Consider the following 144,179-nt stretch of genomic DNA (forward strand, 5'->3'; position numbering starts at 1 on the left):
GCGAGTACGCGTGTGTGCGTAAAAAGCTCCGACGAGCTTGCCAGGACGACGAAGTAAGTTCGCGTTGGTCTTTCTTTGAGTGTGTTTGAATGCGCCGTGTGCATTACGAGCGTCGATTGTTCGAGTAATCTGTCACTTTGAAGTCTGTCATGTCACATGGTAATCACATCGTGTCGCGTTGTATGAAATTCATACAAAATGGGAATGATTAATTAATTGGATCAATTAAAAGTTGATTGGCGATATTCGTGAGTGAGCCGTCTGCGGCGGTCGGGAGGTGTGTTGAGGTGTTTCATCGGAGGCTTTTCATACGCGCGGTGGGGTGGAAATGAGCGAGGCGAAAACAAGAAAAGAGACGCAGCCGCGTTTATACAGTCCGTATATCATAGTTTATTATAATTTGTACAGATTACAAATTCGGTACCTATCTTGATGCGTTTCTCTGTTAGACATCATAAAAGGAGCGAATATTGAGCAGAACGTCGCTCGTCACTGCGCTAACGTTATTATATCAGTTATCATAATTACCCCTGTATAATCTATATTTGACACTCGATGAACACTCCGATCACTAGTAAGTATCGCGTTTATAGCATCTCCGACGCGTGCCGCGCCGTCGGCGGATTCAAATGAAAGTGGTAACGGAACGTCGGACTCCCATGATCGTTTCCTCTCCGATCCTTCGCTGTCGAAACATCTGCCAGCCTCCGACCCCCCGGTCGTTTGCGAAGCTGACCCCTCGGCTCGTAACAATTTCGCGCTCACCTCCTCGCTTCGGGCCTCGAACTTCTCCCCGCGTCGCGTCGGGTCTCGAGAAAAAACGCGAGCGAGCGCGTGGGCGTACCGCGTGCGCCGTCTCGTAGTCGAGGCGAAACTTTTTTCTTCCCTTTTCTCATCGGGAATTCCACGCGTGCGCGCGCGCTCTATTCTCGCGTCGCGTTCACCGCCGATGGCGTGACAGTTCGCGGCGTTACTTCGCAGAGGATCGTTTCGAAATCACGAATTTCACCGTCACAGCGAGATGCCGAAGATGAAGAGGAAGAAGAAGAAGAAGAAGAAGAAGAAGAAGAAGAAGAAGAAGAAGAAGAAGAAGAAGAAGACAGGTGGACAGGCAGAGGTTGACGTATGTCACCCACGCGTGTCGCCCACGCGCTCGCTTTTCGGGGTTAAGCATCCATCATTCCCATCTTATCTTCTCGAAACGCGGGCGAGGCGATCGCTCTTTGTTTTGTCTCTGTTTTCCTCCTCGCCTTCCCTTTCTCTCTCTCTCTCTCTCTCTCTCTCTCTCCCTCCCTCCGTTTCCTTCTGCCGTTTAATCTCGATCAACAATTTACATGAAAAGACAACATGTGTTTGTAAAGTAACGTTTGTAAAAGGGCGCGAGTAGTCGCGCGTAATCTCCGCGTCGATCCGCTAGTGTCCCGCCGATCTTTTCTCGTAGGCTCCTCGAATAAAAATCATTCGTCATTCGACTATCTATTCTATACATAGTAACATACATAACTGGAAGCCCTAGACTACTAGGTTTTACATGGACGATGTAATCGGATCAGACAGTGGCAGCGATATCTTCATGGAGGATGCTCGCGAGCTACCTGCTAACCGCCGGTTCACTCCTCGCCAGTACATTCGTTATCGGGGGTACCGTCATCGTCAGCGATGTCATCATCAGGAACAGGGTGGCCGCCAGGGTAGCCATTATTATCGCCGCGCCGCGATTACCATTCCAGGGCCAATTCTGTCCGGCGCATCCGTTCGCTCCTGCTCAACAGAAAGTAGTCGCATGTTAACGAACCGCGATAACCACCGCCGCCGCCGCCGCCGCCGCCGCCGCCGCCGCCGCCGCCGACGCCGACGTTGGGTTGGGTAATGAAATTTTATGGAACGTGTCGACGTAGATCACGGCGAAGTACTCGGCGAGTGCTCCTCCGTTCTCGAGTAATAGATACGATGTTCCGAAGGCTGCGCGACAAGTTTAATTATACTCGGTCGTGGGTGGCACCTGCATCGGTAAGAGCCGTCGCAGAGACTGCAAAGTCCGCCGCTACCGTGGAAAATGTAAATTTGAGGAACGAGCCTAAGAAAGTTGCGCGCCGAACTTAAGCATCTTTTGAGAAGTTTCCCTCGCAATTACGACCCTATGTACTCTCTAACGGCGCAGGCCGAGCGGCAGTTTGGATTCGACGCGAAACGGGCGGACGGTAATTCGAGGTGTTGATTTTACGATTGATCGTGGATTCAAGTACGGAACGCGAACGACTCTATGCGCCGGCGATTGCACGTTGCGATGTATCCCCTCGTGGATTTTCTACTTTCTTCCTTTTTCGCTCGCTCGATCTCACTCTGTGGAAATTACTCACGAAAAGATAATTGATTTCTCTTTCCCTCTACCTCCTCCTCCTCCCTCTCTCTCTCTCTCTCTCCCTCTCGCCATGTCTGGATCTTAATGGATCTAAATGACGAATATTTGTCCATGCCAGGTAACAATTTATCGTTAGAACAATGGGACCGACTTTCGCCGATGTGTCGCGGGAGACGGGACGAGATTCTTCTTTGCAACAATCACAATTCAAAATCTCGCAATATCTCGTAATTTCACGGTCGGTTGAGTGGAGGGTGGCATGTTACACGCTTGGTTCGCCGTCGTGGGCCTCCTTGAAACGTTAACGTGTTTGAACGTAGAGAGTTGAAATAAGACGAAATTGAATGTAAGAGTCGAAATTGGTTCTCGGATTTGGCTTACGGTTGCAAAATTTAGAACGTGATTTCGCTCCAAACCAGAGGACGTATTTAATTCCGCTAACCAATCCTCGGAATGGCGTTCGTTAATATCGAAAACCGATTTATTCCCGGCTTTTCAGTGCCGCCGGCCATATTAACCGTCGCTATAATTCCGAAACACCAGTGTTTTTTCTACCGTAAGATCTGAGCGAGTGTCCTCTGAAAAAGGTTGCCGTTATTAACCGCAACGGGGGCGCGTGATGGTTCTTTTAGAAAGTCTCGCGTCGGCGGATGTCGGCGGCATGAAATAAAACTTCGGTAAAACGGGGGCGAGGTAAAAGAAGGAACGCGGCGAAGAATCGCATTAAAGGCGACGTCGCGGCTCCGCGATTAAATTTTCAAGAAAGAAGAAGAGTAGCGGGCAGTACTGTGTAGAAAGGAGCCAAGCAAACCGAGGGGGGAAAAAGCAAATTACCGGAAGGGCCGTGCCGGTCGCCGTCGGATAACGTCGGCAGGAAGATGCAAAGAACCCGAGCAAAAAGTGCACGATAGTAATTTCCCTAGAACGAGGAAATAATTTGAACGGTTGCGCTTGTGAAGTCTGTAAAACGAGCGCGGATTGTAGTTATAGCCGTTGTAACTCTACTCTCTCTCTCTCTCTCTCTCTCTCTCTCTCTCCCTCTCTCTCTCCCTCCCTCTCTCCCTCTCTCTTTTTTCTTCACGGATCATAATTCAGCTTTGCGCCCGCCACTATCTACAATTTTCAAACGAGATTAACAAGTTTCTGATGCTGCGCTCTAATCGGCTTTACGCATCACTTAAGGTCGACTTTAAGCAGACTCTGTTAATCAATTCAAGCGCCGGAAGAATTACTCGCATTCTAATGGAAATGAGGGGGATTCTCTTTCTCTCTTTCTCCTTTTTTCTTCCTTTCCTTTTTTTCTTTTTTTTTTTTTTTTTTTTTATAGGATTTAAGTCAACGACCGGATTTCGAAGATAATCTCGCAATTTAAAGTTCTCACGTTTGACCTGTTACGAATCCAATTAAACGAGAACGTGCGCGCGCGCGCGTACGTGTGTGCTTGCTCTCGCTCTCGCGCGAGCGACAGTACAAAACAATTGTACTCTTCGCATTGTGAAGAGAACAGCGTTATTACAGATTAGGAATTAGACTGTTAATGGCAGCGTGTGTAACTGCGGGTATCAAGCATTTGTGTTGTTTGGAGTTCCCTCTACAGCGTTTACTACCGTGCACTACAGTTACCTAATATTCTTCGTTATTTGTTTCCGCGCTCGGCACACAACATGCATATTGCGCCGCTTCAACGCGATGAAAATAAAAGAGGATTCAGCGTGATTCGTACAAAGGTATCCTGAATAAAGATGAATGAATTCGTCACAATTAAAGCCACATTTCTGAAAGATTTAATGCCGGGGCCATTATTAACTCGTCACTGTTAACTCGCGCATATCCGACAGACCTTTCGAGGGACAGACTTCTCGATATCGTAGTAATTTCACTGTCCAATTTAAATTGAACTCGTTTTATTAATGATCGCGCGCGCGCGCGATATATATCGTGGCCCTGGGACAACGGATCGAATCAACAATATTTCTTTTCGCGCGCATGCTCTCGTTATTGCGGAGGAGTAACAGTCATTAATTGTTACGGGACATTTGTCTTCGTCCGTCCGGCGGCGGCGGCGGCGGCGGCGGCGGCAGCGGCGTGATAAATCTACCGACACTCAGCTGAGCGTATTTCTACACTCGTGGCTCATCGGATTAATAAACCCCGTTAGAGACAGCGGCACTTTTGGTTATGGGCGGGCAAAAAATGCCACTTGCGAGATTAATGTGTGTGTGTGTGTGTGCGTGCGTGCATGTGTGTGTATGTGTGTGTGTGTGTGGACTCGAATATATATATATATACGTATACATATGTACGTACGCGCGTATGCGCGGCTCAAAGTGTCGATTCAGTTATATATTGTTATATATTGTTAGGTCGGAAGCGAGAAAATACCTCTGAAAAGAGCCCCGGCGGCTGTTAAAATAAAAGCACCCACAACTTCACCGTAGGGAAAAGACTTAAAATAACATTAAAACTTGGCGGGAGTGGTATCTCTGGCGGGTCATTAGTCGCCCAAAGTTCCCGCGCTTATCTTAAAAACAATGTTACACGCTCGATTTCAGTGTGTGTCACCATCGTTGCTGCCTCGGTAGGAGAATCTATTATGACATTTGTTATTACGCGTCCCTTCCCCCCTTGGGCCGAACACGGCATGAAATTTTATATCGGCGAGGCTTTCAGTTACCCTCTTGCCGGGCTTATCCCTTTTATATCTTTCAACGACGGTTCATGTCGGCAACAGCCTGGACGCTTGCCAGAGTTGGTAACAACATGGTATTTATTATATTTCGTTATTACGCTGAACAAGAGAGCGGCTTGTAAGATCCCACTTGATGTCAACCTTTTTCGTGCTTCTGCAAACGACATTGCAATGTGCGCGAGCGAGCGAGCACTATCGCTTCTCTTAACCCAATTAGGTATCATTTGATATCTGTACCCCATTACCGCTAATGAATCTGGAATGAAACGCACGCTTGTAGACGCTTCACAGGAAATCTGAAGTATTGAAAAAAGTTTCTCCCCGTAAATCTCTATCGAGAGACCGAGAGGTTCGCGAGATCAACGTCACGGAGACGAACCAGGGGTAAGGGTGGGGAGGGGGGAGGGTAAAGAGAGGAAAGAAATTGGAAAATTTCATAATTTCAAATTCAATCTTTCGAGAGTTTATCTTCTTTTTTACGCGTTCTCGTGTCGTTTCTGATGAGTCGATCGGATCCACCGGATCCATAAATCCAGCCTTAATTCGTGGCTGATGGCTGCGGCGGCTTCCTTCGGTGAAGCCTCTCGCGGGCGTAAGCGCGGACAAAAAGTTTCTCGCGAAGAGATTCGCGCGCGCGCGCGCGCGACGTGTTCGAAAATGCCTCGGCTTTACGGTTGACGGTTTACGACTCTTCGTCGTACGTGGGCTCGTATTTTCCTCGTGCTCTCGCCGCGCGTCAACGGGTCTGCTGTTTCGAGCAGAGAGCGCTAATAAGTCTCGGTTTGCGTATGATAAATCAAAAGTGATCTCGCTCATTTGTCGAGAGCTGATTTTCCAAACTTCCAATTAGTCTCTACTCCCGAGACATAAATCACAGCCGATAGCATCAGCGCACTCCGTTGAGATAAAAGAGAGAGAGAGAGAGAGAGAGAGGAAAGAAGCAAATGTTCCCGCGCGATTCCGCAACTGTGTGCGCAAATCGGGAAAAACTCCACGCTCTTTAACGATAAGACACGAAGAGATAATAAAGTTGCCCGACGCCGTTGTCTCTCAACGACACATACGCGATCCGCCTTTTTTCTCGACTCTCCCGCTCGAGGGGATGGTTCCGCGATATGTCGCAACTTTTGGTTATTAATATTGAAGGAAGTTAGCGTTATACTTTGGGGCGCGACAAAGAAGTTCCACGACCACTCCATCGATTTCGCCGTGCGCGGCGTAAAAGTGTCAATTTTTAAAAACGGTACATGCCCGGGAGAGGCGTATATAAGTTCCCTCACTTCTCCCTCGCCCCTCTCCGCCACACACACACACACATACATACATACATACATACATACATACATCATCATTTCTGCATTCCAAGCGAACGGTTATTACCTCTTCGCGTTCTGAAACACAAGATAATGTCGTCGCGATGTCCCTGCCTGCGAAATAGAGTTTTTACGAGTCCGGTAGGAGCAATAGCCACGCCGTGTCGTGATTATTTGCGAGGCGCGCGAAATATCGATTACACCGCTGAATGGCTCGGCTAGGACAAAGCTCGGGTTTACGCGGCCGCAGAAAAAACTCTTCGCTCCTCGGAATAATTAGAGAGTAGTTACCGAACGCGGCCGCCGCGGGTCAGAGAGGTCAGACTTTTAATATCGAGCGAATAGCCGCTCTTTTTCTCTCTGTCTCTCTTTCTCTCCGCGACTCCACTCGTACACGCACGTATCGTGCGAAATTATTTCATTCACGATGTCGAATGGGAGATTGCAATTTCTGTCTTTTCGTCTGGCGCGTACATGCATTCGCGCATTTCTCATACGCCCGCGTCTACAAAGAGATACCGTGACACGCGATTCCTCAATTTTCCCTGTCCACTCTCCCTCTCCTTCTCTCTCTCCCTCCCTCTCTCTCTCTCTCTCTCTCTCTCTCTCTCTCTCTCTCTTCGCAAAATAAAGCGAGCGAGCCGCGGCCTCGGCCGCTTTAAAGCCGTGACTATGAGCCGTGTAAAGAGATGGGTGGTTTCTTAAATATTAATAAATTTAACCGTTGAGAGAGCGCGAGCGCGGCAGCGGCGGTCCGGCAGCGTTGACGCAATCGATTGTACATAATGCGCAATACATAATACGCGCGTATATACGGGACGATCATACGCGCGCCGGGCTGGTATTTGTTTTGCCGACGCGCAGGTTTCGATAAAACCGCTCATCGGCTTAACTCCGAAATAATGCTTGCTCGTTTGAAAAATCACTTTGTTAACGACACGTTCGCTGCCTCTCTCGTCAGCCGAGCTGCCGGCGGGGAGCACACTCGATTCGATGGCCTGCCTTTCTCACTTAGCTTAGTGGTAAATTGTACTGTGTGTGCTCAACCTGTTTAACCTAATTAAATTGCAAACCAATGGCCCATTTAACAATAGTTGCGTTATAATAGCGAATTAAATAGTCCTCGGGTTCTACATAACACCTGCGATGCGATGAGTCATGTCTCTGCGCGGATCGGCAAGTATTCGATTACGCTCTTATTAAAAGTCTTATGAATCTGTCACTCACTGTGTGACAACAGTATCCTTATACGATACGATAGAAAAGTAATCCACGATGCGTTGAAAAGATGCATAATGTGTCCTTTCGAATCACAGGATGTAATTACCTTCAGAAAACACATACATACAGGGTGTTTCAGACCACCCGGGTCGCGTGGATTTTTTCGTAAACGCGATATTTTAGAGAAAATTGTTTCAGACGAAAATTGTAGGGCTTCAAAGAATCGATTTACTGATGCTATAAATTTGACCTTGGGATGATCTTGAAAAGCCCAGTAAAGATCGACATAAAAAAATTAAATGGAACTTAAATGGAAACTCCAACTTTTTATTACAACATCGTCTTTTTCCACCAATTAATTTGAACAACTTTTGTCTGAAACATTTTCTTATTTGTCTAATATTTTATGAGATATTCGAGGATAACTTGGTAACTTTTTCAATATTGAACTTACGATATCTCGCTAACTGTTTGTCGGGATAAAGAAAAGGGCACTGGACTTTTCTATTCTACTTGGTCTCAAGAATATATTGTTACAATAATGCCCTGACTTTTGTTAATTTGATGATTCTGAAATTTCGAAAAGATCGACAAATTAACAAAAGATAGAGTGGTCTGAGACATCCTGTGTACAAACGGTTAGTTGCACGACCGGTAAGGAGTCAACGAGCCGCGGTGACGGAAATGCGATTCATCGCATGACAGCTGCAGTCAGTTGCGTCTCTACACGGTCAATGAGGAAATCAACGTGTCGATTAAATCGCGATCGTTGCAACATCGTGAACGAACATCAACGAGCGAACGAGATGCTCCTCGTAGATTGATCGCTTCTTCGCGCTGACTACCATCGTGATTGTACATCGTGAAAGCGGTTCGAAGGAATATCATCTGGCGCGCAACGTCATGTTGAGACTGACGAGGAAATCGGCGGTCACGACCGTTGACCTGAATCCCCGCGTAACGACGAGCCCCGAAAGCCCCGGTGATTGTAATAGAACTAGTGGTGGTGGTGGTGGTAGTAGCAGCAGCGCGCGAGCTACTGCTGACTATTGTACCGCCGACTATTACCTCTTGGGCGCGATGTCGCGCGAATTACGTGTCCGTCCATCGTCGGCTGTGTCTGCCGCGTGTCACGTCGCGGCTCCGCCGCGGAAATCACAGGCGAAATTCGTCGTCGCGTTCCCGTCGCGTCTCCTAGCCCGGGCTCGCCTCGCGATGACGTTCAAGCACCGCGTGTAGAGTCGGCGTTTGGCCGATGGCCAATTATTTGTCGGCTCGCATCGGCTCGGAAACGTCGGCTCTGGGAAGCCTGAAATTTCCCCGCTTGCTGCGGACCCCCCGCAGCCACTCCACCCCCGTACCGTTGCGCGGTGATGGTCGCTTCCTGTCGGCGTTGAAGGTGGGTCGACGAGGGATCGGGCGAGGGACAACGACGACGACGACAACGACGACGACGACGACGACGACGATGACGACGACGACGATGACACTCCGTGTGTCCTTCTGTCATAACGTATTCGGCGACACGTATAACAGATGACAACGTACTCGCCAATGAATCGCCCAGGGTAAACAGGATTGAATCGAAACACGGGAGCAAGTAAAAGGGATTGCGACTACCCAGCGACGGGGGGGAGGGGACGGCATGACACGGGCGAAACGAGCGGCGGGGGGACGGAATGTCCATCAATGTCATTCGTCGATACTTCTCTTTATAACAATTTCGATACGCGGCCAAGCGTAATTGCTTTCCGACGCGAAACAAGTTTTTCCCCGGGAATGGACGTATTACCGTTGACCGTGCGCCGAACGAAGCGGAACACGATTTTATACGCTGGATATGTGTGTTCTTTTTCCTTCTTTATTTTTGTTCCATTATTAATTTCGCGGCAATCACGCGACTATATATTAATTACTCGTTACCAGATCGAATGAATTTTCTCGTTTGCGAAATTATGATGTTTTCGCTGATACGCCGCGCTCGCGCGTGTTCGTTAACGTTCTTGTTTCTTTTTTGATTTTATTTTTTCGACGATATGTGAAACGTTATCTTTGTTATTTCAACTTTTCATATCAATTATTGCATTATCAAGATTTACACATGGAAATGAGGGCTGTATGTATTCTTTTTTTCTTCTCTCGATAATTATAATGGCGGAAGGTATGAAAGGCATCGCGACGCGCTCCCCCCCCCCCTCCCGGTAAAGCGGAATAACGAAAGACTCGTACAATGAAGAATAATGAAAGAGCGAGCACAAATAAGTTACTTCGTCAGGAATACGATCTAGTTAGCGCTCGCAACACGCGACTGCCGAGAAGGATGATCGTGTTAGCAGATAAAGTAGAATATATTGCGTCGCGCGCTCGCAACGCGGACTTGCCAGTCGATTTTGGGCCGTATCTACCGTTTCCTGTTTCGAAATTTGATTTCCATTTCTGATAACTCATTCCCACGCTCGATCCAATTGCCAATCCGCGAGATACTTGAAATCGTTTCGTCCTGATTGTCAGGACATGCGAACTTCGTCACGCATCTCTACGGTGGTTTATCGAATTTTCTGTATGTTTCACACGCGCGGTGCGCTCCCTTTCTCATTCTCTTGACGATGATCGACATCGCGTCGGTGCGTCATGTTTTTTACGCGGATTACGTGATTTCTTTCCAAGATACATCACTTAGCGGGTAACGATAAAACATATCGGCCGACATATGCCGATTTATTCGACACACAATACATCTCTTTGATAATGCGAGAAAAATGATAAAATCTTATCTCTCCCGTTTGATTTCGAACAGACGTTACGTTGACGTTATGTTTTAACTCGACGTTTTATTACGGTGATATTTTTGCGAACGTTCCAAGTGGGTTTTGACAGGTCGTGAAGAAAGATTACGTTCAATCGTGATTCCGCTCAAGAATGATGAGCCTGAAATAGATGAAAGAATTCGCGGACGAAAAGCAGCGTGAAGAGGGAAATTGGACGTGTACAAATATCATACGCGAGCTGCGAGATTCTTATTTATTGGTTCGCGGCAATTTGTAGCCGGTGGAAATAGACCGTCGCGAATTTGCACCTGAACCAATAGCGGTGCAAGACAAAGAAGTGAAAAGCGCGCGCGCAGCGGTACGGCAGACGCTATTATTTGCATGCAAATGAAACGTTTATGCGAGCGGAAAAGAATGCCGCTGATTGAAACAGCGAGTTCGATACGACGATGACGAACCTTCGCGCGGAAAGTAAATACGACACGCGCGTTTCAGCGAAATCGGAAAACATAATTGCGTCCCGTTGCAAAGCAGACGACACGCAGCAGCCGGATGATGATTTGCGCGACGCGCGTTGCGAAGAGTCGCTGCAAAATTCACCATCAATATGGTTATTTATGTTTTTCGGTGAGCGCTAGAGATACGTCGACGTTATATTTATACAAGTATAAATAATTATGAAACGTAATGCATATTAACACGTAGTTAAACATAATTGATAAATGTTAACGAATTCATCGCTAATGCGATTACCGGTGATAATTAAGTATGCAGTATTTATTGATCAATATTGGTGATGATGTTACAAACAGTGTGTTGTGTGCGCGTGCATATGCATGCGGTCGCGTATGTGTGTGCGTGCGCGCGTGTATAGTATTACAGTGCTTCACGTTCAACACATTCCACCGGCTAGTTTGCGCGTGCGCGCGCGCCTGTAAGGAAAATTTGTTGTCTCCTTTGAAACCCAATACGAATATAAAGTAATTTTTTAGACTCCGATACCGTGCGTGTCGCTCAAACGAAACACAAACGAAAGTTTCTCGGGCGAAACACGAGACTCTGCGCGCTGACGTTGACGCTGGAAACGAGAGACAACGTCGGCGCGCAGCTTTCGCACATCGACGCGACGCCGCGACGTCGCGACGCAAATTCGCAAATCAATTATTCCGACATAAATTCACCACGTTTTTCATCGCGCGGAGAACAGACCCCGGCAGATTCTCGCGTGCGCACTTGTTTCCTCCGCGCAAATTAACAGAAACACCAACAATACGAAGAAGACGTGCCTGCAGGAGCTCGTCGGATTAACGAGCGGGGTTGGGACGGGCGAGGGGGGCGGGCTTTTCATTTTGTCTGTTTTCTTCCGTGCGACTTAGCAAATTGGGCAACAATGATGCTCATCGAAGCGTTTCGTATTAGCGCGCGTTTCACCGGGGTCTAATGACAAGGATATATATTTTCGCGTCCCTCCCCCTCTGCCTCTCTTTCTCTCTTCTACCTCTTTGCCGTCTATACGGACCCCTTGTCTCTCGAGTCAACAATTCGAAGACACGAGCAATTTTCGCGTTTATGTTATTAATAGATGCCTCGGCATACCTTCCTCCTTCGCTGTTATTATTATTATTTTTATTATTATTATTATTATTATTTACCCTCTTGTGTCGATACGTATCAATATCCCGCGAATATCCAAGCATACGGAGATGCAACACGCCGAGCAAAAGTACGCGGTAGGATTCTTTAAAGGATAAAATTTTCTCGCTCGCTACGCTCGATGTTTTACTAAATTCCTTCCAGATATATATATATATATATATATAAACTATAACATATCTTGCTATTCGCACGAAGTACGGCATAGGTAACGACGCGACGACGATGAAATAAGAAAGATTTCTCATGAATGTCCAAGGAGCCGGGATCCTGCTCGAGACCGTGGCCAGAGGGCTTACGCTCGCCAACTTACTAATCGAAGTGAATCTCTTCGCGCGCGCATGGGGACTCCCCGCACGCATCTCGCCACTCCTTCGCCTGTAATGCTTTTCCTTCCTCCGGCGCGTCCAACTTTCGTTTCGCGCTTCTCCGCCACTTTTTCGCGGTCCTCCTTTCCTTACTTTGCAGACTTCGACATTCACGCGCACGCCCGGGCGCTTACTTCTTACCATTCCGGGATACCTTCGAGAGAGCGCGGCTGCGAACTTGCCTCGCATCGATAATGCGAGACGTATATCCTGCCAATGGGGTGAGCGGCGGAGGATCGGTCGGCGAGGGGCGAACGCGAGCCGATTTCTCGCAGGAAAAGGACGACAGCGGCCTCTCACTCCTCTCTCTCTTTCCTCTCTCGCTCTCAGAATATGGAAGAGGAAGAGATAGAGAGAGAGAGAGAGAGAGAGAGAGAGAGCGAGAGCGAGAGAGAGAGAGAGAGAGAGCGAGAGAGAGAGCGAGAGAGAGAGAGAGGAAAGGAAGAAGGCGCGCGGGCTGTCTTCTTACCGGAGACGTATCGAGCTGCGATTCCTTTCCAATTCTGAGGACAGGACGAATTTAAAGGGCGCCGGCAGCCGGAGATGAATATTAACGACCGCCTGACGGAGCTTCGCTTTCATGGAAATGATTGAACATGGATACGGCGGAATTTCTAATCTACTCGCTTATTTATATCGACGTTTCCGTAGCGAGAGATGTGGAATATTAGCATCATTCCGCGGCGCCGTAACCCTTTCAGATCGCACAATCGAGAACCCTCATTTGACTTTCTCAGAACGAGGCGAACGAGGTTTTCTGGGATATTAAGCGAGCGGGACTCGTTGTTATTTGTGTAGCGAAGGGGAGTCTCTCTCGCCGGCGGGAGACAGAACTAACGGTACAGAAAAGCTCGAGATTTCGTCGTTTTATCGTTTTGATTTGATTTATCCCGTATCGTAAATTGATACTATTGAAAGCCCTCTCTCCCCTTCGCGCTCTCTCTCTCTCTCTCTCTCTCTCTCTCTCTCTCGTGTATGCGCGATCGGTTTCGCTTGACCGGCTACGATGGAATTTCTAATCTTCCGACCCCACCATATTGTCATACCGCGTGCACGTTATTATCGGTATCGATCGCAGAGGGTAGACCGCTTGATTTTCGGGTTGAGCAGACGGTCGATCTCAATGCGGATTATAGACTGCCATACCAATTCCATTGCCTGGCTGCGCCGGCAGCCGGCCATGCAAATTTTCGTGAGCCGGCAACGCAACCGGATATGCAAATTCATCGGAAAAAAAGGAGCTGCGGATATGTGCGGTTGCTCGACTCGGCTCGGCTCGGCTCGGCCCGACTCAACTCGGAACTCACTGCGACTTATGAATTATGATCGCTCCGGTGATGTCCTTCTATAATCCGGTTCCTCGATTCGCGTGTGACAGCTTTTCTCTATTTTAGGATTGTTCAATCGCGATTTACGAATCTCTGCACGCGTTCATGAAGAATTACCTTTCTCTCCCGCGCTCCCGCGTATTTTCCCTCCCGCGGAGTGAACTCTCGTCGTAATTTGCAAGCCGCCGTCAACAATAAGATTCGAGATGCGAGATGGTTATTAGATGTCATTTGAATCTGAGGATCCCGATTGGATAACTTTTCGCGTCTGCCTGTGAGGAGCGAGCGATGAATTTTCGATACCGCTCCATCCGCCCTCTCGCGCGATTTCATTCGCGCGTCTTCTCTCGTAATAAACGAGAGAGCTCCTCCTCCTTTTTGTAATTCCCGATGCATCTTATAGCTTCTGTATAAATAATTCAAGAAGATACGTCTCGTCACGTCGCGCACAATTTCCGTTATATTTACTCGTATCTTCACGGCCGAACAGCGTCAACGGCAACTACTTCGAACTCGCGGATACGAGACTCACTCGTACGTGAGATACTTGAGACTCGGGCGAGTACATTTGCATTGCACTAACGCATCTCCGATTTGCGACATGCAGTCTCGACCGAGAGTAAGATGTACGTCTGATAAGTGCATCGATCGTGCATCTATTAATCGATGTCTCGCAAATCCAAAAACGGCTTCTTCGGTTCCGGTTAATTCGCGAGTTACCGGCATAAAAGAAAACCGCGAATTTTGCTTCTACAGTCGAGAGTAACACTTCTACAGTCGGAAAGTAACAATCGCGTGTCGCACACTCGTGAGATTAATTACGACGCATGAAGCGAGAACGAGACGCCTATCTTTCGCATTAACCCGCGATTAATCCGTCGATTAAACTCCTCAAAAAGACGTTCGTACTTTCGCGCGAACGGTACGATCGAACGATCGTGCCGCAGACTTGATGAGAAATATATCACTCGATCAGCGCGAGTAGTTTAAGGCGTACGAGAGCCATTTCGCCGGCGATCGGGAGTTTTAATAATTCGCATTAAACGCGCGCGCGCGCGCGATATTGCCGTCGGAATGACACCGCGATCAGTCTTTCGCGCTGTCTCGGATAATTTCCTTTGCCGCGAGCCGAGCTGGGGGGCTGGCGAGCATCACGCTCGCTGACGATATTAAGATATTCGAGGGCGCGCGAGAGTTTAGTAGGTTTTGCCTCATTTCGCTGGGCGAGACGTCAGCGTCGACGTCGCGGCGCGATGTTATAAAATAGTGCGGTGCGAAACGGGTGGCGGAAAGGGGTGGTTCGCGAGGCGCGTATACTTATAGCGCGAAGGCTGACGAGGGGGGCGGCCGTAGATTCGCGCTAGAGTCCCGCGTTTACGCTCCTTTTACTGCCAAGTAATGGTATCGGCGACCGGGAGTAGGCACCGACGCCGATGAAATCCCCGCCGATCCGGCAGCTTCGGCAGAACGCTGCACACCCCGCGCAGTGTTGTGCAGTTTTATCGCGCTCCTCCCGCGCGCGCGGATATCGCGGCCGGCTCTCGGCGGCGGGCGACTTCGTCCGTGAAATCCCCTGTAATCGTAATGACGTAAATCGTAAACGCGGATCATTCAGTGCGCGAGAACGCGCGTCGCCCGGGCCGCGTCCCGCTTCCCCCTGAGGAATCACCCGGTGTCGCTCGTAAACGATTCGCCCTCGTTCGTCGCGAGCTCCCCCGCGCTTTCGAGGTGGCTTTTTCCCACACCCCCTCCCATCGCCCCTCCGGCCCCCCCCCGCTCCCTTGCCGCGGAATATTCGGGACTGCGACGTAGGAAGTTTCGACCCGATTTCGCCGGATCGATCTTCGATTAGCCGACCGACGAATACGAGCGTGCGCGCGCCCGCCACCGATTGAATTTTTACCAGCGGCCGGTTCGGCGACGGCCGATTTTCCCGCGGGAGGCACGAAGGGGGGGGGGGCGGATATCGACGTGAATTTATTTAATAGCCCCCGCGAGAGATAAATCTTACGTATCCGACCGAGCGAGGGAGACTTAGATGGTGTGTGTATTCCTCGGAACAAGTCGCGCGCCGTTCGTCGGTTGTACTTTAACGCGCGGTTTCTCCTCCTTCACGCCGCCGTGCGTGAATTCTCGCCTAATCGCGAGAAGCATTTCGCGGTGAACTGCGCGCGCGCGCGAAATCCATCGCTGTCTCTCCGGGCGCGTCTCTCTCACGCCGCCGGCGATTCTCTTCGTCGCTCCTCGCGTATGCGGCCGCGGGCGGCCCGTGAAATTTTCTTACGTAGATGAAACAAATACGGCCTCGCGCTCGTCCCTCCTCCTCGCTCCTCCCGCCCGATGGTCCGAAGTATTCGCATAGATATCGCGAGCGAGCGATGGAACTCTCTCGTGGCACGTTAATAAAAGCGGAGCGTTAATTGCTGAATTCCTCATTGATTAATAGCGCCGCAGGCTTCGGAGGAGGGCAGTACCTAAGTGAACCGACAATTTCAGAGAGACGGGAGAAATAGCTGATCCCTGCAGCAGCAGCAACGGGGAGGGGGAGGGGGGCAGCGGCGGCTGCTGCTGCTGCTGCTACGCGCGCGGATCTCTATATCTCGTGGAAATAGTCCCGCGTCATAATCGCTCTCGCGCGCGCGCGCGCGCGCGCGTTGTCTTGATTTTGTCTTTTTTCTTTTTTATTCGGCGCGCGCATGCACGCGCATGCACTGGTGTCGAGATATCTCACTTTTGCCCGGGGAGTTTTAATTAATGTCCAAACGCTCTTGAATATTTTACGCGCAAAACTCGTCCGTCTCGTTCCGTTATGCGAATAAATAGGCGTTGACAGTACAATCGATATTGGCTAACAAGCGATTTCAATTACATTTTGTTGCCTCTTGTAATGAGGCGCAGTTTAATCATCGTTAAATTACGCGAACGGGAGGATATATCACTGCTGTGTGTGTGTGTGTGTGTGTGTGTGGCGCGCGCGCGTGTGCACACACGCATGCGTGTGTGTGCGTGTGGGTGTGTCAGTGCAAATTGCTGTTACCGACATTGTGATAAATGTGTACGCCACTCGCGCTTGATACGATGGCACTCTTGCTATTAACGATCTTTATGGTGTCAATCAAATAACTTGGTAACTCGGCCTTACCTCGCGTCATTGATTAATGGTTTAGCCGGGGGATCTTCAAGAAGTTTTGTGGCGCCGCGCGCGCGCGCGGGGAGGAAATATGGTGGTGTCCGTAACGCGGCGGCGGCGGCGGCGCTACCGTGTGCCGGCGTAATCCCCTATTTATAAACTGTCCGGTAATTTAAAAATCTCCAGAAAAATAGTGCAGTTTTATCAGCCTTAGAGTAAATCGGTCGCGGCGTAGCGCGAAAGACGCGCCTGCCGAGTCCTCCTGCAACTTCTCAGGCGTTGTCACGCTACTTTTTCAACGCTCTTTAAATATGATTGATAATCGCGCGCCACGCGCGTATCGCTCTCGTCGTAGTTTAGTAAAAGTAGAAGTTTTGCGTGCGTTTCGCAAAGCCTGGAACTTCTCGACGACGCGTCCCGATTGATCGCTTCGCTGCGCCTTGTCGCGAAGGTCGCAGAAGTACACGCGCATTCGCGGCGATGTTCCCGCGTTCCGTCCTCGTCGAAGGGCCTCGAGTACACAGAGGGGACGAGGGAACCACACCGGGAGAATCACGCGAATTCGTGAGAAACGGATGAAATCCGTGGAGACAGCGGCGATCGCGTCGGCAGGGGGGAGGGAGATGATTCGATCAGAATGACGGATGCGATGCCGTTGTTCGAAACGTGGATGACGGCTATGCTTTTTCAGCTGGAACAATCAGCGAGGGTCCCTTCGGCTCCTTGGCTTCGAGCTTCGACGACGTGACGCGAGGAGCGACTGCGAGGAGCGCATAAATGTCACGGGGACGGCGTGATTCACATGAAAAATTGCGCACGGTTCGATAAATGCATGGGGTCGTAAATGTTATTGTTGCCGTTAGCCTTATTGTTACGCTCGCTCGCCGAAGTGCCGCGTCTCCCCGAAAGTCTCCCCGTCGTTGCGCTGCGCGTTTATCACGGGAGGAGCTGCGCGCGACCGCGCAGCGAGGATCGCGAAGAGCGTACCGCGCGAGGAAATCGTACGTCGTATTTCACGGGAGGACGGTAACGCGAGTGAGCCTTTAACTCGCGCTCGTCGCGAGATTCTGCCGTTTCGATAACTGCGAGTCTGTCTCCCTTTCGCGAGCGAATCAGTACAAATGTGTGTCTCTCCCGCGAGGGAGTCAGCGAAAGGAGCATTTCGGCGAGTGCTGGCTGACGCTCTCGGCAGAAACGCTCCCGCTCTCCTGCTCCTCGTCCTGTATGATTATGGAAGTAGGATCTCGATTGTAAAATCTGCACTGTGCAACTTCGCCCGCGGTCCGCACGTTATGTTCCGAAGCCAACTTTGCGCCAACGGAATTAGCGACTTGCGCGCGCCCTACGTGCGACGATTCTCTTCTCTCCCTCTCTGCATATTGAATAAAAGGAACTGTTGATATTATCAACTTAACCTGTCGACGAGATTCACATTAACTGATTGCATGTTGATTGAGTGTTATATTTATACTTTGGTGTCGAATGTATTAATTATACTTTAAAGCGCGTTGTGCACACCGTAAGAATTCCCCCTGAAAAATTGCCACGGAGCGGCTTATTTCGTCGATCGGGAGGGAGGGAGGGAGGGAGGGAGGGGGAGAGAGAGAGAAAGAGAGAGAGAGAAAAGCTCGCGCGTTTACGCTAAGTTCAAAAAAAAAAAGAGAGAGAAAAGAAAAATCAAATGAGTCGATCGGGAGCGCTGTGCAGTTCCACCTCCCCCCCCCCCCTTTGCGGGAATTCCTTTTCCCGGCTTTCCTGCTTCATTATAACTTTTACAATTCGTTTAGCGATTCGCTTCTTCCTATCGTTTGATAAGTAGCTAAATTCCCCGTGGTCAGGGGACCGAATTGCGCAGCTGCGATTCGGTCGATCGCCGTAATTCGGCTCGACGTTGCGTTACTCGCGTACAGAAAGAGTATTTATGTGTGCCCCGCTCGTGCCGTCCCATTTGGCTTGATCGACAAACTTGCTTCGGTTCTCGATAGCGCGCCGTAACTTGTAAGCGCGCGCTTGACGAGCGCCAGTCGCGATAGATACGTCCAACTAATGTACGTTCCAGTTTCACGCTAGTTTTCTACCGACAGTGATGGTTGATCGTGTTGCTATCTTGATGCCGCGCCTCGACTCGGTGTTGTCCTGACACCGGCGGCGTTATGTGACGCGGAAAGTGCCGCCGCCTCGCGTCTCTCTTCGCGGAGACGTCGAGATTATCGCGCTGATACGCGCGCGAATCGAACTCGCCGAGAGCTAGCTGACTGTCACTCCGTCCGTCCGTTTCTCCGATCATCAAACACTCTGACGAACAAAATGAGAGAAAGAACGAAACGGAAGGAGGACGCGGCCAAGAGAAGGGAGATGCATTGTTTTGGTCGAACGACTATACAGGCGAGAGAGAACCCCGTGGTTGATAAAGCTCGGAAAACGGAAAATAATGTGGTATGGTCGATGGATACTTACGGTGATCGTACGGCGACTCGAACGGCGAGGTCATCGACGCGATACGCCGCACGTCCTCGGTGATATCGATGTCCGCCGATTTCCTATAAACGTCTGCGATGGCCGCCGTGCAGCGTAGGTGTAAGTGTCCGCCGTGGAACATATCCTTCGTCACTTTAAATTCTATCTGCGACTTTGTGGCCTTGGACTCGTCCGGGTGAGAAGTCTTGTGATGCCACACGGTGAACTGCGAATTGTTTGCGACCTAAAAGAAGCGATAGAAGCGCGATGCTCGAACGTGTGCCTTATAAACATTTTCCTTTTTTCTTGTCGTGTCGAATTGCGTTACGCGGATCGACATACCTTGCTGCAGAATTAACTGTAAAAATTTTCATCCGCTTATAATATTTCGTGGATGGTGAATCTCTTATCACAGTGAGCAGACGCTCCGAGAGACAATCTGTTATTATCCTATTTGAAAAGATCGATAAAGTTGAAAAACATGTAACGTAAAATAATTAACAAGGGATTTATTAAAGAAGACCTCTCTCTCTCTCTCTCTTTCTTTCTTCATCTTTATCTCATCGCTTATTCTACGAAACCGTGCGCGTATCGAAATACCTTTTGCGTTTGCTATCATATTTCACAAAGAGGATTATTGTTGCTGCTTACTAAGGATATCACGTGGTTATGTTGCTCTTAATGCAGATGAAGCTTGTCTTTTGTCTCACTCGTCTATCGCAGCTGCACCCTTTGTTTCTGTGCGAGAATAAGATGAAAAAAATGCGCGGAATGTGGAGTGAGGTGGGTTGGGGTACTACTCGCTCAGTGTTATTACTTTCCAGGGACGAATATGAATGTGCATCGAGTTTAGCTGCAGTAATGCGATTCTCTGTGATACACGCGGTATAAATTTTCACAAACTGTAAAACTTAATGTTCATTCAAGACTCTACTCTCTCTCACTCTCTCACTCTCTCTCTCTCTCTCAAATTATATACCGTCCTTTGACATATTATTAAAGATTATGTACATCTAGAAATATAAATTTCAAGAGAGAGGGAAAGCTCAATGAACGTTAAGGCAGACAGATGGAAAGGAAGGTGACAAGTGCTAGTCAGCAATCTTTTGTCCGCGATTACAGCGATTTCAGTGCTTGAAGTGCTTGCGCGGTGCACTAATCTGGGTTTTACGAGTTTTGGCACTCTGTCCCGCACATGTCGACTCGGCTGACATACGCGCTGAAATTATGCAAAATTCAAAGAAAATTACTAGCCTGAATTAATTGCAGAGAAACAAATCCCTTACGCATATCTCGACGAAAATTACACGAGTGAGTCGTCAACGTCGCGTAAAAAGCGCCAAGGGTTGAGATTTCGCGATCGTTGCCGTTCTTGGTCGCACCATCTGTCGTACTAAGACGCGTGAATTTTTCCCGAAGAGCCGTGCCGCGCGGCGAAAGTATAAATGCGTGTCGTACGGTTTTCGCAATAAATACACACGAGCGTGCGCGCGGGAAGCGGAGGTGGAGGGGGGGGCGGTTTATTTTATGTACGAGCGAGAACTACTCCCGAGAAGAATATATATGGCCGAGAAGAAACGAATTTGTCTTCGATCGTCCGCTACATCACGAGGCAAGAAAACTCGCGGAGCTCCAAAGGAGACGTTATCATTTGTAGAACAAACAAGGACATACATCATGTCCGCGGGCGCGCAGTGTCACGTGCGGATACAGGCTACATCCATAAAGCATAAAGCACAAAGCTGATGCCATCACGGATGCCGTCTTCTTTCGCGCACCTTCTTTTCCGCCCGTCCGTACGTTCGTACGTCGCGCGCGCCCGCGCGCGAGAGAGAGACAGAGAGAGAGAGAGAGAGAGAGAGAGAGAGAGAGAGAGAGAGAGAGAGAGAGAATTCCGGCGCGAGAACTTCTCACCGCGTACGTGTCTGCGTATAAGCCTCAGGTCTAAAGTGCATTACATACATTCTTCATACATACGATCGAAATTGGGTTCTGATGATGTTACCGTCTCTGTAGGCGCTCTCTCACTCTCCACCTCTTCCCTGGACCTCACCCCCTCCCTCTTTCTCTCTCTCTCTCTCTCTCTCTCTCTCTCTCTCTCTCTCCTCTCTCTCAGTCTCGGAGTGAAGAGGGATTGATTGACACGCTGATGACGCCATAGAGTTTCGGCGCTCAGATCGTGCTCTCGCGCTATTGTCTTTGCGAATGTAATATTCTCCGCCCGCGGCGTATACATTTTCCGCGCGACGGTCTTGCGGATCTTGTACTCCACGGAGCGGAATACTATATTTGTCCGTGTGTCTAGAAGCGTATGCCGACGGGATTAATCTGACAGCGCGCGTCGTAACCGTGTTCACATGATTATGTACGAATCCGAGGGAGGAAGAGGAGGAGGGGGGGGAGAAAGAGAGAGAGAGAGAGAGAGAGAGAGAGAGAGAGAGAGAGAACAGATGGGATTTCCGTGTAGTTCAAAGGGGATGGGCGCAGATCGTTACAATTACGAAGAATATCGGGGCGCCGGTAGGATTTCAGGCGAAAAGGGCTTACGAACCGTTTAAATCCGAAAACGTTAAAGCCGAAAGTCCCGCTTTATCGTACGAAGCGTAAATCACTCGGCCGCGCCGTTTTTCGTTAGCGCAGTCGCGCAATATTTACTGTATAATTTATCGCGTAACTTGCCGGGGAACTTTCGAAATGGAAATCAGGCGCGCGGAAAACGCAGTAAAAGTCCGAAAATTACGTTCGGTCTCGGATTTACGAGAATGCGCGTGCCGTGTGACCAGGGGATTATTTGCCCGGAATATTCGCGGATGTTTCATATGCCGGGGCAAAGCTTTCCGGTGGAGCGCGGCAAGCAAGGCGGAAATATTGGCGGTGAGAAAATATGAGCGAAAACCTGATTTGAGACGGGAGCGGGGCGAAGGCGGGGTTCTCTCTTGGCAGCGGATCAAGCGTATACTTGTACACCCACCTACCTACCTACCTACCTACCTACCTACCTACCTAAGTGGACAAATGTATGTGCCGGTTATATACGTACTAACGTAAGAAAACGCGCAGAGGATCGCGGAGGGCAGGGCAGGGCGCAGGGCGGTGTAAGCAAGTGGTCAATCGATGAGAACGATTTTCTAACTCGACGCACGGTTTCGGCATTACGTGGAGGGGATCGTTACTCGATAAGTTCACGTTTTCCGAATGGGCACGTTTGGAACGAAATTCCCGGCGGAAGCGAGAGAGCGAGAGAGAGAGAGAGAGAGAGAGAGAGAGAGAGAGAGAGAGAGAGAGAGAGTCCTTCTTATCTTGGTCCTCTAATTTCTCCTCCCCTATCGAACGTAAGAGCCGTTTAATTTTCTCCGTCTGACATCTCACACGGTCGTTGCCGAATTAACACTACGCTCCGACGGTATTTTCAGCATTAGTGCGAAATTGTTTGTTCGTGCGGAGCTGAGAATCGTGATGACTGCCAACGAGAGACAGAGAGAGAGAGAGAGAAAGAGAGAGAGAGAGAGAGAGAGAGAGAGAGAGAGAGAGAGAGAGAGAGAGGGAGGGAGAGAGAGAGAGGGGGACGATCGACTTGTGTTATTAGCAAATGAATCCGATTATAAATGAAAGCGCGGTTATGCGTCTGTAAAAAGCGTAACTTGCGCGTACAGATCGATCTGCCTGGTGAAAAGTATCGCGATCAGTAATTTTTGCTCGCTGCGGACGACGAATAGCTCTCTCGACGATGATGGACAGGGAGGATAAAAAGTCAGGGCTTGATGTGACGAAGATACGGCGAAATGAGATGGCGTGTGTAATTGACGCTGGGAGTAGATTGACACGCGACGTTAATATTAACGCCAGTGACGAGCGTGATAAGGAAAAACAGATCGCAGGCACTATATAGATTGTGTCGAATAACGGGGGGTGGATTGTGCTCGCGCGGGGAGCCGTCGGCGAGAGAGGAGTGCGGGCGGCCGCGATAGGGGAAAAATGCTGTCCCGTTAGGACAGAGCCTTCCTAAAGGAAGTTGTCAACAATAGCGATATAGCTACGCCCAAGGAGAATGAGCGGTAACACGCGTGTCGCGCGGCAGCCACGGGAGGGTAGAAACCGAAAATATAGAGGGGCGAAACGACGACGACGACCCTTGTGCACTTTCGGTCGGGACGCTTTCATCCCGGGGTGGAAGCATTGTTCCTCTTTCGCCGCCGGAAATGCGAATTTTCACTTACGCTCGTCCGAACGCGCTCGCCCTCGCTGCTTACTCCGCTTCTCGTTTTATTCCGAAAGCGGAGCGATTCAATTTCACGCGCCGTCCCGCGAGCGTCCGTCTAAAATCGCCGGTCCCGCTCATTTGTACATTTGGGCCACGGGCCGGGGATTGCTTTAATAACCAATTCTTTTTCCGATACCGCCGCGCCGATATTAATATTAAAAAATTCCTAAACATTTCCATTAAAGCGCGCGGCTGCGAATTGACACAGTTCTCGCGTTCGGTCGCGTCGCAGCCGCATAAGTGAAATTCCCTTTGTCGTTTTTGTCGCGGGAAAAGGTATTTAAAACAGATTGACGAGGAAATCGCCGGGTGTGACAATACGATTCCGTGTTAAATGAAAAATAATCACGTCTCGTTTAAAATGTTAAGTAATTATTGTTCATGCAACAGAAACGCGCGCGCGCGCGCGCGCGCGCGACGCGCCTCTCGCTTTTAACCATTTTTAACGTGATTTTCTGCTACAATCGTTTATTATGTTCAGCGTTATTCCACCGCAAAAACATCGCGCGCTTACACTCGCCGAGTGCGAAATGCTATCGCGAACAACAATACGATCAATTTTAGGGCTGGTAATTCTGCTTATATAAAAATTATGCTATCGCGAGGTCGTTAATTAAATGTAAATTGTTTCACGAACGCGCGTCGCGAAACGACCCGCGAAATATTCACACGTGGAATATTATGTTAAATAGAGGAGCACTGAAGCAGGATTATTTAATTATTGACGAATTCCATTAATCTCTTACAATGCGTGTGCATTTCAGCGTTTCGGCCGGTCGCGGGGATTGAAAGTATCATCACGTGCCTTCTCGAGCGGGCTTCGTTGAAATTCCTATGCGACGCGGCAGGAATCAAATTTAGCAAGATTCATTCAGATACATTCGCGTACGGTCGAAGGGTCACGGATGCCTGGTATGCAAATAAATCGTTATTTCGCGGGTTTCGTTAAATCAACTAAATTATTCCGTTAAATCGCTGCGCCGCCGTGCCGAGGCGAGCCCGCGCCGTGCTGACGTTTTTCCCAGTTCCACAGCGGCCGAAAGTGAGTTACGCCGTTTCAATCGTCGGAATGAAAAGTGTCAAAGGACGGCATAAATCTGCACGTTCAAAAACAAAGCGCGCCGGCCTCTGGAAACGAATATTCAGTGGAAAATATCGCGCCTCTCGCGCGCGCGCGCCCTGGTTTATTTAAACCGCCGGTATTTTCTACGAAAGCGATGGATCCGCTCGTCAAGATAAGAGCCTGCAATGTTGTGTCGCGCGGTTTTTATTTCACTTTATTTCATAAGCCTCTCCTTTTTCTCGTCATTTCGCCCGATGCGCGGGAGCGAGTTAACGCGCGCAAATATTGAGCTTGTTTTCGTAAACGCGCGCCGGCGGGAGCTCTCCTCCCCGGCAATTAAGTCGATGCGATTAAAGCTGAATTAAATTACAAAGCTACGGGGCGCGGCCCGTAAAGTGCCGCGAATAAAAGTACGCAACGGCATAACTTGTTAACGCGGTTAATGCTCCGACCCCGAGAAAATTTAGAAGGATGCGGTCCGAAGAAAGAAAGACAGGCAGGAAGAGGAGAACGAGGAGAAAGAGCGTGCGCCGCGGCGTGCGACGCGTAAACATTTAATCGAGACGCGTGAAGAATGAAACTTTGCGCCGATCGATACATGGAGAACGTTCGACGATCGCGAAGATATGAATAAGTCGCTTAATCCTCTTCGTCTGTCTTTCTTCCTTCTTTCCTTTCCCCCTCCCCCCTCCCTCCCTCTCGCTCCCCTCTTTTGTTTCTCTCAGTACTCTTTTGCGCTGCTCGATCGTAGCTCGTTTGATGCTGCACTCGACAGGAAGGCACTACAGATTACTAGCGTACGGAGCTTTTCCACTCGAAAGTTCCTCGAGATTTATCTACTTTATAGAAGGAAAGGAGGTGGGTAGGGAGAGGGTAGGGGGAGGCCTGTCGCGTCTTAATGGTTAATCACACCAAGTATCCTATAACACGCGCGTATCTCATTTGCGTCCCATCTCCGTAGCTGCAGCTGCAGCTGGTCGTTTAACGACGCTCCGATAAGCGATTACCGCGCGGTGAGAGAGAGAGAGAGAGAGAGAGAGAGAGAGGGAGACGATACGTCTCTAAATCTAGACGCGGCGTTCACATTTCGCGCGCGTAATACCCGCGCGCTGGTTGTATCGGGCGCGCCCGAGGGAGGCTCGCCGATTTCCGAATATCTGCGCGGACGAAATTCCGCGCGTTTTTACAGCGAACGGGAAACTATGCGAATAGCAATAAAGCCAGCTCGATCTCGTATTTGTCGGCGACAATTTCGCCAATGACGAAAATATGCGTACACGTCCCGTAGATACGAGGCAATTCGAGATACTTTATGCGAGAAATTATTTATGAAATTTTGCATACTCCGTGTCGCGAAAAATATATATATTGGAAACGCACGTTAATTGGAAAAATATGCGTCAGCTCAAACGTCATTAAGCACAAAATACAAAAGGCACGCGTCTCTGTACGCACGGCGCGCGGCGTATTCTGCAATATTGAAACGTTTAAAATGATAATTTGTGTACGCACGCGCGCGCGCGCGTAGTCGTTGCGAATCAACGATGAAATTCAGATACGTCGCAACGCGCCATTCTGATTTTCGTAAATTAATTTGGCGTAACGCGTAACGAGTAAAAAAATGCTCGATATCGAGATTAACGCGCGTATGAGGTTCCAGCGTTATAGCTAGAACGTAACGTTCATTTGTATTTCGCTCGCTTCGAGCGCGATTTGCTTTATAACGCAATTTTACGTGACACGAGCCAATTGCCGGAGGAATGCTCTTTCGTCCAGATTAATGGAGAATTTTTCTATAATGCGTTACGTTTACTAAAACAAGGCCAATTCCACTGAAAAAAAGCGTCGACGTTTTTACGTGGCTTTAATTGACGCCGCGCGCGCCGAGTGCCATGCAAATGAACATCTAGATACAAAATTCCATCCACGAACTTAGTTTATTGACAATCGTGTCGTCCGTGCGAACGTGCGCGGAATATTATCGCTGTGTGTTCCAAAGTGACACGCCGACTACATACACAGTTCATCCTTTATTAAATTTCAATATATTGAGTCGTGACGATAAAACGTAGGTATCGAGACGCGCGCGCGCGCGAAACGCAGACGCTCGATAGCGTATATCCTGCCAGCTGGTGTGCGCGGCCTCTAAAAAAGGAGATCGAAGTTGTAAAATCTCATTGCTGCGCCCCCTTCTTTCTACAACAACTTGTCTCCGCCGCTATACCGCCGGTTTATTCGCCCGCAAGTACCGGAGTAGAGACACGTATCCTTCACGCACGAAGGGACGAGAGAGAGAGAGAGAGAGAGAGAGGTAGCGGCTTTTCCCGGCCGCGACAATTACACTATTAAACTTGGCGCGCGACACTGCTCGCTCCTCTCTCGCAACTCGGTCATTCTCTCCTTAATTACACGGCAATTGATCAACTCGCATACGGCGTCGCGCTACGTGCTGCAAATTTACCACGGGCTCCGTGTCGTACGTGTCGATTCTTTCACGCGAATCTTCCGACAGCGGCACATGTGTGTGTGTGTTTGTGTGTGTGTTTGTGTCACGTATCGGCGAGAAAGAGAAGCCCCGAGTGAGCGGTAGTAGAACGGCGGCGGGATAGACGTAATGGAAGGAGGGTGAGGGAGGGGGAGGGAGAGGTGACTGGATGAAACAGAATGGAATAGGCACAGGCTCGAGTCTTCTCCGCGCGCGCGCGCGCGCGACTCTAATCATCCAGTGGGGTCACGTAGCTACTACCCGAAGACGTATATATACAGGGTAAGACGGCGGGTCGTCGGGACGACGGCAAGGCGAAGCAGGGCGAGGCGAGAGACGATACTTACGAAATCCCCGTTGAGCTTCCACGTAACGGTGGAGGCGGGTCGGGAGTTGCCCGTGGTGCAGTTGACTCGCAGCGTCTCGTCCACCACTATGCGCTCCTTCTCCGTACGAATCGTAGGATCCGTTTTTGGGGCGTCTAAGGCATAATAATTATGTCGTTTAGCACATGCGACTGCTGCCGCGGCACTAACTCGACATCTGGCGACATGCCAGCGGCGCCGAGGGGCGCGTCATGAAGCGCGTACACCGGCAACACTTGAGCAACGAGCCCGGCGTGCTCGCTACCGCGACGATGACTGCTGTGTTTCCGGCTGATCCCTCGGACACCGTCGCGCATTTCGTTTCAACAATTTGTAATCCCTATCGCGCGTCACGATTTCTGCGCTCTCGACCGTGTTGAGGTACGCCCGCCCGCGCGAGCGAGCATGTACGCGTTATTCGATGCGCGAGTTTTCTCCCCGATCACGCTGGAGATCAGCTGCGCGGCGCGCGCCGGTCCCGCGCGGAGAAACTCGCGAGTGTATTGCGCTCAATGTACGTACAACGCATCGAAAATACACACGTTCCCCGCTGGAGAAGCGGTGATTTGTCAAGAAATCGTCACGAGGAGCGCCCGTCACTCGTGATCGACTACGATCGGAAGCAAGATTGGACGGCGCGCGCGCGCGCACACGCAAACACGACACGTAACAGCGCTTAAGAGACAAAGTCGCGAGCGGAGGATCCGGTTTGTCCGTTGGAAATCGACGAAGTATCTCATCGGGGAGCGTTACAGGCTACATCGATTTCGCCTAAACCCCCCGGTATCAGTGCCAGGACCGTTGATCCCCATACGTACTTACGAAACATATCACCGCTTCGGAATCGAGTCGCGAAATAGACTGGTAAAGCATCTGCGCGCGCGCGCGCGCGCTTTCGAACGATCCCGGTGCAAAACGCGTGTTCGTAGCGAAAGGAGGCGAACGGAGAGAAAAAGACGAAAAGCGAAGGAGGTAGAGAAACGTTTTAATACTTGGCGGATCGAACGCACACTTACCGACCACTTCCATCTTGGCCTTTTTGATCATAGTGTGGTAGGAAGGGCTGCTGGCGGATACTTCGCACTTGTACCATCCGGTCAGCTTCCTGGACACGTCTACCAGTGTCACGTCGTGTGTGTTCGATTTGGAGATCTGTAAAACGCCGAAGTCTGTGATGTAGCGTGCTCCAGCCGGTGTGCAGTTCGGTTCCACCCTCGCTATTTCCTACCAGAAGGTAGCCCGCGCGGACGCGCGCGCGCGCGCCCACCATCCTCCTCCGCCCTCCCCCCTCCCCCTCTGCAGTCGGGTTTTACGATAGCGCAGCTAGCTTACGCAAAGTTTCGCCATTTTTCACGGTGGTTCGCGTCGATAGTCGGGAACGCTTTCGTATAATCGCGATCTTTCCGAGCATCCGCGCTCGCGAGTGTTTTCTCGCGCCGATAACTCGTCGGCATGAAATTATTCTCGCGTGATCTCTCTCCTCTCTCTCTCTCTCTCTCTCTCTCTCTCTCTCTCTCTCTCTCTCTCTCTCTCTCTCTCTCTCTCCGCGGCGGTTCCTGCGCAAACGATAATTTCGCGCGAGCGTGTCTGCTTCCCCCCATCCTTGCCCCCCGTGTTGCAATTAAATTTTAACACTCCCTGTGATCTCTCGAGTCGCGGAAGGAAGCTCGGTGATGGATGCGAATGGGATGCTGGGAATATTCATTACGAACAGCCGAGGGCGTTCCCCCTCCGAGTGGTTAACGCGTTCGTGTTTTTTATTAGTCGCTTTTTATTAGCGCGCGCTCCGCCGTAATGACGAAATAATTAGACGACGCGGCGAAGGGACGACACGCGCGGCGCAGCGCGCGCGCGCGCGAGCGAAACGGTTATCAGAGCGGTGCTTGTGCTTAGTTATTCCGTCGCATCGACTATCGGGACGAGGGAAAACGATAATAAGTATCGATCCGCGGGCGTGCGCGTTCCCGGGTAACTTCGCTAAAAGCATGGATCTCAGCGGAACTGTCACCGGGAAGTAACACCATTCGCGAAGATTCCTTTCAAAACGACGTTCCTCGGAGTGCTTTTACAGACGTTTGAAGAACGAGGAAGCAAACCCCTCTCCGTCGACGATGCTGCTAGATATAGGTTACCGCGTGCGCGCGCGCGCGACGAGTAAGGCTTTTTTACTGACACATCTTTGTAGGAAGCATCGCATTTTTAGCTGTCTCTTAGGCGCCGGAGAACAAAGGACGAAAGTTTCCATCTTGCAATATCGATGAAAGTGACGTCGTCGAATTCGAGACGCGCGTTACGACTGTTACGTGAAAAAATAAGTCGCCGCTGCGCGACTCGACTTCCTACGACGTCGACGAGAGGAATATGCATATTCTTCGCGAAAACTTGGAACGGCGAGGAACGATGTGCAATTTTTTGCGTCCCTCTTTCCTCCCCATCGCTCCCCGACCGCTTCGTACGGGAATAAAAAGTTGCGGTGTAAAAGACGGTAGAGAGAGAAGAAAAAAAGAGAGACTCTCTCTCTCTCTCTCTCTCTCTCTCTCTCTTACGAGAAGCAAAGTTGGATTGCGTCGAGATAAGCTCGCATCGTTATTCGCGAAATTTTTACGAGCGAAATCATCATGATTTAACGGACACACACACACACACACACACACAAGTGATGCGTATAACGATGGGGATAACGCGTCGCCAAGTTAACGAAAGATATCATTACCGCTTGCGCGCGAATCCGATGCGAGCGTAGTTAACCGCGGATAAGCGGATTTGTTTACGTGATGTCACACGAACGGATCGTTTACGCGAAACATTTCGCGTTTGCGCGAAATGCCGCGCGCGCTTCTCTCTCTTCTTCACTCGATCCTCCTGCGCGTCGGATCCTCCTGATATTAAGCGCGGCTAATACCGCTTTGCATTCCGCGTCGCAATCGATCCTACATCCTGCACCCTTGCACGCTGAAATCTGGATTCTACAACCGCCCGCGCACTCGTTTCTTTTTGCGGCCTCGCGTGCGCGCCTCTGCTGCCCCCCCCCTCTCCCCTCCCACCGCAGGCATTTATATTCATCACGGCGAGCGTCTCCGCCTCCTTTACAAACTATATCGGATGAGGGGACGTCTTTTTCATCGTTTCTTTTCCGCTCCTGGCATCGGCGTGGACGAGACGCTCGATGAAAAATATCATTGAAAGGAGAGTTGTGCGCGCCGCGACTATTCGGATCCGCCGGGGCGGAAACTGCGGCGCGCGCTGCCTCCTTTTATGAAAAGTGTGAGCGTGTATCACCTTTTTCGGCGTGTCCTGGATCCCTGGATTAAACGAGGCCAGGTGCGTGTGCAGGTATAAGTATATGACATGCGCGCGACACGCGCTAAAAGTCCGCGCCGATTCGCGGCTTTCGAGTTGCTTCGAGTCGGATCTCCGAATTTCTTCTCGCGATTCCTCGCGGGTTGCGGATTTTCTCGGCGTGGATGAATCGTGAGAGATTACGCGAGAGTGCGAGTGCGCGTCGCTCCGGAAAGTTCTCTGCGCGGATATAAAGGGGGATGAGGACTAACGCGTTCTGAAACAACCTCTGACATCGTTTCGGCGCTTCCTTCGAAGCAATCGGCGCTAGCGAGAACGGCCACTTTCGTATTGTTGATAGATAAATTCGTTCAGGGTGTCTCTCTCTCCGTCTCTATCTCTATCTCTCTTTCCCTTTCCCTCCCGATACGCGACGACGTCGAGTCTTTCGTCGGAAAAAGCCACGGCAACGACGGCGCTCCGGAGATTTCACTCTTCGTGCTCGTTCGTTTATGGAATGCTACGGGAGCTCGCGAGAGCGAGCTATTCCCTCCAGAAACATCGATTACATCGCAGTAACAATAGCTCAATACCGTTACATGATATTACGAGCCATGACTCACGCGGAACAAATATCACCTCTATTCTTATATCGGGCGAGAGTACTCGGCGGCGGGGCGGAGATATACGAGCCAATCGGGATAGACGATAGAAACTTAATCGGATAGCGAAAAATTATTATCCTAAATCTCCGGCTACGTGGGAGCGGTTCTATCACGGCGATCGCGTTTCACGTGCCACGAGAGAGCGTGCTCCCGGGGTGCGGGGCCATTTCTCCCGAGCGAGATGTTTCAGTCTCAGGGCGGTAACGCGCAAGCCGATCGCCGAAGAGGGATATCCTTAAGTGGCGCTAAAAAGACGAGTTTATCGGCGCAGTTACACGACTGGCCATTTAGAGACGCGCGCGCGCGCGACGGCTTATCCGCTCTCGTCTCCACGACCGGGGACGATATAATCTCTCGTTGTAACCGTCGTCGAGAAGCGGGCGATCGCAAAAACGCCCCTCGTGAGGGCGTCCACCGCCGACGGCTACACCCGGTTAGACACGCGCGGGTCGTTGTAAATTCCTCGTATAAAGATTACGCCCGCGGCCGATAGTTAGCTGCTTCTATCCGCCGACTTAAGACGCTTTATGCGCCCGTGAAAATTCCCCCGCCCCGCCCCGTCTCGGCTTTTCCTGTGTGCGTCGCAACGCGCGGGAGGAGGCCGCGCGTTCCTAAACCTTGCTCGTCGACGAGCAACGTCGTAACTCAACTCATCGAGACTCGCTCTTGAATTAATATTCATTCATTAAATCGCTTCGGAAACTATGCGTCGCAGTACATTATTAACGTCGTCCGCGTTTCGAACGAGCGCCGCGCGGGCCCGCCGTCGGTGTCGGGCGATACGAAAACGACGTCTGATACAGCGACGAAAAATTACGCGAAAATCGCCGCGCGCTGAAGCCAAGCGCCAGGTGAAAATCCCAAATGAAACGATTGCGAATCCGTGCGGCGGGGGGGGGGGGAGATCGGAAAAATGGAATCCTTACCGTGTCGCATTTAGAGCGGGGAAATTGAGAAGACTCGCGCGCGCGAGGTCGGATGAAGCCCTTGCAGCTCTGTCGGCGTCAATTCGCCGCCATCGCGCCCCGGATAGTTTCCTCCTCTCATATCGTTCCTCTTTTCTCTCATCGCCCATCACCGCTCGTGAAATATTCGAAACTCCGCGGACCAATAGGGGAAATCACCATCCGACCATCTCTCCGCGAATACGTTATCCGCCTTTCGCGTCACTTGTCGTCATCTCTCGCTCCTTAATCGCCGTCATCCCCCTCGCACGCGCGTGTGTTTCGTTCTCCGTAGTCGTTCCGACTATTTACTCCCCCCTTACGACTCTTACGACCCCGCACTTTGTTCCCCCCGTTCCGTTCCATCTGTTGTTATTCAATCTCGCGTTCCCCGCTTTCTCTCTCTCTCTCTCTCTCTCTCTCTCTCTCTCTCTCTGGTATCTTGCCGAGCATCACTCGAGGTCGCACCTTCCTGCCTCTCTCGGTTACACACTTTGACCTCCCCTTCCGCTGGCGAACTTTCGTCGCCGCCATCCCCCATTTTCAACCGCTGTTTTCGACCGCTCGTCAGCGATAATTATATCGATAGAGCACATCCCGCGCATCCTGCGGGAGTATTTTCCCGCAGGTCTCCGAGGCGTGTTTCCTTTGAGCCGTCGGACAAAAGGTGAAAAGGATGGGAAGCTAGTAGGAAGCCGGCGCTGTGGATGCTATTAAATGTACACGCTCCACCGATGCTCCACGGCGAACCATACGCGACTTGCCGCGGCAACCTTTCGCCCGGGATATTCGTTATCGTCTTAATTATAACGCAGCGTAAAATTCGGGGGAGAAATTCAGAGCTGCTGCGAGGTATCTCGCAGCAGCTCTGAATTTCTTTTGCGCCTATCTTCCTTTGCTCTAACGCTCGAAAGTACTCGTTTCTCCGCGCACGCTTGTCTCTCCGACGTATCACTCATTTATGCTTATCGTGTACAATTGATAAGCGCCAACACCTGAAACTGATCCGTACAGGTTTTCCACCTCTCTCTCTCTCTCTCTCTCTCTCTCTCTCTCTCTCTCTCTCGCGCGCGCGCGCGCGAACTTCGATTTTCACGAGCGTCGGAACAAGTCGAGAGAAGTCACACCTCGCGAAGGCTCGCGCGGAAAAAAGAGTCGGAAAGGGGAGTCGCGACGGCCGGTTGAATCGACGCCGGTAAAACACGAGACTCGCTTGACCCGGGTTCAAGTCGTGTCGCGGTCGTAGTACACGCCATAAATCAGCCTATCGATTGCGCAGCCGCCCCTGCATCCGCGCGAGAAACTTTTACCTCCGTCACGGCCGCACTGGCGGAAAAATGGAGGCTCCCGGGCGCATGGGAGATTAGAAGGCGGCAAGCGGTTGTCCAAGGAACAGCAAGAACTTTCGTCCCATCGGCCGAGACGCGACAGAAAAGGAGAGACAGAGAGGAGCGGAGGGGAAGAGAGACCCGACCGCTCGGATCTCTCCTTCTCCTTCTTTATCGAAACTGCTTGCAGGTTGTGTTTTCCGCGGAAAAATAGATTACGCTCGGATGGAGCGCGAGTTATAAAGAGGAAAAAAACAGAGGGGGGGAAGGGGAAAGAGAGAGTACGGCCCGTCGTTTACTCACGAGCGCAAAAATCGACTCTGCTTTGCTCTTCTTATCTCGGCGTCCTCCTCGGAAGAAAGATAAAGAAAGAGAGAGCGAGAGAGAGAGAGAGAGAGAGAGAGAGAGCGAGGGAACGCGCGCGCGCGCGCGCTTGATAAATGGAGCAGACCGCGGCGTGCATCGATATGCGCATCCTTCGGAGAATAAATACAATTTATAACGCACGTCGTACGGTGGGAATGCAGCACCGGTGCGGTGATTCGAGCGCGTGCAGCGGCGTTAACCCTTCGGATTCTACGCGCCACTGCAGTGGCTTCCCGCTAAATGGTTTTTTAGAACGACACGCCACTATGGTGGTTTGCCGCTAAGCGATCGTTTGCAGGACGATACGCCGCGCTATAGTGGCTCTCTTCTGAAACTTGCGTTACGCCACAGCGGGTAGCTCGTCGTAGTTACCCGCGGTAGTTGCTCACTTTTTCGACATGTGAATATAAATTTCATTGATTTACTGGCCATTACGTCACGTGATGCGCGACGGATACAATGAATTACGGTGGCGCGACACACGTAACAAACGTCGATCGCGCGCGGCTGTTATGTTACCACGTGCGCATTCAGCGCTGCATCCGGAATAGTCGGGCTGTTGAAGGGCTAATTAAAGGGCTGAGGTACCGTCCGAACGAATTCTACTACGCTAGTCCGCGAGCCAATCAGATCGCACGCTCCGAGGAGCTTGAATTCGAATCCCGGCGATTTAGCTTTGCCTGTGAAAGAACGATCGGGGCTCTGCGCGACACCCGAAGCCCTTAATCTCGTCCTCTCACTCAGCTTTCGTATAATTCGAATTTTTTCGTCATTTCGGCCCGGCTTGTCGCATGAGCGCCACTCGTAATGAACATTCTGGTAAGCGAGACTAAGTATAATAAACTTTGGCGGAAATGTTATTAAGGAGATAAGATTTTTATTGCGGGTTAATCGAGAAGTTGGCCGTAATAAAGGTAAACGTACGGTGACTCGGTTATTACCGTAAATGAGGCACCGGTTACGCTAAATGTGAAATACGCCGGACATCTCCGGATTATTGCTGTTTCTTTCTCGTCTACTGATTCTTAGGCCGCTAATTCGCCGTTGTCTGCCGCACAGCGGAAACTGTGTTGTAAAAGTTCAACATGGGATTGCCCAGCGATCAAAGGTTACCGGTTTGTGATTTCTCGTAAAAATTCTTTAGATTTACGTAATGAGAGAGAGAGAGAGAGAGAGAGAGAGAGGGAGAGAGAGAGAGAGAGAGAGAGGGAGAGAGAGAGAGAGAGAGAGAGAGAGAGAGAGAGAGAGAGAGAGAGAGAGAGAGAGAGAGAGAGAGAGAGAGAGACGCATCACATATTTTTCATGGGCGTAAGAGTAAAACCAAATAAATAAATAAATAAACATTTTCGTCTTTGCTCAACGTATTTTTTTTCAAAATACTGTTGGTTTCGCTTCGGTGGAGGTAGGGCGCGCCAATCGTCGATAGTTCCACTGCTTCGCCACCCTCAGGGTAGCCTCAGGGTCGCGTGACGGGAAATTTCCCAAAGTCCTCAGTTACTCGACAGAAAAGGAATTAATTACTCACGTTGACTTGTATGCCGGAGACGTTGAACGTGCTGGCGGGTGGCACGCGATCGAACACGTAGCGATAAAATTCATTATTATCGAGAAACCATTGTATCGTGTACAGTGATGAGCCCTCCAGGTCGTAGTGGCACGACAGCGTCACGGTATCGCCCGATCTCACCACGTTCGGCACGTTTATCGTCAGATCTTTCAAACCTGTTGCACCTGCGAACAATAAAAAAAACGAGTCGTTGTGAAGGACACGCGATGAAGCCTGCGATCACGTTGGCGCGCCTGCTGCCTGCATTATAACGCGCGCGCCTCCGTCTGTTTTCGGACGTGTTTTCGAAGGCGGACATTTATCGACGTCGCGTTCGCGCAATGTACGGCGCAGTCACGATTACGTACAACCGTTCGCTCGCTCGCTCGCGGAGCACAGGCGGAATATAATAACTCGCGCGTTATGATATTTTTCGGCGGAGAGTTATGCGACGCGCTCTCGTCGACAGTCGTGGACGCGCTCGATTGCCGCGGCGCGCTGTCCGCGAATCAGTGTTTTAGGATTAAGCGTCTGTCGGTCAGCGCGCGACGGCCATAAATAATTCCGATAAATTTTTCAGCCCGCCGGCTGAAAGTTCGTCGCGTGATTTAAAGTCCTATCGATCGGTGATTGCAAACTCGTTTCGCTGCTACTCTCGACCTTTTACAAACGGCGGCCGGGTGTCAGGCCGAAAGTTTCAGCGCGCGCGCGCCTTACTCAACTTTCGATGTCTTTCCGTAGAAGACGTGACTCTCCCAGTTCGCGAGCAGCGGCAACCGGAATGAAATTTTTTACAAGTGTCACTTCCCCCCCCCCTCCCCCGCCGCGCCGCCCCTTTTCTGTTTTATGGACTTTATTCTATTTTACTGCCTCCGTAGCCGGTACACGGCGTGTTACAACACACGCGTCGCTCGCATCGAACGGCGATTATAATGCACTCTGCTCATTAGCCGTATCATTAGCTAATATTTCTATAGGTATTGCCAAACGTAATCGCTAATCTATCAGTCGGTCACAACGTGAAAAAGATCGCCCACATAATTGATAACGAGCAACGGCGAACAGCGATTATTGCGTTCCGAGGAAATTAACTGAAAATTTGATCCACGCAATGATCCTCTCATGTAGAACGGCAAATCTATTATTATACATAATTAACCCAATTAGCATAATTGATTGTGTCTCATCAACGTTTACCGAAGCATTTAATCGAATCGCGGCTTGTGATACACGCAATTTTCAATCCAAGTTCCGTCAAAATGCGTTCTCCCGCGGGAATTACGCACTCCCAGCAGCAAGAATCGGTGACAACCGGAAGGATTACACATTTATAGAGCTGGTAAAGGAAACAAGGAGAGAAACACTCGCGGCGCAACGAGTCTCTCAGGATCTCGCGTCGCCTGTTGTTGATTTGAACGATCCGTTTTTCTCGAATCTCGCGTTCGTTTACATGCGGCAGGCTGAAACGAACGGCAGGCGGACAAGTTCGCGCAAATGATCAGCGGGATCGGAAAACGCTTTGCCCGCACTTGTAACAGTCGCAATCTTTCTCTTTCTCCCTCTCCCTCTCTCTCTCTTTCTCTCGTCTGCCGTCGCGAGCGTTTCGCGTCGAGATCCCGTCGGCGTCGAAATACGAAGTACGACGCGCTTGTCTTCCACTCGGTAATTTCCACTCGAAACGCTTGCGGTCATCGGCTCTCGTCGCCGTCTTTCCGCCGACTCCGGGACGCTTTGGAATCTCATTTCACTGGAGCGATCAAAGGAAGAAAGGCAGTCTCTATTACCATCCGCATGAGCGGAAGAAAGAGAAAGATGGACAATCGCGATCCGCTCCTCCGTCTCGTCCTTTTAGCCTTCTTCTTCGTCTCAAGGAGCCAATCACGGGCGGAAGGAGACGCGCGGCGAGTGAAATTAATTCAATGTACGTGTCAGGCCCGAATGCTTTCGATAAACTTCGTCACGCGCTCGTGTCTCTCGTAAGAACGCGTGCACGTTCCGCGGTGTACAACTTATTCCGGGCGAAAACTTTATTCGCGACGTCGCGTCGGCTCCGAGCGCGCGCAAGTGGAACTCCGTGGGTCTCGCAATTCCGTAATTAGTATAATAAATAATCTAGTGGGAGACCGCGAGAAAGAAGGAGAGAGCGAGAGAGAGAGAGCGAGAGAGAGAGCGAGAGAGCGGGAGAGAGAGAGAGAGAGAGAGAGAGAGAGAGAGAGACGCAGGAACGTTTACATAATGTAGGTGCATCTCGCACGTAACGTAGCGCTGCTCCTTGAAATGGGATAAAAATGCATGAAACGTGTGCCGCATGGAACGCCCCTCCCGTGAAACGTGGCAACATAATGTTTTCCCGCACGTCGCACTCCTCTCGTGAACTTTAATGGATTCATAATGCTGCCGCTCGTCGCGCGGGCGTAGACGGCCGGCGCGGCGGTATCGGCGCGGTGAGAGCCGAAGCGACGAGCGCGAATTAGCGACGCGCTTTTTCGCGCGCTCGTCGGACCTACACTAGGAAAAATGTATTGTCGCGTGAACGAAAATTTTGTTGTAACAAGAAAATAATTTGGTCAAAATATGCCCGACAAAACTGTTCAGTTCCTGTCGAACAAATATCTTGTTCGATTACGGTTTGTTCGTATAACGTAATACTTTTGTTACAGCAACCAAAAAGTTTTAACTATATGAATTGCCTAGACTGCTTTGTAAAATTCACTGTAAAACCAACCTGTCGTCTATATCGCATGTCTTGCTATATCGATATTCTGATTGGTCAAGAGGACTTTGTGCCTCCATCGAACCAGCAGAGACCTGGTCACGTGATCAGTTTGCCACTCTCTTCCTATGAAGCTCTCTAGTCGGACCTCGAGAGAGCACGACCTCGAACGGTCGCAAAAGCGGACACTACTCGCCACGCGCGCGCGCTAGCGCGCGCGCGAGCAGTGAACCTGGCCGGTTCGTAAAATCGCACGATTTTTGCGGTACATCGCTCGCCTCGTTACACGCAAGTTCACGTGTGACATTTCCATCGCTCGCCTCGCGCGCGCTGCCGCGATCGTCTCTCAAACAACGTCCGTCACTTTTCATCCTGCTTTCTCGTCGTCCTCCTCCTCCTCCTCCTCCTCCTCCTCCTCCTCCTCCTCTTCCCGCTCCTCCGCCGCTCGCCCGCGCGCGCAGAATTGCACGGCCGGGCAAATGGAAGTGCATCTACGCGAAATAGCCGAACATAACGTGCAAACGGCGGAACGTCACGATTAGACATTTCGCAGACGGCGCGCACGATGCCCGCGAGACATTTAGTTGTCCGAGGAGATATTCGGCGGACCATGCCGCTGTTTGTTCTCGCCATTAAGCCCGAGAAATATGGGTTAACTGCTACCGAGGGCCGCGGATCGGTGATTAAGGGCAATAAATAATTCCAAGACGCGCGCGCGGCCGCTGCGCAGCTCTAAGCTGCGTGCAGATAACGCCGATACGCGCGCTCGATCCTCCCCCCGCGCTTTTTCAGAGAACGCAACGGCTGGCGTAATTTCGCGAAAGAGCACGAGATAACATGCAAATGCTACAACGTCTCGTTTTGCAGAATGCCCTCGATACTGTAACAATTTATTGTCCGTAAAGACGCGCGCGTATAAATACACGTGAAGGAGATTTCGCGTTCTCTCTCTCTCTCTCTCTCTCTTCGCCTGCTCCTCACCCTTTTTCTCCCTATTTATCTCGCATAGAAGCTCGAGCGAATAAATGTAGGGGCGTTTGTACGCCGTCAAAGTTGAGTCGCAGTAAGAGCAAAAAACGAAGAAGAAAAAAAAGGAAGAATGGAAGGGGTAAGAAATTGAGAGTTACTTCTCCCGCTCAATCACATTTTGGCCGTGCGTGGTGACAGTCGATATAAATGAATTGCAATTACAAAAGATACACCGTATACGCGAGCGCGCGTACGTATCAAAATCGTTTCGCGTTTCTGCAAAATTGATTGACGTCGCGTGATACGTGCAAAATTCAAATCTCATTCCGTGCGGTTGAACGACCAACGAGCGTGCGCGCCAGTTTGAGGATGACCGGCGCGTTTTAAAACATATTTCGACGTCGGACGCTGATTGACTGTCCGCTATACAATCCGAGCACGCACGCGCGCACGGCGCGACGATTTACCAATTATTATAATTATCAAAAATCGACGCTTTGAGCTGCGGCTTTGAGCGTGACACGAGGAGAAGGAGGAAGAGGAGGAGGGCAGGACGCAGGGGAGGCGAACGAGGAGGACGAAATGACGAAGAACAGCCGGACATCGCGGACAAAGAAATTCAGCCGTGACATTATTTATTAAGTAGCCGCGCACGAGAGGGGGAGGTGGCAGCCATCATGGCGGTAAAATCCACCACGGCGTGTTACGATCTACGTGGCTGGCGCACGACACGCTCGCGCTTACTATTATCGGCAAACGCGGTAGTCCCGGTTTAATTACGGTATTCCCAATAAACGTTACTAAACCACGGTTCTTTCTCTCGCTTCGCGACTAACGAAGCCCGCATAAAAGAAAACAAGCATTTTTCTGCCGATGTCCGTGTTGATTGCAAAATAACGAGCTTTATTGGCTATTACTCCGAGTGCGGGCAAGAGTTTCGCGCCTCCGCTGCGGCCTGCGCGCAATTCGCGCGGGAGCGCAATTCGAACGTAAAATACAAATGAAACTCGTGCGCGAACAGCCCCGATTGCCGATATAACATTACACATAAACAAGCTATGACCGTGGCGGTGCTCGCGGCGCGACGCGGCGCGGCGGGATGTTCGCGTGGAAAATCGATGGTAAGCCCGGCGAGAGAAAACGCCAAAGAGAGACAGAGAGAGAGAGAGAGGGAGCGAGCGAGTGAAACGGAAAGATAGAGGGAGGCACACGAGAGAGGATCGCGTTTGCAAGCGGGATTTTGCGATTTTCAGCGCTCGCGAATCGTCTGAATCCTTCACGGCCGACATATCCTCGACATGTTCGCGCCGCGCAATGACGCGTTCCGAGCGAAGCTTCAATCGTTCGTTGCTCGCCGCAACTCGCGAACCACCGCGAAGAATGCTTTGGCTGCAATTTATCACTCGTTAGCTGTGCCGGGTTATTAAGAGTATCGCGCGCGTGTTATCTCATCGTCGCTCTTTAGCAGCGAATGGCAATTGGACGCATCTCGAAGCAACGCCACGCCGAATCTCGTGAGACGTGTCGACGCCCCCCCCCCCTCCTCCTCCTTTGCTCTCTCGAAAGCGGCGTTTTTATTTGTATTTTATTTATTGGACATTTACTCGTTTGTTTGTTTATCTACTTATTTATTTATTTTTGTCTGCGATCGTAGCGTAGGCAATTTCGCGGCGAGATATCGCTCGGTGATGGGATTCATTCGTTTATGCTCAATACCGATTGTAATAGTGAGTGTTATACGACGGATTATATGCCCACACACATACACACATGCATTTGTATATATATATATATATATATACATATATATGTATGTATACAGCTGGACAATTCGAGGCAGGTAAATGCGGAAGAGCAAATTCGCTTCGGCGCGGTTCAACGAACGCGAATAGTGGCGCGAATACTTTCTGTGTGTACGCTCGTATGAAAAAACAAAAAAAAAGAAGAAGAAAGAAAAAGCAATAGAGAACGTCGCGCGTGTGCGTGCGCGGTTGCGTTACCGGGGGGGGGGAGAATTTATCATTTTTCCGTGACCGAATACGTGATATAGTGCGTCGATAAAAGGGACGACTTGGCCGTCAAGCACGTTGCTTTTTTATCCGTCGCTTTTTTATTCCGTGCTTCCGTCCGAAGATGGGTCATCGGGGAATACGACGACGTCGACGACCACGACAGAGGGATAAAGAGGAGACGCGAGTAGGGACAATATATCGTCGCATCGATATCGAATTCGATACATCGTACGTATGGCGCGCGCGCCGTAGGCTCTCCCACGTGGTTTACGGCGCCAAAATGCAACCACCGCAAACAACCGCGAAAATTTCCCATCGCAGCCGTGCGCAGCTATTCTATTAGAATAAGCGCGCATGTTCAACCGGCGCGCAGCCGCCGCGACTGTGGAAGGATGATTATTCCGGCCGTTATCAAGTATTCACATATTACGGATGCGGATGCGTCGGCTTTTATAGGATCTTGTCTGCCAGCTTCAAAGACCCTCCCCGGCAGCTTACCTAATAGCCGAAATCCAGTCATTAATGCGTCGCGAATACATATGCCGCGCGGTGCTAATGTTTAAGCAGCGCGCGCCCTAATTACGCGGCTAATTATTGAGGCTGATTGGTAGGCGGTGATGGTATGAGCTAATAATGAATATGGATAAATGATAAGTGGTCGCGCATTATTGATTTCTCGCCGGGATTCAAGGGGATCGCGTGCCTCCCCCCCCCTCCCTGCCCCCCACTGCCCCTCTTGGCCCTCGTGACGTGGATTTTTGCGCGAGCCGCGCGATCGACAGTGCAAAAAAGTATGTATAAATTATTGCAGCTCGGTTTTCTGCGCGGTGTACGCAGAGCGTTGGAATCGTGGGCGGGCGGGCGGGGGGGGCAAGGGGGTGGAGGGAGGAGAGGAAGTATCACCGCGTGTGTCGGTTCATATCGACGCGTTGATTGACACCCACGCGCTTTCGTGACTCGCCGGTTTTGCCAATTACGTGCGAAACAGCGTTCGATGGAACGCGCGTTGAGCAAATTTGATTTTTTTTCTTTTTTTTTTTGTCGTTTTTCGTTTTTTCTCCAGCCTCACTTCTCCGGTATGCCATTTGTGTAATGTTCTCGACGCGCGTGCCAATATTTGCGTGTTTGTCAACAATGTTCTTGCAGCACAAATATTTTTATACCGACATTGGCTCGCGCTAGAAATGTTTGCACCGTGCGGGCGCGCTTTAACGTACGTATGCGGCTTCTAGTATCATTTTCGCCAAACAAATTTGCGCAGCCGGGACGCGTTATGCGAAATTTAGAGATATACGAGAATGAGAGCATAGGGGTATTCCGTGTCGCCTCCACCTCCCTTCCCGCTCTCTCTCTCTCTCTCTCTCTCTCTCTCTCTCTCTCTCGCTTGCATTCGGGAAAATGTCATTAATATGTAAGCACCGACATCAGGTTACTGGCAGCGGAACCGGAGCACGCGAATTTCGTTATTGATAATGAGAAACTCGCATGGGAAATTTGGGGAGCGTATTTTGCGTTGATACACCGCGGAACTGTTAATGACACGAACTACTCTTTCCGGTAATGAGCACTGAGCCGGGCGAATTATACGTTAATAAAATTCGCCGAATGTCTAAATGCGCGTGTTTCATCGATCACGGCGCGATGCGACAAACCAAAATCCGTCCAACGTACGCGCGCGATCTGCGAGGGAACAGAGACGACATCCGCTCGCGGACGGCGGTATAACTGCAATTTCGCTCGATGCGGATGTCGCTCAATGCAGCGACATCTCGTTGTTGATTCTCGCTTCACCGCATGATATTCGAAGTAAAGAATCGGAAATGTGCGCCGGCATCTCTCGCTGGCACGCCGCGGCACGATAATTCGGTGTAAATATTCCAAACTCGGATTTGCATCGGCGGCGACCCTCCGCAAATTCTACACGTAAACCTCTCGGTATGAACGCTTTCAGCGGAGCCGCGTGATCGTTTATATCTCGTTGCGAAATTACACGGCGCGACCGTTTCGAAGGGTCAGCCGCACTCCGCTCTCGCTTATTCGCTCGAGCGCCAAAGTTAAACGCGAGCTTATCGGACATAGCCGGAGGAGTGTATCCCTCATTTTATTAAAGCAACTGCGCACCCGCGCGGCGTTTCCGCAACGACCGCGAAGGGTCGCCGTAAATACGTACGTCCTGTAAACTACCACTACGCGCCCCGGTCGATCGGTGGTCGGTCGGCCAGTCGGCTGGCCAGCCGGCACTTTGCGACGCATCGACGGCGAATTTACGCCGGCCGATGCCGGCGCGAACGGCGTTGCTGCGCGCGCGCGCGTTGTCTTCGCGGTCGTTGCAATCTCGCTAGGCGCACAGCCGCTGTTATCTGGAGCCCGGGGGCAAGGACGCAGGCTATAAAGTAACTCGCTATAATCACGGGCTAGATCGGAACCGATCGTGGAGTCGGTAGTATTCGCTTGTAATGCGCCTTAAGGGCCTTCCAATCGACGCTCGCGCGGAAATTTGTAGCGCCGGGTAAGCCTTAAACCTGCTGGGCGGAATTTAGTCTGGGCTATCGCAGATGCGCGGGATTACAGCGTGGAAACGATATACGTGCCGTTTTAACGTTTCGCCCTACGTACGTACATACGTAGGTCCTTGCTAGGTATCGTCGCGTCGCGCGGCCTCGATGAGCGCTTTCGTCGCGGCTATACGTTGTACGGCAAATTTAAGATATGGCTCTCCCGAGTCGAAATTTCGGTTCCGCATTAACCCTACAAATTATGCCGAACTTGCTAGGCTATTGTGTTCTATCTTGACGCTACGAAGGATTATTTAACGCCAACTTCTCGGCGTTGAATTGTCGCTCGAAGAGCGAATTACTTTATAATTATCTGATATTTGATTGTTTGACATTTTACTGTTATATAATCTTTATTATCTTAATTTTATCATTGATCATTGATTAAATAAAATGCGTAACTTGATTCACAGCGGATAATATTTGTTTGTTGACAACAGATATTGAAATAATTTATATTATTTGACAAAGTTTAATGGATAGATGCATAATTGGTAGTAGTAAATTGAACAACAAATTTGCTCGTTGAAATGATAGATAGAGATTAAATGTATATTGCGAAATACTGTGAGACAATCAAGTTTCTAGTAATTTTGTCACGAATTCTTTTCTGAGCTTTGATACGGAGGAAACAGCGGGGAGTAATTATGTGTAGCATTTTTTTAGCGTATCACGTGCTCTGTGTGCATCCTTTATTGGTCTTGCAAATTCGACAGGATTTACAGGATTAATGTAGGACGAAAATTTCATCTCGGACTTTTCAGGTATTTCAGTCCGTGCACTGTCGTTTGCCCAGCCGTCTCTGCGTTTCTTCGCGACGTCCGTGTAAAATAAATGCAGCGAGATGTTTATGAAAAATAAAACGCGAAAAATATTTAAAGCTCGAGGAGAAATGCGATTAAGAGGAGGGGGCTGTTTTACTTTACGGTAATTGAAAAGTTAATCTCAGTTATGTTGAAGCGCTTTCTCAAAGGAGATTTTCGTCGCGAGAGAGAGAGAGAGAGAGAGAGAGAGATTTTTCGCGTCGCATTTCTGCGAGCTTCTATTATGACTTCTTACGGTGGGAATATCCAGACGCTTATTTATTCCGTCGTTAGTCGTGTCACCGTCGAGCCTGTCACGCGTTAACCTGTACGTCTCATCCGTGAACCGAAACCAATCTCTCTCATCCGGCGGAGAGGCGCTCCAGATTATCCCTCGCCTCTTTGTCGCGAGAAACCTTCTTCGTCCGCTTCGACGATCGTCGACCGTAGAACGCTTGAAAATTCATCGGGGTCGCTTCTATTAAATACTACACGAGAACGGGGAGCCTTCTCTCCCCCTCCCCCTCCTCCCCTCCCGAATGTGTAAAGGCGGCAGACACACCTCTCCGCGGAATCTGCCTTTCATATAAACTTATCGCTACCGCGGGGCCGCGGTCATGTAAAATTCATCCGATTCTTATATTGATCGGATTTCTTAAATTCTTGATGCATACTTTAATAAGAAGCTCTCGCAAATTATCACCAGAATAGAATGATTTAAAATTCCTACCTCCGTCGAGCCGAATGCGCGGCAAAGTTTCGAGCTCATGAAAATAACATTCCCCCGATGAAGTTCGCGCTGTCCCATGCTGTTTCCGCGCGGCGAGTTGTTTTCGTGACATTGGATGTCGATAAGCTTGTCGACGGTATCAGGAGAAATATTTTTCCCCCTTTCGTTTTTTAACCCCCCACGGCTTTATCTCCGGCCGTTCTTATCTTCGATATTCGGCGAATCTACAACTTCGGATCTCCCGATGAAAGTTCCGTTCGGTATCGAGACGCTACGGGGGGGGGGGGGATGAATGGGCGAAGAATTGTAAAGACGAAGAATCGCGCGTGAGGGGTAATAATTAACCGTTGACATAAGGATATCGGCCATTCTGTGACCGATAATTGCGAATCGATTTTCGACCACGCCTACTCAGCCTATCGCGAGCACTCGTGCCTCAAGCCGCGACAGACAGAAATAATTATCTCCCTCGCGATATTTCCACGATAATGCATCTCTTTTTCCGCTCTCTTCCGTGAGCTCCTAACGACACCATTATTCTTGGCGTCGCGGTTTAAAATGCTACTCCGTTGGCGCAGCAAAATGTCTTCGAGCGAGCTCGTGCTCGCTAAGATTTCTGTTCGCGGTAATTTGTGCGTTTACAGCGGCCGCGGTGTTAAATATACCGCCGGCGAGCAGCGATCATCTAGCTCTCTCCGTTTAATCCTCTCTCCCCCCCCCCCCACGGCCGTCTCTTCCTTTCCTTCGCGGACTGTCTCGGACATAATTCGCGACTGCGAGACGTGAAATTGGCGATTAGTAGCTACTTTTACGGTGTCTTCAGGCAGTTTGCTCGCACAGCGGTATGCACGTAACGTCTTAAAATTCCACGCTTTGCCGGCTATGTGTGTGTGTGTGTGTGTGTATGTGTGTGTGTCTGACTGCTTATTTATTACGCCTTCAGAAACGCGATCGCGTACGGGATGAATTTTTCCAGTTGTCGTTTACCGAGAAACGAAGCGCTTTTCACGCTGAGGAAACACTGAATATCGCGGAATTTCAAAGCGATAGCTCACTTTATTCACCTTCGTTCATCCGATTCGTTCGCGCTATCTTAGCGATGTATGTATTATTTAGCAACGTGGATTTTCTCACGCGGGGATCACAGCGCATTCTTCGCGGAGGAAAAACGAAACATTAACGCGCAGTAAATGGAATGCGCAGAAAGAGAGAGGGAGAGAGAGAGAGAGAGAGAGAGAGAAAGAATGGAGCAGAGTTCTCTCCTCTCTCCGTAGGAGAAAGGCTCTCATTCACACACCGGTCGCCGGCAAATGAGAAATGCAATTGTCCGCCCTTCCTTATATGACAACACGCGAATACAATCCGATTCCGCTTCCTTTCCGTCTTTCTTTCTTTCCTTCTTACTTTCTTTCTTTCTTTCTGTCTGCCTGCGATGTATATTTTTGAAAATCAGCCGCGCGGCAGGATTTCATGCGGGGCTCGTCCTATTGTAATGCAGGAGCAGCCATCTCGCCAAGTAAGAACGAAGGAAACGAAGTCACAGACGGCGCGCGCGACGTTTCCATCTTGAAGCTTATATATCTGGCGGTATACTTCCAATCGATAAAATAGATTGACAACATAACATTATTTTCCGCCGGGAAAGATGGGGCAACATCTTTCCGATTCTACGGCGCGCGCTTCGTACGAACGGACGTAGAAGCAGCAAATTCGATATGCGCGCTGATTCGATATCACGGAGAGAAATGCGCGTTTCGTCCAAGCGCCGTCTCTTCTCCCGCTGTCGTTCTGCTGCACTTGCCGATCTGGAGCAGCACGCTAATCCGTTATCGTAACGCTTGCGATTCGCGCGCAATGTCGCGAGCGCGCCCGCGCGCTCTCTCTCTCTCTCTCTCTCTCTCCAGCCTCCTCTCGTTGTTCATCATTATCGCGGCCGACAACTAATCGTGCCATTGCACGATATTTTCGAGCGCGCGCCGCCGCCGTCGTTTTTGGGCGGCAACTCGCTTCGGCGCACGGCATCCGAAAATATAGCCAATCATTGCGCTACTCTCAACAACAACCGCTACTGAATTTAAAAGCCTTTTCAGGATTTAATGCCGGTAGAGGGGATTCACGGCGGGCAGCCATGGCGGCGGCGGCATGGACCGGCTTTAGCTTAGAGAGCGCGGGCGCGCGCGCAGCACAGCTATACATTTATTTATCTGCCCAAAGTTTCGCGCGCGCTCCGTAGCGCCGCTATAGAGCTTTATTAACAGCAGTCCATAGATATCCGAGTGCCGCGCGTAGCAACTTAGGCGAATCCCACGGACGTGTTCGCGTTAGCATAAATATCCGATTCTCCCTCGGACCGCGCGCGCCCCGGTATAGGAACAACCGAGAAAGATTGCTGCACCACCGTGCGCGCCACTCTGTGTATCCGATAAATTCGCCCTCCCTTACACCCTAGCCAGCACCGGCACCTCTTCCTCCTCTCTCCCCGCCTCCCCGTATCAGCGTGACTCGTCACCACCCCGTCTCGACTTCGCCCAGCACCACCGCCAGCCCAATTCGGCAGCCGCGGGCGTTCATTCGATAAATCAAAGTGCTGCCGACAATTTCATCGGACGGTCTCTAACGAAATAAGATTAACGATGTTTCCGGCGGCACGCGGTAACGCCATCCCGCAAAGTCAACAAAACCATTCCCGGCCGGCAGTCTCCATCGGGAAAGAATCTCGGGGATCTTGGGGAAAACTTGGCCGTTCGTGCCAAGTGCCGTCTCTGAGTGTCTTTCTCTTCCACCCATCCCTCCCCCCCCACTCTCTCTCTCTCTCTCTCTCTCTCTTTCTTTCTGTCCTTCGTTCTCTTGCTCTGCTATCCTCGTTGTTCACCGCGCGAAGTTTCATCGTGGTTATCGAGCATCCTCCATTTTCCATCCGCTCGTCTAATGCCACCAAGGCTCCACTTCGCTTTGCTTCGTTTCGTTTCGGTTAGAAAGCAGACGCCCATGTCCACCGCTGTGTCACCTCTCTCTCTCTCTGCCCCTCCCGTCCCTCCGTCTGTCCGCCGTCGACGTCGTTTCTTGTTCCTCGCCGCCTTTCTCGATATCCCGGCCGCATCCCTCTCATTCTTAACGGCAATAAACGTCGTTTAATCAGGTTAAGAGGAAACGCTGGAGTTTCGCCAGCGATATATATATATATATATATACATATCCGCTGTGGGAAAATCGAGCAGTCCCCAAAGGAATGTACATAGAGAGAGAGAGAGAGAGAGAGCGTCCCAGGAGCAAAGTAAGAAGAATCGTTCGATGTCGAAGCGCAGTTACGTAGTTAATTATCGTCGAGCCACGGAGCATCCCGTCGCGAGTGAAGGCGACGGTAAGCGTGCGAAGGAAAGTAGCGTACACTTTTACACGATCATTGATTCAACTCGAAACTTGAATGTCGATCACGCTCACTTTCGAACCCCGGTATCTTTCGTATCGGGGGACAAGAAATCAACTTGACGGAACAGAGAGAGAGAGAGAGAGAGAGAGAGAGAGAGAGAGAGAGGGAGAGAGAGTCTTCGTGCTTTCGCACGAAGATCGTGTGTATGTGTGTGACCCGTAACGCGTACGTATCCGCGAGCAATTTCCGCGCGAAACAAAGACGTCGCACGTCCTCCACTGTGGCCATTTAACGAGATTCGAACGTTAGAAGAAGAACGGCGTACACGGCGGGGGACACGGTCTGGCTGTGTGCAGCCTATGCTATTCTATCCCATCGTTCTTCTCTCGCAATCCGCACGCGTCTGCAATCGAACGGCAAAGATGTAACGCTCGAGGTACTTGGTATTGGCAGTTGGTTCTCGACACCAGACCGCGTTATATATGTATAGCATCCACCGCAAATGCATCGGCAGTCACTCGTGCAACTCAGCCTGGCGTTTGCACCTTCGGATCGAACGCTCGCCGTATTAACGGAAATTTCCGTGACTCCGTATATCAATCCGTTCGGTAATGTTGCCTGGAAGTGTTTGGCTTTTCGCGCATGAAAAACAGATGAGTCGCCTCCTCCGCAACGCGCGCGCGCGCGCGCGCGCAGGGATGCTTGAGAAGAAGAGATATTGTCGTTAATATATCGTTATATCATCGCTCGCGGTGATGCGTATTGCCAATAAATATATCATTACGTGATACTTAATGTTAGAGAGAAAGATATTTTTTTTTTTTTTTTTTACGCACATGGATGTTCGCGACGACCGAGGTGGCTTACCGGGATTGTTCAATATTTCAATACACGCGAGAGTCTCAAACTGCATTAATATCTGACACGTATGCGCGTCGGGTCGTCGTAAAATTACATTTTTATCAGCGAATTCCTCTTCCTTTCCTACCGTTTCGCGCGGAGGAACGGAGCTAATCAGAATCGTGGGGAATCTCCGTTGGAAAATTTCTGCTAGCAGCACCCCGGAGAAATTTTCCGAACGAGATTGATCCGCGCGACAGGATCACGTAGCGATGAGGATGGACAGGTGAGAAGCCATGTCGAGTTTCTGCTGACATCGACAAATGTCGAATTGAACTTTTTCATCGGCGCGCTCCTCGTATCCCGAATACGATCCAGTCGTAGCATTCTATCCCCCCGAATCCTTCGTGGCGGCTTTGATCAAATTAGCATCACCGCGCGCTAGGCACAGTCACAGGGATCTTAATACTCAAAGCGAACCATCATCAAGCCTAAGTAAATATCAGCGTGTCAGACATGTCTGTTGGGATAGATATATACGCTTGTACATCTGTCGGATAAACGAGGAGCTTGTTGGTTCTGCCGGTTGCACGTCGGTCGCTCGACACCGCGCTCCACACACTTTATTGAACGGCTGAGAAAAACGCGTGATAACGCATTATTTTATCAATTTATTGATAAATTTTGCCTTTTATCAATATCAATTTTATCAATTTGAATTTTATCAATAATTTAACGTAATCGTAATTGTCGTTGCTGAATGAAACACGATTGCACAACGATAAACCTGAAATGTGTTGGAAACTTGCGAAGGAATGACGCTAAATTTGACGGTCTAAATTTCGACGAACGGCGGAGGAACGTGGCATGCGCGTGTAACGTCGTTGTAATTCCGAAGAAAGGGGAACGATAGACGTGGAAAAAAATTACACACGATATCGTGTATCTCAGATGAATTCTCGGCGGATCCCAGCGGAAGGATATAGAGTATAACCTGCGGTTCTCGAGAGTAGAATAATCATAAGACACAGAAGATCGAGAGGCAGGGAGAGAGAGAGAGAGAGAGAGAGAGAGAGAGAGAGAGAGAGAGAGGGAGAGAGAGAGAGAGAGAGAGAGAGAGAGAGGAAGAGAGGGAGGGAGGGGGAAGAAGAGAGAAAGAGAATAGGAGAGTCATGGAAAAAAGTGAGGGAGTGGTGCAAGTTGAACTATAAATTGTTCATTAAAGCCGCCACTTGGCGAGCGAGAGCGAAGCCCGAAGAGTGAATGCGAGAGTAGAGGAAATGGGATTCGACAAGGCGCGACTCTGGAAGGTACATAGATAAAGTACTCGGGTTTGATATTAACCTTCTGCATTATAAAGAATACCAATTAGTCTTGAATTAAAGAGGGAATTTAAAGGGATCGTAACTGTTGGCGGGAAGATATGTCGAGAAAGAGAAGGTAAAACGTGAATTACGAAAAACATGTACGTTAGAAACTTTACACAGGGAAGGTTGTAGAAATGGCGCGCCTAACACGCAGAATTGCCCCGTTTCTTATTTCGTTTGCTCGAAAGAGAAAATCAACCGCCTTCGTCGAAGTTGCTCGCGAAAGAACTCGAGTAATTTGTGCGGCGTACAAAGTCCATCGAGTGTGCATGAAATTTAGAAGGTACGAAAGAGCGGCCCTCAGGTGCACTCTTGACTCTTGAATTTATGATTCGTCATGAAATATCGACAGCTTTCGGACGACTGATACACGTTTCCCGCGTAATGGATACGCAAAAATTCACAGAGCCAGGTTTTTTTTTGGTATGTTTCCCTTTTTTCCTTTTCTCGTATCGCTCCGAACATATGTGACCATTATGAATTTTTAAAGGATTTAAAGCAGCTGCACAGTTTACCTGTGGCGCCAAGAATAATGTTTTTCAATCGTTTGCAAGAGAGAGAGAGAGAGAGAGAGAGAGAGAGAGAGCGCGCGCGCGGACACCCAATTTTTTAACGTATATATCGCGTTTCAATCGGCTTAGCCGATTGAACGTTAAAGAGGATACGCACGTGCATTTGCGCTCGCGACCTTTCACATTTTTCCCCATGTAGCATAAAGAGCCGAAAAAAAGTTGTTCGATATGTCCAATAGCTCTTTGTACATACATTGTGCATTTGCTCGTTACACGTATCGCAAAATCGAATCGCGCATCAATGGCCGCTGGTACGACTGTGTGTAGCGGTGCCTCGCGAAATCTCAAAGGTTGCCTCTCGCGACCCCGCGCGCCCCCGTTCTCCTCTCGCGGTATACAAAGTCTCCGGTCGCGTCTTCTCGCGGTAGCTCGTATGCGTCGCTGCGCTGCAGGCACCGGTGCTTTCGTGCGGATAACGGATAAGAACGTCAAAAGTAGCAAGAATTTAATCGACAAAGAGCAGTACGGGGACTTGGCCTCTTTGTTTGTCATAAAATTCGCTCCGCAAAGTTACGAGATACCGCCGCCGCCGCCGCCGCCGCCGCCGCCGCCGCCGTAGCGAGCGCGGGCAGAAAAGGCGGAGGACATGTCGCTCTCTCCGGTCGTGTGCCTAAACACAGCGGCGCATCGAGTTAACGTGATATATTACTCGCGAACATATTACGGGGATATCCGCGAAGCGTGCAGCCCGACCTAGCTGATCTTCCCCGCTGAAAGGAAGAAAACCGTTACCGCGTGAGAGAACGATTCGACGCTTTTCGTATCTCGCTCGCTACACGCGCGCGGGTGTCTCTATCCGTGTGCTGGCAGCTCGCTTTTATCCCGCGGAAATCTCTTACCTCGCAAGAATATTTCCCTCCATTCGCCTGTTTTTTTCCCCATCCCCCCTCCCTCGCTTCTTTTTCTCCTTCGCTGTCTCTCTATCTCACAAACTCTTTCCACCCCGTGTCGCGACTCGTCGAATTCGTCGTCGCGCACGTCCGCGCAAGAGGATTTAAACATTGCAGCCTGTGCAGCGGTGCCTGCGTTCCGCTCGCTCGCGATAGAAATTTGCCTTGCGGAAATAGTCGATCGATTGACTCGAGGCGACGGAGCTCGCTGTAATACTTTATTTGTACTCCGCCCGTATATATCCTTGCGTCGCAGGATTGCTTCCGCCGCCGATGAAATATTGATTTTAAATACGGACTGTATCCCGCCGCGGATTGTTATCTTCCACCCGATACTACCCGCCCAGACCCGCGCGCGTTTTGCACCGAGTTTCCACGAGTCTCTCTCTCTCTCCCTCTCTCTCTCTCTCTCTCTCTCTGCTCCCCTGGTATGCATTCGCGATCGTGATCGAGTACGTCGCGCAAGCGAGCGAGCGAGCATCTCTTGCAAATTGCAAACTGAAATCCTTCGTTGATGCGCGTTTCAACGCAGCGGCCCGTTTGTCTTTCAGAAATGTTGCAAGCGTATGCGCGAGCGAAAAGAGAAATATTCAAGAAGGGAAGAGAGGAAGAAAGAAAGAAAGAAAGAGAGAAAGAGAGAGGAGAGCGAGAGCGAGAGCGAGAGCGAGAGCGAGAGCGAGCACTCAGGGTAGATAACAGACGAGATTAACGGTGTTCTTTATGCTAGCGACGTACCTGCTAATCTGCAATTACACGCGCAATGTTCTGTAATTATATAGTGATGCGTTTGCTTGGCGCATATATTATGCATACGTGAGCAATTACGGATAATGACAACGTCAGCGGCTAGAAACGTCGATTTAATCCGAATATCATTTTCATCCGCGGTGAGGTAATAATAGCATCGTATCTACTGTTTGTGACACATTCGACGATTGCGTAAAACGTATCGCGTCCAAACTCCCAGTATGACGTCGCGTCGGGCGATACGACATACGTACGCTTTCGCATACGTTAAATTACTGAATCAACCGTAACGTCAGCGGCTGATTTATCATCCGCGCGGTCAAGAAATCTCGCGTGTCGTTCGCGGGCAGAAATCCGTCAGTCCGCCTGGTCTGTTTTCGATATTACGCAATTCAGAGCTGGTCGGTGTGTCGATTCAAACGATACCTTTCTACCGAAGTGGAAACTTGAACAATTCGTCGACGAAATTAACCGCCAAACTTAGTAATTGGCTCCGACGGGCAACCGTGAAATTGACAATAATTATTACATTTTTCTCTCAACTCTCTTCTTTTGTAAGCGAGCTCAGTAGCGGAGAAGCGCGCGCGTGTAGCTGCAAAAATCCAGCAGTGGTGAAAATTATGAGGAGGAAGTCACAATCGACGTCGCGACCTCGAGAGTCTCAGCGAGACATTGACAGGCAAAGGGCGCGGCGAATGCATTAATGAAATTAAAAGAAAACCATCCATCGGATCCATCGGCCCGGTTATAATTCACGTAGGTCCGCCGGCACACCGGCGTGACTTCTAATTTAAAAGCTTCTTTTGTCAATCTGCCCGACTGTTTGGCTACAATGGCTGTTCTCTCATCATATTGTGCGACTCTCTCTCTCTCTCTCGATCACCGGAGAGAAAACACCAGTCGTGGGGCGCGATCGTGCTTTCTGACCGTCAATGTGTTTCGACGTATACCGCACACGTAAGTCTGAGCAGCCCTCTGAATAAGCGGATAATGGCAATGTCGACAAAGCAGTTCGAATTAAGCCGCGGAAGCGGCTTCCGGCCGAATAAACGGCGAGGTAATCACCGCGTCGCGTCGTCTGGCCTGTCAGTGACATACTCCACAGTTACGCCGCCGGTTGAACGTTATAATTACCGTGAAGAGGAAGAGCCGCGTTTTCAGCGCGACGGCCAGACAGAGGATCGAGCGCCGAGAATCGACGAGATAGCGGGGCCGGGGCCGGGGCCGGGGCCGGGGCCGGGAGCTGGGGAAACAGACGGCACGGACGAGCCTCAAAGGAAGGCGCAAAGGGAGGCGCGCTATTTTATTATCAAAAGCAATGATTGTCAATAGCAGCGAGAGACGACGCGCAGCCAGTCGTGTCGCGCGCGCGCGCGCGCACCACTGTCGTTTTATGGAAATCGGAACGTGAGGGCCGGAGCCGGCCGCCATTGCGGTCGTATTACTTCGGTTTAAGCGATCTCCGATACTTGGCACTGGAGGAGAGATCGCCCGAAGATCACATTTTCATTAACCGAGCGGCGGGCTACGGGCTGGAAATAACTTTCCCCGCGATTTCTCAACGCGACGTGTATTTGAGCGGACGAACTGAGGGGGGTGCCTTTTTCTCTGCTTTCCTCTCTCTCTCTCTCTCTCTCTCTCTGTCGACTCGCCGATCGCGTTTTACCGCGGAGTCGGAGCGAAGTTTTCGCTCTGTAAAATTTTATAGCCGACGCTTTTAATCCTCGAGCGGCGCGGGCGGCCTCGCTTCGCGGCGAAGCGAATTGTATCGCGAGAGCGGGTCGCGTCGTTTGGAAAAATGAACGAAAGTAAGAAAATGAGGCACAAATTGGGAATGCTCGCGCTTTCGGGGGGAATTCGACGATAAATTCGGCCGCGCGGATGTGCTTTTACAATTAAACAGAGTGCGTTTTATAATTGACGAGCGTAGCGTACATGCAGTACGCTACGCTTGGAAATGAAATAAGCCGGTGTCGGTCTCTCGCGCGAATTTAAATCACAATTTATTTAAATCACAACACACATCGCGACACATCGCGGGAGCGCCGGTGCTAAACGGCGACGTTTAACGGCGGCTTTAGGACGTGAACGCGCGAGTCATTATACACATCTCTATGATAACGGCATCGGTCTCGGCCATCCAATCACTTTTACGGTAATTGTATAACAAGCTGCGGGGTGATACAAATAGCCGGAGGTCAGGAAGCGCTCTCGTTTCAAGATTGTCCCGTGTCGTTCCGCGGAAATTGAGTAGACCGAGCAGGATGGAGGTTGCAGCAGCCGCGCGACCCGGGTTTCGTATTTCGATCGCATCGCTGTCGATTCTCTCTCGATTGCCTAATTAGACATCGTATCGCGGTATTACCGCGCGCGTGTAATACCACGAGCGTTTCCGTGCACTGCGAAAAGATTTATGCGTCGGATTGATATCTGTGTAACGGAACACCGGTGATGCCACCGGTGCACTTGATATGATAATGCCTGGTAAATCAATGCGGAGGGCAATAAAGCATTGCTCCGTTACGTGATCGACAAGCTGACGAACGGCAGCTGGAATTGATTAAGCCGGTTAACGGTACACACCACGTCGGTTTTCACGAGAGTCGAAACGATTACGAACTGACGGCGATGCAAGCACGGGGATTTTATATTTGAGATTTTTAATACGACGCATCTTGGATTGTACTATGAACGCGGCATGTTTTGCGGCCACATTTGTGGCCGCATACAAGTCATTAATTTGAATCCTCAAGCGGCCGCGTAATATTTAGTGGCCAACAGCGGGCGACGTATTAATAATTTTCGCGTATATTTCTACGTTGTAAAATGGTTACGAGGTTATATATATATATATATATATATATATACACTTTTAACGGAGAGAGGGACTCGCGAGCGTCTTAACGGGGAATGTTCATAATTTACATAAAAATGTAAGCAATTTAGGGCATCAGGTCGCATTTTGCGGCTCTTGCGGCAACTATGCGGAAAGACATTCTCGGTAAACCAACTGCGCTCAGCGAACTTGAGCGCAGTTGGTTTACCAGTAACGTAAAAATGACCTCTCGCGTGCAGTCGGCGATATCAAGTAACAATTTTGTAAAAATCTCCATTTCTTTACAAAGTATCTCGCTCTTCCTCTCGAGGAAGAGAGAGAGAGAGAGAGAGAGAGAGAGAGAGAGAGAGAGAGAAAAGTCGGTATCTCGACACTCGACGGTAGACGGTGCTCTGTTATTTTCAGAATTACGTATTTGGTAATGTTGCTACCGATGCTCCGTATCAATAACCGCGTTTTACTATCTGTTGCGCTGTTTATTTTCCCCGGGAGAACCCCCATTTCGCAAATACCCAAAGATATTGCGAGCGAACCGAATTTCAAAATATAAATCCAGCGACACAGCGACGGGGCCGCTCCGCCCCGCGGCGACCGCTGCATCAAGTTATTCGGTCTCCCGACGAAGAGTTTATGGGTCTCATAAAAGGATAGGAAGGAAAAAAAGAGAAGTCGCATTTCTGTGCGGTCAGCGGGGCTGCTTCTGGCTGAACGAGGCGTGAAAAACGCTCGTCTCTCTCTCTCTCTCTCTCTCTCTCTCTCTCTCTTTCTTCCCCTCTCGCTTATAGATACCTTTTTGCGCGCGTACATAAAGATCAATGGGACGCAAACGGAATGGACATTGAGGCAATACGCGAAAATTCCCCTGACGCAACGTTGCGACGGCAACCGAACGTGAAAAAGCAACGTAAAGTGTTTTTGCAGTCGTAGCGTATAATACAGAAAAAAGTACCGCGCGAAACACTCAAACGCGCGTAATTACGTCAGACTGGAAAGCCATCATTCGCCTCGACGAGAGAACCTACATTCTGGCAAAAATGACTAATTCGAGCCGCGTGACCGGAGCATTCTATCGCAAAGCGGCAAATTTCTGCCGGAATTCCTCCATTATAATCGCGCTAATCCTCCCGACGCGTGTAATTGAAGCCGCGTCGATATATCCGGCCGGTATTGTAAAATCCAATCCGCGCCTCGGAATATACGATGTTAAGCGAAATAATCGACTATCATTCTCCCGTTGCTCCCGAAATTTTAATATCGCGCGTGCCGCTGCACGCTGTTGCGGCCGACGAATCGAGTCGATGTAGATATGTAATATGCGCGCGTTACGTTAACGCACCGTCGTCGTCATGTCGCCCTGTTCCTCGGCTAAATTAGCGGCGCAGACGATTTCGTAGTCGCGGTCGTCCGACGACGCGACGGAGCACACGGCGGCGATTAGGTCGTCGGTTTTTCGTCAGCGCGCGCGCGCGCGTGTCGAGAAATGCTTGCACGCGGCTTCTGAATAATGCGAGAACACCGGTATCCGGGAACAAGCGACGCAGTAATTACCGTCGTTCCATTGAAAAGAAGTTGGCTTCATCATAATTTCGCCATTAGCTGTTGGCGTAGCCGGCGGAGGAGAGAGTTGGAGCACGCGCCGGCCAGTAGGGGAGCAGGAAAAGAAGACGTGCCGCGACGGGGCCGGCGCAGGGGGAGGGGATGAGGGGAACGAGTAATTCGCGCAGATACCGTCTGCAGATATTGCATTTTTATAAGGCGAGCATAGCCGCGCGCGCGCGCGCTCTTTCCTCCTTTCGTTCTTCTTGCCCGCTGCCTGTTTCATCTCGCCTCGCGCGCCGTCCGTTCGATACTGCGACGGCGAACAACGAACGACGATGACGGCGACCGGGCCGAGTACTCTGCGCTAACGACGATGGCTTTATCGCGAAAAATAGAGTCATGGAAGCTGGCACGTTCGCGTCCCCATCCGTCCGGATAGTAAAAGCTAACACGCCGGAATGTACGGAGTTTTCCCTGGGCGCGCTGCAACGCACGGAACTCACCCAACGACGTTAACGAAAAAAACGCGCCATGCGCGCTGCGTGCGTGTGCAAGAGAGAGGGAAATAGAGACCGAGAGAGAGAGAGAGAGAGAGAGAGAGAGAGAGAGAGAGAGGGAGGGAGCTCGGGAACGCTTGAAAAATACTCGATACCCGCGATATCGTCGGGTATTGAGCTCATTCGAATTGATTCTATCGCTTCGCCGACAAGCGCGAGTGAAATATCCCGCGCGAGTGAAAAATCCATAACTTGGCCGTTTCCAGTCGGACGTTGCGGTCGTGCACCGCCGGATTTATTCGACGCTGGGGAGGGGAGGGGGGGGGTTAGCGACGAGGGCGCCGGGGCGGGGGCGGGCGTAGCGGGAAGGGGGTGCACTCGTTGACTCCGCGCATCGCGTCATTAGCAGGCTAGAGCTGATTAGACGTTATTTGCCGTGTGAGCGCGCGGGGGTGGTACGTGCTGATTGCGCGGCGTTTGCGTGACGTTAAACGCGGCCGCGCGCGAGTCGCGCGATGGTTGCGTCGTCGTCGCGACGCAAGCGGGAAGACGACGCTGCTGCCCACTTGCGCACTGTCGCCGGTTTAGCGCGAGAAAACAGTTTGGGGCGCGCGACGGGGAGGGAAGGAAGGGTCGGGAGCGCGTTAGGGGCGCGGAATCGCGTCTCGCGACTCTCCCCGCTTAATTTCTATCTTACATCCACTCGGCCGACACACAAGTTTGCGCGCCTGTACTTTAACCTGCGCAAAACGAAGCGCAAATGAAGCTCTTTGCACGCTCGCGGGCTCCAATTACGAGTACTTTCTCGCTACGCCCCGAGCCTGCTTGCCTGCCTCCGTCTCGTTTGAAATGACGGTATCTCTCAAGAACAGACATAATTAGCAATCAGCGCTCGTTTTGATTTTGAGCACCTTCTCCCTCCGGTTTGACTGTATAATCAAACTCCACGGGGACGTCTCCCATGAGCGTCTCCAATTTATGACGCCGGAAAGCGGCGGGTCGCGTTAACGATGCTAATTTCGCGCCTCAATGTGTTCAGATTGTTGTTTAGATTGCCTGTGCACCTCCGCGGAAAGGATGTATCCCTCTTTGATAAGCCCCGCGAGAACACTCGAAAGCGAACGTGCGCGCGCGCGCGCGCGCGCTTTTTGCAGTCGCGCCCCGGGAGTCTCTCGCGCGCGTTACTCCGAGTTATCACCATCGATCGTAATCCCCCTACCTTCCGCCATTATTTCAGACGAGTAGGTGTAACATGGCACACGCCGCTTTAACAGTCTAACCGCGGCACTCATTTACCCGCACGCGAAACCGGCTAAGTTGATTATGAACTTGTGTGCTTCTTGATTATGATAATTAATTCACTTACCACGCGGGGTAGCGGTTTCTATATATAGCGCGGAGGGTACGGGGGGGGGGGCGGCGAGGGTGGTAATAAAGCCTCGATGCGCTCGGCAAGAACGGCAGTTGCGTTACAGCACGCATTTTTTCCCGTCATTATCGGTCCTCGGCAACTCCGCTGCCACTGCATTAATATTTATAATAATGCGAAAGAGAAAATAGGATAACGCGAGTCTCGATTAAGAGTCCTTCACGAGCAGGCTGTCCTTCATTAGGCGGAAACTTTTCGGCGAATTTGCGATATTGCGTCAAAAAAGAAAAAAGAGAAGAGAAAAGGGGAAAGTAGCGGAGGATCGAGGAGACGCGAGATTTCCGCGAAAGTCCGCGAGCGATATCTGAGAAATAATTTTCGCACTTAATTGACGCAGGGATTATCGTCTAGGGATCGATTTTTCGGAACACCCCGCGTGCACCGATAACGAAGAAGGCAACGAAAAAAAGAGCGAGTCTGCTGCTGTCTCGTTTCTCCTGGGCCCGTTCCGATTTCGTTCGGCGATGGCACGCCAATTCGGGAATCCCCGTTGACGATCGCTTAAGTTCGAATCTGTAATTTTCTCCGTAGCCGCGAGATAAAAGAGAGCCAGCCGGCTCACTTTGCATCCGCCGGCTCAATTACGACTCTCGCTCGCGTCGCGTCGTTGGAAACCAGAAGCGGCCGGATAATTGAGCATCCGCAGAGCGGATCCGGTGCATCTTTTTTTTAATTAAGTTCGTCGTCCATCACGCACACGCAGACACGTACACATGCGCGAGCGCGAGCGCGCGCGCGCGCGCGCGCGCACGCAACGACATAACTTAACATAACGTTACGTAAGCGACTTTGCCGCGCGAAACGACGGGACGGCGCGGCGCGGCGCGCGGAAGTAGTGTTCATAACGCACGAATAAAAAGCAGAAATTATTTAAATGCGAAATTACCCCGGATGCTAATGAGCGAATGAATTAACGCTGTTAACGGTTACGGTAACGACTCGCGACACGCCGCCACCTAGAAGGTGGAGTTACGGCAGATTACGGCGCAGATTTTTCGCCCGTTTAATTGCAAAGACGCGCGAGGATTCCGCGAGGGTCGCGCCCGATCCGCGGGATAATTCGAAATAATGTCGGCAGGAAGAGGAGGATCGATTGAATTAACGCGACGATGAATGCGCACCGCGAACCGCGCGCGTTTCGGTTCGTTCACACCGTCAAGTTAATTCAACCGATATATATATTTTTTTCACCCCTTCGTGCGGCTTTACATCGCGATCTTATGCGCCACTGAACCCGTCGATCCCGCCCTATTTTACAGCCCTCGGGTTAATAAAACATGACGCACGCGCGACTGATAGAATGGCTTTTCGAACGTGTGCGTCGCATTTACACCGTTTTAATTGGTTCCGGGGCGAGGGAGCCGAGCGTGGCTTACAAAAGTTATTTCGGAGGTGGATCTCGGCGGCCGTTAAATTTGCATTCATATACACTTGACGTTTTTGCTCGCGCCGCTCTGTAAACAAATGGAATTGGCGCGTTCGCGTAAAAATGTGTTGGACGCGACGCGGGAAAATCGTCACGTTGCCGGTCGAGCAGTCTCGGCCGCCCCGCGGCGCGCGTTCTGTCTTTTAATAATTCGCCGGCTTCCTGACGCCGCGGTCGCCGGCGACCTCCTCCGGGAGAGGTTCGAGAGGGCTCGCGGCGAGGACACGCAAGAAACGCGGAACCGGGGCGCACGATTAATCTAATCACGTCGCGCGGCATTACGTCTCGCCGGCGCGCCGTTCGCGAAAGTTTACGCGGGCGCGGAAATCCTTTCTCTTTTTTCTCTCTCTCTCTCTCTCTCTCTCTCTCTCTTTTCTACACGAGCGAATCGAGTTTCGCGCAGTTCCGAGCTCCGGCGCGACGGAGATGCAGTATCGGCTGTCGATCGGATCCTATCATTCATTAATTAGTCCACCTCGCGATCCGCCATCCGGTAACGACTAATCCTCATTCTTCGGCTCAGCCGGCTGGCCTATCTACGGCGCGCGGGACGGCGCGGGACCAGAGTAACGAGAACGAAAGAAAAGCGGAATCGAAGTCCGGGGAAAAAGTGAGAATTAAAATGGTGCGGCGTGGAGATGGATAACGAGTTGGGAACGGGACGGGAGTTCTTGTTCGAGGGACGATCCTTCCACCTCGTTATCCTTCCTCCTAGGTCCCGCGGACATCTTCAAGACGAGGAGCTTGATTTATTTCGCTCTTATCTCCCCGCGCCCCGCCCCTCTCCCCTCCGTCCCGCCCCCGCCACCACCGCCGTCGCCACCCTACTCGGATTCTGAAATCACTGAGGGAGGATTATCGTCGAGTTGGACGAGCAAATCGAAACTTTTAATTTTTAATCTTTCTCGCCGCCGCTCCTTCACTCCCCCGCCCTCTCTCTCTCTCTCTCTCTCTCTCTCTCTCCGTTCCGCCGACCCCGTCCCGGTCACCGTCGTCCGTAGATGGACATCTCCCAAATCTGCTTTAGCGAGAGCATCGAGAAAAATGGAACCGGAAGATAAACGACGCGATAACTCTGCCCCCGAAGTGGCGATTAAGTTCGCGATAATCTCTCTCTCTCTCTCTCTCTCTCTCTCTCTCTCTCTTCTTTCCCCTCTCCTTACATCTGGTGTCGCTAATAAGGAAGTTTGCGCGTTTCTTCGAGCGGCGGCCGGCGTTTCTTGATACATTGGCGATTATGACGATGGTGTCTACGTCAGTGAATGTAACAGCGAAGTAACGCGAGCTGAACTTTGAGGTTCAATTTCCTCGCCCAGTCAATTTTTCCTTCTCTTTTTCTTCCCTTCTTTTCTCCTTTTTAATCATCCACGTCGTTCCCGCTCGACGTCTATGAGCAGCTGGAACTCGACGTGTAACGTTTATTCCGCCGATAAAGAGAGAGAGAGAGAGAGAGAGAGAGAGAGAGAGAGAGTACGGATAGAGCGTACCCACCTCTCGTGTGGGAAGTGTAACAGTATTTTTCGTAACGCGAGCGCAATTGTTACGTTATCATGCGGCGAGTCGTTATCGATGCGAGTTAATTGAATAACGTTCGAAAAGTTAACCACGACGGGGGGCAGGGGACACAAGCTCACAAGATCGGAAAACCATTTTGGAAATGGCTCGAGAGCGCTATTTCCGATAAGATACGATGATCCATTATACGGGTTCCATTTCGCGGAGAGCGCCGGTTCATATTGATTTTCATGTATTTTCGCGGGAACTATCGTCGCCTCGTCGTTACCGCGTCTTATCGTTCCGAGTTTGCCTCGTCTGGGTGGCGAAATAGGATTTGGACTTTAATGCGTTTCCCACTGGGTACATCCACGAATCAACAGTCACGAATTCTCGACGCAGCATTACCTCCGTGGTGTGCAACAGAGAGAGAGAGAGAGAGAGAGAGAGAGAGAGAGAGAGAGAGAGAGAGGGGGGGGGGGAGGCAAGTGAGGGAGAGAATTTCTCTCGCATAATAAAATCGCCCGTGAAATATTTATAACTCGCGTTTACACCACCGATCAATATTTTCGCGACGCAACGCGCCGGAAATGACACCAACGATCCTCCGATTACATCGGATTACATCTCTCCATCTCGTCCCCGGTGCACAACGCGCATCGATTTTATATCGTTGTTCGCGACATGAACTATACGGCATGACGCGTTTAATTTTTCGTTACGCGTTTCGTGCCGCTGCATGCGCCGACGTTCGCTCGAAAATGATGATGCTAACAATGACAGCAAATCGAGTCGCCTCTTGTTAAAGATCATCCCGCGGTCAGAAAAAAAAAAAAGAAAAAAAACAATTTTTCCACAATCGACACCTCCGATTTCTTGTCCATCGCGAGAGTACTCCCCAAAGATCTTGGAGATCTTGATAACGCACGACAAACGCGATAGCGACTCTTGCGAAACTTTCGTCGTGGGGAGAAATCGCGGCGAAATATGTCGGGGCGGTGAGAAAGGTGCGCGATAGTCTCGGATGACCTTCCCCTGTAATCTATCCTCACTGAGTCGCCCGACGAAGAAGTAACGGAATCCCCATCGATCCTAATAGCCAAGCTTCTTCCCGGATACGTGCTAAATATCGCACGCCAAGCATTACTACCTCCGAAGTGCCGATCGATTTTCGCGGACATTGTTCCCTTCGAGAGCCAGCCGAGCGCGAGCCGGGCCGAGTTTGTCATTCTCAGAACGGTACGTCGCGTCCGTCGGAAGACCGGAGTGCCTGTAATCGGCTCTCGTGAAGAAAGAAGGCAATCGTAAGAAATTGGAGCTCGCGAGACAATTGATCCAGGGCGCGATCGCAAATGTCGTTGCGCGCGCGTGTATCGACAGACACGAGACGAGAGGAGCCACAGCTTGTATCCTCGATAATTGATCGGAGGTCCAACGAGGGCAATCGCAGCAGACGGAACGAGCCAGCAGCAGAATCGAGAGCCAGACCTCGACTGCGTCCTTCGTTCCTTATCGGGTCCCAACAACGCAACGCGATGCGACGCGGCGCGGCGCGGCGCGACGCGACGACGTCGGCGACGTCGACGCCGACGCCGACGCCGACCCCGACCCCGAACCCGACGCCAACGCCGACGCCCAGTTGTCGTACTCGCGCAGTGTTTTCTATCGGCGAAGCGGTACACGTACCGCGTTGCCACGGGAACGACAGTTGCCTCTAAAGTTTTCCGCCGTGACGAGAGATTTTTCGCGGGGATAAGTGAAAGACGCTATATCGCAGCGCAGTAGTACCGGCGAAGCCAGCTAAGGCTTCCCGACAACTTGGTGCGATGTTATCGCACATGGCCCTATCCAGCGCGAGTCGGCGCGCGGTCATGCGACCGTTGCGCACACTATCGCGAGCAAAACTTTAGACGCGACACGTACACGCGCTCTCGCGAGCGAGCACGTGCGGCGTTCAACCGCCAACCACTAGCCACCCCCTCTTCGAGTCGGTCTGCTGAGAACAACACGCGCGCGCGCGCGCGCGCGCGAGTACAGGCGCACACGATCGCGCATTTGTCCGGAGTAGCTTCCGGTTCCATGGGGAATACAGCCGATAGAGCGTGGTGTCGGCTCCCTCGGGATATGTTCCTCGGGCAAATTTCCCTCCGAGATAAACTGTTCTCCACCTCCCCTCCCCCTGCCCCGGGGTGCGGCTGCGTTTCTTGGAAAAATTCCCCGCCGCGTGTGCAACCCGACTGGCCCGCCCCGTCTTCCTCTCTTATTCTCTCTCTCTCTCTCTCTCTCTCTCTCTCTCTCTTTCTCTTTGCCATCGTTGCGCTGCGTTGTTAGCCGCTCGGAGGACCAGGAGAGGAGAAGGAAGAAGAGGCGCACGAGACTCGGACTCACGTCGGACGGATTGAGTTTTAGGCGATCGGCCACTTGCCGCGCAGGGGCAAATTTCCATTTTGCTTGCACCCCGCAGGACACTCCGCGTCCTGCCGTCGGCTTCCTTTTTCGGGAGCGCTCTCTCCGCCTCCCGCGGGAAATCGCGGAAGAAATTGCGAGGCGAGACGAAACATAAATGCCAGCCCGCTGGCGGTCGGCTAGCTCGGCGCTCGCGCCAGCCGAACGAGATCGAGCGATATCGCTTTAATCTGTTTAACAGGGAGGAGAAGCGGTCGCGCGATGAGAGAGTAGATCTCCCTTCGGTCGGGCGTTCGCCTAAGCTCGACTCCCGCTTCGGGAAACGGACGGATTAGTAGTTAGCCGCGACTTCGTTCCGCGTCCTGCTTCTGCCGCGCCGGATCTTACGCCACGACGACGGTGTTCGTGGGATACCCGCGAGGGGAAGGGAAATCGGGAGCGAAGGAAAAGAGATCCGTGCGGAAATCCGGATCGATCGTTTGTCGCGGCCACGCGTCAGCTCGCGCGCGACTGCTCTGGAGCTCCGACATAATTACGCGGATTCCGTTTAACCGGTCTCTTTTTACGAGCACGTACCTTTATCGTGGGACTGGGTTGTTACGGATTCAACCCGCTCGCTCTCTCTCTCTCTCCCTCTCTCTCTCTGTCTCTCTCTTTCTCGCTCTTTCAGCTCTTTCGGATTCCGGGTTCATCTTATCGAACTGCCCGCTTTGTCCCCGCTTTATACTCGCGACCTTCGCTTGCGTGCGAAAACGCTGACGAACGAGAAATATATGTGCGTCGATTAAATGAATCACATTCTGCGATTACTTGAGACGTTTCCTCTCGCTGGAAGGAAAGTTACTTGCGATGTTATTTGCTTATAAATAAATCGACGAGGGCAAACTGCCGCGGAGATTTTCGTTTCGTTGTCAGGATATGATGATTACTATGATTCCGGGCGCGATTTGTTGGAACGTATATAGTAGCGGGGCTTGAACATCTCTCGAGAGGCAGCAAGTTTAATAAAAAATATGTGCGGCGGTCTGCGGGATAAAAAGGATAAGGTCGAGGAGAGGGTATACGTACGTCCCCCGTAATCCCAAACGAGTGCTTTACGAGTGCATCGTCTCCCCGAGATGGTATCTTTACTGCCTGTGCACGCATTAAATGCACTCGAAGGCAATTTCAATAAATAACTAGATTTCAAGCTAACGATCCAATTTTCTGATAAATCCCCTTCCGATAAGGCCGGCCGCATGATCCCACTCAATCACGGTGCACGCTCATTTTTCGCTTTGTTTCCTTCGTTACCGTTAATTCATTTCGCTAATGAATTGTTTAATTAGGCAGGGAGCTTAAGAATAATCCGGCCGTGTAACTAATTAGATCACGCGCGGCGTTCGTTGATGAATAAATTTGATCGCGCGCGGCGGGATGCGCCATTTCTCCTCGAACGGCGATCAACGTTGAATCCGCCGAATGGGGGTAAAATTATTTCGGTTCGCACGAGACGAATAACAACGCCCCGTTCCAGCCACCGAACCGAAGCGCGTCTATTCTCGAGCGCAGCGGTATTATAATTGATATTAATTGCGCGCATCGGTCACGACTATCGTGTCGTGACGGCGCGCGTTTACGTTATCGCCGAATCCCGGCGATCGTCCCCGACGGCCGTTCAATCCCGGAGTCTCCGACTGGAAAGAAAGATCGGGTAAATGTATAGAGGAGGGCGCACCTCGCCGATTTTGTTCATTTTGAGGTGTGTTGCAAAGGGTGAAATTCTGTGAGTGACTTTTCCTAATACAATATTATATATGGGGGTCGCTTATAGTTTCTGAGACGTTTGACTTTAAAGTTTTATATAATTGTACGTTGAAGTATATTTGAAGTAGACGAGCAATTTTCGTTCACTTTAAATATGGGAAACGGCGCGTACAGGCGGGAGAGCGGCTCCGCCCCTCCCCAAACAAATCCTAACTTGACCTAATTTATTGCATTTTTATATATTTTTTGACATTGTTGACAAAAGTTCTCTTAAGATCTATCACCTGGCTCAACTTAACTTATTATAATATCTGCATATAATTAGGTGTTGCGGCATTTAAAGAGATCTTTTCAATATCGCCCGACAATGTATAAAGATGTAGCAATAAGTTAGGTTAGGTTAGGATTTTTTGGGCGAAGCCCCTCTCCCGCTTATATGTACTGTTTCCTACATTTCTATGTATACACCATGTTTGGATTATACTGTAAATACTGTAAAATGTCAGCTTATGATATCTGGAATTTAATTCCAGGATAATGAAAATTCCAAAACTTTAAAACCAAATATCTCGGAAACTATAAGCGACCCCCATATAGTTGTATCGGAAAGTCACTCAGATTTCATCCTTTAAAATATATTTCAAAATGAAAAGAACCGGTGAGGCGTACCCCTTTCTATATATTTACCTCTACTTCAAATATACTTGAATCGCATACGATTATAAAACTTTAGAGTCAAATATCTCAGAAACTATCCCCGTATAATTATATATTAGGAAAAGTCACTCAGAATTTCATCCTTTGTAACATATTTCAAAATGAGCAAAATCGGTGAGGTGTACCCTCATCTATATATTTACCAAAGATCGGATCTTGGCCGCGACTGAGCGAGTCTCAATTGGCGGCCGCGTCGCTCACCGCAGCCATTCGTCCGTCTCGTGCAAATCGCACCGGGACTGCCGCGTGAATATCTCAGGAGCAAGGGAGTTGTCTTATAAACCACGCTCACGGCGTGCAGTTTCTCGCACGGTCCATCGTAAACCCTCGCGCGAAGCATCCGAAACAATTCGCACCCCTCCCTCCCTCTCTCCCTCTCAGCCGCCTTTGCTCTCTCGTGCGCGCGCGGTGGCATCGCGATATATTCGGATTATGGATATTAAGGATCCAACTAATAATAACGCGCGTGCTCTCGACGGGTGTACAGCTTAAGATAAACATACGGGACGATTTTTCTCCAGACACCGGTGGAGACGTTCTGTCTCACTCATCCTCTCTCCCTCTCTCTTGTTCCCTGTCTCTCGAGCTCTCGAGACTATCGGCGAGACCATCCGAGCGCAGCGGCTCGTAAATTTCGACGGAGTCGGGGAGGGGAGGGAGGAGAAAAATCGCTCGCCGTCGAAAACCTTGGTAGAACTGTGTGGATTGGCGAGAGAGACGGCCGAGGATTGAAAGATGGCCAAGGGCTACGAAGTTGAGCGGGGATAAGTAGAGGGATAAAGTCACAGTTAGTCGTACCACGTAAGGTCAGTCGGCAGCGCCCCGCCGCCGACCTCGAGAGCGAGCGGCCGCGCGGCGCGCCCGTTCTCGCGAGACTTTTATCCCGACGGAAATATTTTTATCGTTCCGTTCTCTTCTCCGTCCCCTCCGCCCCCCGCGCCCGACCTCTGTATATTTTGTTTTATACTTTATTTGGGGATCCGGCCGAAGTTGAGCGCAAAGTGCGCGCGCGCGCATGCGCGCGCGGGGATATCTAGCGGCTATAACGAAGATAAGGCACAGGAAACAAACAGAGCGGCCATTCGAGCGCCCGTGAAACTTTTAGTGCCGGCTCGCAACAGAATTACACCGTCGTAACCTTAGATTTATCAAGCGACAAGTTTATAAACTGCTCGAGGGAAAACACTGCGTCGTGGCACAGCGCCGGCCGCCGTCGCCGTCGCCGCCGCCTCCGTGTGCGAAGCAGCTGCGGCGCGGATAAACGCGGCGAAGCCACGGACGGCGTCGCCTCCATTTCTGCCGTGTCGCCGCGCTCGCCGTCGGCGCTTTCAACGACGTCGTTGTTGTAAAATAACTATCACCGGCCGCTTATTACGATCACGCGATCACGCGAGAAGCCATCGCGGAGCCGAGGCCGGAAAGGAGGAAGCGACGCGAGACGTCCGCTCGCGCGCGAGCGATAATTTGCAACGTTCGTTCCGTCGTCCCCGCGATGTTCGCGGGCGCGCGAACTCGACGCTGCTGGCCGAGGCTGGCTGCCTGAATCCTTCGTTGCGCAGGATCTACATCGAGGTCGAATCTACATATCCCAGCACCCACCCGGAGCGGGCTACGCCCTAGCACGTTGGTGCACTCGCTCGCGCTTCTTCGCGGATAAGAATCCGCATAAACACGCGCGATGCTCCGAGTATCCGGGAGGACTCTCCGCTGAACGGCTGAACCATCTTCGCGGCTAAGTAAAATCCACCGCGTCGGGGATCCGAGCGAGTTATTTAGGCTTTCTCGCGCGAAAAGCCGCCTCCTCGCACGCTTGAATTACGCGCAGGTGCTTCCCTACGCTACGACGCCGGAAATCAAACGGATTTCCTCCCGTGAATCAGCTGTCTCTGCTTTGCGTCGTCAGCGGACGCGGGCGAGAGGGAGAGGGGGAGAGAGAGAGAGTGCGTTCAATACAGAGCGGCCGCGGTAAAAGGGAGTCAAAAAATCGCGACGTCCACTGGCTCGCAAAGGACGAAAGCACCGCGGCGGCGCGGCCCGTTAGTCGCTTTTTGTCCGGCTCTGTGCCGGTCAATGCACATCATAGGGGGGGGGTGCGTACATATCGCCGTTATCGTCGCGGTCGTGCAACTGGTGCAGGGTCGCCGAGCACGAGCGGCCGACACAAAAGGGCACGAGCGCTCCGGCGACACGCGGAACGTCGTGTGCTGCCTTTATTCGACGGTATGTCGAAAAGTCGATAGTAACGCTTCTTGAGGGCGCTACAGAGCGGAGAGAAAGTTGATGAGAGAGAGAGAGAGAGAGAGGGGGGGAGGGGGGGGAGAAGAAGGAGAAAACGGACGGCAAAGTCGGACGTATCAGTACAGAGAAGAAAAGGAGCACGTCCGAGAGAACGGAGCGAAGGCACGAAGGCTCGTCGACACCCTCTCTGAATTTGCAGATAATTGAAAATGCCGCGCCGATCGGCGCACACATAACTGCGAGCAGCGCCGTGCGTATCGATCGGGGCGGCTCGTGTCCGAAATGTTACATTGTTGTGTTCATTGGTTAAAACGCGTACGTGCATTTGGCGGATACACGCCGCGTGTGAGTGACTGACAGATGACGAGTTCACGTTCTTCAAATTACATCCGCCAATGTGGGCATCGCTGTGTGCTGAGCAACGTGCTGGTCGACGTTGTTGGTTCATTAAATCGCATGAGAATTTATTCGACGCTAATTACGTTAAATAAACGCGCTCCTCGATCACGCCGCGCGCGCGCGCGCGCGCGCGCCGAATGATTGAATAATGCGAGAAGGGAAGACGCGTGTAGTTTCTCTTTCTCTCGCTCTTCCTCCTCTCCTCCCCCTCTCTCTCTCTCTCTCTCTCTCTTTCGCACATGTATACGCACATACACGCACTTTAATGAAACAACGGGGAGAGAGAGCGCCGAGCAAGAGTTACCGCGAGTAGCACAGCGAGTTGACTGCGTTATACGGGATTGCAAAAGTTGGGCGAACGAGGTAAATAAGCGATGTAATGTAAAGTTCTCGCGCGTGCAACGCGCGCGCGCGCGCGGCGAAATAAAACTGAAATGAAAAACGGCGCTCGGTATGAAGCGAGCGTGTTATTTCTCACCCGTGTTCGCGCCCGCCCGGACAAATCAGCAGCGCGCAGCCAAGAAAGTCGTGCGAATCGAAAATTTACCGCGTACCCTCCCGCCCCTCCCGCCTCTGAACTGATTCAAGCAGATCGACAAAAGTTTTGACAGAGCCAATCGGCCGGCGTGTGAGCTTTCCGCGTGAGCGCGAGAGACGCGAGATATGCAATATAAGACGAAACCGCGCGTACCGCGCGCGGAATACGAAATTGCGAGCGATATGGGGAGTGCTCCGGCGAGGAGCGAACCGGAAAAAAGAAAGCGGAGGAGGGGGAGAGAAAAGAGAGAGAGAGAGAGAGAGAGAGAGAGAGAGAGAAAAGGAGAGAGCAAAAAGAACGCAAAAGTGCAATCGACGCGCTCGAGAGCACGAGATGACGACGGTGCGCTCAGGGAGAGAGCGAGAACTAAAAAGGGAGAGAGAAGGGAGAGAGAAGGAGAAAAAGAGAGAGAGAGAGAGAGAGAGAGAGAGAGAGAGAGAGAGAGAGAGAGAGAGGCAGCGCGCGCAGGTAAATATAATTAACAGAATAAATAGAGCGTGCAAATAGCAAATGATGTTGGCGTTCGGCGAACGGCAGCAAAAGCAACACGATAAACGGGAACGGAAACAAGATAGCGGAGGAAACGTGTGTCGTTTGCACGCGTGCGCGCGCATACGCGCCTCGCGCGCGGCTTAAACGGACACGCGGAAAAAAGCTCTCGCGGAATAATACGAAACGGAACGTTTCCTTTTATTGCTGAAACACGCGGCGCACGGTGTCGCGCCCGCGACTGTTGGGGCGGAGGGGGGGGGCAGGATAGGGGGGAGGGGGCGGTGGTTTAGTGTAAACTGAAAAATACGTATCTCGTCGAACGCGTCGTGCCGGCGATAACGCCGCTGTTTACGAAGGCTTCATGGCCGTAATAAATGGAGGAATAAATTTACGTAAGCCGCCCGGCGAAAATTAGGCGACATAAAACTGCGATGGAATATAAACGACGGTCAACATGCGCGCCGCCGCCGCCGCCGCGTGTTCCCGCTCAGTCGCGCGCTCAGTGAATTTGAGAAAAATCAAGCACGCGGATTGATCGCCGTGATATTTCGCCAGCGCGCGCGGGTAACCCCCCGAGAATTAACGCGCGCGCGTGCTCGGGCTTTTTCGATCGAGCAGCCGGCGTGATTAGCGCGATGGCGGAGACGAGAGCGTCGACTCGGATCGTTGTAGATTCTGTGCTCTCGTAGCGACAGACAGTCGTAATAATAAGTCTAAAAATCTCCGATAAACATCGGAAGAGGCAGCTATTCGTGAGAAAATTGCGGTCCGCCTGCGGGAAGTCGAGCAAATTGCCTATACGGAATCGTGCGGAATTGCCGGGAGAGAAGACAAGGGGCGAGCTGAAGACTTCCGACGCTCTCGATCGCGGCGGCGTTTCGTCACGAAACCGTCGCGCTCCGGGTTAGATGCTGCAGACGTAGTGCGGTTGATGCAATTCATTCGGCCCGTGTGTTGCCGCCGGCTTAACCTTGAGGCAGAAGCGAAACACGCGGAGGATCGCATTGAATCTAATTAGCGCGCTCCGCGCTGCTCCTGCCGGAGTAATTAGCGAGGAAAAATATTCTCGTTGCACATTAAATCGGACGTTGTTCATGGTTAGCAAACGCGCGATGGTGCTTGAATAATTCGCGAGAATTATCGGAAAAGTAAGGAACTCGGCGGCGGCGAGTGCGAAGGGGGGGATGGGTGGGTGGGCGACGGGCGCTGTCGGCCCCGGCGTGTTCGCGGAGAAAAGCGCGCCGCGCAGCTCCGGCTTCGGTGTAGCTCGAGAAATACTTTCGGACGTCCCGGGCTGTGGGGCAAAGGGTGAGGTCGTGTCAGCAAAGTTTGACTTGCCCGCACCGTCCTTGCCCTCCCCCGGCTGCTCCAGTTGCCCCCCCTCCCCCCCCCCCGACCATTTATATTCGGCGCACGTCGGTACGGTATCGATTATACGATCGACTTGATAAATGTAAAGCAGCGACGTGGAATGATGTTGGTAATTAAAATTGGCAGTCTACGAAGTTGGCGAAACGCTCAGGAGGAGGACGCCGCAGCGGCCGCCGATGTATCAGCACGGCTCCGCCGTGGCATAATGGCCTAATTACGGTTTCATAAACATCCACGTGCCGATTTTGTGCCGATGTTATGTAAACGAGCTTCCCCCGGCCGATTAATCTCGAAGTGCTGATTAGTAAAACGCGGTCGCCGGAGTTCCCCTCCGGAGGATGCGCGTGTCAAACGGGCGCGGCAGCGTCAGCTGAAGATCCTCCGACATCCTAAGCGCCCTGCGGCACCCGGAGCGTCGTCGTTATCATCGTATTACGAACATATGTATATTTATAAGCGCTCGGGATATCGGTCGCCGATGATAAGAAAGCGCTGTCGGTCAGAATCGCGCGCGGCAGAATATCGGGATAGCGGCGGCGACGTCGTTGCACTCGGTCGCCGAAATACCACACGTAAAACACCATGTCGGACGCTGTAACGTGTATGCGTAACGGCGAGCTTTCATGGTCGCCACTTTCATGAAAGCTGGGTGGCAGCGCGGGTGGAGAAGGGCGAGAGGACCCGGTGGGCGGTGGGGGTAACCCTTCGAGTTATTTTATCGTGTATCACGTTTATATGGAAATAGGGGGTGCAACCTCTCGCGGAGATAAGGGCACACGCTAAAGCGCACGTGAATATTAAATCGGCGTTGGCAGCCGAACACGCAGATATGCGTGTTATATTCCGTTACATTCGCGACACCGAGGTGTGTCCGGGGATATAAAAGTGTTATCGCGAACCGCGACAGCCCGGCGAACAATATCGAGCTAACGCCGCGCTCTGACTTTGTTAGCAACAAGGAGGAACGCTCTCCTCTCACGCCTCGGAATGTTCACGGGCCTCCTGTGATCGTCGCGGAGTGGCTAAAAGTAAGGGACATTTATTTCCGCAAGCTCTGCTCTGCGGATCATTTGTTGCGGATCGAAACGCGAGCCAATTCTCGACAGAATTGATCGCGGAGCGGTATTATTTTCGAAATCCCGCACGAACGCGTACAGCGCGGGTTATTTAGAGCGCAAGGGGAGAACTCACGTTGTATATTTGGAAAATTGAAAAGTAAACATAATAGTGAAGAGAATGGTTCTACCTCACTGCCGGCGTGGACTTGATAACAACGGCCCGTAAAAGCTTGTTACGTGTTAATAACGCTAACGATAAGATTGTTTTCAAAGATGGCAGGTATACCTTTTTATTGAATATAATATTTTCGTATGTGTGTGTGTGTGTGTGTGTGTATGTGCGCGTATTGCATTGTCGATCGATACACCGTTCGTGCATGCCGTAGCATTTTTATTAGAGAATGTTTGGAAATTCTTTAACCTGCACGTCGACGATTATCGTAGATACTCCGCGCATAAATATGCGCATAAAAATTACAATAAGAAGTTTGCAAAATATGTAATTACCCGCTGAGCGCAGTTTGTAATGCGCCGAGGGTGGATTTACATTCGCGCGCTGCTTTGCCCCTCGACGTTTACGTTCGCCGCTTTAGTCTCAACGCGTCCGTGCTTTTACATTAAATATTACCGATCCGTATAATGCGCGAGGCTCTATTAGAATATTCCAACCAAGAGGATCCGCTGCAAAAAGAAAATCCCCTTCTGCTGTTTCACGCGATATGCGTGTTGTCCTGAATCGCTACCTAATCCAATTCCGCTGTAGGAATTCTTTAGATTCAAATTACCCTCGGCGAAGATACGAAGCGGAACGGCCAGAAATTTCGAAACGTTGCACGTTGGATCGATCGATACGATCTTTCGCTAAGTTACTCTTCGGTCTGTGCTCTCTCTCTCTCTCTCTCTCTCTCCCCCCTCTCTCTTTCACTCTGCTGTTACTATCGTTCCACCCTCGGCAACCTCAACTCACCCCCCCCCCCCACCTGGTAAACCCTGTTATCACCGTGCCATGGCGCGTTATCGGAGCGATTGTGCAAGCCGAAAGCCCCTTTCGCGATAGATTACTATAGCTTGCACGCTCTCGTATCTACCTAACGTCTGGCCGAACCGTGAATCATGGCTTATGGTACAGTAAATCTAATTTTCGGACCAATGAGTGTAGCCCGTAGAAATAATGACAGTAATAATAATCGTCGATCGCGCGAACGACAACGCGAAACGGCCCGGGCTTGTGTCGTTCGGTCCTCGAGCTTTCGGATACGAATGATCGATCGAGCTGCAACGAACGAACGTGTGTGTGTGTGTGTGTGTGTGTGTGTGTGTGTGCTGGGGCGCAATGCGCGAAACAAAATTGTCAAATCAAATGTCCGCGTTCGGCCCGCGCGAGGAAGCGAGATAGGCAAATAACGAGATTCCCGCGATGTCTCTAATTCTCATTGGAGCTTCGGGAGCGCGTTATTTAGGGAGTATTTATCGTCCAATTTAAATATCGTGTTTCGCTGCCCGTCGGCCCCTCGTTTAGGCTTGAATTACGCGGACGCGCTGATTTATATTTTCGCCCATCACCTATCCGCGCCGCGCCGCGCCTCGCCGCGCGCGCTCGCGCGACCGTTATCTTCCAGTTCGTTCTCAATCAGAACTTGACGTACGCGCTCGACTTGTTTCGCCATTAAATTACATCCGCATTGAAGCCGCTATCCAGGATTAGATTGTCAACCGAGAATTATTGTCTCTCGCCCTGTCCCAACATGACTGACGCATGGTAACGATTTACGATAATCGACTGTAACGGCTGGGCACGTAGCGGGATTCAACTGATAAACCAATAATAGATCAGGATATTTCGCTGTAGCCGGACCGATGCGTCTGCAGAGACGTGTTCACCGACAGTGAAACAGGGTGATAATATGTATCTGCAATGTCCTACGCAGTTTCGGACGAATTTATCGGGATCAGAGGCGCGATAGAGGAGCCTAGTCAAGATTGATCGCTCGCTGCTAGATAATTCGTCCGATCAGCGTGAATTTATACCAGCCGGAAAAAAAGATCGCGAGGAGAGAGAGAGAGAGAGAGAGAGAGAGAGAGAGAGAGAGAGAGAGAGAGAGAGAGAGTGGAGGAATGGGAGAAAAACATAGAGATCGAATTTGTCCAAGTGCTCCATCGCGTTCAGTTATTAATGGAACGCCCAGGCGAGAGACTCGAGTGCTTTCAATGCCGCGAATTTCGCACGCTCCGCAGAGAGATTTCAGCCACAAACGTCACAAGCTAACAAGATTTTTGCGAATTCAGACACTGGCCGTGTCTCTCAATATTCCGATTATGAGCAAACGCGCTTCTGCTTAACGCGCGCAACCGAGCCGAGCACCGAGTCGCGCGATAAAGTTCGAGCGGCGTTGAAGATTTCGAGCTTTCATCAGGCGAGAGTTCGCGAGAGGGTAGAACGACGAGAGAGAGAGAGAGAGAGAGAGAGAGAGAGAGGGAGACGACGAAAACGTAGCTGGGTACATGTGGCGGGGCGGAAAAGACGAGAGGGTGTCGTAAATGGGGTTGGGTGAGAAGCGGGTTCTCTTCGTGGCTAGATAGGAGGCGGAGGATGAGGAGGAGGAGGAGGAGGAGGGAGAGGGGAAAGGGTGAAGAGACATATATACAGAGACGAAGATAGAGAATTTTAGTCGCGGAAAACTCGATGTACGGGGTGTTGCGCGAGAAAGCGGTTCGATTGAAATGTCGGAGTAGGTGGTGCCAACGCCGGGAAAGTTTTCAAGCAGTTTACCATCCCCGTATCGATGCTGCACTCCTGCACGGTGCTCGCGCGCGCTCTTTCGTACAGACACAGTTACATCCGCGCCTGCTTCAGACAGAAAACGCTCCTTCGCTTCTCGTTCCCTCACCCCCATCCCGCCAGCGTCGCCTTCGTCGTTCTTGCCTGTTTTCCCGGCGAAACGCACGTACCACCCCTAAGAAACGCTCGTCGCGCGGCGAAGTAATCTTTCTCGGGTCACGGAATAATTTTCCAAATCCGCCTTTCCAAAGTTCAGTCCGCGAGCTGAACTTGCCTGTGTGTGTGTGTGTGTGTGTGTGTGTACGCCGCCGTCGTAAATTTGTAACGAGGGTACCAGGGAACATGTTGCATGCTCTCTGGTAGACGCGCGCCGGATCGCGCGACACGCCGCCGAAGCGGGCCCGTAACTTTCTCATTTTCAAAGCGCACGTCGCGGATACGCGTGCGTGCTCGAGCGCGCAAAACGCAGTTCTCGCGGCGTAAGAGGATATTGTCGTCGTCTATCGGTCGCGTAGCGTCCCCCCTTCTACCACGACACAAGCGCGCAATGACACGGCGAGAGTCGCGGGTGGGGGGCGAGGGGGGCAGAGAGAAAAAGGAAGAAGAAGCGCGGTATATCGCGGCTTTAGAGTTCGATATGGCCAGACGAGACGAGAGCGAATGCGAGAGCGTCGCGCGCGACATTCCTCCAGCTGCGATCTTTAAGCGCACCAATCGCGGCGAAGGTTGCCCGCGAACGGTGACAAAGAGATTCCTCGTGCTGTTTCAGATCGTTCCGGAGCGAAAACCGCCGGGGGCGGTCTTGCGCTTCTCTCTCTCTCTCTTTCTCCCTCCCGCCCGCGTCGCGCTTCCGCGCGCCCTCCTCCGCGCGGAATGGTGTATTTACGCGGATATTCTGCAAATGGTCGGCAATAATCGTAAAGTCGCAATCACGCAATTACGAGCCGCGGCTTTTTCTCAGCAGCTCATTTGCGCCCGCTCGCTCGGAGCGCCATTCCCCTGTAACATAATGCAGATTCAGGTAACAGCTGCGAACGTATACAGTGTTATGGGAGGGATGGTTGCGCGAACCTCCTCGAGAAACCGGATGCAGCGACGTGCGGCGGCATATGTATGGCTACTTAGCCGTCGGATTACATTGAGATGTATCGACAGACCGCTTCTGCGCGCCACGCGATCGTCTTCGACCTCTCGGCGAGCGACCGATGATTAAACGGAATTTATTGTGAGTCGGGAAAATGCGTTCGCGCCGTCCGACGACGATAATGTCCTTCCACGGAGTCCGCGCGATCCGTCGAGTATTTTAACGAGGGCTGGCTGGGGCGGGGGCGGGGGCGGGGGGGGAAGGGGGGACCGGCGAGGGACCAGAGAGAGGGTGAGTTCCGTTTCCACGAAATTACTTATACTCATAACAAGCCAAGTCTGATGAGTATTTTCTCAAGTAGTTTTCCAAGCACTCGCCTACGAAACTCGCGGGGGAGGGGGAGATTTTTCTTTGCCGCGCCGCGCGCGGCAGCGCTAAAGAAGGCCCGGGGATCGTTGAGCTCTCTCATCAAAAGTTCGACTAATTCCACGCGATGCTCATAATGCGCGCGGCTGCTTAATTCCGTAAACGGAAAGCTTTTCCGCCGCTTCCTCCTTTCCCTTTAACGGTCACGCGAAAGTCCGTCGTTGGGCGGACGCTCTCGCGTTCAACGCTAAACGTCCAGCGGATGCGGGCGTTAACGGGGAAAAGCCGGGGAATAGGCGATTTTGCATAAATAACGCGAAACGCGCAGGCGCATTTCCAGATTACGCGTTAACGAACGCGCTACTTGGGTCCGTTTTGGTAAACGTAACTCGCTCTCGCTCCACGGTTGGGCAAAGCGAAATCCGTCGGCAATCCGCGCCACCCCCAACCCGCGTTACAGCTCGTGTTTGCTCGCCCGTGTCTCTCCGCGTCTTCGTTCGCCAGGACCTGCGCCACGACTGTGTGTTGTCCACGCCTAATCCGCGTTGTCCACTTACGTGGGGGCTGAATGTTTATGTAAATAAGTACAACGAGCGAAACCCTCCGTGGCTGCTCCGGAGCTCAAGAATTCAGCCTATATTTTCCCGGTGCCGGCGCACCCATCCATAAACGTCGCGTACACGAATCAACATATAGATATGTGATGTGTCATGCTACTCCGCGCGCCTCACCCTATCCACACATATGCCCAGTCGCACCTACACTCACACACACACACACACACGTAGGACAGAGAGAGCGTTCCCTCCCAACGTGACTGCTCCCAATTATCTTCAATAACCGCACCGGCAAAATCCACCCAGCATGGCGCAGCTCCGGCAACATTGAGTAATTGTCTCACGTTTTGCTTTACCTCTCGCTGGTGTGCATCCCGCCCTTCAAATCCGGAAATAAATGATTGCTCGATATTGTGAAACCGCACACGCGCATTGTTCCCAACGGAAGCGGCGAAAAACCGAGGACGACACCGTCGCGACAAGCGACGACGACGACGACGACGACGACGACGACGACGACGACGACGGCCGGGAGAATCGGCGATGGCGAGGCTAGCGCGAAACAAAAAGAGTGTTCTCCCTTACTGCCGCGCCACCCCCTCGCTCTTTCTCTGTCTCTCGCGCGGCAAACGAGCCGGCCGCGCTCGTAAAAAGGAAAGACGACGGGCACGTGGGGCCGGAGGGCTAGGGACGAGGCCGCGCTTCTTTCAATGGAGAACCAAACAGAAATTGTCAGAAATTGAGAAAACCACCGCGCCCGAGGCATCAAAATACGACGCTCTGCCTTTTCCCCCTGCAACCGCACACGCGCGGCCCCGTGCACACCTACACACACACACACACACATGCACGCTCGCGTATATACCGGCATCGTCTATCCACGTGTATACGTGTACGCGGTATATTAAATGAAGTTACACTGGTTGCGCGCTTTGTTTCCTTCGGCAGAATGCTCGGAAAGTACCGGATGGGGAGGGGGAGAGAGGCGAAATGACAAATTTCACAAATATTCTCTTGTAAATTCCTTCTGTTGCTCGTGATATTATTTTTGACGCTATACGGAGTATATATATATATATATATGTGTGTGTGTGTAGAAGACCGTCATTCTGATTAAAGAGGCGAGCCGTCGGCGCCAAACGAGAGACGAAAGACAAAGACATTATCGTCGTATCAAAGTGCTCCCTCAAATTAATCACTTCGATTAATAACATCGACGCAGCCGAGCAAGCCACTTTATGTAATTATGATAGCTTCGTATTTAGCAAAAAGCAGATAATACATCGCGCATATATTAACGTGAGCATGGAAATGAAGCTTTAGATTATCAACGATACGCATCGAATATGCAAGGCAGGGCGAGACACATCTTTTGTTCTCGTTTGAAATAAGCGAAGCTGCCGCGAGGGAATATAGAGACGTCGGATAATCGTCGACATCGGCGAAAGCGAAGTAGACCCTCTCAGCCTTCAGATGTGAAATCCTACGGCGATTTAAAGAAAAGCGAGCGAATCTTTAACAACTAAAGTTTGCCCGTTATTTCTTTGCAAATGTCCTCCGGCCTTGCAGCTCAAACTTTTAACCGCAACGAGAGAGAGAGAGAGAGAGAGAGAGAGAGAGAGGTGATTCGATTCGGCGGCCTCGATCAAAATAGCCGTTAATTAATATCCAACAATTACGAATTCTTTCGAAAAAATATCGATGAGGCGTGAATGGCGGCATCGGTGGTCGGTTTGAATAATCCCGATTACTACAAAGAAGAAGAAGACAAGAGCAGTTTGCGTGATTTTTGTATATGTAGAAATATGTGTTCATTTTTGGAGTAATACGTAGCGTGTAGATTACTCTGAAACCTTGCAAAAGTCTCTCGTGAACGCCCGCGAACGCTTTGAGAACGCGGTGACCGTACAGCCCGTGGTGTTACGGTGTCTTTTAAAATAATAACAATCGAAACGTCGCATCTCGTAAATCGGAACGAAAGTTCGCGCCGAGGGCATGACTCGCGGTTATTTCTTTGACGAGCGCGAAGAGAGCGCTTTGCGTGCACACCCCCGCCGCCGTCGCTTTAAGAGATGAGCTCCTCGATCTCGGAGAAAATATTTCCCGCGCGCGCGCGAGTGATGAGCGCGCGCGATTGTCGTTGACGTTGACAAGTCGAAGTCAAGATTGATGTAGCTAGGAACGTGATGACGTACCAACGATTTTCCTAGCTCCACGATTCAACTGCAACGACGATTTGTGGAAAGCCGTTTATCTCTTCAAACGGGTCGCCCGCAACTTTTCGTCGACGTTTATCGACAAATCTCGCGATAAAGGGAGGACGGTGATGCACGCATTTTTCCCAATCGCATTTCTAGCGATTCTGCCGATGATAGAAGCAGTTTGTGAAAAACTCTCTCTCTTCCTTTCGCCCCCTGCCCCTCCCTCCCTCCCTCTCTCTCTCTCTCTCTCTCTCTCCCTCTCTATTTCTCGGTGATTACATCTTTTCCCATGCATTAAATCGCGCTTAGAAATTTGCCAGAGCTATAAATCAACTTTATACTTCGTCGGGCAGCGAATATGGCACGCGTAGTCATAAACCGGTTATGAGAGATCCTTCGACTTTTCTGCCCGTTATAAATTAAAATATGTCCAATCTGGTAGACCCGGCGCAGCAAAGGTTGCTGCAGGGTTCTCAAGCGCAATATTTAGAGACATTTAAATTATTACAAACGACATCTCTCTCTCTCTCTCTCTCTCTCTCTCTTTCTCTTTCACTGCACACCGTGAGATATTTAATAAGTCCCGCTGTAAGAAGCACGTCGAAGAGATGCGCAGCTTGTTGTTAAATTATTTGGTGCGACCGTAACAACTTGCCGTGTCGACTGTGCGCTCCGGTGGGCGAGAGATTCATCTATAACCCACGTGAAAAAATTACTTCGATCCGAAGAAAATTAATCAGACGAATATAAGGCGCAATTTCAGGGATACGTACTAGGCGAGAGTAACTCTGCTGCATGTCTGTGTGTGTGTGTGTGTGTGTGTGTGTACGTGCAAGTTTCAGCACTCGTTGCGATTAGTAATTTCCTTAGCTGAAGTTTTCACGTGCTGCCGGCTTTTCCGCGAGTAGGTATGCAATCTCCCAGAAAGCAGGCACCCGCCCATTCGCTGAAAATTTCGGTCGCCTTCTCTCGCTCTTATTAAAATGGGATGCGAGCAAGGGATTTCGCGCAGCTACACGCGCAGGTACGCAGTCCTCCGCTTGTAAGAGGAATCTTGGGCACATTATATCATTGTAATATTCATTGTAACACGGTCCTTTCTTGCGCCAGCGCAAGAGAGCGCCGCGCTTCTCGCGCACGACTCACGCGAATTTTAACGAGATCCGAAAATGTGTGGATGCAAACGTAAACATTTTTCACGACGAGACGCCGCGCGCGCAATCGTCGACGGCGTTTTAATTAATTTCAACATCCGCAATTTAACAAACTCTGCTGAGACGTCCTTTATGCGCGCGAAAATTACAAGCGACAGTCGCAAGCGAGAGAGAGAGTGAGAGAGAGAGAGAGAGAGAGAGAGAGAGTGAGCTTACCACATTTACCGCCCCGTAACAGCTCGGATTATTTTCCGCCAAACTGCTCGTCGTCTCTCGCTCGCTCGCGTTCCTCCAATCAGTCGCCTCCGTCTCTCCGATCGAAAAATCTTTCTCTCTCTTTCACTCTCTCCGAGAGGCGCGACTTTTTCAAAGCTGCGCTTTTTCGTCGTCGAGACGGCGTTTATAGTTTAACGCAAATTGGCGGCGCGCAAATTTTTTTTTTCTCTTCGCCCAAACAGTCCTCTCGTTATTTCCCACATCGTTCGGCCTGTGCCGTGCTCGCTCGTGCACGGGATTCCTCTTCCTCCTCTGTAATCGCCAGCGCCTTCGCTCCTCGAGAGAGCGTCGGAGGAGAGAGCACTAAAGGAAAAGAAGAGACGCCGGGCGGAGTAGCGGATTACTCAATCGTCGAATTCGATTGGCCGCGCTGATTGAATCGTTGAGAACCGTCCCTCCCGAGGGAGGCGGCCGAAAAGCCGCAAAGAGACTCGGTCCGGCACCCTCCGCTGACAAATAAAATATAACGAGTCGCGAGACAGAAGGAGACACGGCGTATTCTCGTGGAGTTCTCCTTGGCCGTTCCTCTTTTCGCGCGCGCTTTCGCTCAACTGCGCCCGTTGAGCGAATTTCTAGTATACTTTAAACTCAGACAGAGACAGATCGCGCGAGTGCGATTAACTCGGAGGAAACGCTCGCATTTACACAATTCGCCGAGTGCTTTTCCCTCTCACGGTCCATTCGGCCCTCGATCACTACCGAATATCGCGCGACGGCGCATTCGACGTATCCTTCATTCTCTTAGATCAGCGCGATATTGATAAACGCGCGCGAAAGCCTCGGTAGGTTTGGAACGTTACCGTCTGCACGCGACTTATTCCATTTCCGCCTCGAACCGTCCATACGTCATGCCTGTCACTCGCGCTTTACCGCTAATAATATTTCGCCTCGCCTGGGAATCTCCATTAGCCCCGCGAGACGCCAAATGCAAGACAAATACCTCTCCATCTCGCGCGAGAAAGAAATCCGGCCGTCAAATATTCCAGTCATCGCGCGGGGAAGGGACGATAATCCGACGCGCGCTCGCGGCGCGAGGTTTCAACACGAAGGGAACATTTTCCCAGCGTTCCTGCCGCGCGTGTGAGGAAGAGAGAGAGAGAGAGAGAGAGAGAGAGAGAGAGAGAGAGAGAGAGAAAGCAAGACCGAACATCCACGCGCTCTTTTCGTCGATTCTATAAAGGGCGCTTTTTCCCGCGCGCACCGTGCCATTTCTTCCTCCTCCCCCTCCCTCTCTCTCTCTCTCTCTCTCTCTTCCGTCGATGTTGACGTCCTCGCAAGTCGCCGGAAATTCGTGGCTTGACGTTTTATCGAACGACGGGACTTTATTGTAGCGAGTGCGGAAGTACGAAGCGCGAAGGAATAAAATCCACCGCCGCCGCATCGGAGGAAACTTCCCCATAGGAGATAAAACGTCTCGCCCGCTTTCCGCGCTTTTTGTTGCCGATACGTACGCGCCGAGACTGACGGCGAGGAAGACTCCCAAAGTTCGCGCCATTGTCTAAACGTTTAATCTGATATGGCGGCCAGGGGCCGTTTTTGCACGTCGTCCGCCATTGTCTAAGCACGCGGATCAATTTGATGCGGTGAAACGCGACGAGAAATTACGTCGCTCCGCGTCCCACTAAAAGCGACCAAATTGATTATCGCATTAAACGATAGACCGCTGCGCCATGCACACGTCGGTCGCGCGCGTGCGCGCGCGCGTGTCTCGTTGTTTGCGTGTGTTATCCGATGAATTAATTACGTTCAAATTGTTACATTGATGTTCTAATCGACGCTTTAAAAACAAACGTGGCGCTTCCGTGAAAATTATATGTTGTATTATACGTGAGAACGATACGCGCGTACTGTAATTGTGAATAAATTATAGCGCGAGGAAACAAACGTGTTGCGCGTTAAAAATTAATTTGTTTTACTGCAGTTCGTGTCGTTCGAGTTTTCGTCTTTGTAATTAGTGGCATAAAACATGTTGCTCTCTCTCTCTCTCTCTCTCTCTCTCTCTCTCTCTCTCTCTCTCTCTCTCTCTCTCTCTCTCTCTCTCTCTCTCTCTCTCTCTCTCTCTCTCTCTTCTCTCTCTCGTATGCGCGAACCAAGTTAAAAGATTCAGGAATATACGAGATCTACTTAGCGCGAGTGAGAGAATTCACGGTTAATAGGAAATGTCAGGAAATTATGGCCGGAATTTCCGCGTTTTATTTACACGTCACAATGAACAGAAATACGTAAACCATTTCGAAGCTGAGAACGAACACTCGAAAACTTTGACCTGTGCAGTCAATGAAGCATGACCGCATGCGTGCGGTCTTCGTTGCCGCGCTACGAAAGTTGCCGCTTTAGAATAACGCAAGTGTAATTGAAGGCGAAAGCTACTTGCACAAATTTTTCTCCCTCTTTCTTTTTTCGCCGGCGCGCCACGTTGAATAACTGTGAAAAAATGAAGAGACCGGGGCGAGCGCTGTTTCCCAGTCTTATCTCATAAAAGAGTACCACCTAATGAGCCGTGGATACAAAGAACCTCGTCTCAGGCGGAAAGCTCAATCGCTGAAATTTTTTTTCAGCGAAACCACCTAAAGGCGGGGATACAGAGGGAATTACCTGCGTCCGACGCGAGCTCCTCGCTGCGAAGATCCTCGCTTAATGACCCGCAAGCGGGATATCGCGGCGCGATATCGGGAGACGCAATTGTCCGAGGGATCAGCCGACGTGTTAATTCGCTCAATTGAATTTTTGTGTACTCCCCGTGAAATTCAAAGTGGCGCCCGGTGATCTCCATTGAGAAGTTTGCGGGGAAGTGTGACTTGTCTTCGGAGTTCCCTGCGAAAGTAACTCGTTTCATCGACTCCGATTACAAAGTTGCTTAATGCGATTGGCGCAAACAGCGCAATTCTCGACGACGACGACGACGACGACGACGACGACGACGACGACGACGACGACGACGACGACGACGAAGAGAACGACGACGGCCCGAGCCCTTTGCAATTTACATTCACTTGTCTCGTTGATAGGTGCGGGAAAAGAGCTTCCTCTCCCTCTCATTCTCCTTCTCGCTGTCTCAAGTTCGAGACGCGTGATACTCAATTTTCGTTCGGTGCAGGAGAATCAATTACGCGCTGCAACTTGGGTTGTCCTAAAGGAAACGTGTTATCTCATTCAGTCGCCCGCGTCCCAACGACGTCGACTGATTGTCCCGAGGTGGACTTGCGCGACTTACGACGAGAATAATTATCGCGATTATTACGCGCTTTGTTACGATACCGTTAGCGACGCATTTCCTCATTTCCCGAATGTCGTCCCGCGGACAATCCGCGGTGAAAAAATCACGGGGAATTATGCGCCTTAGCGGTGTAATATATTACGGAGATTCCACGGTCTTAAGGTCAAAAGTTCTCGCGAGAGGAGGCCATTTAAGTAGGTCAGGTCATTAAATAAAAGCTCCGCTCGGCCGACGAAATTGCAAGTCGCAGTTATACATCATTAAATCCGAATAGAAGCTCGAAGGGAGCGTGCAATCTGTTCTTCCGCGCGCGCGTGAAATTTTCCGCAAAGGGACCCCTACATCACAGTTATAAAGTATTAAATTGACCCAGTTAGAAAACGCGCGCGTTTTACACCTTCTAAATTTCCGCTCGAGACGCTCGGAAAAATCGTGTCGCGGCGATAGCCGGAGGATCCGACCGAGGAGTTCAAAAGCGAACCACTTTTTTCGTACCGCGGGCCCGGCTTTGAGCCGATTTTCCTTTCTACCAGCGGATACTTTCCATCGCGATAATTCAATTTCGTCAATTAATCTCCGTCATCTCGAAAGGAGAGCGTTTCGCGACTGTCTCAACTTGTCCCCACCGCCGCCGCGCGTGCCACTCACTAAAGTTATAAGAAAAAGTCTTGATAAAAAATTTCGATTGCAATTAAATACCTCTCATTGCATATTTCACAGAACCTCCTTTCCTTTCAAATGTGTTTATTTTTATCGCGCGCATTTTATTACTTTTATTATTAAACGAAGGTATCACTCACACTCGTTGACACTTGCGCCGAATAAATATGACGGCAGAAAATATAGTTATTTATTTTGCAGCTCAGGATACAGTTGTATCGCCCGTGTAAAAATCCAAAATGAGACCGACGCGTTTCGCTTAAACTGTGATTAATATTTCAGCGAGACAAACACACGCTCGCGCGCGGTCTTTCCTTCTTCATTTAGTTCTGCTTTCCCGTTTCTCGCACGCCCGGCGATATTGCGGTCGAAATCCTGCCGCTTCCCTTGTAATATGTCACACTGTGAAGGATGACTCGAAAAGGGATACGTCTCAATAGCGGATGCACGCTCCGCGAGCGGCTGATTTCAAGAAAAATACGACTTCCGCGTCAGTGTGCGGCGAGGTTGGAGCAACCGATGATCAAAGGATCCAGCCAATCGCGAGTACATCCGCGGGCGGAATATCGGTTGCCATTTGCTCGCGGATAAATCGTGCGGCTTTTCTCTCCGCTACCAAAGACTAAGCGATCGCGATCGACTGATCATTCTCGTTATCTGTCCGAAAGACCGAGAGAGAGGGAGAGAGAGGGAGAGGGAGAGAGAGAGAGAGAGAGAGAGAGAGAGAGAGAGAGAGGGAGGGAGGGAGAGAGACTCAGAGTTTGTGTACAAAGACAACTTCCGCTTCCGCGGAATGTCATCTCCTCGTTGCGGCCTTGCCCACACGCGACAGTTTGAATTTAGCTGTTACACAGGAACGTTTAACCAAATGCACTCGCGTGAAGAAAATCGAGCAAGGGAAGTACATAAACGAGAGAAACACAAACAGGAGAGAGCTCGCGCGCTTTCAACAACCCAAATATCTTTAAACACTGCGACAATAGACCAAATTCATCTCGCTGTCTGTGCAAGTTTAACTCGAAATTTCGGCTTCCTCAAATCTGTTTGCTGGAAGAAGGAAATCAAAGACGAAGGAAAAACGGAGGAGAGAAACTGTCGGTGCCTATCGTCTTTCTTTCGAAACGGTAAAAAAATTAATTATTTTGATCATTCATACTCGTATACATCGGTTCGTTCAGTTTCAGTCAGGTCGCGACTTGTCGCGTTATTGTTTGACAGGCTGAGTCTCTGCAGAATTTCTCAAGACGATTACGAGTAGCTCCCCTCTTAACAAACTAAACACGAGGAAATTTCCGTATATCTTCGAGACTATTAAACTTCTGCTGGCTTTTAAGAAATCGAAAACGTCGTATAGGATGGCAAATATCCCAAGGGTGCTCTCCGTACTCAGAAACGTTTCTCCGAGCGTGTAGTACTTGCGATATGCTACAAATAACTTTAGATTTACTGCTCTATCGAACAGCCGAGTTTCAACGCATTATCATTGCCGTTGTTCTTTTACTTTTGTCTTAACGCGATTACGTGGGATGCATCCGAGAAAATTCATCGTGAGTTGTACTCGACTCAACAGTGAGCCCAAAGCGCGCTTAGTAATGTTCTTAGAATGTAGGTTAGAGATGCCTCTGAAAGAAGAGAGCCGAGAAAAAGAAGAAAGAGCTCGTTACTCGGGGAGTGATCATTACGCTTCGAAGGATTAATTGACGCGTCCGATGGAATCCGCTCGCTGAAAACTGCACGAGTTTAAATTTCAATGGCTGTACAACAAATTATCGGGGATTCAATTAATTGACAAATTCAATTTGAACAGCCATTGAATAAATTATAACAGCCACGCTAGTTGGTGAACGCGAGCGCGAGCGCACCTATAGAGAGACGCCCGGTCTAAATTATGCCTCCCCCGCCATCGACGCTCTTTTTCCGTGGTCTTCTCGGAGCGCTCTTCCGACGGTAACAAATAACACCTTCTTCTACTGTTTCCGAGTTTCTTCCTTGAAATTTATTTCGACGCAGATGAGATGCAGGCCGCCGTGGTTCTTGCGAATTATTCTGCCTCGATTCGTAAGAAGATCGAATTCAGCCGAAACGCGGCCGGAGCTACGGGTAGGTCGGGGGATGGGGGGCGGGGGAGGTGGTGGGATTTGACGATCGTCGAGTTAACGAATTCAAATGAAAGGTAAGGAAAGGGAGAGGCAGGGGGGGGGAGCGATGGGCGACAGTTTCCGAAAACAAAAAGACCGGCGCCACCCCAGCCCAGCCTCGCGCGGAGGCCCTTTATTAAACGTAAAAGAGAAAGAAAGAGAGAGAGAGAGAGAGAGAGAAAGTGCGAGAGACAGACTCGACGTGAGACGCGGGGTTGGCGAAACGACCGCATAAATTATGCTTATGAGCCATTTCGTGTGTTCTGCGCCGCCATTTTTAAATTATACTTTTAAATGTAGCTCGCGCGGTAGGGCGCGGTGACCGGGGACGCCCTTCCACCCTTGCCGTTTATCCCTCGGCTCGATTGCCGCTCACACGTATTATCTCCAGCCGCGTCGAGCTGTGTTTCGCCGGGAATTTGTTCTTCGTTTAAGAGGCGTTATTTTGTTAAGACTTTTATCTGCCGCCACGCGTCGCCACGGCGGAGCAAATTAAATTAGAATGCCGTTTTCGGGAAGGGGGGAGAAAGAGAAAGAGAGAGAGAGAGAGAGAGAGAGAGAGAGAGAGAGAGAGAGAGTAACGGTCGTCGACGACGACGGCTCCGAGCGCTCGATTCAATGTCTGGGCTCGTCGCGTAATGCGGACCATGATTATACACCGCACAAACGACCTATTCCCGGAAGCTTGGTGAATCTTTTCGGGATGTAATCTCACATAAATTTGCATAATTTCCTCACCTGAACATTTCGCGCCAGAACTCGCGAGAGAACTGTTCTCTCTCGCGATCCGCCTCTCATCTCTGCCGTTGCTCTGCGTCTCGCATAAATACCTCGCGCTACGGAACTGTCGCGCGGAATATTTGTCGCGAATATCGATGTGCGATATACGAGCTTTCCCGTGCTCTCCTTCTCGCGATTGCGGCTGAAATAATGTTAAAAATGGTTAAAAATGTTTTCGCCACGCTCGCAGGATTCCGGCGTGAATATCCTCGTCAGTGTATCCTCAGGAGGTTCGCTGTATTTATAACCTCTCGGCCTCTCGGCGGACTCGGAATAAATTGCTCGACAAAAATCGCAAAACCGTGGCCGGCAAAGTAGCTAGTTTCTTCCGCGCGCCGCACGGAAATAGCGTTTGTTATCGCAACGAAAGCCAGTGTGGCCCGCCGAGTACAACCGGTGAGACGCTGCGTAGGGGCGATGTTACTCTCTCCTCCAGCGTCTCTCTCCCGGATGGAGTCCTTCTTTCCAGGCCCGCTTAATGTCTCACTTTTTCGCCCGCCAGCGCCGGCGCGTCAGGTTAACATTATTTTTGAACCGTTTGTCACGCTTATCGCGCACTAAGACCGCGCTACCACGGGGCTTATGACAATAACGAGCCGCCGTGTGATGCATCGGCGCACAGCCGTAACGATCCGTTGGTAGAGAGATAGGCGAGCGCGTAAATACGCAGGACTCTCCGATTCCGCAATATTCGATACGGTACGGCTCGCCGATGTTTGTTCGAATTTCGCTGATATTTTCAGTCGGTTGACGCGTGAGCTCCGCCAACCAACGCCAAGACAGGCACGCGCACGCACACACACACACACACACACGTGCGATATATAAAATTATTTCAACATGACACAAAACTCGCAATTTCTGTTCGCGACAAAGTTGCGGAAGAAGTCGGCGCGATAAAGTGGTCGGATTTTACATCAAGCACATTCGTACATCTTTTTTCCTCGCTTTTTCGGTATGTCGCACCGCGCTGTTGCTCCATTTGGTGCACTCAGGCGCGGCTACAAATGAGATATACGAAAAGCTCCGCTCGGTGGCGGCGGCGGCGGCGGCGGCGGCCTTAATGCAGTCTCAGTTCACCCGACGAGTCACGACGATCTCCTAACGCAATGCAAATACCTAAGCTAGGTAGATTAATTATTTGCAGCTGGTCCGAGCTCTGCCGCGTCCGGGCATCCCGTCTCCGTAATAACCGATGCCGCGCCATCGCTCTCTTCGTTCGGCTCTAGTCTCGAAGGCTTCTTAATAAACTTTAGTTCGCCGCGCCGCGTTAGCTAAAATCCTAGATCGATGTAAGCCCTGGGGCCATCGGGCAAGATTACGTATCTCGGCGGCGTAAGTGGCTTTCCAACAAAGACCACCCCAACTCCCGTCTTGCGAGTACGAAATATATTAAGACAACGCGAAGGCATCCGAGGCGCGTTCGCCCACCTCCTCGCCTTCTCGGCCCCTCTCAGCCCGCTTGGCCACGAATTTCCTCGCGGGCAATCTTACGCATACACACCACCCTTTCTCTCACCCCCTGCGAAAGCTAAACTCGGCATCCGGGCCGAGGGTAAACTATGTTTTCCGCCAAGAGCCCTGAGCTCTCGTCTCGTTTTTATCAATTCACGTTCACGACGATCACGAAACTCTGCCCCCTCGGAAGAATGCGCAAATATCCGACACGATCGGGTGTATTCGCGCGGTGTAAAACGCGATTATCTTGCCGGCGAGCCTTGCTATCAGCGCGCCAAGTAATAACGAAGGAATTATCAGTCACGCTGTAGGCGTGCGCACGCGCACGCGCGCGCGCGCGCGCGTCGCAAGTAACCGTGTTATCGGCGTTTAATTGAAACGAACGTTATCGCGACGCGCGTTATCGACATCGGCACATCGGTGAAATCGGCGCGCGGCGGCGATGGCTTTAGCGACTACTTTTAATCCGCTGCAAAAAGCTCACTCTGTAATATACTTAGTATCGGCGGGGTACTTTGTGCCGCTTAAAGTTAAAGCAATTTCACGTGCGTCGCGCCGCTTCGTCGCATAATCCGCCGCGCGTCTCCGATGCCAACCGACGAGGAGGAAAAAAGGATCACCAAACGGGGCAAGACCGTAAATAACTTCCGTATCTCGCAATAAAGTCGCAATAACTGTAAAAGCGCAACGATGAGATATTCGATTAGGTGCTCCAGCCCGAGCCGGCGCATTCGGGGAGACGACTAAGCAAAAATGGCGCAACCGCTCCGCGTAATCCCAGGCCTCATCTTCGTGCATTTCGCCCGGTCCCGCAGCCGTCTCGTGCTTGCAAGGGCGATTAAACCGGTCCCATGGAATCCATTAAACGTATAAGGACAACCCCGTGGGTATTCGAGAGGTCTCGTACTCGCCGTCGAATTTCCTCGCGAGAGAGGATCTCAGGTAGGGGAGAAAGAGAGAGAGAGAGAGAGCGCATCCTCCACGTGGGAATTAAATAACTGCGGGCGGTTCCGCTGCGGCGCATCGCGATTCGAGATTTTCTTTTCAATTAAGGCGAAAGTGAGACATCCGGAGCGGACCGCGGCATGCGGCATGCGGCGCGTGCGCATTGACCTAATCAGTTTTAAAGCGGATAAATTTTTAACTATCGGCAAAGGCTCGCGAAAGTTTGTCCCGACGGACATCCGAGAGCGTTGTGGTTTACGCGCGCGCTCGGCGAAGCGGAGTGGAAGCGAAGTGAAAGAGGTGTGTGATCCACGGTAATGGCCGACGCCTCGCAGTTCTCGGCAAAACTTTCGCGAGTCGAAGGTGAGTCGTTCTCCTCCTTTCCGCCTCTCGCTATACTTCTTCCTTTGCTTCTTCTTCCGCTTCATTTCTTTCGTTGTATGCTTCTATCCGCACCTCCCCCCTGCCTTCTTCTTCTCATTTGATTTTCTCGTTCTCCCTTCCCCCTCCTCTCTCTCTCTCTCTCTCTCTCTCGTTTTCTCGTTCGCCTTTGCCCTTCTGGACTTTGCCGCTCGTTTCTCTCTTGACCTACTCGTTCATCTGGCCCTTGTTTCTCTCCGGCTATCGGAGCCTTAACGGCTCTTTTATCGCCGGACCAATCTTTTGTCGCCGCTGCGAAGTGCAATCGTTATAAAAGCGCGTTAAATGCGATGTAAGGGCTACGGCCGTGCTTCTCTCGACGCGAGCCTTTCGTCGGGAGCAACGATGACCGAGTCGCAGAGTTAACGATCCGCGCTGCTCGCGCTGCCTGTTACGAGAGCAGTCACTTTGTCACGGATTGTGTCTGCACGCGCTCCCGAGAACAACCGCGATCCCCCGAGCCCCCGTCGCGCCGCCTAAGCGCGAGCGTTCTCTCCGGTGAGCTGAGCGTGACTTTGATTTCGCCCGTTCGCTCGCGCCAGAAAGAAACGTCCGTCGTTCGAGATGCACGCGCGTTATCGCGCATATTTCGAAATATCTCCGTTTATCGCGACCGAGGCTAATTTACCTCGGATTTCGAACGACGACGATTGCCAGCCGTGGCTGCGCGTATAAACGAGCGCTTGTTTATAATACATAACGCTTTGCCGAACGAAAACATGGATCGCTGGCTTGTCAAAGTGCGCGCGCTCAAAATTACATCTCTTTGACACGCCGCGCCGCGCCGCGGCCAGTCGTCGTAATTCGAGTCCGAAAACGCGAATCGGCGGAATCGCTCGTAATTACGCTATCAGAATTTTACAGTCGCGCTATTGAAACAGCGCGCGGCACGCTCCAATTAGCTATAAATCCGGCGTGACTCGATTCGATTAATCCGACCGAATTTGCGTAGCCGTCGGCGCGACCGTTTGTGATCGCGAAAATAATTAAATCGGCCGAACGCGCACGGCCCCCGTGAAATGTGACGTACACGGAAATGGCGAGAAATGACGGGCGATTAACGAGCTCGCAGGACACCGAGGACGATTCAGTTTCGCGGTTTAAGGCGAGCTGCGTGCCTCGCGTCGCTCGCTCGCTCGCTAGAAGATATGCGTTCGCGTTTAGGAGGACGGCGCTCTTTAGAAGGCGCTCTTTTCGTCGTCGCTCATGAAATTATCCTCCAGCTGCCGGCGCGCCGGCGAGGCCCTTTTCCGAGCCGTGAAAAAGAAACGTGGCGCACGCGCCGCGTCATTTTCTGGCTCCGCGAACCGCAAAAAGGCGCCGTCGTTGACCACACATGGTGCTCGCTCGCTCGTTCGCTCGCTCGCTCGCTCGCTCGCGCGCGCGCGCGCGCGCGCGGGCGGTCAGTCCGACACGCGGCGTTGGACAAATTTCACATGGATGACTCGGCGGCGGTCGTGCCCGGCCGAGCGGAAACCGGAACGTATTTGCGGAATTACATCCGGAAGCGCTCTCACCCTTTCCGATCGACTTTCAATCCTTATTTTTCTGCCGCCCGTCCCGACGCCCCTCGGCCAATCGCGCCGCGTCTGTAAGATGAATCACCGTACGCGCGAGCGACGAGTACGAGGATCCGCGCGTGTCAATTTAATTCCGGAGCGATTGAGAGCGCGCGCGCGTGCGATCAGCCGCTAATTTGGCGTTAATTAAACGTTAAGTGGCGCGGCGGGACTCGCTCGCGAAGTCAAGTGAAGTTGACGACCGCAGCGCAGGGTAGGTTGACAGGACGGACTGTGTCCTCGCTAATTTCTCCTCGCACCGCGCCCGATCTGAACGCGCGTCCTGTTTGTGACTGCGAGAGACACTCGCTGTGTTTTCCGATGCGCCGATGGAATCGATATTTCGTCGCTGCGAAGTTCGAACTCGAAGATGCACGCGTGCATTTTAATCCGTCCGAGTGTAAGTATACGTCCGCGCGAAGTTGTCTCTGCGTAAGAATTGCGCCGCGGGGCGCGCGCGCGCGCGCGAGAGAGAGAGAGAGAGAGAGAGAGAGCGAGAGCGAGTGCGCGCTACTTTATGCCGCGAGTCCTCAAATTGAAAATCAGCGCGCGGAATACACCATGTTTCTCAATTCATGGCGGTGACTAACTTTGTGCTGATGGAACAAGAAGAACTGCGCGACTCGTTCTTGTCGGGAAATTGTACTCCACGGAAGGATACCGTCGGACGCGGCACCGTGGAGATCCGGACCGATTCTGATCACGTACAGCCGAGCGATACAATCGCGATGATACAAAACGACTTGAAGATGAAAGGATGCTCGAGCAGGGACATGGTCCGCACGACGGGCAGCGACGAGGCTCGAAACAGAATAAAAGTAATATCCGACAAGGATGAGCGTCCGCCAGGACTTGCTCCGGGAGAATTCCTTTTCTCTCGGTTCCGGCTGCGACGAGGGCAACGAGAAACTCAAGGAACAAAGAAGAACGACTGCCATGACGAGACGAAGACAGAACAATCGGGCCGAGTCGGAAGGCGATGAGGTCTTCGAATTGTGGACGGAAGTACCCTCTTCATTTCTGCATCCTTTGCATTCCGATTGCGAGGAGCAAAGAAAAAAAAGCGGAAGAGACGTTGAAGGAGGAAGCGAAGGAGTAAGAAGAAGTAGGAGGAAGAAGAGGAAGGAGGAGGAGGAGGAGGAGGGGGAGAAGACAGGGTGATAGGAAGGTACATTTTCAATGCCGCATCTCGGAGAAATCTTTCGGCCTGTCTGCCGCGGATTGTAGCCTGCTCGAGACGGTCGAGGAGATCAGAATAGAGACGTCTCCCGACGAATCGAAGCTCGACGAGTGAGCAAGATGTTTGGCTGGCTGGATCATTATCGAACCGGTAATGCTACGCGGATTAGGTGCTTCGCTTTTCTCAGTGAGATTTTTTTGCCTATCGTCTCATCCAATCCCGCTCTTAATATTTGCCGGGCTTGACGTTCAAATTGAATTCACGAGTGAGCGAGCGAGCGAGCGTACGATAATTTAACGAACACGACACTGCATGACGCACCCACTCGCTCGTTTGCTCACGATAGAGGAAGAGAGAGAGAGAGAGAGAGAGAGAGAGAGAGAGAGAGAGAGAGAGAGAGAGAGAGAGAGAGAGAGAGAGAGAGAGAGAGAGAGAATAATACACAAATTTCGTATTTATTATATAAATGTGGAAAATGTGCGATATAAATGCAGAATGTGGGTTATATAAGTGTGGAGAGTGCGCAGAGTTCGGTTAGCGAAGATCGAATCAGTGTTGAATAATAACCACCTCAAAGTTTGCGTTCATTAGCGTCGATCGTAAACGATAAAAGCGACGTTGGCGGAAGTAATTGGTCGAAATTTGATCCACGAGCGGGTTTGAGAGAGCGATGTTTCGGTCGTTCCGCCTGCTGACGCTGCCACTGCGGGACGGAATAAAGGGAGGATGCCTCATTTGATAAGGCAATCAGAAATAATGTCTAGCGGAACTACGCGTGAGGTTTGTCGAGACATCGGCGCTTAACTCGCAACAGATGTTATAATTGTGAATGGGGGGGGGGTGGAGGCGCGGGAGTCGATTCGCGATCAATAAAGACGTTCCCTTCCCCGCTTCTATGGCCGCGAGCGGGCTTTTATGCTTATGTCGATTCTCAGAAGCGACTATAAATTTCAATATGGACGAACGAGAGAAATTATTAATGTCTCGTTGTGCCGCTCCAGCGTGTTTTCCTTGGAAACGGCACTAATAACAGGAAAGTTGACTGACACAGAGTAGGCAGTCAATTAAGAAAGAAGCGCAATTAACAGATTAAAATTTGCAGCGTCGGAAAAAGTATCAACGGTGGAGACTCTTAAAGGGCTTTTCTTTCAGCGCTGCTTTTATACGGAATGAATTACAACCGCTGTAGAAAGACCGAAAGAGCGAATGTTATTACTATTACAGTATTTTGCTTTGAAAATGCCGAGATATCGCGAGAAAGAGAGAGAGAGAGAGAGAGAGAGAGAGATAAGAAAGAAAAGGGGAGAAAAAAAGGAAAATTTATTAAAAATTAATCGCAATGTAAATGACTTGGTCCGGTTTACGAATTTTTCAAAGTTTTCGGCAAATTTCGTGGAAAATTCACGAGGTCGTTTAATCATCTGGTAATATAGTAGATAATACGCGAGATTCGCATCGGTTTTTTCATGTCATCATTACTCATGCAGCCGCACTCTCGCGTTAGCGGATTATAATATTCTGTCAATGACATCGAGAAGCAAGCGCGGGAATAATGAAAAATTTGCGAGGAGCCACAATTTTGGAAATGCTGCGTATGTTTGTCGCACGAGCCCTAACCGTGAACATAATGTGCGGCATAATGTTCGGCAATAAACGCATAATGCAAGAACGGTTTTAAAATCTTACACGGGACAAATAACTTGATCGCCGATAACAGATGAGGATTATTTCACATTTATCGAAAACCTTGAAAAATTTATATCAGAAAAAGGATCAAACTGTCGTTGTTTACCGACGACGATTAATTTTACTAAGAGCCTCTCTCTCTCTCTCTCTCTCTCTCTCTCTCTCTCTCTCTGTAACATGAGCTCGCTTCTATGTGGAGACATTTTATTCCTTTTGCAATTATTTGATGTAAATACCAGAAATATAGATTCGTGTGCGATGATCGCGTAAGCCTGATCGAGAAAAAGGTCCTCCACATTTCTTTCTCTTCGTCCACCCGAAAATCGCACAGATTCGTTCGTTCAGTCAATAATAAACGTCTGTGCGCAAATATAAATGCACGCGAACTTTCTACCCCCGTACATCTCGTCCCGATGATGTTTAACAATAGTAATAAAGTATGAGAGGAAATAAGCGGCACATACAGAGCGATAGATAAAGTTGTGAAAGATAACAAACGTTTTACGTTCGAAACTGCTCGCAGAGTGAATGGAGTTTATAGAAGCATTCGAAAATATGGTGCACTCACGGAAGCAAACACGCTCATTTCGAAAATATCCCGGTAGCGGATGAGAATGAGAGAAGATTCCTAGGGAATTATTCTTTCGCACGGGATTGTATTTCTCTCTTCCCTCGGTCGAATCAAAGCACGATCGGAAACGGCGACGCGAGTACGCCGTAGTCTTTTAGGAGAAACACAAGAAATGCCTGTGTTAAAGAGCATGGAAAGGAGACGGAGATAGGGAGAGAGGGAGAAAGGATAACAGCGGCTCAGAGTCCTTTAAGTGTAAAAATCTCGGCACCGCGAGTGAACCGCGATCTTTCAAAGGAAAGATAAATCATGTCATCGATGTACTCAACACTCTGGTATTTTTCCAATAAAAGCGAATGCAACTTCAGAACGCACCGGAGGTAGCTGCGCGTCACGGAAGTAAAGTATCTGTGAGCGAAAACGGCAAGAGAGAGAGAGAGAGAGAGAGAGAGGCGGAGTGAGTATCTCGGATATGTCTGCATTCCGGCGCACGTTCGCCACGATTTGTTCTATCTCGACTTGTTCCTCTTTCTCCTCGAAGAATTCTCACGTATCCTTCCGCCTCGCCGCGGCACGACGCAATCGTGTGGAAAAACGGCGGTCCGGCAACGGAAAGGTAAATATTCAGTCGAGAGAATTTGTCTCATCGGAAACAACCGACTTTTACAACGCAAAAATGGCATGTTGCTTCCCGAGAGATGCAACGTCGAACGCGTAGCGCGCGGATTTCCAGCTGAGCGGGCGGAAATTCAGCGGACGCACACACGCGAGTCCGCGAAAGCTCCTCGAACGGGAAACTCACAACGGTGATTATTAACGTTCTGAAACGTCTGCCGAAAATACATTCGCGACGAGAGAAGAAAACACGACGCGACAAACAAATAGCTCGTCGCGTCTCGGCGCGGCGCGCCGCGGCGCGTGCTGTTAGCCATGCAGATGTCTTTAGCAAATTTATACAAATTTTGTAATAATGGTAAATGGATGCAAATGAAGACCCGACGAGATTTTTAATTAACCAGCGCTCTCTTGCGCTCTCTCGCTCGTCGCCGCCTTCAGCAGATCGCGAGGTGTCCGGCGGGCTCCGCCCTTCGGGCTCTCTCAAGGATAAGAGTGCCGCGTTATGCGGTAACATTGAAAACAATATTTCACGGGTCTCTTTTATATCTCTTCGTTTACACACCAAACAATCCTTCCGAGTTTACGGACTTTCAAAAGAATATAGGCCCACCCCCCCCCATCCCCCCCCCCGCGATCAATCGATTTTATCAGTATATCCATATTTTTTTCGTTCCAAGGCCCGCCTAATAATATATTACATTGGTGCGTTAAATCTTTTGGAACATTCATTTATATATATGGCGGATACTGTATCCGCATTATTATAATTTTAATTGATGAACGAACAAATCTCCGACGTGTTTCTCGCTTTGCGATATTTGCGTCATCTTTCGTGTCATCCCGCACAGTTTCGCGTCTTCTTCGTTTGCTTCGTTCGCGTATTATGCATCTCTGCAGGTTTTGCCACATTTATACCGCTCGCTCGATGTTTTCGAAGTTGTTGGCAACAAAACTAGCTGCGTTGCCGTGTCTCCCCGACATGCGAATCGTTTTACTCGCTTTTCCGATCAGTTAGTCATAGTATACGCGTACACGCGCTATTTTTTCACATTTTTGCAACGCGAAAGTCGGAAATGGTTTATCGATATCTCAAATTCTTTCGTCCATCGCGCGTTGCACCATCATCGTCGCCGCATCATCACCGCACATCGTTCGGGCGTGTCTGAAAACTCGCACGCCACAATTCATCCGTCCGCCAACTCGCACGATTGTTGCGAGAAGCAGTGACTCTCTTACGCACCGAGGCTGCACTTGTCCCGAGGCGCGCGAGGCTTAAACTCTAAATCCGACTGATCCTTCATTCCTATTCACTCTCGCCATTGCTACACACGAGATTACGAGAATCAGCGTGCGCGCGCTGCTACCCGACGACGAAATATACGCGCGTCAAACGACGGAAAGCAGAAGCTCGTTCGAGTCGTCGCTAAATACAAACTGCCAGGAGGCGATCACTTTCCGCTGTTCTCCCGAGTGTGAGTATCGCGAAGCACTCGACCTACTTTGACGAAGTTTTCTCTGATTAGCTCGGGGCTTATGTCCAAATTGTAAATCTATGAAAGGCACCCTGGTGTAAGGTGGCTCGCGTCCAAAAACGTCGCGAATCGGAGCGAAGCATTCGCGTCGCGATCTCCCGCAGCTCTCAGCACGTACGGAGAACTTTGCTCCCTCTCTCTTCCTCCCTCTCTCTCTTTCTCTCGTTCTCTTCGAGAAAAGAGAAACACGGACGGAGGTGATGACGTCGAGCGCTATTTACGGGCCGGACCAAAAGAAACAACGTCGAAGACGCGCTCTTGATTCGTTACGATCAGCACCATCTTCGCGATTCGGATCGGTCTCCATAACGGCTAAGACGAGTACCGCGGGATATCACCAGGTCGCAGGTGGTAATGTCGACGAACGCACCGGCGAGAAGGAACGCAACATCGAGAACAATCCCGACGTGATCCAAGCAAGCTGAACTCGCTTGTAATGATGCCGTTCTTGCCGATCGCAGAGCGACTGTAAACGACCGCCCATTCGGCCAAGAACGCGCAGGTACTTGGCGTCCTTTTCCGGATCAGCGGATCTCGGAACTTCATGAAGCAACGAGGCAACCGGCGAAGACATAGTAGGTCGAAGGCACCAACGACTTCTTTAACGACTGCAGGCCCAACTTAGTGAGAACTTAACCGTTTTACGTCTCTCTCGGCGCAATACGAAGGAGCGGACATTATCCCACCCTCCCCTCTACTCCGCCCCGACGTTACTCGGTGATCTAAATTGCGGCTGACAGAGCCGCGTTGAGTTTCAACAAGAATCTCTCTCTACCACTTTCTCTCTCTCTCTCTCTCTCTCTCTCTCTCTCTCTCTCTCTCTCTCTCTCTCTCTCTCTCTCTCTCTCTCTCTCTCTCTCTTCAGCTTCTCTTCCACACGTAAAGCATTGTTCAAAGGACCCATCGTCCAAAATTATCAATGAGTAGAGAGACACATTCCCCCCACGCCCACCCTCTACTTTCGCAAGAGCGATGAAACAGCGGCGGCAAGATTCACCACGAACTATCGTTCCTCCGTCGAAAATCGGGAGAGATCGGCAAACACATCCGCAGGCCGATTCACTCGGAGAGTCAGAGCAACAACCCCCCGCTTGAGAACTTTCAGGGCACTGCGTATACGAAACTTACCCCCCACTATGAGCAGCAGGTGAAGCAGAGCACATCGCATTTTCTCGTACTCCCGGCGGAAGTCTTTATCCATTTTTCGTCGCGGGAGATCTCACTGCGTGTATACCGCGCGCGCGATAGTAGTCACGTTTCTTCCCCTACATGAATCCCGCGTCGTCGGGTTACCGGTACCGCGGCGCTTCCGTTTCCGCGGCTACTCATCCAAACTCCGGCTACTAGCGCGAGACGAAACGCGCGCCGCACCGCGGATTGACATCGGCTGTGAAATCACACAATCGGTGAAGAAACTCTCGTGAGAAACTCGCGCGAAATCCTGTCACAAAGCCTCGGGCACCGATCACCACCACGTTTCCGTCCGATCTGTGCGCTTTCCGCGTCGATCGGCCGATCGTCGCGCTTAAAATCGGCAAGACTGGCGGACCGTACGACACGAACGCGGCGCCACGCGGCCGCGATAGTTCCTGACTTGCAACTGACGAGGGATGCTGCACGAAGAGTTTGCGCCAGCTTCGCGCCCGCGCACAGAATCCTTATTCCCCTTCGCCCCCTGACCAGCCACCAGTCAGTTAGTCAGTCTCTCTCTCTCTCTCTCACTCTCTCTCCCCCTCCTCTCCTCCCCCCCTCTCTCTCTCTCTCTCTCTTCGCGTAACTCCGTCTCCGTTTATCCCACGATTCTTCCATCCGTGTTCTCGCTCGTATCCTGTAGCCCTCCCTGCTCCCTCGTCCTGTCTCCACCGTCTTCCTTCTCTTTCGGCGGTATCAAACCCACCCTCCCTCCCGCCTACCAACTACTCCCCCGCCCCTCTCTTACCCTCTTATTCCCGCCTCGCACTCACACGAGAACTTCTTTCTCTTTTATGCAGTTGCCCTCCTCCCTCCCGTCTCTCTCTCTCTCTCTCTCTCTCTCTCTCTCTCTCTCTCTCTCTCTCTCGCAGCCCTCCTCACACACCCACTCCCTATCGTTGTAGTTGTCTTCTGACTCACTCCCTATTACGGTTTTTCCATCGCTCGCCCTCGTCCTTCCCGCGGCGTGTCGCGTCTCTTCTTTCTCCCCTTCGCGCGCAGCCACGATCGCGCTTCCATCCATCCTCCGGATTTCTCTCTACCCTTCCCACCTACCCTGTCTCTTCCTATCTCTCTCTCTCTCTCTCTCTCTCTCGTTCTCTCTCTCCTTCGCCTCTTTGGTCGCCCCGTTTATCCGTCTTCCATCCCTCCTCGGTACGATCGCTCCCACCGTCTCCGCCACATATCTAACCTCACGCGCATCCTTTCGGCGGCTGTATCTCAAACACTAAAGAGTTTCTTAGGAAATTGAATTGAATGCCACCTACCTACCCACCCACCCTCCTACCTGCTTACCTACCCACCCACTCTCCTACCCACCTACCTGCCTACCTACCTACCTAGCTACCTACCTACCTACCTAGCTACCTACCTACCTACCTACCTACCTACCTAGCTATCTACCTACCTACCTACCTACCTAGCTACCTCCGTTTCTGTCTCTTCGACAGTTTCCCCCACAAGAGAGACGACTCGCTTCAGAGGCGCGCTCTGTCTCTTCTGCCGTTTCCGCGCTCGATTTTGCGCCGTTACTTTCGGAGGTTGCTCCATCTCCCATCATCCCTTCTCGTCGTTTGCTTTCTTCGTCTACGCCACCCTCGCTCTACCCCTCTTTGTCTCTCGCCGTTACTAGCTCGTTTACTCTCCCTCTCAGCGTCGTCCGTCTTCGTCTCCGTCGTCACCCTCTTCCTGAGAGTTCCCACGAAACTGATTGTCTCGCCGTTAAGCGGCAATTTATATGTTAACAGGCCTGAATCGGTCGAGAGTCATGCATATGTTTAAAGGAACGGAATTTCGTGGGAGAGGCTCGCGTAACGACGAAGGTGACGGTACAGATGACGATGACGATGTCCCTCCGCGCGATCGTGAACATCTCGGACGTTATTTTATCCGCGAGTCCGAAAGTCTGAAAGTCGAGACTTCGCATGACGGCCGAGCTTCGTCTCTGTCTCTTTCCTCTGCCTCTCTCTCTCTCTCTCTCTCTCTCTCTCTCTCTCTCTCTCTCTCTCTCTTCCTCTATCGATATCGCGTTCGTGTTCTCGTGCTAGTTATCGGCCTGCCAGTGGGAAACGTTAATTTGCAAGACACACGTAATACTAGGTTACTAACTGTTCTACGTAACGTTTACATAACATGCATCCTAAGAGCATGTACAGGAGTCTAACAAGGAAACCCACAATAGTGTCTATCATCGATTATGATAATCTTTTAGTATGTACATGCAGTCTACACAGTCGAGATGTTTGAAAAGACGTGTATCTTTTGTAGAAACGCTCGATCGCGCGTGATCAGGGAGCAAACTTTCGGAAAAATCGGCTTTTATATGTGCACTCGAATATTTTTCAGACAACCGTATTTTCGTTTTATTTTAAAATCGATATTAAGCGGGGAGAAACATTTAAAAAAGTGTGGCATACAAATGGTTGTTGCGAAGAGTTTAAATTATAAGACTTTTATTTAAGACCTTTCGCTTCTCAACGTTGGAAATATTGATGAAATCAGCGTCGTTAAATGACGCAGAATCATATCTGCGCCGATAACCTTGTTGAACTTTTCGCTTTACGTAATGCGTGCATGTATAATTATTTCGCAAACTCTTGCTCTACTTGCACACACAATGTCTCAGAATTTTCTGAATTTCCGGGTTGTTAATAAAAAATGTAAAATTTTTTCAAATTTTTCCACAAAGGGTTATCTCATTCTCTAAATCTGCGATTGATTGCGGGTTTTAAGGAAATATGTGCTTCTTACTTTGAATTAAATAGCATGGAAAGCATATCATCATGACACATTGAAGCCTAAGAATTCGCACTTCTGTGGATTCCCCTACGAGGATGACGCGCGCACAAGTGGCTTCGTATTCACTACTTATCATAATCCACAGCGCAGCGCACAAACATTCATCCTTCACGTCCAATTGCCGCGTAAGTTTTTATGGCTTTGCTGAAAGGTTAGCGCGCGTGCGACGCGCTAGTTCGTCCGGTAACTAACGCGAAGCGACTGAATTTGTGTATAAAGTTAGCGCGGAGAATCGCGACTACGTTGTAGTGTGACAACAGTTCACTTTAATATCCAGCGGCGTCGCCGTGTTATGGCAAACTTTGCGCCCGAATCACGGTGGCTTGGCATTCATTTAACGCTTAAATAGCCGCGTTGATTTTCATGAGAGCCGCTATTTATGACGCCGTTTATCTCACAACATCAGCATGAGTAAGCAACGCGAGTAACTTGGCGCGATGTTCGAAGGGAGAAAAGACTCGCGTGCGAGTCGACAGAAATCACGTGCCTTCTGCTTGCGCGTGATCGTGAAAAAGAAACGACGCCGGTAAATCGGACGTCGACTCGCACCCGGATAAACTTCCTCGTTAAGCCGAGGGTCGCGATGTAGGTAGGTAGAGTGAAGGGAGAGTAAATCGCGGTCAGGTAATACAACCGATTCTTCGCTCGTTAAGCGGTACGCATTGTCTCGCCGCCACTGCGCCGGCAGTGTGATAATTAATATGGCATCGTGGAAGTCAACTCGTTACCTCGGACAACATTCGGACCGGCGCTGCAACCGCTCTGTAATTTGACGGCATGACGAGCTGCGCGTCGTTCATCAGCGCAACTCTGCGACTTCGTAATGCGCGCATCCGCAAATTTCATCAGCGCGTCATACGTAACGAAGGATCGAACACACTCGCTGCGTTCCAATCGGATGCTTTTCGCGGCTGTGCCGAGAGCGAGCGAGAGAGACAGAGAGAGAGAGAGAGAGAGGGAGGAGGTGGGTTGCGTGGGAGGACAACGAGATATCGTCCGCGTGTAACTTGGGCAAACAAGCTATCGGAAAAATGTGGTGTCGGCGAAGCGGGTTGTGCCAATTCGTTGACTCATTAGAGCGGCGGCGCGCGAATTCACCGGTTCGCGTCTCACGTCGCGATGGTTAGAAAGCGTTAGAGCGCTGCGAATTCGCGGTTTCGCTATGAAAGCGTCGCGGCATTTGATTACCGAGGCATACTAAATTGACTCATGAATAATTCCCACCTATCTGTGTAAATTACTCGTGCCGAATCTCGATGAAGATACCGGCGAAATCGATATTGACAATAGCACGAGTGCAACTTCACGCAACGCGCTTTTTTCGCGACATGCGATATAAATGGGGATGGACTAATCGGAAAAATGCTACTCAACGCGCGCGATACTCTCACAATGTCTCATAATTTCACCGTCGAAACACTAGTCGTGTTTGTACGAATCGTTGAAAAATTGTTTTTACTTCGAATGTACACACACACACACACACACACATACATACACATATATATATATATATAATTTCGAATTATTAAATATAATACTGATGACTCCCGATGACGCTACGTCGCATCAGAGAAGAAAATTCTCGAATATGCCGTTGATATCGCCGGGAGGATCAAGGTACGAAAGAGCAAGAAAGTTGAATTGCTTCCATACGAGGAGTAGCTCGCCCATATAAGTGACACGCTTTCGAAATTCGTATCGATCGATCGCTCAAAATCTCAAAGTGTGGTGGTCACTGCGGAACGGCTGTGCGGATTTTTTTTTCTTTTTTCGTTAGTTTTAGTTATTAGTTTTCGAAGAAAAAATCCTTTTCGATCCTGGTGGAGAAGTTGTAACGTTGCGCGCAAAAGTTTGAACGACCTAACGGCGGATTACAAGCCGGGTAAGTGAAATATTCATGATCGCGTAAAACTGTACTACGGCCGTATAATTCCATGCTGAATGAAATAAGTTCGATTCGCTGAACAAACTCAAGGCCGCCGCACGCACGCGTAATTGGAAAGTTAAATTACTCCCACGCGAGAAGTTACACGCTCGTGTGTTCGTTCGCATATAATATGTTGCAGCAACGAAGTTGCCGACAAATCAGCGCGAAATTCCAGAATAACACGGAACCGAGAGTTCGAGCCGGACAGCCTCCGCTTTGAGTTTAACTCTTAGGTTAACTGGGCAACTTTCGTATTACCGAAATCAAGTTGCGCGGCGAATAACGCGACGACGCGAGGGTGAATTGAAGCGACATTGAAGAGCAAAGCGCAGCGCGACAACCGCGCGTCGAGACAAACATCGGAGAGGAGAGATTGAAGAACTTGAAAATCTCTCCTTCGCCCGAGAGAGATATTCGATCGGGGCGCTGGCAGATCGTTTGATCGAACACGCCGCGTGTCTGCGCGATATACATCGTAGATGTCTCGTCGATTCAATTTCACAATTTTAGAAGGCATCCTTCGCTCGTGACGCAGTTCTTCGACGGGATAGACCGCTCATGTGCGCGCGCGCGCGCGCCAGCGAAAGTTGAGCGCGCGTGCAAATGACGACGATACAATTTCGGGATATCAACGACACTGGCATATTAATCTCGCTTTTCGCCGCGGTAATGTTCGCGGGACGTCTCAAAGGCGGCAACAAACGGATGGCGCCCCGGAGAGAGTTCGCGTTGTTTTATAACAATTTCAATTCTCCGAGACGCCGCGTCAGCAGCAGAATCAAGAGGCATACGCGCCCATATAATTAGAAAGTTAAATTACTGCCGCGGCAAATGTTATTCTCGTATATGTGCGACACGAAGGCGAGGCCGTGCATCGCTTCTGCATCCCAAATTGTGCGATTTACCTAAAGCGTTCCATTATTACCGCACGTTGCAGCGGTTGGAAGATACTCGGTGACGCGTAAAATAGGGCTGGACGTAATTCGGGAAGTTACTTAGAGCCGACGACGGGTGGGCGTTACTCGTTCCGCAATTATATAAGTACCGTTTTATTATAAGCCGAATAGCCGGTTTTATCAACGCGAGCGGGTTTACGCTCTCTCGACGTCATCAATTAGTCTCGCGATACCTAGCGAATTGCAGGCGTAGCCGGCAATGTTAGCAAATATTGATATTCGCCGTTTTTCACGCCGCGCGATCGAAATTATACGCAAGCCCGTGAAGCTGCGAATCAAAAGAAAAGAAAACGCGCACACAGGCTCGCGGGGCGGACGGAAAATCGCGGATGACGAATAGTCGGCGGATGAAACCGTCGTTCGACGACGGCAATCACGGGCGCGACGAAGACGCGCACATGCCGAGAGGCGAGCGGCAATAACAAGTCGCATCCTCGGCGCGGCGTGTCGCTGCCGCTGTCAAGAGGCAGCACCGACACCACGTCGTGAAACGTTACGTCGCAGACACTCGGCGACGAGGAGGTAAAAAGTCACGAGTAATGATGACGAATGAAATTCCCGCCAGCGAGGACGCGAGGACGCGACGACGACCGCGCGCGGGTACAAGTGTCGAGTTATGTCGAGTCGTTTGCACGCAAGACGTTGCTGCGTAACGCACGCGACGTGTCGGCCGACGCGCGCGACCAAAAAGCGCAGCGTGCGCGGAATCGCCATGACGGCGGATAGGCACACGCGCGCGGGTGGAAGCGGCGGCGGGGGCGCCGGATAATCGAGGAAGCACCGCCTGATACGCGCCGGTAGGTCACGTCACCTTTACATCCGGCCGTCGCGCGCTCAAATTGACCCTTAAACATTAACTCAGCCGGCTTTATGCCGCCACATGGTTTCAGCGGGCTAATACCCTCAACTTTTAACGACCGAGTCCCCGACGCTATTTTCGCTCGGTCTCTCCTTTTTACTCCCGCGCTCGGCCGTATCCTTTCTGTTCTCTCTGCATCCCCCTCGTCCTGCCGCGAACGAGTGAAAATACCTGCTTCGCGGTTAACACGGAGGCAATTCGTACGCCACCGTGGCGAGATCTCCGCGGGAAATCCCGTGCTTTCGTCTTTTTTTCGCTCTCTCTCTCTCTCTCTCTCTCTCTCTTTGTACTTTTCTCTTTTTCTCTCTATCTTTCTCTCTCTCTCTCTCTCTCTCTCTCTCTCTCTCTCTTTCTGGTTTGCTCGCCGCCGCCGCCGTACGGTCGTGGATCAAAATTCACATCCGCTCGAGAGAAGCAGCGCGCGATTGTGAATAACGTGATACGCCGCTAAGAATCCACCCTTGCCTCACCCCTTCGCCGTAGCGAGCGATCCACCGCGGTGCGGACACGTGTGCGCGGATTAAAAACACGCAGGGAATTATGCGCATGGTGTGTACGGGGTGTCTGTAAAAATATAGCGATATCATCAGTTTCCAACGACTTCGCTGCTCGGTGAGATATCAAGATGGGTATCAAGACGGCTTCGCGAGTCGCGATCGCGGGGAGGAGGAGCGACGGCGAATAAACGACGACGATCTCGCGTTGTTCGTCTCACCTCTCGTGGTGAACCTTATTCCAGCGGATCTGTAACGCGCGAGGGCCGGCGCCACGGCTCGCGGCGTATCCAATCTTGAAAAATGGAGCTTGGAGCGAGTGACGCTGGCGCGAGCACGTCGCGAAATGTGGTGCCGGTTGAAGATCGACGCGCGCGTTCGTGAGACACCCCGTACACTTTAAATCGGTAATCGGATTAGACGTTAAGCGGTATTTTCACCTGGCCGACATGCTGAACTTTACTCTCGCGACGGTATTTTAAAGCCACCCTTAATCCGCTCCGCTCCCTTTGATGTGTTCTCCAATGTGTTATTTTAACGGAGCGCGGGAAGCGCCGCGTAAAAAGTAAAAAGAACGGGTTATATTCGTCAGTGCCGAGAGATTCGCAGTGGATGACGATAACTCGGTACAAGTGCGTAAGTAACTTTCTTTTTCTTTCTTGCACGCTTCGGACACGAAGCGTTTTAAAAATTTAATTTCGCCCCGGAGGAGAGCTCGCGCTCTCATTTGTACGTTCGCCGAATGTTCGGCGTCGAATCCTTGCACTCGACTCGGCGATATCCGCTTGTGCTGTTATTACATTTTTAAATATTCACATCTTCGCGCGTGCGCGCAGTCGTCGTCGGTGCGCGAGCATTACGAGATACTCTTGACCCTCCACGAGCTTCAGCTCGCTTTCTCGATCGAAGATCCGAAAGCTCTCAAGTCGAGCGAACGCGTCAGCGTTGCTTGCCCTGAACAAATTCTCGGCGTTATGAGGGAGACACGTTCGTCGACTTACTTCGCGCTCGCGTCGGCCTACGCGCTCGCGCACACTCACACATGCGCGTGTACTTGGGCCGTTATTAAAGAACATATTTTTCCATCTTTATCACATTTTGATCCAATTTTTAGCATGCTCCACGGAGAGCAGGCACGCCGGAGGGTCAGGACTGTCCGGGCGGAATTTAACGCAATTCTGCGTTTAATCCGAACTTTCAAAGCTGTTAACGAGGACTGGCCGCATGTCCCATCCGCTCATCCTCTTTCTCCCTTCGGCCCGCCCGCTCGCCCACCCTCTTCCTCGTGTCCCCTGCACTCGTGTGGGTGTGTGCGCGTACGCGCCCTCGAAAACGCGCTGGTACGGGGCGCCGGTACATGCAGCCGGAGCACTTATGGCGCAGCACGCCAAACGTATTCTACTCTATTACTATTAGTTTGGGGCTGTAACTTATGCAAGATTAAGTAAAGTTGCCCGAGCATGCCAGTTCGGCGAAGTTTGACGTCCATTAGGGCATTATTGCAACGATAAGATGAATCGCCGGTCGATATTATCTTCGTCTATTAAGTGATATTACTGCGTGTGGGTGGGCGCGCAAGCTTATCTGCATCGTGCGAGATAGGAGTTTCGTTCGATGCCCCGGCTAAGTCGCCTTCGCTCGTACGCTCGACGGTTCGTCGTTCCATGAGCCGCGAGAGAAGCCGTACTCGCGCAAAATTCCGCCGAATCGACGCCGCGCCTCGCCCGCGCCGAGGTCAGCCGAGCGGCTGACTTCTACCCCCCGCGAAGTCAAACGTAATGTTGAACTTGAAACACGCGCGCTTGAATTATCGTTGAATTATATAGGCTGACTTGAGGTAATGACCTAATTCCAGACTGACAAGTAACACTCACCCAATTGTCACTCACCGATTCCAATGAAAAAGTTTGGCACGCACGTAGAACATTGAAAAATATTGGATACGTGCTTTTTTTATATCGGCTGACAACGCACTTTAAGGGTGAAAATCATTCCTTGATTCCTGGACATGAAAGCATTATTTCAACCCTTTGTACATATTATATGTGATTTCTGTCAAAATTGTCTTCCATTGAACTAGTCAGTTCGAGGGGTTTATAGGGTCGCCGATTACGAATCTGGAGATAAAATTACAAAATTCAAGATGGCGGACCGAAATTGTAAAAAGATGGCTGATTCAAACCAACTTTGGTATCTGGGGGTTTCTGGGGTCTCTAATTACGAATCCGGACATAAAATTACAAAATTCAAGATGGCGGAATATGACGCAATATGACAGATCGAAATTGTACCAATGGAAGAGGATATTGCCTCGGGCAATTGCATTTACTGAATTTAACAATGAATCGGTATTCGAAATTGACCTGTCGCGTCAGTTCTTTTTTTTTTTTTCAGATTAGGAAGTTGGTCTTCCAAAAGATTATTATCCGTCAGTATCCGAGGATGGAATATGTAATGATATTCTGACATATCTTGATAAGATATAGATATCTCGATCTCTTATGCCTTATTTATTCATTTATTTATATCCTATTTATTTATATATTTATTCATATTCATTCATATTATTTATTTAAATTCTGGACTTGAACAGCAAAATATCTATTAATGTTCAAAACGTTAATCTTAACGTCCAGAAAATTTATATAATTAATATCCTTGAAAATTTACAATAAACCTTCTTAAAAATCTTACAAGTAAAACACATTACAACAACAACAACAATAATAATAATAATAATAATAATAATAATAATAATAAAGTGCGACAAACGAATTATATTTTGACTTCCAACTTCACATTCGTAATTAGAAGCCCCAAAAACCTCCAGACACCAAAATTGGTGTTTGAATCAGCCATCTTTTTACAATTTCAGTCCGCCGTATTGGGTCCGCCATCTTGAATTTTGTAATTTTATCTCCAGATTCGTAATCAGCGACCCTAGAAACCCCTTACTGACTAGTTGAATGGAAGACAAGTTTGACGGAAATCACATGTAATATAAAAACAAAGGGTTGAAATAGTGCTTTCATATTCAGGGACCAAGGGAGTGATTTCCACCCTTAAAATGCGTTGTCAGCCGATATAAGAAAACACGTGTTCAATATTTTTCAATGTTCTACGTGCATGCCAAATTTCATTGGAATCGGTGAGTGACAGTTGGGTAGTGTTACTTGTGAGTGCGCTCGACTTCGGCCTATTCTCTTTGTCCGGGGTCTCCTCCGAGAAGCAATCGGACATTGATGTTCTCTCTCTCTCTCTCTCTCTCTCTCTCTCTCTCTCTCTCTCTCTCTCTCTCTCTCTCTCTCTCTCTCTCTCTCTCTCTCTCTCTCGGGCAAATTTATTCTGCGTATGCGTTGTCTTTCGAAAATACCGAAATTCGCGCTACCGACGATTCATTGTCTGGCCGTGGAACCGTTGGACCCCCTCGTGCAAACTTCTTACCAAATGGCACGACTGCACACGTATACGCGCGTGCGCGCATATGCAGTGTTTTGGACGTAGTAATTAGAAGCGAGCTTCGAAGTGGCGCGCGATAATGCAGTTATCGGACGGCGGTGCGGTGATTATACGACGAAATACAGCCGACGCGCGACGCTCGAATCGCCGACCGATATTTTCTAGCCGGTATAAATACGACGGATCTTCGCTCGGCCGAAAAGACTCACTGGTCGGGACGGGGATTTAATCGAATTTTTCGTTCGGCCGGTGTACTTTTAAAGCTGTTAGCAGCGACCGGTTGAGTGGCGCGCATTCTCCGCTCGTGCTTGTAAAATGCATATAAACGCGGACGGACGGTGATGATGTAAACGCACAGCGAGAGCACTTGTGCACGGCGCACGTGGCGTGTATTCTACTCTGTTACTGCTAATTCGAAGCTACGGCAGTACAGCACAAGATAATGTAAAATTAACCTGCGCGCGCGCGCGCGCGCTAGCTCGTCGTATTTTGACGCTGCTTGCGTCATTGTTGCAACGAGGAGAGGTGTCGACGGCCTAGGCTGTGCGCGCGCGCGCGAGTATTCCCGACTCGCCGTCATCAATACTCGAATCACGGACGATCGGTTTTGCGAGCGGAACGAAACGAACAAAACGCGCACGTCGCACAGAAAATGAGCTTGCCCGTGACGATATCGCGGAATTAAATATGATCGGAACGTAGTCGGCCGAATGATCAGAGCGCGCGAGTGCGCTGTTCGCGAATGGAGCTGTCGCCTTTAGCCGCGCCTGCGCGACGTCTCGATTAAAATTGCCCCGGCAGCTTAGAAAATCCACCGTGTGCGTGTGCGCGAGCGAGAATAAGGGGCCGGAGAATACGGGAGAAAATTTTTTAATGAATCCGGACTGTTTGCCGGGCGATTCTGAGAATGTTAATTATCTCCGGCGCGGCGTGGAACTGCAAACACCAAACGAAATGTTTTCATGCATAAAAATCATCTCGGGCGGTTTAGCGGATCGCCGAGATCGCCGAGAAATTCAAGAACACAAGGGACGTGAACTCTTAGACGTTTGTACACAGCGACATGTGCTGATTATCCGGGAGGAAATTCTCACCGATATTCCCCCCCCGCGTTCCGCCTATTTTCTTGTTTGTGTTGTTCACCGAACGACTTTGGCGAACACAGTCTGAATTCAACATGTACGAACACCAGCCATTCCGACGAGGCTGGAGCACGTGGCGGAACGCAGATATGTACACTATCTGCAGATTTATCCCGGAAATCTCTGTCATGAAACAAACACTGACGACTCTCTCGACGCGGGCGGAGGCAATGCGATTAGATTTTGAATATCAAAGCGAAGAAAACACAAGTTAGATAAATGCTTCATGAGAGGAAGCTAGCGAAAGCGTCCTTCGTAGGCCATCAAGACCTCTTCTCCTTTTTCCATAAAATATTTCTGACGCTCCACCGTGGTAAAAAATAAATATATATTTTCTCTGAAGGTTTACCAGGTGCATATAATTTGTGTAAACGTTTGGCTTTAATTTTCCCGTTTGAACGAAATTGTTGCTTAAACCGCAGGACAGCAGGCGTATTTAAGCGGCGTCAGTTAACATATTCTTCTTGTCTTGATCAGAGATAATTTTGAAAAAAGAAATAGCCGACTTTAGCAAACGTATTATTTAATACGAAATTAAAAATAATATATAAAAATGTATTAGCATGCATATAAATAATGTTTTTCTCGATACGCAAAAAGGAAAATCTAAAGACACTTTTCTGTTCAATTTGATACGCTCCATCTGCATACGGCTTAGATTCAAACACTCCCTATAACGGTCCAATTTATAAAAATCACGAATGTACAATATTAAAGATTATAGATTATTTTTTACGTCGATACACAGGAACAATTTTAATAACCTCGCCACTGTTACAACAGACGAGGCGAAGAGAGAAATCCGAACGATTTTATCGCGGATTTAAAAAGATTGCGTGTCGCTCGTGTCAGCGTGTTTACGGTGCTTTAATCGCGTCACGACGCTCGAGTTTTCTAAAGTAGCGATGAAAGAGCATCATTGACACGTGCGGAAAAGTGTGACAAAGAGATTGTTCTTTGTCGCTATGTCGCTATGTCGATGTATTAACGAGTTACAGCCGTTTAAGGGCGGAATTACGATGAACTTTACGTAACGGAACGCGACGGGACGTGAAGTGACGTGACGTGAATTTGACGTTTGAGGTTATATTTGATATTACGATCAGCGTAACGTGCCGTAATAATGAATTCTGCTGTGAGGCATTATCAATTTGTAAATTTAATTTTGGCCGGGTATTTGTATCTTCAACTGTGTGGAAGAGGAAACGAATACGAATACCATTGGTGTGAGAGATATTTTTCGAAGAAAAATTCAGTTTGCTGACGGACGGGCATAACCTGGCATAACGTTGATTGGCTGAAAGTGTCACGCGAACAGTCCGACTTGACAGAACGCAACATCGAAACTTGATATTGGCAAGCTTCACGTCGCGTTAAGTTCCGATATTTCACATGTCACGTTACGTAAAGTCGATCGTAACTAGCCGCATATAAAACAATGTGTTTTAGGTTTTGTGTCACTTCACGTCCCGTCGCGTCCCGTTACGTTAAGTTCATCGTAATCCCGGCCTAAGACCGCGGGATCAGTGCGAGCGAGGCCTTTGCCTTCGCGTTATCGCACTTGACGTTTGTTTGCTTGCTTGCTTGCCGTCCTTGTCTCGCGTCTGAGACGCATGGCCGAAGCGACACGTGTCGAAGCGGCCATGCTGGTTCAAGGCCGCGAAGTGGGGGAAAGGCCGCTGCGTGCCGTCACGTACGTCGTCGCGCGGCGCGATGTGGCTTTCCGGATGAGCGGCTGTGTGGAATCCGGAGTTATTGTTTTCGCTCGATTATCGCGCCGCCCGCAACTGACCTACCTATCTCACAACGGTAGCGCCGGACGATCGAGAGCGCAGATCGATGCAAACGTCAATAACTCCGCTTCTAGAGGTCGTGGCGACTTTGAACAAAAATTGTTATGCAGGGAAAATGACTGCGCTTCTGACGGGCGTGTAGTCGTTATTCCGTGTGATTCATCGACCAATTAGCGTCATTGTATAAATTCGAAGGACATTGATTTTTATGGCTGCGTAAAAAAGTAAATTAATCTACATCAAAAACTAATGAGAAAGCTTGGTGTGGGTTTGTAATACGAAACGCCATTTCTTTAGTTTTAACGCATATAAAATGTAATTTAGGGAGTAAGAAAATTTTAAAAATTAGAAAAATAATAATGGAAACTTCACTCTGATATGAACTAATCTAACAAAGTTTGAATATTGATATGTTTACCAAAATTATATGTAGAAAAGGGGGATGATATATAAAGATAGTAAATATATATATATATATATATATACACACGTTTGAATTTAGATACAAAGTCCGTCAAATTGAAGGGAATTGAAGGGAAATGTTCATTTTACAATTTTCTTACATGGCGCCCTTGTTATTAGAATATTAATTAAAGAAAATTGATGGCTAAATCTGTGTTATGCAATGGGACGAGCTCTGTAGGACAGTCTAAAGAGAAATGTTCCGAACTTATTTTCTAATCGCCTGGCAACGGAATATAAATGCGCCGCGTCGTTTGAAAGGATCCAATAACTTTCAGAGGTGGATTCATCTATCAACTATAAGCTCGAGCCCGACATTAAAATTCGTCGTTAACGCGACTGATAAAAAATTCATCGCTCGCCGCGAGAATAATCGATAAAGGTAACGATCGAGTGAGAATATAACCGACGTCTCATCTCACTTGGTAGTTAATCACGATGTAGGAAAACATTCTATCTTTTAATGACGAAAGTTGGAAGGACGGAAAACAGCCGACGAAATAGCGTTCTTAGAGGCAAAGTACGGTTCAATTAGTCAGTATATATGCAAGTCCTTTGCCTTTAGACGGTGATCTACTTGGGAACCACGAGCCAGCTTTATATACCGTTATTCTGGGAGTTCCGCGACGCTGCTTGCAAGCAAATTGAAACGACGCCGTTATTCGTTACCAGAACGGTTAACGGCTGGAGGAAACTCCGGGGCATCGATCCCGCGGGGGATGTTACTCTTCGAAAGAATTTTCGCCTACGGCTCCGCTCGCGCGCGCGTGTCGTCGTCGCCGTCGTCGTCGTCGTCGTCGTCGTCGTCGTCGTCGTCGTCGTCGTCGCCGCCGTCGTCGCTGTCGCCGTCTTCCTAGCCGCGATATCTCGCCTGAATGCAAATTTCGGATAATTCAGTTTTAAGCACACCGTTAAGTAAGTTCGTTAAAAGCGGCACTCCAGTAATTACTCGCCAAGCCGTTTTCCTTACGATCCCCCTTCGCTCTCGATCAATCTTCGACAAGACCTTCGGAGATACCGCGCCTCGCGAGATATACCGAATGTACGAAAAATTATCGGCCCTGTTGCTGCTCCCGCAATTATTAACCGTGACAGGAACGTCGGACGTTGAAATTATTATCGCCGGGGCTTGTCATCGTGTTTACGAACTTCAATATCTAAGCTTACGAACTAACGGACCAGCGGCGTCCCACGAGAGACGCCGCTCTCTAAAAGAGTTTTTTGTCTCGCCCGTCTCCTCCGTCTATTCGTTCCCTCCACGCGACGTAAATTTCTCGAATGTAAATTTCGTGTAACTCACTTTTAAGCCTGGAATTAAGCGAATTCATTATACGTGGGAACTTTTATTACTCGCGAGACCATTTGCTTTAATTAAGTCCTTGTAAACCTCGCGAAAGTTGCGGGGATAAAGTAGTCCGTGACTCGATCAGTTTGATTGATTCTTATGTTTTCTCACGCTAACGAGCCGGGAGAATCCTTTCTTTACTGCCTTTTCTTTTGTACCTTTTGCAAAATTTTACATTACGTCTTGCAACTTCGCGACGCATCTTCTTTCTTTTTTCTTTCTTCTCCCCCCCCCTCCCCCTCCCCCTCGCGGCTCGCGATTCCTCGAATCAGCCCTTTAACCGGGGTGCGGTCGTGATCGTCGTGTTACAACCGAATGAATTTTCAAAGGCGCCCTTATCTACCCGGATTTCCAGATGATCGCCTAGTATGAAAGCTTTTTTTGCAGTCGATCGATAAACGATTCACCGTTTCAATATTCGTTATGAGGCGTGTCGCGCAAAATTCAATGAAAATTCCGGAAGTAGTTTGCGGCCCGCGCAATTTCTTCCCCCCTTTTGGTTTTATCCGTGCTCAACTTTACCTGCTCCCTCCTCGCCCCGCTCATCCTTTTGCCACTCGCCCCTCCCGTGTCCCAGCTTTTTTAAAAAATTCCATAATTGAGCCATTCTCCGAAGCGTTGAATCGCGAGAGACCGGCCGGGGTCGTGTTTTCGCCGCCGTCTTTGAAATTCCTCTCAATCAGGCCCTTTTAGCACGGAACGGAATCGGCGATACCGAAGTGCTCATTCTTTCACCCCGATCTTTCTCCCCAGTTTTCTTTTTTTTTTTTTTTTTTCGTCACCGCTTAATCGACTGCGTTCTGCGCGAATTCTGATTTTCGAGTGAGCGTCATGCACTCGTGTCGGTCGACGGTTGGATTTACATTCTACGCGCACGGATTATTGAACTGTATAACATTCGATTTCGTACAGCCGCGTGATTTATCGATCCAACCGACGGGTGGCACTTGCCGTTTATTGCTCGTCGCGAATATACGTGTGGGCGCGTGCGTGTCTGCGCGCGCGCTTGTTTCTGAATGAAGTTATTAAAGGCGAGGGGAGAGAAAAAGTGGCAATGTGTGTGTGTGTGTATGTGTGTGTCGCAGCGAGAGATGTACAATACATCGTAGACAATTACCGCGCTATGTAATATGGAAAAGTATTCTGGAAATTATTCGCCGGATAATAACGAGCTGGCCTCATGAATATGGAAAAAGAAAAGTTTCGATACCTTGTTTCGACTAATTCGATCTTTAATTGGATAAAATTGCGCGCTCTCCCGCGAACGAGCGCGCGCTGCGTACTAAGTCTCTGCGCTATCAACCGACGAGAGAAAAAGTCGTGAAAGAGAGAGAGAGAGAGAGAGAGAGAGAGAGGGGGGGGCAAGAAAGAGATCTTTTCATTTATTTAATTCAAGAAACGCAAGAGAAATGTAACAACAGCTCGTCTGTGAAAAGTATTAATTATTAAGACCTCTCGAGACTCTCATTGTCTCCTCGTTATTCCTCGTACACGCGAGCCCCGCGATTCTTTGTGGAATTCACCGTGATATTGGACAGTTATTATTTTCGACTTGTTTATATTCTTATCGAAGTGCCTATCGCCGTGTGCGCGTGTGTAAATTGTCGGGAGAGAATTCAATCGCGCCTCCTATCTTGGCGCTCTCACGTCATCACGCTTTTATCACGCTCTCCGCGAAACGGAGGTCCGCTCCCTGTTTGGGCTATTTCTGCCGTTACGATCTTCTTATTCCCGCGATGCTGATATTGCGTGCGCGCAGCGATGATAAGAAATTAGAGAAACGCGACCGCGGAGAGAAGAACAGCCGTGGCCCACTTTCGGGGTAATAAACGAGAACGCGCGTGGCAATCTTGTTTTGAGATACAGCTACGCAAAACGCGAAGTAGATAAAACGGGCAAAAAGGAAACGAAATAAAGCATGAAATATTTCGGAAGCTTGATATCCTTTTATGCGACGCGGACATCCTTTCGTCGTAACAACATCAGGCTAGTTTTGTCTGTGTTGCCGTGCGTCGCTACTGGCCGATCCTTTGAAGCTCACCGGCGTAACGTCGTATTTGCGTTGAATTAAAAATTAAACAACTTTTCGGATTTATATTTGCGCGGAATCCTTTTTCAAAACGGTACGCACGCACGTCTCAAGACGTGACGCGCTCTCTTTCATCTCTCGGGAGTGTGTGTGTGTGTGTGTGTGTGTGTGTGTGTACGGAGCTTGAAATATACTAGTAAAAGCGCACATGCACAGACTCTCTTAACCCGAATTAAAGAACGCGTGGCCGATAAATCCAGACGAAGGGGGGAGGGAAGGGCGGGAAACGGGAAGTGTCTCTGCCGATCTTGCGGCGACGTGCGCTTTGTGCCGTCACGACACAATTCATCAGCCGCCGCTGAATCGCGCGCACTGCTTTTTTAACCCGCGCGACTCCTGCAATTTGCGTCGCGGAAAAATACAATAACTTACACAATCTGTCCCTCGGAGACCTCAGGCTCTCTCGGTACCGTCTCCAGTTAAGCGGCTCATGCGCCACGTGAGTAAATCCCCCTTTACGACTTCTCGCATTCGGGAAACAATAGCATCAAGCGGCGAGGCCGGGGCGAAGTGGGGTGGGGGGAGGGGGGCGGATATTGCGCGCGCGCGTGATTTCGCGACACGCCGAGCCTCTTTACGAACTACCCAATTTATCTCGCATAACGGGCTCGCGTCGGGCAATAAAATCCGCGAGCGCGATTTCGCCGAGGTAGCCGAGCGTAGCGCGCACGAGACGCTTAACATAATTCGCGAGGCGAATCGCCAAAAGTCGCGTACATACGTTTTGCCGGGTCGCGCGCGCGCGCGCGCGCGTGTATTGTTTTCCGCGGCCGATAATCGTATACAACGGGCGCGGAAAGTGCTCCCGGGGCACACGCGATAGTTTCCGTAGGGAGTGCAAAGAATTCTGAGTAAGTGCGATCCAAGATGGCCTCGCGCCAAACAATCCGCAGCCGAAAACTCGCCGGGGCTTTTCTCATCGAGTCAACGGGAAATGTAAAAGAGCCGCTTCCGCGAAACAGACGGACAGAAACGACGGATACGGCGGCGGCGGCGGCGGCGGCGGCGGCGGCGGTGGCGTCGGCAGGGCAGGGGGAGTAAGAGAGGAAAATACGGGGATGATGGTGGCGACGCGGATTGAAATCGATACTGCAGCGGGCAGAGAGGACCGCCGACGGTGAGGAGGATGAAATGGATGTGCGAGGGCTGTGTGTGTGGGGAGCTCGTTGGTCCGGGGAGGGCGAGAGGGAGAGGGAGAGGGGCTGGAACGAGAAGAAGAGGGATCGTTTGGGAAGAATGCATACCGCCGAGCGCGCGCGGCGAACGGGGGAGGGGGGGGGATACAGCGTAATACCGTATAAGATTATGTTACGATCGGAGGGACAAACAGACTTCTTTTAAGTATCGAGAGCGGGCTGAAATCTTCGAAGACGAATCCCCGTCTCTTCTCGCCGCGAGAGCGCTCGACTTTCTCGGAAAAATTATCTTCCGGTGGGATAGAAATACCGGATTAGCGTCGCGAAATGACTCGCAGCGCAGGCTGAAACAGTCGCAATGCCGTGTACGTGAAATTACGTCACGATCGAGAACGTAGCGCGCGAAACGCCTTGGAGAGAATTTTTTTTTTTTTTTTGTTGACATTTAATTATATTACTTAGATAAGAGCGAAATTCATCGATTCGATTATTATCATACTAGTGGTCACACACTAGTGTGTCGTATCACCATCATCATTCATTTCTCAGGTCTCATCTTTATTGTCTCATTCTTCGCATCTATACATATTTAATGCGCTTTTCTCCACACTTTATTTTTCTTACCGTCATTATTCGCTGTACTCTCGTGCATTATCTTCCTCTATTCTTTCGCCTTTCAATCTGTTCATACTTTTTGTTGATCCCACCGACTCGATTCTTCCGCGTTTTTCCCCTCGGTTTCTTTGCTCTTCCGAAGACAATCCGCTCGACTTTAACGTCACTACCACCGTCGCCCGAGTTTTTACATTTCAGCGGCTAATCGGAGACCAGCGACGCGAACGCAAACGCGTCGCGTATGCGTGCGTGGCACCGCAGTGTGATTAATTCACACGGTTATTATTGTATGCACACCGCGCACTCGACCGCGCGTCGACACATACCGCGAGATAATTATCAATTAATTTCCCTTCGCGGGAAATTCTTTTCTCTGGAACCGCCGAATCGTGGCGAAAAATTCGCGTCCGGGGATGAGAGCTGGGATTTTTCGTAACAACAGAAGTAGAGAAAGCGGCATTGGTGGCGGCAGCGGCGGCGGCGGCGGCGGCGGCGGTGACGACCAATTAAATTTTCCGATCGATTTATCGAGTTTCGTCGCGGCGTGAAGTGCCTCGTGTTCATTTGCACCGAGCCCTGTCGCGACAAGGACTGCTTTGAGCGACAGAGCAGCGCCGACATATATACATTCTAAACCTTCATTATCGAAAATTAATAAGGTGAGGCGCGCCGAGAAGAAAACTGCGCGCCGATCGGCCTCCGAGGTTGATTTCGTTTACAGTGTGGCCGAGAAGCTCCATGAGAGACAATTGTCCGGCTCGTAAGGACTTGCCTCACCATCGGAAGGACTCGATCTCTTCGCGACAAAGACACTGGTTTCTACAGCGTGGTAACCAGTCGTCTGGACGGTTTTACGCGGTAATGACGCAAAATTCGATGACGTTATTACGGATTTATGCACTCGACGCAGAGGGCAAATATGGGGAGAGAGAGTGAGTGAGAAAGGGCGAGAGGGAGAAAAGAGCCTCGGACGGAAAAATATTAATTTCTATCTAACGGCACGCCGGGGAGCGAGCGCGAGATTCGCCGAAGCGCGACCGTGAATCCAATTAATACGCGCTTTAATTGCTCCGCGAGCGCGAGTTTTCGTTATAGCCGGTGATTATAATAATAACGGGTCGCGCGCGCGTTATAAAATCGAATCGGCTGCAACGAGCGTGCGCGAGCGAGCGAACGAGTGAGAGCGGTGTTGCGCCGCGCCGCGCCGCGCTGCCGCGCGCTGGTGCGGCTCATCATAATCACGCCTCGCGAAATAATTGCTGCGGCGTTTATGCAAATGCATAGCTAATAACAACCGCCGCCGCGGACATTCATCGAAATGTTATTAGACTTAATGGACGAGCGGTCGTCGGCGCTTCACGACTGTATCGAGAGAGCGAGACAAAGCGGGGCCGCTCGCCACAGGATGGACCGAGGACGCCCGCTTCATCGAGCGCGCGCCGCCCCGCGCCGCGCCGCGCCGCGCCGGAATGGAGAGACGGCGAAAAAGCAAAGGAAATAACTGATGGGTTCAGAGAGAGGTTTGACTAGATGGATGGGGAATGACTGTTCGTATAACCATCACCGGCGATATTCCGGCGAGCGGGGATGACAATGCACAGTCCGCTGCACTTGCCGCTTAATGTCATCCTCAAGCTGTGTCTAGCACCATTAACACATGCGCATTGTACACATCGCATTGTACAAACTTGTACAACGGCGTATGCGCGCGCGGTGTTGTCTTCGCGCAAATATCATTCGAGGCTCGCCCGGCGCGACCGGCTCGACTTTTCCGATTGCGTGCGCGCTGTCGTTAGGACGGAAAAAAATGATGCCTCGAAATTGGAGAAGTTTCCGTGGGGATTTCGGCTTTTCCACGCGAACGCGAACGCGCGCGCGCGCGCAATCGAATGCCGTGTGTCAACCGAACGATTTCGCGAACAGAGACGAAATTAGAATCTGCGATCGAATGCGCCGCGCGACCCTAACTCGGAGGGTCTCTCAGCGACCCCGTCGATTCTGACACAATCGCGCCGATCGCTCCATCTTTCTGACTTCAGCTCTTTCGCTGGATAAAAGATTCGTTTTCGTTTCCCGACGCGCGGAGAATCTTTCCGGGATGGGTTGTCATTTGTGCGATGAGAAGGTACCGTAGCCTGGCTCTTGCACGATTAGGATATATTTATATTGTTTGAAATACTCGAGGATAGGGTTGAAAAATCTTTTAGGAAGGTGTTCCGGTAGAAATTGATACTTCGTCCGGTAGAAACATATTCTCTCGCGCGATGCAGCGCCGCGGTATAGCGCGCGACAAAAATACCCTCCGCGGAGATCGCGATAAATTCCGTGTCCGCGAGCTTTGAACTCGTTACTCGGACTTTCCGAAAAAATTCTACAAGCTCGCGCGACTTGCGAGAAACGCAGACTCGGCTCGCCAGAGCCGACCGCGTTATTCCTCATTAATCATTACGCTTCTTCAGCACGGACCTCCTCGTCCGAGGGGGATGATCGCGCTGGTGCTGGAATGACACCGGAGATGCGCAACGACGCGGGATGAGTGTTTGCTCCCGTCGTCGCCGGGACAATGACGATGCGACAATTCTCGCGGTTGCTCGCTCCGCCGTTTCTCCGGCGTGACAATTTTCGCAGCAGGGCCTGCGGCGACAATGTCCGAGGATCTTTCTTTCCCGCGTGCATGCATGGCATCGAGGGCTCGAAGAAGCGTCGAAAGTCACGGCGTAATCGCGTCTTCGCGAAGGGACGCGCGTTTTTTGCAGTGCGCGCGCGCGCGCGCGCGTGTGCTTTGCGCGTATATTTGCGCCCGAAGGGAGCGTACGTCACACGTGATAACATGATAAATATTTGCGGGGGTAAACGTGAAATTAAAGCTCTCGCGTTCGAGGTATTTTTCAAGCATATTTCTTTACGCGAGGGAGCGAGGGCGAGAAGAAGGGGGCAGGAAGGGAGAGAAGGGCGGTCCGGCCGGCTCGGAATAAATTCACTGCATCCTGAATAAATACATTCGCTCCCTCCTTCGCTCTCTCGCTCGCTCGCTCGCGAGCGAGCGAGCGGGCGGGCGAGCGAGCGCGCGTCTGCTGAAGATGTTTGTAATAATTTGCAAGACGCGTGAAAAATTTATTTCAACGTGTCAGCATAGATTTTACATCGCCCCGCCCCGCCCCCTCCCCCCCGCCCTCCGCGTTCTTTTTAATAAACGCCAAAACAATCAAAGCGGCTCACCAGCCTGGTGGAATAAACATGCCGGAGCAGTAAAATATGCGGGCTCGAATAAGCAACGGAGCGTACGTGGATGGGAGGATGATGCGCGTCTCCGTAAAATAATTGCTAATTACCGCGATATTCGCTCCCAGCGTGATGTGCACATTTCTCTCTCTCTCTCTCTCTCTCTCTCTCTCTCCCTCCCTCTCTCTCTCTCCCTCTCCCTCTCTCTCTCCCTCGTTCGAGATGGATTAACGTCGGCTTAAGATGACGCGTCGCGTTTACGTTATAATTGCGTCACACCGCAATAATAATAACGGATCCAACGGGAAGTGTGTATGCTCAACTAAATGACAACAATATCGCAGGATTCTAATAATGTTCCATTACGTCAAAATCCCGCAACGTGACGTGACGTGACAGCACGTATAACAGCGGTTTCTACGTTTCACAGCTCTCTCCGGAGTGTCAGCATTGCGGCTTCTTCTCTAACAGTAGGCCACACTAATCCGCCGGCGTGTATGAGCGCGCGCGCGCGCGCGCGCGCCGGGGACGCTATAAAATAATCCCGTTATACGTTACATTAACACGTTTATCCCGCTTTTAACGTGTAAGAATACAATGCAAATTCGTAATTTAATTCCCGCTGCAAAATTTATACCGCCGCATTGAAACGGACCAAACAGGCGATAGCCTGCATTCATTTTCCGCCCGGTTATTTTCGTTTTACGCGCCGCCCGCCCACCGGAGAACACTGCAAGCGATGGGGCTATCGCGAAAAGAGGGCAATCGCAAAATGAATTTTTTCGTACTCCTTGGCGTGATTTAACGATAACAAGCAAGCCGGCCGTGTGGTGGAGCGGGGGGGGGGGAGCTTTCGCAACGCGCAAACGCGTCTAAGTAAAACGAATGCGAAACCGGTACGGCGCGTTTCGCGCGGAACGAGGCGGAAAGAGACAAAAGAGAGAGACAGAGAGGGAGAGAGAGAGAGAGAGAGAGAGAGGTCGCTGAAAAATTCGCGATTAAGCGCGGCGAGCGACAGAAAGGGAGCGGACAGATTTTCGCGAAAAGTCACGCTCGAATAGTTCGACGAGCCGGTGGTGGTCGCGAGCCGGCCGACCGCCGGATGTTGGAGCCATCCGGTGGCATGTCCGCGGTAAATGTCGCATGCCGACACCGCGTGTTATTCAATTCCGCATTCATTACGCGGAAGACAACGCGAGGGATTTCGCAGTCGCCGCAGGCGTTCGCGGCTCGTTAAAGGCCCGCTTTTCGCGAGCATGAACGGGAGGGATGAGCGGGAATGGGAAACACGACGCAAAATGCACGTCGACCGCGCTGTTGTCCGTCATCTGTCCGATATTCAGCGACTCATCGACGGCCGCACGCGGCGATTTGGTATCTTAATTGTCATGAAATTTAATTAGCGCTCGGATGTACAAACGAGCGCATCCGGCGAAACGCGCGCAAGGGAAAGGCGCGCGAGGCGAGACAAGGCGAGAAGAGACCCAGCGAGGCGACCGCGTATAAGAACCCATATATCCAGCGCGTCGTGTATTTTCAGAAAATCGCTTTTCAAACAACCCGTAACGGCAAAGCCGGGCCGGGGCACGTGGCTGTCCGTGTGTGTATAAATTGAAACTGATGGTTCCGCCGCATCCGAGCGGAAGTAACGCGTCCGTATTTTCCAAGGACGTAACACGCTGGCTGCACGCTGACAAGCGGCTGCGCCGCATCGGACGCGAAAAGCAGCCTTGACCTTTCGCTAAAACCGCGACTGCCGTTTGCGCCACCGCGACACACACACACACACACACACACACACATGCGCGCATCGTTAATTATCTGAATTTTATAACACGAGAGAGAAAGACAGATTTGTACCGGAACTGTCTCATAATTGCCATGTCGCGACGATTTCTACTTAAAAATCTGCGTCGTTGCCGGACGGGAATCACGAATCTCCACTGTTATTGCTCGGTTGTTTGACATTTCGAAGAAAGAAGAATATCTGGAGGAATTATCAAACTTCGAGGGAGAGAGAGAGAGAGAGAGAGAGAGAGAGGGGCGCGCACCGAAGGAGGAGGCGAAAAGCTCGTTTCAAACCGGGGAATCCCAACGACATGAAAAACTGACGCGCACACGTATGTGCGCTTCTCACACGTACACGAGGGAGCGTCGAATACGGCGGATAACATCACAAAGGGCGCTTGCCGTGCCCACGGCGACGATAATAACGATAACATCGATCGTACGATGTTTATTCAGACCGGCGACAGGGCGAGCCCTCACGGCGAAGGAATAACGAAAAATATAGGGATGATTCGTGCGGCAGAGCGGGGGGGTTCCCGCGGTGCTTTCGAGTGCTATCGAACGGCCGGAGCTGACCGGCGAGAGATAACGACGATCGGAAAAAAGTTTCGAATCCTTTTGTTCCTCTTGTCTCGCAGCGACGAGCTTCAGCCGCGGCCGCGAATCGACGCGCGTATCGGCGCGGCGGCGCGGTCGCAAGCTAATTTCGGCGCGTCGCCGCTTAATGGATAAAAAGCGGCCCTCGTATACGGCTGGCGTGTTACGTCTATCACGCCAGTTACAGCAACTACCAATACATACAGCGGAGCGCCTCCCGCGCGGAGCCGGAGGCTCGCCAATTGTGTTAGGAGTTAGTCGGCGGGAAGGGTGGAAGTTGCGAAAAACAGCACGGATGCGCCGGCATATAAGCCCGCGGTCTTCGTGTTTGATATCGGCAAAAAAATGTGTACCGGAGCCGTGGCACGCCGCGGGAAAATAGCTCGGCAGAGCCCCTCATTTGCTGAATTCGCGCGCTCGGCGAATTAAGCAACTGGCAGCGCGCGCGCGCGGCCTTGCCGAGCGGCGCGCGTTTTTGCCGAGGATTTAATGTCGCGCCGGTTATCGCGCGCGCGACGATCGAAGATCCGCGACACGGGACGCGCGTTACTTTCGCGGCCGGCTTCTTCTTGAGACCTACCGAGCCGAGCGATTACCGTGAATTGACGGGAAATCTGATTCCGGGGGCGGCGCGCACCGCTACGAAGGGGTGGTGAGAGCGATACGATCGAGAGGCAACGGGGGTGGTCACCCTCTCTATGTATAATTGATAGTATCGAATCCCGTTACGCTCCGAAAAGTACATCGTTCTGAATGCGTCGATCCGCGCTGATCTCGTGTACCATTGATACCGTTGATACCGTTGATTATGCCGTTGTACGCGTCCGGCCTTTTCCCTCTGTTATTTTAACATTATACGAAGCACCCGGAAACACGCGCGCGCGCGCGCGCATGTCAGTAACCGGCGCGAGGGGGTGGGAACTGAAGGAAATTACAATCGTGACAGTATCGAGTCATTTAACCCGGCGAGCGGAAAAAAGAACGTGATTTTCCGCCGTATAGAGATAACACGTAAAATCCATTAAGACTTTTTATATGATGGATTAAATTCTGTTGTATAAAAAAGGAATTATGAAGATTGAAAGTTCGTCGTAATGTTTCAGCCAGAGAGTAGACTCTCGATAATAAAAATTCAACGGTAAAACCTTCATTTGCTCAAGTTCGTTCGGAAAGAGCAGTTTGTTTTAGTACAATGTAATTCCGAAGCTTGATTACCGCGGATGTTTGATATCAAAGATTGAAAAGCTACGGCGAAAAATTTATATTGTTTTTTTTTTGCTAAGGAAACATCAGAGATGTGCAGAAAGGGGTGTGATCGAAATGCGCGTGATACTTGCGGCAAATTTCATGTACACATCAGAAGAATACAGAAATAAACTCTTGCCAGTCGATTGCGGACGGCACAGTTAGTATTATCTGTGCCGCTGCGATAACATTTTCGCCCAATCGCCAAACTGCGACAAACCGCAGTCCGATCGTTTCTTTTTCCACCGTTTTAATTCTCTTCATCATATTATCGTATGAACCTATCATATTATCGGCGTGAAATTCGTCTCGATATTTCATCCGGCCGTCATGATGAATGTAATTTTTGCCACTCTCTCTCTCTCTCTCTCTCTCTTTCTCTTCCGACATATACTTCACTCAAATTACTGCCTCAGCCCGTGAAGATGCTTTAAAATGGCTCGTAGAATTCTACACTTCTATAAAGTTACAACTTTTATAAATTCGTAATCCCGCGAAATTATTCACCGCGCGAATGGTTAAAAGCGCCGTCCGATGGTTAAAATCCTGTACAGAAGATCCGCCACCTTCGCCGCGTCAAATTTTAATAACGCACCGTACGAAGGCTTCCTCGGCGAGAATTGAAGTTTATCATTTCATGCAAGTTTCTATCATTAATCGCGCCGGCATGCAGGTCTGCGATAAAATTCGCGTCAAAGTAACGTCAAAGTTACGTGAAATAAGAATTTTGTTACGTGCATTGCCGAGACTGAAACTGAGCTTCTTTAAGAGAAGGCGAGAGAAGGACAGAGACAGGGAGAGAGAGAGAGAGAGAGAGAGAGAGAGAGAGAGAGAGAGAGAGAGAGAGAGAGAGAGAGAGAGAGAGAGAGAGAGAGAGTAAAGAAGTTCTTTAATTTTTTACACGGACCCTCGCACCTCGGTAATTACAAGTCCATCGCAAAATTTACGTCGGAGGAAGAGTTTATAACTTTCACAACTCGGCACGAAGAATACGTCATTAAGGATCAATGTTCTTGCGCGGGGAAAGATCCCACCGAGGCATTCATACGCGCGAATGTAATCTCTGCGGATAGAAATACGCATATAACGCGATAAATTATGCCTCATGTTCCTGCACAAAGTAGGAAAATGTCTGTTATTTCCCTTTTCATTTCTGCAGCGCTATTAACAGCACATTTCCATTACTTTCGTTTCCAGTGCCATGAGTAGTACATGCTGCGCTTTAATAATTTCCAACGTGGTCCTCGCTTTATTTTACAGCAATGCGAAGTTTCAGCCGGACGTCGTGGTTTTAATAATTTCTAAAACGGCGAATATTACCCATCCCCGCTTTCGGAAAGTTTCCATCGTCGCAAATACTATGTGAAATAGTCGCCTTGCGACACCGCGACAATATCGTGGCGCTTCGGCAACGAGCGACCATGCGAAAAATGCACGAGTCAACATCGCTTTATCGTATCTCCCCCCTCCCTCCCTCCTTCCCCCTCCCCCCACCGCCTCTCGAATTTCTCACCGTAACGTCGACGCGCGAGTTTCGCGACGATGCGTGCACACAATTTGCACGTTCAAGTTTTACGATTACCGCGATCGCTCGTCGCTTGTCACGTCGATAAAAATTGCGCCGATCGTGCGTGCCCGTCGTAAAATTTAATCCCCCCCCTCCTCCCCAGTACTTCTTGCGCGCTGCGCTCGCTCGCTGCGGCACACGCGCGCAAATTTGAATAAATTTCGCCCACTCCTCCGATTAGCCGTATTACTCCGCTAATTAAGATTAGCTAATGGAGCTAACGTTATAATCAACGTGGCAGAATGTTAATCAGCGATTACGCGCATTCGTACCGCCCGACTTCCAGATGCATTTTTTGTGCCGCGGGATTCTCCCCCTCTGCCTCTTTCTCTCTCTCTCTCTCTCTCTCTCTCTCTCTCTCTCTCTCTCTGTCTGTCTGTCTCTGTCTCCGTCTCCGCCTCTCTTCCTCGCTCACGGCCGTGTCGCGGATCGCGCGCACTTAAATGTACATCCAGGGTGCAGTCGAGTCGGGTAGTGCGCTATCTGTCCCAACACTGCGAATAATTCTCAGTATAAACCAGAGGGATCCGGAATGAGAGAGAGAGAGAGAGAGAGAGAGAGGGGAGGAGGGAGGGAGGGAGAGAGAGAGAAAGGGAGGAGGAGCTTTTAATCGCGCGTCGGTTATTCCAGGCGCGGGAAATTACACGGGGCGCGTTGGTTCGGCGAGCGGGCGAGAGGAGAGGGCGAGAGCGTGAGTCGGTTGGTCTTGGTAATTGATGCAAGTTGAAATTGTAACGAACGCCCCGGTCGCTTCGGCACCGGGCTCGAATTTAGCGAGCGTGGTGTGACGCACGCCTGGAGCGCGCGCGCGCGACTCTTTTCTTCCTTCCTTTTGTCCCTTTTTCGCGCCATTCGCGATGACCCCGCACCCGCCGCCGCTCAACCCCGGGCCCCGCCGCGCCGGGGTGCAGGACCGGGTCCGGTTGTTCCGGGATATCCCGAAGCGCGGTTAAAATCCTCCTCTTTCTTTCCCCCTTTCTTTCCCCGTCGCATTCGCTCGTTCGTTAACGCAAAATTCCCGCTCGTCTCGAGGTTCCGTCGCCGCGCTCATTAAGATGACGCGCGTCGATATGCGCCGATGAATTGGTGTGTATTAATAATTTCCGTCGCTACGTCAAAAGACTCGATTGTTCCCGCGTTAAAGCATCTCTTCTCGTTACCGTAATTAATTTGTCGCACGTCCCAATCGTCGCGCTGCCTTTCGAGTATCGATGTTTCCCTCCCGGCAGAAAGCGGTGGAATGTCGAAAGTTACGAGAATCACTAGGCGACGACGCTAATTACACGAGTAAATTACACGAGGAGTTACCTCGTAAATGATCGGGGGGATACTTTTAGTGTCTGAAGCCGCGGCCCTGCCTTGTCGTTACCCCACGAGTCCACCTGCATCTCCTGCATTTTCCGGCGGTACTCAGCCCGCCGTAGAACCGACACACCCTCGGCGAATCGAGAGCGCCGAACTAGGACGTGCCCGGAATTCGCCGGGTGGATTCATTTACGGTCCGCCGAGTGATAAGAATTTAATCGCGTATTAACATAAGCCGAAGTTGCAGCTATCGGGGATCTGGAAAACGTGTTATCGAGTTCTCCGTAAGTTCCGTGAGGCGGATCTACGTGGCGCGGGCGACGGCTCCGACAACTTATTTCGAATGTTTTCCTCGTTCGCCACGGCGTTATTAGGAAACCGCGGCGGCCGGCGCGGCGCGGCGCGGCGCGCCGACCGGGACGACGAATCCGTGTATATATTCGGGTTCTGTCTTACTACTCGCGGGTTTTAATTTAAATAACAAATTTTGCCGCGCGTCTCTCGCGCCGATATCGCGCGAATGTCGTCGAGGGGGGGGGAGTGGGGAGGGGGGGGCATCGGTAATTTCCACGTCGCAATTGAAATACGCGACCGTCCCAGAATGGAGAGACCTCGCCGCGCTCCTCGCGAAACTCCTCAACTTAAACTTAACCGCGGTCGATCGTTCGTTTGCTTTTGCAACTAGAACTAGAGGGAAGAAAACTTTCCTGTCCATATATATATATATATATATATACCTGGAGAGAGGCACGACAGATTTATGTGTTCCCTCCCACCCCCCGTCCGTGTTTTTCCTCCCCTCGCTCACTTTTCTTCTTTCTCCCTGCCGAGTGAAGCGTGAGATTCTCTTCTCGCACTAATATCGTTTTACATTTACGTCCGTCCGGGATGAACTTCGCGAGCAAACCATCTGGCATAACGATTCGATCGCGTTGAGTTCCCGCCGCGATCCGGAGTCGCGGCTCTCATCTACCATCTGCCGCGCGATAAGAGCTTAATCGCATATTAATATATAAGCCCGGGCACACCGCGGGCACGTACCGCGAGCATCTGGGAAACTTGACAATGCGTAACTTCTTAAGATAGCTTAACGAACCGCGAAGAATACGGGAGAGTTACGTTCGTCGGAGGGACAAGGCGGCGGAGGGAAATTCGCCCGATAATTTGTCTTCATTATTGCGCAACGCTGCTTTTAATCCGCTTATATAAAATATTCAATGGGAAGGCCCCTGTTTATTAAATTAAAGCGGCTTTCGCGAAATTTCGTCGAATAATCGCGGATGAAACATTGACATTTGTATCAGTTAGTTAACAGCCAATCATTTGTCCGTCAGAGTCAGCTCGAGATTACACGCAACGGCCGACCCTCGTTGTGCTCGACTCGCGACTCTTAATTACGATGGAAGATGTTTAGCACGCATCAACTTCTGTTTTGCCTCCGTTCGGTCTTGAGAACGCAGGAACGAGCCGGCTACGAGAAGGCTCTCGTATCTGTTTGTAGCAGTATTCGTTCAGTGTTGCCGCCTTGGTCGGCCTCTCGAGTTTTCCGCGCGCCGCGGCGTCGCGTCGGCAATCCTCCCGCTTTCATCCCCCTCTTGTTTCCTCGCAGTTCGGCTGCACGGACATTTAGATACGCTTCACGAGTTATCTCCGTTCGCATGGAGTTTTACTTGACGAAACTGCGTATTATCTCGCGGCAATGCCGCGAGTAAATCTCATATTACTTCATTATTACGCCATTTCGTCGCAATTTCGAGCAATTCTCCCACTGCTGCTGATATTTTTGTCTGGCTGCTCCTCGCGCCGCCCGCGCGCCCTCGTCCCGTAATTCCTTTCTCTGTGTATTCGCGTAACTATTTTATCTTCCGTAACCATATTCGCGGTCTTTTCAGAGCTTTCCACCGGCCACTCCTCTCCGCCGCATCCTTTTTCGTTCGCACCGAAAGAAAAAAAAAGACCGACTAGAAACTTTCGTCAGAAATTTTGTTCCCGAGACGCCGACGGAATTACGACGCGTCAAGTGGTAATAACGTCGGTTATTAATGACCAAGCTAATGAATCCCATTTAATTTATACGTGCGATTATCTTAATATATACACATAATTAGATTTGTCGTTCATGACTGTATCGTATTCTATATAGTATTTTACAATCGTGTTTCGAGATTGTTTCTCGCGCAATAATTGTAGATTATTGCGCGAGATAATAATTAAAATAGAAGTGTAATTTCATGTAGGTTCATGTAACGCTAAAACGCGAATTCAAGCTCTCTCGCCACCTACGGCAACGTAAACCGATTAATTTGCTAAATGAAACAACAAATTTTCAACACGTAAAGGCGCAGGATTAAAATGCGTATTAATCTAGCATATTTCTCCTTACTCCCGTGCAACGCTCAATTACGGAGAAGTGTACAATGTGTACGAGAGCGAGTACCAGAACAATTGGCAAAAAGTGCAGAATCACCCGCCGCCAATCGCCAACCGTGCTCGTTCGCCCGCACTGACCCTATCAATGACGCGTATATTCGCTGGTCAATAGTTCACAACAAGCAACACTTTATTTACACACACACTTTGCCGGTACTTTAATTACAATTCTCATCGGTTTATTAAGATATTTCTCGTCTCGGCTTCGCCTTAATGTAACACGTGTTTCTCCAATCAAATCATATATTTATACGAGTGTCAGTGTGTCACGAATAAATGTTCAGAATACCACGACGGGCAGCCGGAAGCAGGATGCTAGACCGGGAAGCCAGAACGGAGGATGCAGGATGTCAGGACGCGGTCAGCGAAACATCATATATTTCCAAGTGCGTCAAATCATTTATTATGCAGGGTGTTTCCGATTTTAACGGATGTCGGACGAATTTACGGAGAGTAAGGAAATACTTGAGTCGAAACCTCGTGGTTATAAATCTCTCTTACTTATTTAATATTGCATAATTAATATATTATTTATTGAAATTAAATGTAATAATATTAAATGTAGAAGGTTATCGTCCTACAGGTTATCCTGTAGGTTATCATTGTATATCTGTTATCGTTATCCTCAAAGAATAACACACACACACACACACACACACACACACACACACACACACAGGCGACATGATATTCAATTTAATTTTATTTCGAGAAGTTACTCCTCTGACGTGTTTGACTCGCTCGCTCGCGTCTGTCGAGAAAAAAAAGTCTGGAAAATTATTTCTCAATCCCGTCTTCTCACCCCCAAAGTTATTCTACGTCGTTATTCCTTGTTCCATCGATTGCACGATTGCAGTCTTCGCGATACTGTCTTCTACTGCAGACACGATTCCCTGCGAGGTATCTTCTTATTCGGGATAGTTCTCGTTACTTTAATTAAATCAATTATCAACAGCATTCGTAAACTCTCAAGAACAATTCAACGAATTGAATTGTTTGTCCAAGTCGCGCCAAGCACATAATCTCCAAATGTTGCCGTAGAAATGAGCCTGTTCGGAAATCACCTCTTGCTTTTGTCGACGTATCATGCTGTTATTTATTACCGACTGTTTCTATTAACGTTCGCGTAAAATCGTTCCCTCGCCGATTTACTGCGTGCAAAAACAGCACGGAATGTATGCCGGATACATAGACGTAAAAACAAAACAAGAAAGGCCCAAAGGTCTAAATCGTTCCTCCCTCCTCTCTTCCAGGCTGCGTAATAATTTGTCCACTTTTTAAATGCAAGGATGAGCAATATTTAATAATGAGAGAAAATTGCATTACGCGCGTGCCTGTACATACACCCGATAAATTATCATCCCAAGAAGCGCTCTGTAGAAGAACGTAGAAGAAACAAAATACAAATATTCGTAGATGAGCGAACAAAACTGCTTAACTAAGACCTTAATGAGCAGACCCTCTCTATCAGTACTTCGTCTGTACGGGATGGAGAATTTGAGACGGAATCTTTTAAACGAATCCCGGGCGCAGTGACGATGAAAAGCTAACGAAGGTTTGTCAAAGGATAAATTCGTTTCGCTCTCTTTGCGCTCTATAAATTATTCCAACATCCCGGCACTCTCGAATATCAAAATATCGAATTGAAGTCTCCAGTGGTATAACGGCTGAAAAATTAACTACTCTGTTACGCATTACTGAACATCATCCTCATCAATTTCGACAAGACTTGAGCATGCAATGCTAACGTCGGAAACAAAATACATTTATGGTTTTTTCTTTCATAAGAATTTCCTCGTACGCTTAGGAGTCAGAACAACTCTTCGAAGTTAACTCTGTGTGTTTTAGATGCTGTGTTTTACGGTGTTTGATCTATTTTATAATTATACAACTATATCTCTCGAAAATATTACATTTGTTAATATATTTGCACGTATTTCTACATGAATATCAAGATCTTTGTGTGTACGAATAAAAATTTGAGAAAATTTTACGCTCATCTTAGCCATATGTAAATAAAATTGTTTTCTGGAATCGCGTGTTTTTGAGACGCGAGTTGTAAAGTAAGTAGATGTAGACACGTTGCATCGGACGCGCTGCAAAGTGCCACGTACAGGCGGGCCTGACGTGGCGCGTCTGTATCTACTTACAGCGCGACGTTCTCATACATATGGCGCAAAATTCTCTTTAATTTTTGCCTTTCCGCAAATGTGTTGATATTTAGCACAGTGATGACAAGAAGTGGGATACATCGAGAAATAAAATTAAAATTAAGATAATAATAATAAAATGAAAATAAGGTTAAAAGAATTTATCGGGATATTTTCGACGCGAAGGAAGCGTAGGGCGCGGACTTAGGGTAGCGTCGACTAATCCTCGCATTCTTTTCGTACGTAAGATACAGTCAATCATGAGAATTCTAACGAGCCAAAGTGACGGCAGTCCCAGCTTAATCCGCGCTTAACTTTCTCTCTCTCTCTCTCTCTCTCTCTCTCTCTCTCATGACCTACAGAGCTGTTGAATCGCTCCCGGGTCTTTATCCAATTTTGCTAGGTTGCCTAGACACTTAATTCGATATCAAATTTTCGGTGTGGACAGAAGAAGTGCGGGGGATCAAAGTGTGCCGGAAGCACTTGTAATTTGAATCCCGCCGTTTTCCCGTTCATACGCTCTGATTAATTCACAGATAGTTCGGTAGCAAGTTTACCAATTAAAATGGGAAACTTGCTAAATAAGTGGCAATACGCGTCAAAACATTTTCCGTGATTAGAGATTCGACAAATACACAGATGCGTCAACAAATAATATGCGCGATACAAACATGTTAAATAAATTAACACGCAACACGCAATAATTCATGCATAAAATTATTGATATTATATAGATACGTTTATACGATACGCGTCAACCGCGGCGTGAGCGTATCGTATATACAGGGTGTTTCAGACCACCCGGGTCACCCGATTTTTTCGTAAACGCGACATTTTAGAGAAAAATGTTTCAGACAAAAGTCGTAGGACTTCAAAGAATCGATTTATTGATGCTATAAATTTGACCTTGGGATGACCTTGAAAAGCCCGGTCAAGGTCAACATAAAAATCTTAAGCAGAAACTCTAACTTTTTGTTACTCCGTCTTTTTCCACCAATTAATTTGAACAACTTTTGTCTGAAACATTTTCTTATCTGCCTGATATTTTTTGAGATATTTAAGGATAACTTGGTAACTTTTTCAATATTGAACTTACGATATCTCGCTGACTTGTCGGAATAAAAAAAAAATGGCACTAGACTTTTCTATTCTACTTGGTCTCGAGAATACATTGTTACAGTAGCGCCCTGACTTTTGTTAACTTGATGATTTGGAAATTCCGAAAGATCGATAAATTAACAAGAAATAGTATCAGTAAATAGACCTTCCTTTAAATAGAAGCCCTACAACTTTTGTCTGAAACATTTTTCTCCCAAAATGTCGCGTTTACGAAAAAATCGGGTGACCCGGGTGGTCTGTAACACTCTGTATATAACAATAAATTAAATAACCTTCGATCCTGCCGCGCAGCGGCGAGGCTCCTTCCCATCGAATGAGATGACGAGATGGACGAGATATACAGCGAGCCGGAAAATTCCGAAGAGAGAACACGTCGAAAAGCGAAACTCGCGATGTTGTCCGAACAGCGCAGCAGCCAGCCACGGTTTGTTCGTTACACAAAGCTCAGTTTGTTTGTTACACAAAACTGACATGTGTGTGGCACTCCAGCGCTGGCCGAGACGAGAAGAAAAAACCAATCCGCGTGCTTTCGCGCGACAACAATATTTTTGCGAGGAACCGGAGGTTCTTACGCGCTGCCCCCTCCCCCCCCCCCGCCGTGCGCTCGACTCGCTCCGCTTTTGTCAATAACGGCGGACGAGGCCAGTGTCTTCATTGGAGGAACGAATCCGTCGCGAAAATCACATCGATCCGAATTCACTGGGTTTCTAAAAAGACGGCGAAGGGGGGGGGTGAGCTTTATATTTACGAGTAAATCTAGCGCCGCGCGCAAATCTGCTCTTCCCGTTTCGTCGCGGAAGCCTTATCTCGCTCACAATTCCGGCTTATCGGCTTCTGTTTGTCTCTCGCCAGCGTCGAATCGAGGATCAAAGCCGTTTGCAAATCGAAGTGAAATTTCTTCAGCGTCCGCGAAGGAGCTCCACAGACACGGACCCGCGGTTTACGCACCGCGCGCACGCGCTGCAAGAAACGCAACCGCGAGGGTAACGATCGGCGTTCGCGCGCGTACGTGAAACTGCGGGGATACATTCTGCCGTAATGAGCGCAACGAGCCAGCCGTCCAGAAGTCCGTCGAGCATTGTTGCACACGGTCATAAACTTGGGCATTACGAGACGCAGCCGTTTCGCGATCGACTGCGCGGCAAAATTGCGCGCGCACGCGCGCGCGCGAGTCGCAATTGATTGTCGTTGCCGTCGCCGACAATGTCCCGCACGCGAAATGCGGACGATTAATTAAATCGTAATATTTAGCGTGCGATCTTCGCCCGCGACGAGCGCGGGGAAATTCCGTATTGAGAACTCGGCCTTTTCACCAACGCGCGGCCGCGCATCGGTGTCGCGGTGTTGTTAACGGCGCGACTGTGCATCCCGCGGGATTCCGGGATCCACGATGCAGAATCAAATTACAGTTTGCTTGCGGCTGACACGCGGCTTGCTTGTATGGCATTAGTCAGACGAAAATTCATTGATCAGTCGGTCGTGACGGCACCACACACCCGTCTGCACTTTCGGACGTGTCGAACGGCAGCAACCAATTACGCGGAGGGCTTTGAATCGCAAACAGAGAATGAATCGACCAAATAAGCTGGCCTCTCGCTCGGGCTTGGTAGTGCGTAATACGGTTGCGGCGCGGGAACGCGCGCATGGCTTCGCCACCGCAGTTTGCCTCGAACGTCACTCTCTCGGATCTCTCGTATTGTGTGCGCGCGCAAACGCGCAAACGCGCGTTCAAGTACAAGAATATTATATCGGGCCGAGTCACAGGCGCAACACGCGGCGAAAAGATCTCTCGGCCGTACGAGGCTGTACGAACGAACGAAATGCGCGTATGCGATCGCCAGCAAAATCGGCGCAACATCGACCGACAAATAATGCGATTTCACGGTTATTGCGGTAAACAACGTTGGGAGCTAATGAAAAGCAAATATTTTATTACATATTACTTGTATCAATATTACGGTAAACAAGAGGAACGGAATAATCGTCGAGCGGACCAACGAATCCCGAAAAATCAATAGGCGGCAGCAACAAAATAACGCGCAGCGGAAAAATAACGCGTTGCGGTGATTCGCCCTTTCGTAAATTGCGCGTAATACGCGCAATTACACGTAACACGCCTGTGAGAGAACGCGTGTGAAGAAACCGAAGCCAGGCCGAAATAATATTTACGGGAGGGGGAAGACAATAGACGGAGGGGGCCGGACGAATCGACGTTAAGAGACGGCCGTGACTCACACGGATGATTCGCCTTCGTTCGTCTATGACGCATCGAACAAACCGGCTAGAATTGATCCATTGCAGATACGCTTGATCATCCTTGCGCGCGCGCGCGCGCGATCCGGAGATGACGCGGCCGACGTTCGTTGTTCCTTGACTCGAACCACTGCGCCCAGTCAGCCGTGGAAACTCCCTGGTATTTCTACTTACGATGATTAAGTCTCTGCGGTCCACCGCGATCGATCCGAAGCTCTCTCGCGCGCGCGCACACACACACACACACACACACACACACACACAGTGATTCGCGACGACGCGTATCGAGCGCGCGCGTTATGCTCACTTTTAATCCGATTAAACTGTAATCTTGGATCCTTGACGAAATGTTTACGAATCGAAGCAACTCGTGGTCGTCGTCGAATAAGACTACTCGCTCGCGACGCGAGTCAAATTTCGATACCGTCGAAAGAGCATAACGAGGGAGAATAACGGGAGGAATAAAAGTAAAAGACGTCGATATTTCGATGTACTTTCGCGGGAAGTGATTTCCGTGCGAATTTATCTCATCTCGGATGAGAACCCTGCAACACCTGTTCGCTCGATACGCGAATGCACTTTCCGTGCGGAACGTCTCATTCGCGAACACCTCGGCTCCTCACCCTGATCTCAGCCGCGCTCAAACTTTTCACATCTGTCACTGTGTATAGCCAGCGTGTGTGTGTGTGTGTGTGTGTGTCGGGAAGCTGCGCGGGAAAGATACCCCGGCTGCAGAATTGATTGCATAAAATTGATAGGCGAAGTCTCGGCGACGTATCGGCGCGGCGGTGCGTAAAAAGACACGCCGAGAGGATTGTTTGCGTAAAAGTGATAGACGAGTGGAGTGCAGTATCGGCGGAACAGTATGGTCGTGGGCGATGCATGTCTCCCTTTTGCCGCCGGTGGAAATATTCCGGCATGCGTCCTCAGGGTGTCGTATCCCCGCGAGCGAGCGAGCAAGCTGAAGCGCGGCGGCGGCGGCGGCGACGCAACGCGATGTTTTACGAGGTGGCGCGAAACCGTGTGCCAACTCTCGTCTCGTTACGTTAGATTTTACTGTGCACTCTGGGCGCCGCATAAATTCGTTACCCAATAAAATCCTCATCGCGCGACGTAATAATCGAGCCGCGAGGTAATCGTCGCATCGCGCGGCGCACGGCGGGTCGCTCTCCTTCGCGGAGCGGACGAAACGCCTTTATCTCTCGCGTCGACGTCGCGAATATTCCGTCGACGACGACGACGACGACGGAAACTTTTCCAACTGCGAGAATTCCGCGGGCTGTTACGTCGCGTCGCGTCGCGCGACGTCAGATTGAAATTCGTCCGTACGACGCGACGTGCGCGCGAAACGGAGGAACCGATATAGCTGTTTGCGACGGTCTCGTGTGCGCGAAACGCGACCTGAGATAATCGTTTCCTTCGTCACTTGTCTCTTTGCGCCGCTCGACGCGGTCGAAAACGCCCAATCCGCGGGGCGTTTTCGAAGCTTGGAAGCTCGTGCGGCTCGTGCTGTGTGTGTTAATAATTAACAAATGATCAAGCCCTACGCTGCTTTTCATGAATAATCGAACGGACCGACCAGTCATGAAAATTCATGTCTTCTCCCCTCTCTCTCTCTCTCTCTCTCTCTCTCTCTGCCGCACGTTGCAGCTTCGAAACGTACAATGACCCGCGAAAACAACGACAGAGTTGTCGATACAATTCGGGATTTTTCATCGAATCGAAACGCCGACTGTTGAACAAATAATGCGGCCGGCAGCGACGTAGATCGAAAGTAATAGAGACGAGTGGGAAGTATTATTTATGATCTTTTATTTTGCGCAAACACGTATAGAAATGTGTTTCGATATCCGCTTAGCAAGCACGAATGGCTCGGAGCAATCCACGATCATTTCCCGCTTCGTTGCCGCGTGTATCGCGCGCGCGCGCGCGCGGGAGCCGCGCGCAGCCAGTTTTCAAACAGAAAATAAACGCGGCTGGCGTTGCTCCCTCGATGTTTTCTGCCGCGGCTGTTCCGTCAAAAATCACCGGGCTCCGCGGCTCACCTGGCTGTCGCGTCAATCAAGCATCCACTTAAATAATGGAAACGGTTATTATAGGAAGGAAAGGTTGCTTCCTTCCTATAATCCGTAGGAAAGATTGCTCGCGAAAAAACATCGTCGCTGTTTACGGCAGCGCGCACAAACGCCGTTCACAAACGCGCGTGTTTTTCTTCGCCGTCGGCGTCGCCGTTCGCACCCGCGTCGTGTTCTCTCAGAGAGAAAGTATCTCAAGTTTCGGTCTCGCACCTCGCTCCTCTTTCAGAGCGCCGTGAGAGGTTAAGGAGAAGAGCGCACGTAGAGAAAGCAAAATAGCCGACGATTGGAAGGTCGAGACGCTGGCGAAATACTGACGAACGCCCATTCGCGAGCACGCGAAAGCAAGATCGCGTCCCTGCGAGAGAGAGAGAGAGAGAGAGAGAGAGAGAGAGAGAGAGAGAGAGAGAGAGAGAGAGCCGCGCCGCCGCGGGAATTTATTTCATAATTCACACGCTCGCGATTCCCTCAAGATCACGCCGTCGGCTTCGCCCGGCCTTCGATGTCTGTCCGCGGTGCACAATCCCCTATCCAGGCGGGCGCATTCGTGTCGCTACACACCTCCTTTGAAGTACCTGCATCCCGGGTATCTGCAGAAGAATAATGGTGCTAAAGGGGACGACTGTGCTACGCGGTGCGCGGTGGTGCGCGGCGGGGGATCGCGGGGGATCTGTCGAAAGGAGGTTGAGAGGAGCGGCGGAAAATGTACAAGCGCGGGTCGATTTGTTTCTTGGAACGGCGTCGCGCCTTTTTCCGCCGTCGCTAAGAAATCAAGCCGTACATCATGTATCTCCTTTTTTCCACTCCCCCCTCTTGGCAGTCACGTCCCACACACGAGAAGCGCGTACAGGATGCCTCAAAACAGACCGATATTAAAGGCGCGGTGAAGAGGGGCGCGTTATTTCATTCAATCTCTAGGAGAAGAGAGGCAAAAATAAACGGTCTCTGTCCGTGGCCTCGAAAAAAATTCCTGTCGAGCGCGCGACGTTGTTGAAAATCTCAAGGAGCCGCTTCTCTCGGAGCACGCGAGATCGAACGACGACGACGCGGGAAAAGAGTCTTTATCGCGAATCGTGTCTTTGAAAAATCGCGCGCAGTCTATCGTAAATCGTGGACATCCCCGTGGAGAGGATCGATTAATGAAAGCCGCACTCGTGAAACACGCAGCCGTATCGACGGCGCGTAATGAAATCACTGTAACGCCACAGAGTTGAAGAGCTCTCTCTCTCTCTCTCTCTCTCTCTCTCTCTCTCTGTCACACACAGTTTCAGGTTTCAGGTGCAGAGGTGCTGCAAAGTGCACAACGAAGTGTGTATCTTTCGATTAATTTCGAGCGGACGTTGGTTTTAACGGGGGGAATTCAATTTCGAGCTTAGCCACACCGAGACATTCGGAACGCTCTCGGAGCTGATCGGCGCGATCGGCTCTTGGCGAGAACTTGAATCGCGCGGCGAAATTACCGTGAAGTTAACGCGAAATTTGTCAAACTCGATTCACGCCTGGCAGGAAGTACTCGACTTCTGGGATACCCTGTATATATACACACACGTAACACGAGGGCGTGCGTTTATGATATACGGTGTGTCGGCTACGGCGGCATTGTTCTCTTCGGATGGTGGCAACGAACTAGGTCGCATCCGGTATACATCGCGAATCTCATTTACTCGTTTGTTCGCCGGCTACAAAGCTTGACTGTGCGATCGATTTCGCGGATCATAAAAGATATGCAAACTCGGCAGCCACGTGCGTGCGCGCGCGTGTTGCCTCTCTCTCTCTCTCTCTCTCTCTCTCTTTCTCTCTCTCGTAGCCTCCCACGAAGACAGAGATAAATGGTCGTGGCGCGCTGAGTTTCACGCGTAGCGTCGCGATGAAAATTAGCGCGAGATTGATCTCGTCGTCGCCGCCGCCGCCCGGAGAACGTATCGATTGCGCCGCCCGCTTCATACACCCGCACGCGAAAGTAATCGAGCGCGCGCTGTCGGCTCGTATGAATCCGCCGCTGCAAGAGTTACATTATTAGCAGATTTAATTATCCGCCCGCGCACACGCGCGTATTCGCCGTGGCATTGCCAATCGCTCCACGGATACGTACGATTAATTTGTCTTTTCTGTATTGTACGTATAATCGCATCGATGATTACGTGTAATCATAATTCTGCTATCGGTTTTCACAATTAGTCAATAAAATTCATTATGTCGGGTTAACGTCGCAGCGAGCTACCGCAATCGAAGCCACGAAACAGTACGGGATAGCCCGCTGAAGAGAGAGCGAAGGGAGGAAGAGAAAGGAGAGAGAGAGAGAGAGAGCGAGAGAGAGAGAGAGAGAGAGAGAGAGAGAGAGAGAGAGAGAGAAATGTGGGATAGCGTACGCAGGGCAATCTCATAAATCAGTCGTGGCCAGCATAAACGGATTACCAAGTGGGAAAATTTACTGCGAGGCACACACAACTTTTCTTTCTATCGGCGATGGCAGAGAGAAAGAAAGAGAGAAAGAGAGCGTGAGAGGAAGGGAGAAAGAGAGAGAGAGAGAGAGAGAGAGAGAGAGAGAGAGAGAGAGAGAGAGGAGAGAGCGACGTAAGACCAAGAGAGGGATAAAGACCTCAGTTTCTTGGCGAAAAAAAAATAAATCATCGAAGCCGGCGAAATGTTCGCGGCAAAACAAAGCGGGAGGCGAGTCTTCAGCGAAAGGTTCGGTGGAAACGATTTTTTTGCTCGTCGCCGCGTAAATCACTCTTTTATTTCGCGAAATACACGGCTTAATTGGATAATATTCCGCGGGAAGAAATCAGCCAACAATATCGCGGATTGTTGGGTGCGGCGCGGCTTCATTCTGCAGCATTCGCTCCAATTATACCGTGACGTTGCTATTAAATCAGACGAAAAGGGAGATTATGTTTATCCCCGAAATGCACGCTGTTGTTTTCCGGGATCCGTAAGTACGGCCGCGCGTTGATTATTTTAAATCCATAGAGCTTTTCCCGAGAAATTTGATACATATTACATAAAAATATGCGTGTGCTTGAAATATGCCTGCGTGGCAAATCCATTTGTATCGCGCTACGTTATGCTTTATGTTACAATTAAATAATAACGTGAGGCACATCGCGAAACTAAAGATCGTCGCGATTATTACTGACGAAAGATACAGGAGAGAGGAACGAATAAAATGTCGTTTCTTTGCCAAGCTTACAACCGGAAAATGATAATAAATATCGTTAACGCAACAGAGTTGAAACGTCGTCGTTGCGCTTCGAAAAACGATGTCCGTGAAGACGATGTTCGAGGAGGAAGCGTTGTTCGGATACAATTAGATATTTCCGCGACTGTTGTATTGTTTGGCAGAGACAGTTCGGTCTCTCGAAAAGTTCATGTCATTCTATCGATTGTATTACTGCGCGAAGAGAAATATCTCCGTGTAAAATCTCTCGGAAATCTAATCCGTCTATAAATCGCGCTTTTTCTCGATGCTCGTTACGTTAAATACAATTCTCTGCGATACGCGATCCAATGGCGCATATATTATATTTGTGCGCTCGTTACATTCTATTTATACCTAGCTTCACCGAACACTCGTGTTGTATCACATTACGTGGTAGCTCCGCTTTAAATTTATAATTATTTTCTTGCATTCACATTTCAGAGCGTTGCGCGCGCGCGCACGCGCGATATCAGCGAATAAACCCCTCGAAAGATACATCAGGCATGAGAACTAGAAAATTTCATCAGTTGTTCCCCTTCGTGCGTCTATCTCATGTGAAAAATTCGCGGATTTAACGTACAATATTCTCCCTCTCTTCTCTCTCTCTCTCTCTCTCTCTCTCTCTCTCTCTCTCTCTCTCTCTCTCTCTCTCTCTCTTTTTCTCTTAGTTTGAATTAATTGTGAAAGAAACGCAATTTTATCTGTTGTCTGAACGCTGAAAAGATGCGTTCATCGTTGCTAGCTTCAACAGCTACCGCAAGCAACTATAGATGCCAAAATAAAAATTGTCCAATTATAATCATAAAAAATTACACACGCTCGTATCCACGTATATGTTTCTTTTCTTTTCTTTTTTTTTCTTTTTTTTTTTTTTTTTTTGCCAAGCCATTGAATATCACATCTAATCAGCGATGTTACATTTTTTGTTGCAGAATTGTGGCAGAACGTGGCTGATCCTGAGTTGCCCGTTATTTCGGTGAGTCGAAAACAAAATTTTTAGGCGATGAGTTTTTTTCGATGGATGCTTTTTGTACGAAATCAATGCGATTCACTTTGTAGAAATTTGCACGCACACTGGGAGACAAGAATTGTTAATCGTACTACAAATTGTAATCACTTTCGTTGCCAGCCATATGTTTATGTTCTTTTAAGAAAAAAGTAGCAATCTACATACAAGATAATATAACAGCATTATTTATACAGCTTTTCCCACTACAATTACCTCGCTGTACAATTTTAGTTACAAATAGAGACTATATCCACTATTCCAAATAATCTGAGAATCGCTTACCAATAAACACCAACTAATAATAATATTATGTCAATATTATTCAATTTCCTACTCGATATAAATATAATATAACATGTGTTACTAATAACAACTACATTGTTGAATTAGAATCGCGAAAATAACCGTTTCATTTATATATATATATATATATATATATATATATATATATAGTTTACCAAGTAATGTTTTCCGAGAGTTTCTGTTTTTCATTCATTCTCAAATTTTCAATTTATTTTCTTTATCTTTCAGTAAGCTCTTTTTTAATATTTAAATATTTTGGTATTTGTATTCAATCAATGCGATCCCCTAATTATTTGAAGCGATATAAAATGTGCATCAGCGCATGGTGCAGAATTGTGCACCAGTATTATGCATCAAAATTGTACACTCAAATTGTGCACCAGATTGCGCATCAGTTACGCGCTACCATGTGCAAAGTTCACGATTACTCTGTTGATTATTTATTTTGAAGTAAATTTTACTATCGTCGTGATTGTCAATTTCTTTTTTCACACATAACAGAGATCATTTCAATTGAACCGTTAAATTCGACATGTATATTTATTGTTTTCCTTCAAAAGTTAAAATTTTTGTAAAACAAGATATTGTCTTAATTTTTCTCGAGTTTGTCGAAAGCGCGTGATATTCGGTTTACACACAACTCGCGAATACATTTTCGAAGCTCCGTAAATTATCACATATTTTGCGTTTAATCATCAAAAAATCGCCGTAAAGTTCCTTCGCGATCGCGAGTATAATGTAATGAAGTATAATCAACATGAAACAACTGGACGACTGGAGGCTACAGAGGCTGGATGCTGAGGACCTAGACCCGAACGGTTGGTCGTCGAGGGATGTCAACGCGCAACGGTGAGTGTACAATTTCAGCGCTCAGGAAGCGTTACATTACGTAGTGCATGCAATGTTTTCATGTTTTCATAAATCGCATTAATTTCTAAAGAGAAAAGTCACCGCGCACATGTTATTTTGAGAAAAAAAAATCAGCAACCAATGCCGCGCGGTTGTGCGCATTTGTAACGTTTATAGATAGTTATTATCAAAGATAACGTTTATAGGTAAGGAAACTTATATATAGAAAAAAATTTTTTTTATACGATACGAAATTGAAAGTGACGTATTTC

The 144,179-nt window shown here is 50.1% G+C and overlaps 1 protein-coding gene across 1 annotated transcript; it reads right to left on the reverse strand.

Moving 5' to 3' along the window:
• Positions 1-292: 292 nt before the first annotated feature.
• Positions 293-100,139, reverse strand: LOC105189203 (uncharacterized). The gene is made up of 6 exons (XM_011151156.2): positions 99,655-100,139; positions 35,571-35,776; positions 28,480-28,615; positions 27,446-27,579; positions 19,290-19,533; positions 293-1,761 (listed from the first exon to the last, which is right to left on the reverse strand). The coding sequence occupies exons 1-6, from the start codon at positions 99,725-99,727 to the stop codon at positions 1,592-1,594; spliced, it is 963 nt and encodes a 320-aa protein (XP_011149458.2). The 5' UTR covers positions 99,728-100,139; the 3' UTR covers positions 293-1,591.
• Positions 100,140-144,179: the final 44,040 nt, after the last annotated feature.

This window comes from Harpegnathos saltator, unplaced genomic scaffold (assembly GCF_003227715.2).
Source record: "Harpegnathos saltator strain DR-91 unplaced genomic scaffold, Hsal_v8.6 scaffold31, whole genome shotgun sequence".
In the NCBI taxonomy this organism is placed as follows: Eukaryota; Metazoa; Arthropoda; class Insecta; order Hymenoptera; family Formicidae; genus Harpegnathos; species Harpegnathos saltator.

Bases quoted from the DNA above. Each gene is read 5' to 3' on its own strand.
- LOC105189203 (XM_011151156.2), bottom strand. From the start codon at position 99,727: ATGGATAAAGACTTCCGCCGGGAGTACGAGAAAATGCGATGTGCTCTG. The intron at 35,777-99,654 runs GTAAGTTTCGTA...TATTGTTCGCAG, and splicing joins CCTGCTGCTCATAGTGGGGG to GTGCAACAGGTTTGAAAGAT. The intron at 28,616-35,570 runs GTGAGTAATTAA...GGCGTTTTACAG, and splicing joins TCTCCGGCATACAAGTCAAC to ATCTCCAAATCGAACACACA.